This window comes from Gambusia affinis, linkage group LG02, assembly GCF_019740435.1.
Source record: "Gambusia affinis linkage group LG02, SWU_Gaff_1.0, whole genome shotgun sequence".
Lineage (NCBI taxonomy): Eukaryota > Metazoa > Chordata > Actinopteri > Cyprinodontiformes > Poeciliidae > Gambusia > Gambusia affinis.
The window spans coordinates 3984809-4128987 of record NC_057869.1 but is presented as its reverse complement, the minus strand read 5'-3'; the positions used below and the strand labels follow the sequence as shown (position 1 = coordinate 4128987).

The 144179-nt window shown below is 36.7% G+C and overlaps 3 protein-coding genes across 9 annotated transcripts; all 3 read right to left on the bottom strand.

The window, feature by feature from the left end:
- Positions 1-42999: 42999 nt before the first annotated feature.
- slc6a5 (solute carrier family 6 member 5) lies at positions 43000-71265 on the bottom strand. 3 transcript variants are annotated; one of them, XM_044142135.1, is made up of 16 exons: positions 71095-71265; positions 69791-70225; positions 68402-68567; positions 67964-68095; positions 67656-67829; positions 66052-66202; positions 64524-64656; positions 62929-63063; positions 62722-62825; positions 62121-62245; positions 61670-61782; positions 57082-57213; positions 56200-56299; positions 53598-53698; positions 50819-50986; positions 43000-47104 (listed from the first exon to the last, which is right to left on the bottom strand). In XM_044142135.1, the coding sequence occupies exons 1-16, from the start codon at positions 71095-71097 to the stop codon at positions 46949-46951; spliced, it is 2328 nt and encodes a 775-aa protein (XP_043998070.1). In that variant the 5' UTR covers positions 71098-71265; the 3' UTR covers positions 43000-46948. The 3 variants fall into 3 exon arrangements, with proteins under 3 accessions (XP_043998070.1, XP_043998080.1, XP_043998061.1); XM_044142145.1 differs by lacking the exon at positions 71095-71265 and adding an exon at positions 70336-70409; XM_044142126.1 differs by lacking the exon at positions 71095-71265 and having other exon boundaries at positions 69791-70294.
- A 5977-nt stretch (positions 71266-77242) lies between these two features.
- Positions 77243-132981, bottom strand: prmt3 (protein arginine methyltransferase 3). 4 transcript variants are annotated; one of them, XM_044144579.1, is made up of 17 exons: positions 132964-132981; positions 130931-131013; positions 130575-130692; positions 129511-129593; positions 129378-129427; positions 129164-129269; positions 128791-128944; positions 127325-127466; positions 125139-125204; positions 123186-123307; positions 119644-119740; positions 107805-107883; positions 100874-101061; positions 98649-98735; positions 88290-88340; positions 86770-86857; positions 77243-77451 (listed from the first exon to the last, which is right to left on the bottom strand). In XM_044144579.1, the coding sequence occupies exons 2-17, from the start codon at positions 130950-130952 to the stop codon at positions 77342-77344; spliced, it is 1563 nt and encodes a 520-aa protein (XP_044000514.1). In that variant the 5' UTR covers positions 130953-131013; positions 132964-132981; the 3' UTR covers positions 77243-77341. The 4 variants fall into 4 exon arrangements, with proteins under 4 accessions (XP_044000514.1, XP_044000494.1, XP_044000505.1 ...); XM_044144559.1 differs by having other exon boundaries at positions 132858-132971; XM_044144570.1 differs by lacking the exon at positions 132964-132981 and adding an exon at positions 132686-132956.
- Positions 132982-133334: 353 nt separating this feature from the next.
- On the bottom strand, positions 133335-139006 carry htatip2 (HIV-1 Tat interactive protein 2). Of its 2 annotated transcripts, none has more exons than XM_044095846.1 (7): positions 138633-139006; positions 137028-137217; positions 136822-136929; positions 135943-136080; positions 135021-135082; positions 134129-134358; positions 133335-133685 (listed from the first exon to the last, which is right to left on the bottom strand). In XM_044095846.1, exons 1-6 carry the CDS (start codon positions 138746-138748, stop codon positions 134142-134144), a joined length of 831 nt encoding a protein of 276 aa, XP_043951781.1. In that variant the 5' UTR covers positions 138749-139006; the 3' UTR covers positions 133335-133685; positions 134129-134141. The 2 variants fall into 2 exon arrangements, with proteins under 2 accessions (XP_043951781.1, XP_043951789.1); XM_044095854.1 differs by having other exon boundaries at positions 137028-137259; positions 138633-138767.
- Between the last annotated feature and the right edge of the window lie 5173 nt (positions 139007-144179).

Genomic DNA, 144179 nt, shown 5'->3' with positions numbered 1-144179 from the left:
CTGTGGCCATTTGAATAAATACATTTCTCTGAAATTAACTTTACAAAAACCTTTCAAGCACATATGTGGCTTGATTCTTAAGAAAATATTTATAAATATAGTTTCTTCATTTTCTTTTACTCAAGATGATGAAACAACACAAAATACATCCCTGGGAATCTGCCCCTAGGAAATGTGAGAGGAAAGAAGCCAAAGGCTTTACAAAGAAACTGGGTGACAGAGGGAGATAAAGGTTGTAATGGCAGGTGTCCAGCTCGGCTTACCTCCTGGGTCCTGGTCTGAATGTCAGATTGGTCTGGTGTCAGTTCTGTACTCCCACAAGGACTGGAAAGAGCACTGAAAACCTACATGTTACCACTTTCCTTTTAGATGTAAAATTTGAATGAATTCTCTTCTTTTGCCCACACTTTCATTTTTTAAGCTGCACAATCTATTGTTTTACACTAAAGTACACAAATTTGCTACAGCTAATGTATGTAGTTCCAGTTTAAAACAAAGATAGCCTCAAGGCAGATCACAATAAAAAAAGCTAATTCAGTATAAGCATAACAGAATACAGACCGATTCAATAAATTAGATTACTGAAGACCTCACTTATTTTAGGAAGTTTATCAGTAAGTGAAATACATTATATAGAACGATTATGCACAGACAGATTTTTACAAAAGCATTTATTTGTCTATGCTGCAGCTAGCATAGTCTATCATGAATGCTAACACTAGTTTAGCATTCACAAATTTATCTACCGCCACCAATGAGGGCAGATACACACATTTCCTGTAACGGTAAGTTGTTCTCCACCATCAGGACATTGAGCACCAAGTACGTGATATTGATTGACAGCGCTAAAACCCTCCCACTGGTTCTGATTGGTTTTGGTTGGGAGCAGTGCATTTCTTCAGACGGCTCTGGAAGGAGATAGAGGAAATTTATCTTTTCACAAATGATCTGTTATGACATGGTGACAGTTGCAACAAATAGGTAAAAAATATGCTTTTTTATAAAAGTTACATAATGCAGCTTTAAAGCTAATGAAAACAATCTGGCTGTTGCAGTAATCCGTAGAAAAACCTAAATCTAAGTCTTTTGTCAGACTTTTCTACTAACAAAGGGCTCCTACAACATGAAGGCTCAGCAATCACATTTTCAAGCACCTATTCTCTACTATCTCACATTCTCCTTTAGAAACTCTATAAAATGTTGGTAAATGGCCTTGGCATCACCCAGCATATAAATACTCTGCTCAAGAAGAGTTGTCTTACTTAGAACAGACACAAATACTCTTTAATGGCTGTGAACAACTCAAAAAGACACTGCTGTGGCAGGTGTTTAAGTACTCCAGCTTACACAATGCTCCTGAGTTTTAACTGGTTCACAGCAGACAGTCGTCAGGTGGATAGACACCGGCATCTTTGCAAACAGCAAAAAGTTGACAGATCATAGCACCATTTTAGCATTATGCAATAAGTCGAAAGCATGCACTGACACAAAAACAAAGCAGCAGACATAGCAGCTGTCTTTACCATATGATCAGTTATGTAAGCTACAGTCTGCTCCAAAACAACCAGGTTACACAGATTTAAATGTTTTCTTCTCCAGTGAGGAACACCAGCAAGTGTAATTGTTTTCTAAAGCATAAAGTTACAAAAAAATTGTAATCAGCAAAACACACACACACACAAAAAAAAGTGCTTAAAAGGCTCGAAATGACCTTATGGATTTAGCATTTGTATCGACACAACTGAAGAGATGGACTTCATTTTATCAGATTTGCTCCTACTGAAGACAATGCACGGAGAAGATAAAAAGTAATGAATGAAACAGATAAAATCACTGCTTTTATTGATGGTGCAGTCCTCTCTTAGACCGTCAGCATTTTGTTGCAGGTAATCTTATGGGCTTCAGGCCGATTGCAGGTAAAGGGCACATAATATAAATGTTTCCACGCCACAAATGATTACCTTGAAAATTGGAAGTTATGCCTTTACAAGTATTTTTATTGGATTCAATAGATGGCACCAACCCAAAGTGGTCTGATAATCTTAGACCACTTTTAAAAACACTGGTTAAATAAAACAAAGCATATCTGGTAATTCTGACAATAAAAAGTTCTAATAAAATATTTCCAGGTTTTAATTTAATCTCATTAATGTCAAATGCAAGATCTCTGTTGCTATTTGGCACCTGCAAAATCTACAGTTTTATTTTTAAACAAGAAGCCACAGAATCTAAAGGAGCATGGATAAGAATAGCATAATATTATCAACTCATTAGTTTTCCTATAATGTCTCTACTGAAATTCTACAGTCAGCATAGCTTTCCTTTTTTAATCCACTTTGCCAAGCCTGCAGAACAGCATTCTTTTGGCAAAGCATTAATTTCACAAAATGTAAATATTGGTTTTAGAAGGAAGTGTTTGAAATAATCTAAAAACTCATTTTATATCACAATGTATTTTTATTAATGCAATGCAATCTAACAAAAATATGTTTGAACAGCATATCAGTAGTCTGAATCAAGCAATTGTTGGTGCATATTTATTATTGCAAGGCAGTCTAATCTAGTTATAGTATGACTATCATATTACATTGCAAAATAGTAAATACTTTATGACTGGAAAATATATATTACAAAATATGAATGCACAGTCTGGTGTAGAATATATGTGGTGAATAAAAGAACATGGAGAAAAAATTAGAAGAATGAGACTATTTTTATGCCTCCGCTGTTCAAGCTAAGTGGATGACCCTGCACCTCCATCACAACAGGCTGGAATTTTATATTGTGAGCCTAAATGTTTGCTCAGTATTAACTTTCAGCTAGTACCATGGCTACGAACCAACAAACAGTTGATAATTATCCATATGTAGAAGGGTTGGTTTTCAAGCCCATCACCCCCCATGGTGCCACATGAAAACATGCAGGCCGTCTGCAGTAATGATGGGCATAAACAAAGCAAAACAAAAACCTGTAACATTGTGCAACAACTCTAATAAGTGCATGCTGGGAATTGTGATGTTGTGCATACTGATAATTGTGAGGAAAGGTGCAGAAAACTAAGAGGACAACCAGGCATAGGCTGGTTATGTTCATGCATTTCACAGATGCTTTTATCCAAAGCAATTTAAAAGTTATAATGTAGTTATAACAATGTAGTTAATAGAAAAGCTAAAAATAACATACTAACAAGGAAGACCAAAAGTGATGCTCTGTAAGATGTGGTCAGACTGACAGTGTAGAAATATAGTGCATGCAAAATCTTAAGTATTTTTAGTCTAATTTCTAGTGCCAATATCTTAGTACAAAACTTACCTTTAGGTATCTTTTCAGCAAGATATAGGAGCTTATTTTGACAAAAAGAAATTCTTAATATTCATTAAAAATATTTACATGTTCTATTGCTAGATTATTTCACTTATAGCGTGGGGGGCGGGGGGGGAGTCTGGTAATAACTGAAATTATCTACCAGTGGAAAAAGAACTTTTTCATCAAGATTAAGCAATTACTGACTTAAAACAAGTTCCTAAACCTTGAGGAAAATTTACTTTTAAGTTGGTTTTGTCTTACTTCAAGTGCATTAAAGCATTTGCATAAGAAACAAGACCAAAAACAAGATTTTTGATAAGATTTTCTGTTTTTGCAAAAATTCACAAAACATTTGATGGTTCTGTAAAACCATCAAATGTCTGGATTGCTTTGAGTATCTTGTAGCCACTGCGACTGACAATTCTTTGTCAACAGGAGACATCAAGCCATTATTAGTATCAAAATATGCCACCATTTTGAAAGCCTACCATTTTAAAGCCACTAAATTTTACAGCGATATCGTTTCTAATATCTAAAATCCTTTCAATGCCAGAGACAGTTTCAAAAGGAGAGTAAAGTTTTCTTGTGCTATATGAGAAATCTCAAATGATTGGTCAAGTCCCAACCAGACCCAGGTCATTTTACCCCTCCTTAAGAAAGGCTACATGATGATGTTATAACCTCTGCAAGTTTCTCATCAGTTATTTTGCTACACTGGAGTTAAACTGAAGCACATTTCTGGATCTGGAAAGTTCTACCTCTCAGTCTACTTGATACTTCATTACAATTTCCAGATGCCTGGAAGAGCCATGTCCATATGTTTAAACAATTATGTGTGAGTAGCTGCACCAAAACTTGTGAAGAAAGAACATGGAGGAAGCTGATAAAAGTGTTATTATCCATGGATCCTGTAACATCACATTTAGAGGAAGATGTCAATAGTCCAAAACACAATTTAAAAGCCATAAAACACTTTCTAATATAGAAACAAATGTTAACTTTTAGAGATATTTCAGATGCTTAACCATGATGGCTGTTTACAGTTGGACCAAAAAGGGAGAATGTGGGTCGTCTTATCCTGCCACACTAATTGTAAAATATATAATTGTGTCCGTGTCATGGTAACTTCTCAAAAGTCAAGAAGGTAAAGTTTGGTTGCAAATGGCTATGTTTTGCTGACAGTGAATTTAAGTATACCTCAAAATCAGTTACAATGTGGCTATGAGACAATTTTCTGGTCCTAAATTCAGTAACAAAGCTCCGATTTCAATTCCATTTATTAAGTTGGTCACCAACATTGAAACATAGTGACCTTACAATATGACCAATTCTACCCTGCATTCATATTTATTTTTACCATAATGTCTATTAGGCAGACCATATCTGCAGACCCAACACATCATGGACACACACTGTTTAGACTTTTATTGTCAGGTTGGCAGTACAGTGCTATTTGGGGGGAAAAAAACAGGCACAACAGAGAAAGTTTCTTCCCCCAGATTTCTTTTATGAACACAATGAACCGTCTGAATAGTCAGCCACTCTGCTGTGAAATAAAGTAAACATATTTTCACTGCCAAAACCTGGTTTTCTTATTTTTCCAATACATAAAAACATTGGCTGTACAGAAACATACAGGTAAATATCATTTCTTTATCCTTTTTTTCCTATGCATTTTTACTTTACGTCTGTTTGCAGGGAAACTGAGTCGTATTCAGTTGTTTATGCACATAATCTTGGCCAATAAAAAATAAATACTGTTTCTATAGGCAGGTAGGCAGCTTCTTAATGACAGCTCAGAGAACAGCATAGAATATGGACAGTATTTTTGGTTCACTGTACTGCTAAAAAAACTATTGGAGGATTTGAAAGAGGATACTGAAAACATTATAGCAAATGAGTCTTCAGATACCAAAACTGTATTTTCTGGGCCTGCATACAAGGTTCATAGTCGAAACAATCAAAGACCATCAATCTGATGACAAGTGAAGACAATGCAGTTTATTTTTATAGGCCCAATGGACTATAGTAATAAAATCTTATCTGTAAAGCTATTTAAATTTTATGTGAACATTTAAAGAAGAAAATAGTCTTTACTAAAAGGTTTCAACAGTTCCAGACAACCAAAGAGATTCTATGCATATTGTTTAATTGTACAGTAAAAAGATTTTTTAGATAAAATAAGTTTCTATTTTCTAAAATTCCTATTACTAGTGTATTAGAAAGAGAGAATTGGTTAAAATGAAATTTTGATTTTGTGTTAGACCCTGCTTTGATGATGCATACTGCAGCTATGTTGAGGAGCTAATATGACAGCAGGACAAATTGCATGCCTGTCAGGGGTTTCAGGGAGATTACCTCCCTTTCAAAATGGAACTGAGAGACATTTTACATACTGACATCTGCTTCTCCCAATCACTAAAAAGTCCGTACAAGAGCAGATGAAAGAGTGCAGCTCTTTGTCAGAAAATGCAAAAGAGAAATTGGTACGGATAATTTTTTTCCACAAAATCCCACCCCTGGACAACCACAGAAGCTTGCATTTCACTAAGTAATTTATTCAGTGACCTTAAAAATAGAGAAAGATAGGAGGAAAAATGTGATGGGAATTCTGCGTTAACGCCACACAAGAGCAGGGAGGTAGGAAGAAAGCTAGTTATAGTCTGAAGAACCAATCACTAGCTCCAAAAAGAGCCAAGAGGAAACCTTTATTTTGAAAACATTCTGTTGAAGTTAACATTAGTCCCCATTTCCTCATTTATTTATTTTTTAGCATCAACAGTACTCTTAAACATAAGCTGCAGTGATATGATTTGACTAGATTAGCTGTCGAGGCATAATTCAGTAAGATCCAACTTGTGAACATCTTAGCACATCTTGGCAACAGGATATAACATTGCGCAGCCCTGTTGTTGACCAAAGCACTCAGGCTTATCTGTCATTCCAGGCTTGTTCGGTCTGCAGCTTTCAGTGTGAAGGCTGCTGGTGCTTCCCATACAATAGGAGCTCCCCAATAGCCTGAACCAGCAAAGTGAAGAACAGCATCCTGTTCCACTCCTAATGGCAGCACACACACACACACACACACACACACACGCATACAAAGAAATGCATTTCTCTTCAATCAAAAACAACTTGTAGCAGAGTGGATATTAGGAAAAGAAAAAGTCAGGAGAAAATGTTTGCTCTAAGAGATCAGTTAAAGTAGCAGTGATTCCATTACAGATGTTCGCAAAACTCTTCCAAAAAAAAATAAAAAATTGTAATTGCGTTGTCGCTATTAAATAAGAAATGCAATTAAGGTCATACATGAATAAGCTTGTTCACGTAATAAGTAATTAAAAGGCATGCTGCACCATCATCCTTCTGACACTTACTGTCGTTCTCTTTGTCTTTTCCACAAGTAGCAAAATCCAGTTGTTGATCACAACTTGTGTGATGCAAAGAAAAAAAAAAAAACATTTCCATTGCAGTTTTGCTAAATGTATTATTTTTAAATGCAATCGAAGAACATCTCGAGGCAAAAACATTATAAAAACTCAAGTTTAAAAAAAAAAATTGGTGTGTTTACATCAAACCATTTTCAAAATGTGCAATTTTATGGTCAGTAGAAACACAGCTTATATGACCCATTACCTTGTAATACAGACTGGTATGCAAATATAAGACACTTGAAAGTTTCACTAGTAATGATTTGAACTTACCTGTGTCATGAAGTGGTGGAGTTGGGTGGTGAGGCAGACGCGGTGGACCCAGGTTGAGGTGAAAATTATGGTTTTAATGATGAATATAGAAAACAAAGTCCACAAAACCTGGCAGCACGACTGAGCGGAAACCTGGGCTTAACGTCGGTAGCGACAGGATAACCGAAGGGACCGACTGACACTACAAACGACAAGGACCCGACGGGGACGCAGAGACACAGGTGACATTAAAGACACAGAGGGTAATCACGGAAACGAGATACACCTGGGAAACAATCAAGGGGAGACAGGACAACACAGAGACTCAGAAGCCTAGAAAAACTCAAAATAAACACACAGAACTCAAAAACACAGAGAAAAACGCAGATCACAACTACCTGAGCATACGCTGAATATTGTATAAAAAATACATGCAAGTTCTAAAAATATAAAAAGAATGATGCAACTCACACAGGCAATATGAGATTGAAAGATAAATATATGTTTCAACCCTGTAGTGGGTTGAAAATAAATGTATGCTTTATGTTCCTAAGCTCTTAGAAACAGACTGTGATGAGAAAAATCTGAGTAAAAAGGTTTCTACATACCAATCAAACTAGATTATCAGTTGGCACTCAGTGAAAATTCATAACTACCAAACTATGTGTCTAGGGTTATTCTATCCTTTTTGCAGTTTTTGGTACAGGAGCCCAGTAATAGTGGTGGATGTAGCTTGGCACTTTTTAGTGCCTCCTTTTTAACTTGGGTTGAGATCCTAAGATCATTTGTAAAGTGAGTCAAGCACACTAAAACATGCAGTAAAACTAACAAACGCTTATTTGAAATATGTTTTAGTGCTTTCTTAAAATAACCTAAATATACAAATTGGTCGTTCAAATTGTGTGTAGTAATAATTACTTCAGCATTGATATTAATAAAAATGTTTACCATCATGCCGCTAGACTCCATTGGAAAACGTCCATTAAGAAAAGCAGAGTATTTTTTTTACATGGGTCCACTGGAGAGCAATTTCATAGTGCATGTTAAAGGCCATTTTTCAGCTTGAGTACTTGAAATGTCAACAGACCATGTGTAATGACGGTACAAATAAGTTTCAGTGCAACCTTGATGGATAGAGGTGTAAAACAAGCCACTGCGCAGGTCAGTCTAAAAAAGCAACAACCGCATTCAGTTTGGCAGCTGGGGCTTCTGATTAAAAGCAAAAACCTCTGATGAACTGATAGAAATTTACAATATCAAACAGAGTGAAATTCTGGCCCTCTAAGTTTTTAAAGCGCAACATAAGAGCTGCAGAAGAACCAAGCTATAAAGCTGAACAAGCACTTCAAATCAAAGAGTGTGCAAAGAATAAAATCATAAGTGTGGGTCAAACATTTGCTAGTTATCCCAAATTTACTTTGATTAGGTTTATGAAAGCACCAACTGCACACTACTAATTAATCATTTGTGTCATTAAATCAAAATATCCAGGCGGGGAAAATACACATTCACACAATCTCAAGAAACATAAAAGCACACTGTTATTGTTCATAGGCCCCCCTCTGTGCACGGCTGCATAGTGCTGAAATTATAGGAAGAATGATTACAAATTACAGTAATCAGCGTTCTTAATTAATAGTCAGATGCTGCATATTGAGATGCCAGATGAACACAACCAAAACTCAAGGGCTCCTAGACTGTGCTTGAATGTGGATGATAGCTCCTAACCAACATGTATGACTCATGGCAGGTAATTCCACGGGGCCATTGTTCGTTTGACAGCAGCATGCTCCCACCAACTGCTTCTCTGATAACAGTGTTTATGTACTTTGGCTCCACAAGGCAAAGCGAAATGGCCACGCTAACAAGAAAGCAGTGTAGGGAGGCAGCCGGCAGAAGGGGCCACAATTTATCTCATGGGGATTGGAGAAATCAACAGAATTCACCATAAAGGTTAATCAGACAGACTCTAATTACACGGCCAATAATGGACAGTCAGACTCCATCAGTTTGGGAGTCGAATCTGCAGATACGCTTCAGTTTCAACAGTAAAGGGTGTCTTCTTGTTTGCTGCATTTTATTTGCCGCATTTAATTTGTGCGCGTGTCTTTTTTTTGTTTGCATGTTTTCTCTTTTGCTGCGCATTTGCACCTGTCGGCCATCGTACTAAACCATTCAATGATTTATAAACTAACAACAGTATTTTAAAGTCTATTCTTTGAGCGACAGGGAGCCAGTGGAGAGACTTTAAAACTGGTGTTATGTGTTCTATCTTCCTGGTTTTAGTGAGAACGCGAGCAGCAGCATTCTGGATCAGCTGCAGCTCTTTGATTGATTTGTTGGACAGGCCTGTGTAAACGCCGATACAATAATAAATACGACTGAAGATAAACACATGGATGAGTTTCTCTAGATCTGGCTGAGACATTAGTCCTTTAATCCTGGAAATGTTCTTCAGCTGAAATAAGGCCGACTTTGTGATTGTCTTTATTTGGCTCTGAAGGTTCAGGTCAAAGTCCATCACTACTCCCAGGTTTCGGGCTGATCGCTGATTTTTAGTTGTAATAACTGAAGCTGTGCACTGACTCTAGATCGTTCCTCTTTAGGTCCAAAAATAATAACTTCAGTTTTGTTTTTGTTCAGCTGGAGAAAGTTTTGGCACATCCACACACTTATCTGTTCTAAGCATCTGTTCAGTGATTGGATGGGTTCTGAGTCTCCTGGTGACATCGTAATGTAGAGCTGTGTGTCATCTGCATAGTTATGGTAGCTGATGTTATTTCCTGTTATAACCTGAGCTAGTGGGAGCATATAGATATTGAATAAGAGGGGTCCTAGGATTGAACCTTGGGGTACCCCACATGTGACCTTTGACCTCTTTGATGAGAATTTTCCAATTGAAACAAAGAAATCCCTGTGCTTTATGTAAGATTCAAACCAGTTAAGCACTGGACCGTAGAGTCCGACCCAACTCTCCAGTCGATTCAGTAATATTTCATGGTCAACAGTGTCAAAAGCTGCACTGAGGTCCAACAGAACCAGCACTGTGGTTCTCCCACAGTCCGTATTTATATGGATGTCATTGAACACTTCTACGAGGGAAGTTTCTGTGCTGTGGTGAGACCGGAAACCAGATTGGAAGGAGTCAAAGCAGTTGGTTATCGTTAGGAAGCTATTTAACTGTTTGCACAAAACTTTTTCAATAACTTTATTGATGAATGGGAGGTTGGAGATCGGCCTGTAATTCTGCAGTAGTGATTTGTCTAGATTGTTCTTTTTTATCAGTGGTTTGATTACTGCCGTTTTCAAAGCCTGGGGGAAAACACCTGATGAGAGTGATGAAGTAGCAACAACAGGCAGGACTTTCTTAAAGAAATGTGTGGGTAGGACATCCAGACAGCAGGAACTGGAGCTTAATTGACTTATAATTTCCTCTAGGGTTTTATAATTAAGTAGTTGAAATTGGGTCATTTTTCCTGTATTTGTTTTGTTTGGGCACAGCGTTTGTACTGACTTTATAGTGGATGTGCAGATTAATCCTCTGATGTTTTGAATTTTCTCTGAAAAGAAACTGGAAAACTGGTTGCAGGCGGCAACAGACTGAAATTCAGGTGGTAATGTGATAGGAGGATTTGTGAGCCTGTCAACTGTTGCAAATAAAGCTTGAGCATTGTTAATGTTTTTGCTTATGACATCTGAAAAGAAAGCCTGTCTTGCATGTTTGAGTGTTAAATTATAGTAACGTAGTTTTTCTTTATAGATGTCATAATGAACGTGAAGTTGAGTTTTACGCCATTTTCGTTCTGCCCTACGGCAGAGTTGTCTTGCAGATCTAACAATTGGCACTGAGCCACGCAAGTAATAAATATTTCCATTCCGACAGAGAGTAGTAAGAAAAAAGAACGTCTAGCAGACAATACCAGGAGTCCTACTTGAAGTATGGATTTGTCCTGGTAGGTGATTTTCGCACAAGTCCGCTCTGTGTAATATGCGATGACCAGCTCACGAAGCCGTCAAAATTGCTTCGCCATTTAGAGTCAAAACACCCCGGAATAAAAGATTAGCCCCTGGCGTATTTTGAAAGAAAAAAAACAGGAGCATGACAAGTAGAAGAAATTACCCAGGGCCACTTTTCAGTGCAAATGCACTGAAAAGCATCGTACCTGGTGGCCAACCTCCACCAGGTAAAGACATCTGCCATAAACTTCTATGAAAAGCTGTTGTTAAAAAGATCACAGAGGTGCCACTGTCGGCTAGCACTGAGACTCAGCACATTGAAGAAATAGCCTAAGACATTGAGACAATTTCTGGAGAGGATTAATACATCACTGTAGTACACCCTCCGGGTTGACGAATCTACGGATGTTGACAACAAGGCAATACTACTTGTGTATGTGCGATTATTGTTGTCAACTAACACCACTGCCGCAGAACTTTTCACGTCACTGGATGGTTATATATCTGAAAAACTGAAATGGTCCTCTTGTGTCTTCATATGCACAGACGGAGCTGCTGCTATGACCGGACGGCTGTCTGGTTTAACTGCTTGGATTAAGAAAGTTGCACCTCTTGTGAATCTACACATTGTATCAGTCACAAGGAAATGCTGGCAAGCCAAAAAATGCCACCAGAATTGAACAGCGTATTGAATGATATAACAGTACTGGTAGGGAATGGATCCGTGACCCATTTGTCAACAAACCGGCAAGAAGATCAGTTGCTGGAGATCCCAAATGATGGCAGCCTGGAAGGTATGTTTGAGACAGTAACTCTGCCGGTGTTCTGGATTAAAATCATGGCAGAAAACCCTGAGATCATAACCAGAGCACTGAAAACCCTGTTGCCATTTATGATATTCTACTTATGCAAAGCACGGTTTTCTGCAGTGACAGCAACCGAAACAAAACAACGGAGTAGACTGGACATAATCAACCCTTTGGGTGTCATTGTCTCAGTTTGAAGTCCACATTAGAAACTACACAACAGTTTTTAAATTATGTTAGTGGGCAAAGTAAAACCAAAGTTATGCTAAATAAATTTAACACATTTTTTTCAATCAGCGAAATTGTAATACCTGCTCCATTTCACTCTTCGACAGTGAAACGGAGCACTCTCGCGACAATATTTTGTCTGTGCCCCTTCTGCACAAAGTGTCCAGAGACAAGTTCAGATCAATATTTTGGAACAATCACCTTAGTGATCCAGAGGAAGATGAACAGAATGATAAAAAAAAGGGAACTCCGTAACATGACAAGCTGTTTTGAATCAGGCCTCTGTACAACGACATCCTCTGTGCCTGCCAGGGTTATTTCCACCCAAGAAGAGAGCTGGCTGTGGATGAGAGGTTGATGAGAACTAAAGCAAAAACTGGCATCACTCAGTACATGAAGGACAAACCGACAAAGTGGGAAGTGAAATTTTTTGTTTTGGCAGAATCAACCAGTGGTTACACCATTACATTTAGGTTTTACACTGGCAAAACTCAAACTCAAAGTGAGCATGGCCTGTCTTACGATGTCATGAATCTTGTTCAGACATCCTTCCTTGGCACAGGATACCATATTTACATGGACAATTTTTAATCCAGTCCAAAACTTTTCATGGACTTATCAAGAATGAAGTTTGGAGTGTGGAATATACAGGGAGAACAGAAAGGGATGTCCCAGAGAGAGAGGAAATGCTCTGACCAAGAAAAGCAAAAGAGGGTCTGTAAGGTGAATCAGAGAAGGATCTCTCGTTTTTGTGAAATGGATGGACAAACATGAGGTCTCTGTGTGCTCCACCATCCATCCTGCTTTTTCTGGAGAGACAGTGAGCGGAAGGGTAAGGGCCACAGAATGGAGCTGGGCTGTGAGAAAGATTCCCTGCCCAACACCAATTGTGGCCTATAATAAAAATATGGGTGGAGTTGATCTTTCAGACCAGTTGATCCAGTATTACTCCAGCAAGAGAAAAACAAGCCACTGGTACAGGACTTTGCTGCTCCATTTTCTGGACATTGCAACAACAAATGCCTTCATCATACATCGTGAGATAAGCAGCACAAAGCAAGAACAGGCCATGACGCACAAAGACTTTATGGTGGAGCTCATGTGTCAGCCATGCTCAGGCATGAGCAAGAGCAAGGAAGGCAATTCTCAGAGCAGGAGAGCAGACCATGTTCCTGTGACAATTTCCACAGCCACAGATTCTGCCCAAAAAGCCAGCAAAGGCAGACTGAAATGCAAGCACTGCTTGCAGTACAAAAAATGGCACGACACTCCATGGAGGTGTCAGGCATGCGATGTGCCCCTCTGTGTCGTGGTGGACAGAAACCTTTCTGGAGTGGCACAAATAATTTTTATTATCTTGTGTAACCTTTGTAAATAATTGTACAAATATAGATAAGTAATTACCAGAACTTCAATTTATTTGGAATCTTGTTTTGATGTTGTGTAAGTATTTGTACATAAACAAATGAATAACCTACATTTTATTGATAATAGTCTTCTAAACATGAGTTGTTTGCTATATTTGTACACATTTGAAATTTTTAGTATACTTTAGCATTCTAAACCATAAAAAAAATATTTCTTATACATATTTGTGGGTTTGACACTGAAAAAATAAAGTTTTTTTTCTACTTGAATTTTATCTTTTTGTGTGATTTTAGGCCCAAAATGCAATACAAGTATATCCAAATATCAAAAATAAGTGTAAATTGACGATTGTCCTGAAAAAAATGATACCACATAAGGCAATATTAATGGTTTCTATTAAGAAATATAAAGGTAAAATCAAAATTTAGTCAAAAATGACCAGCTATATTATGGACTCCAGAGGGTTAAGTGATAAAAGATGCAAAAAAAAGAAAAGGCACTAATCAATGTTTTGCTAGTCACAATCTACCTGCAATGCATGTGGCTAGTTACAGCATCAAGCCCTGACTGAATGAATAACCTTATCATTAGAACCTAATTATGTTACGTTAATGATGAATAGCTTAAAAGTTACCAGGTTTATCGTTTGCTGTAGCAATTTCGATCCAACTCCTCTCCTTGTCATTTCTGTGGATATTCATTGTATGAAATGTTGAATAAACATTCAAGTTGTTTCCACATATTGTCATGTTCCGTGTTTTTTGGACTTTTCTTGTCACAATTAAACCATCATTTAACCGTATCTGGGTCTCTAGCGTCTACCTCACCACCTCATACACCGCAAATCATGACAGAAGGACCCGACCACAAACGAGGTGAGGTCGCTGCCTTTTTGGCCCAGTTGGACCGGGAGGTTTTTCGGGGGACTAGACAGGTGTTGGCACCCCCCGGATTCGGTCCCCGCCGTTACCTCCGCCAGGGAAGTAGGCGACCTGAGCCGCCGGTGGACCTGGCCCCTGGTCGCTTCCCAAAGACACCACCTCCACAGTCTGCCCGGAAGAAGCGGCGTGAGCCGCCGGTGGACCCGGCCCCTCGTCGCCTTCTGGGAACACCACCTCCGCTGTTAGCCCGGCAACAGCGACGGGAGCCGCCGGTGGACCCGGCCCCTCGTCGCCTTCCGGGAACACCACATCCTCTGCCTGCCCGGAAAGAGCGACGTGAGCCGCCGGTGGATCCGGCCCCTCGTCGCCTTCCGGGAACACGCCCTCCGCTGCCGGCCCCGAGGCGCTTCGCCGGCACTCCTCCGCTGCCGGCCCCGAGGCGCTTCGCCGGCACTCCTCCGCTGCCGGCCCCGAGGCGCTTCGCCGGCACTCCTCCGCTGCCCGCTCCGAGGCGCCCCGCAGGACTTCCTCCGCTGCCCGCTCCGAGGCGCCCCGCTGTACTTCCTCCGCTGCCCGCTCCGAGGCGCCCCGCTGGACTTCCTCCGCTGCCGCCCTCAGTAAGTCCAGAGCCCCCTAGTGTCAGTCCAGAGCCCCCTAGTGTTAGTCCAGAGCCCCCTAATGTCAGTCCAGAGCCCCCTAGTGTCAGTCCAGAGTTTCCCAGTGCCAGTCCCGAGTTTCCCAGTGCCAGTCCCGAGCCCCCTAGTGCCAGTCCCGAGCCCCCTAGTGCCAGTCCCGAGCCTCCCAGTGCCAGTCCCGAGCCTCCCAGTGCCAGTCCCGAGCCTCCCAGTGCCAGTCCCGAGCCTCCCAGTGCCAGTCCCGAGCCTCCCAGTGCCAGTCCTGAGCCTCCCAGTGCTCCTCGTCGCCGCCTCCGGACGGCACCAGAGACTCCTCGTCGCCGCCTCCGGGCGGCACCAGAGACTCGTCGTCGCCGCGGACGACCGCCGGACCGCCTCAGTGGTTCCCGCCGCGGACGCCCCCCGGACCTCCTCCGTGGCTCTCGCTTCCTGCGCCGAGGTCGGCCCCCGGACCTCCTCCGTGGCTCTCGCTTCCTGCGCCGAGGTCGGCCCCCGGACCTCCTCCGTGGCTCTCGCTTCCTGCGCCGAGGTCGGCCCCCGGACCTCCTCCGTGGCTCCCGCTTCCTGCGTCGAGGTCGGCCCCCGGACCTGCTCCGCCCCTGAGCCTCCGCCCACCCTGGTTGGGCTGATTTCTGTTGTTTTTTTGTTTTTTTTGGACTCCCGGCCTTTCCTGTGCCTCAGCCCACTTGGTTGGGTTTGTTTTTGTTGTTTGTACTCTGGCCCTCCGTCCAGCGCCCCTGCGCCCACCCTTGTTGTTTTTTTTTCGTTGCACACTTGTTTTGGGCGTCTGGTACCCGCCCTTTAAGGGGGGGGTACTGTCATGTTCCGTGTTTTTCTGTGTGTTTATTCTGATTTTCCTGTGTGTCCGAGTCTCCATGTTGTCCTGTCTCCCCTTGATTGCTTCCCAGGTGTGTCTCGTTCCCTGATTACCTCCTGTGTATTTAGTGTCACCTGTGTGTCTGTGTCTTCGTCGGGTCCTACGTCTAGGTAACGTCTCTTCACGTCTGTTGTCAGTCCACTCATATAACCTGTTGCTACCGGCATTTGAGCCTGGAGCCAGCTCAGCCGTGTTGCCTGTGTTCGTGGACATTTTGGACTTTTCTTGTCACAATTAAACCATCATTTAACCGTATCTGGGTCTCTAGCGTCTACCTCACCACCTCATACACCGCAAATCATGACACATATCTTCATTGTCATAAGGTGAAACTTGGGGCCGAAAAATTGTGCTTTGTGAACTAGGCTTTAGGAGAACACCAACATGCAGTTATCTGATGGTTCATTTCCCCAAGCTGCAGTAAAATTGTCAAGGGTTGACCAAAGTGTACTGATAAAAAGATTGGGGACCACTGCTTCATAATGCAAAGAGAAAGAAATATTTACACAATCTGAACAGACATATTGTTACTTCGGTTTTAATTAAAGTTAATACTTTAAGGTTTTATCATCCTTTGTTTCTGTAATGGAAATCTTTTAAACATTTCTATGATGTTCTTCTTGGGTTGATTGAAAAGAAAACAAGTAGGGAAACAAGAAATCAGCCTTCTATTGTGTGGCTGTTTGCTCCCTTTTCTCAAAGCGATTTGCATTGATGAGCCAAAGGAAGAAAACTGATAGTTTCAAATAATGCTGGCTTCACCAGTGCAGGTACTTATTTCATTTTCTTTGCTTTCATTTATAGATTTGAGAAATCACCAAACACACCAGCACCTGAAACTCCCAAAGTAAGCTCCTGATGCTGTCTAGACTCAGAAGCAGCGAACACAAATGTCAGATGGATTATCGGGTTTATTGTTGTGGCATTTTTCCTACTCACCACAGTTCGGAGCCTAATCTTAGGGGCATTGATTTTGCTCAAAATTCAGACTTATAATTATCAATGTTAATACCAGAAAGCACACACATATGTTAAGTTAACCAGAAATCCCTCTATTGCTTACAACTGCCGTAGGTGCACAAATTGAGTTTGTCAGTAATTATAAATATCTAAGTTTTATTCTAGATAAAGAGCTTTCTTTCAAAAATCACATGGCAAATTTGCTACAAACATTGAAAATGAAGATTGGGTTTTAATATCAAAATGGATCTTGTTTCTCTATCAAAGCTCGAAGTAAATTTGTAGCAGCAACATTCCTGCCACTTCTGGATTATGGAGATGTTTTATATATGAATGCTTCGACCAAATGCCTTCAATCATTGAATACTGTGTATTATTGTGCATTAAGGTTTGTAACCGGTAGCAGACGTTTTATACATCATTGTGAGTTGTACGCAAAAGCTGAATGGCCTTTAAGCGTACGGAGAAATAATCACCTGATGATCCTGATTTATAAATCTCTACTCAGCTTGGCTCCAGCATACTTGAGCTTTCTCTTGCATAGATCTGTTATTTCCCATTCTTTACGCTCAGATAACATTTTTATTTTGCAAATTCCACGTGTTCGAACTGAAAAGGGGAAACAAGCATTCAGTGTTTTGGCTCCTTCAGCCTGGAATCAGCTCCAGTCTGAACTCGAGATGTCAGAACTGATTTCATTGGATTTATTTTGAGCGGTTCTTAAAAAGAGGCAACGAGATTCTATTAAACTGCGTCACTGCTTTTAAATTGTTTTCTATTGTTTTACACTTGTGCATATGTATTAATTAGTTTTATTTTGTAGCCAGGTTGCTATGTATTGCAGACTTCTGCCCAGGTCCTTCTTGAAAATGAGATCTCAATGGGGTTTACCTGGTTAAATAAAGGAAAAAAATTAAATAATTATCTGGAATACAGAAAGGAACTTGGAATGAGATCAAGATAACTGAAAATCTCATTGCGCTCAACAGATGTTGAGGTAATTTTGTCAAGACAAAGTAGGTTTTCATAATCCTTAGATGTTTTTATATTTTGTCACATAAAAACCACAATCAATCGGTTTTATGTGGCTCTGGTGTGACAGACCCACACAAAGTTGCATATTATAAAATAGAACCAAATATATTGTTTTCAGAATATTTTCTTAAGCCATGTAGGGAATATGGCAAACATGGAAAATGCAGTTGTGGTAAAACTGAGTGAAGGTGCATCCTCTGATTGGATGACTCTAAATATTCTATCAAAACTACATCTGAAAAATGTTAAATGTTAAAAACCAAGTATTTACTTTATATTTCAGAATTATGTGCTACTTTGAGGTGGTTTATTATGTGAAATCCTAATTATTTTTGTGTCACTGGGGTTTTAAAAAATTCCAATGCCTTTAATGGTTTTGCAAGAAACTATAAATCAAAATCTAAAATTGTCTTTGGAGAAAAGAATGCAGGCATGCATTTCCTTTTCAAGTACATCCTATTGAATAATTCTTCATAAATATTTATAGCATTATTTCAATTTGTGTTTTGCCTGTCAGACATGTCTTTTGAAAATATATATAAAAAAACATCTACATCTATTTTGTTAGATATGTGTGGGAGTGAAGTCAAAGGCTGCCAACATTGATCAATTATCTTGGAAAAAATTCACTTGCAAAAAATGCTAATTTTAGATTTTTCTAGTCCAGTCATTTCAACAGAGAAAAGATAAAATTATGGGTTCACCAATCACTAAGGGTGAACTTTAATTATTGCATGAGACATTATTTTGTTGATGTAAACCTTCATTTTATTTATTTTGTTGAACTTAGTAAATTACAGCTAAACAGAGATTGAAAGAACTTAATTATATTTTTAGCTATCATTACTATGTTGTCTATATTTGAGATTAAATACACAATTCCTACTTTGAATGAGAATATTCAAATATTGGGAGTAGAATGTATTTCTGTCCTATTTTTAGAATCAATTAAGGAATTTAAAACAGAACCCAATCTTTAACCACAAAGGGTGTAATTCCTTTTTTTCCAGTAACACACAAACGATAGATTATGGCCTGAGCCTTGTTCCTCTGCTCTATGTGGGTGTGCTCTACCGCGATCCAACTTGTCGGTTCCAGGAAGAGATACAGTACATCTCGTCACAGTTGTAGGACACATGAGCAGACAGTGCAGTACAGTTTATAAATCAGACCTATAACATCCTCTACATTCTTTTCATTAGTGAACTGATGTAATTTGTGGAATGTATGAATGAAGAGATACTGGCATATATTGTGTCATGTAGGTGCAGGAAAATGTGCCTAGAATACTAAAAGATATTTAAATATTGGAACTGGATTTTCTTGGATAGAGGTTTTATTTTTATGTCAGACAGTGTGGCTAACAATTCATGAGTGGTGCTGGATGTCATATTTTTCACCCTGGTATTAAATTGTGCAGTGCATATCGCAGTTCGGATAATGAATGGTTTGAACTTGCAAAGCCAACCATCACAGTAAGCAACCGTTAAAATAGAACAGAATTTTGACAGAAAACTATTTTAAGAATATCTAGCGATACTTACAGGGGAACTTTGAACCTCACCATCTCAGGATTTGTGTGTCACTTCACATAAAACCTCTTTGGTTCGTTGCAAAACTGCAATAACAATCGAACAAACTGACTGATGGGCTTTACAGTTTGCTGAGTCTCAACAGCCGTCATGGTCTGACAAAATGCATTGTTGCAAGAGTACAAAGCGGCCTCACACTTCAACAAAACTGCCCAGACACACATTGAGGGGGAATTATGTACAAAGCTTTAATTGAGGAACAGATGCCATTTATGTGGCAGAGCAAGTTTCCTACTAATCCTCAATTTTCTGGTTCAATGATATCTAAATGTCTCCAGGTTTTCAGAAAGTCTGTCAAAAATAACCCTCTAGAGATTTGTTTGTTATTATTATTAATACACGATACAGTCATGTTCTGAACTCCCCAGGTAGAATCTAAGCTCAAAGAAGCACTTAAAGTCACCCCATTAACCTTTTTCAAGGCTACAAATCACAGAAAACCAAGCAAGGAAGTGATTTTGAAATGGAGCCTAGGCAAAAATTCAAGCTGGGAGTCAACACATGGGTGATCCACATCATCCACTCACCACGCCCCCACCACAGCCAATCAGTTTTCATCCCTGGCACTTGGTACAGTCGATGCTTTAGGTTTTAAGGTAACACCACTAGCCTGGTTTAAGTCTTATTTGGCTTTTTTGACTCCAGATTGTTCACACAAATGATAAAACTTTTCACAACAAATTAAACTTTAAAAGAAAGCAAAATGAATTCTCATCAATGCTACCTTAAGAGGGTAGAAATTACTTTACCCTCAGTGAGAGGCTTTATAGAAAATTGTTTTGAAAATCCAATGTTTCCCCAAAACGCCCGAGTTCCACCAATACAACCCTTAACTCAAGCCAATTTTAATTTTAAAAATTAGCAAAGTCTGCTCTTTGACTGTCTGATTAATATGAACCCATTTTCCATCATTTTCATTTTAGATCAGGTAATTTTACCATATTTTCTTTTGTTCTTTCTATTCCTACGTTACCCACCATTTATAATGGCTGAATGATTCTCAGTGTACTCCAGATGATCATGAAGTGATTGCAGACAGCTGCAAAAAAATTAGAGGATTTGGGAAATTTGGTACTCGGCCTCAGCCACCACTTGTGCGTTATTACTCTCGCCAACTGACCTGCAGAATTACAAGACAATCACAAGATTCAACATGACAGATTCACTCCTTTGCCCATTTCCTTTTTCATCTGATTAAGGTTAATTACAAGCTTTGTGTGATCATCGCAGATATAGAATCACAACCCTTCTTTTTAGGTAATTTCTGTGCTTCACAAGCAGCAGACTGGTTTTAACCATCACCACCTTAGTGACAGACATTTCTAGTTTAATGATATACCATCCATATCGACTCCAAAGTGATGTTGGAAACAAAAGTGGCAACTTTTACAAAACCGACCTTGGATTTTGCATAAAAATAGAGATGCATTTTTTCTTGCTGTGGTGTTCAGCCACAGAGCAAACAGTGATCAGGGATAACCAAATTCAAATTTGGTGCTAAAAGAAGAAAGTGGCGAGTTTTCCCCTCTCCAGTCTTGGATGCATCTGTCAAACTGAAGGTGAAGAGGAGAAAAGCAGTAGTTTAAAGGTTTTGGTTTCCTTCTACCTTCAGGGCAGGATAGGTGTTATGGGAATTCAAGCTGTGTTTAAAGCTGTGTTTTAAAACAAGTTTACCTCCTCTTTGGTGGTTTAGCTAAACTTATGAAAGTTAGAAGTAAAGAATTGCTGGGGGTCTTGAAAAAAACATCCATTGGTTTTATTTTTTGTAGTTATAGATTACAAAGCAACAATGCATACAAGCTGAAAGCAATAGTCTAGGTAAACTATTAAATAAATTATATTTTTCTTTTCCTTCTTTAAAAAAAAACATATTGAGGTAATTTAACTAATATGCAAACAATGGATTATAACCATCATACACCTACAGTGAAAGAAAAGCTGTAATGTTATACTTCCTTTGCAAGATTATTTTGTGAGGGCTCTTCCCACATGTCCTTAGAAAATTATTATGCATTTACCATTATATTACTTGAAAATGGTCTCAAAACAACATTATTGTTTATCGAGTTAACCATTTGGGACAATTTATCGTCCAGCACAATTTGTTATTGTGACAGGCAAATTCCACATTCTAAAAATAGAAACAACAGAATGAAAAGGGTCCACACACCAAAAATTTGATTGTATCTTCAAAATTCTTCTCTCATACCTTCCATACTTTCTGTCTAAAAAGCAACCTGAGCTTCAGTAAAGCGTTCTTGGCTCCTGAGAAGATTCCTCCATGTTTTGTCTATGTCCTCCAGCTAAACCTGAAACATAAAAACAAAACAACACAGATTTATAACTAAAGTTCTCCATGGTGCTTCTAAGTTGCATCTTTAGTGAAACATCTATGAAACCAGATCCAGATTGTATAACATAGCTGTATAATATCAGACATTTTAAATTGCCAAGATGTGGATTTCAAAAATCTAAAGCATTGCACTCAACTGGTAAGCTACAAAAATAACTTCTAGCACAAATTTGATTTTCCTAAACAAAAAAAAAATGCTTTAAAATAAATAAAATTTAAAAAATAATAATAAAAAAAAATAAATATTATTTTGGACTAGTGTTTTGGTATTTATTAAGCTTTTGTGGCTTTCTAGTATAGAGTAGCTACTGCTAGCTTTATTTCCTACTAGCCTAACAGGTCTTGCCAATTAACGTTAGCCCTACAGCCTAACTGCCACCCTAAAGTTACCTTAAAAAGAAGAGGGACATGCTGTTGCTGTTTATCGCTTGTCAGCTTATTGTGTTTTTAATGAACGGAATAACAAATGACACGGAACTTACCCCGAAAACGTCAGAAACGAGAGTAGAGAATAACCGTTTCAACACGCGGGGTTGTGTACGCCTGAGTGCAGAAAGTTGAGCATGCGCAGGATCAGATTCCAGAAGTTGTGTTCACTGACCTGTAGTTGTAGTGGGAAAAATTTAAGTTCACATTTAGAAGACAGAGGCCCGTTTACGGAAACAAATGTTGGAAGTTAGAATTGGACATGTCCAAGTAGCAATGTGTGAATCATGAGGACCTGATTCAATACATCTGTGCGTGATTTTAGACATTTTAGTTATTCCTCGTCAAAAATGGTCTTCTATGATAAAATTTTTTCAAATGTTTTAAAAGTATCTCTTGTTTTATTTATTTGATTACCTAACATTAATTTGTCAGCATTATTAAAATTGGTACTAAATGTTCAAACGTTCAAATAAGCTTTAAAACACACGGGCTTTCATAGAATGTCCCATTGTTTTGGCACAGCTTTAATTCTGGTATTCGCATTGACAGAAATATCCAGACAGCTTTCTGAATTTCCTTTTAGCACCACTGACATTGGCAAAAATGAATCATGTTGTTGTGGCTTACGTGTTTGCTTCAGTTAGTTGCTGTGTTGAACAACATTTACAGGAATCTGAATTCACAATCAGAGGATATTACTCATATAATACGGAAATTATAATTTCCCTCTTATAATTTCCCTAAATGTTGATCAAATTGTGCATCAAAGTATGAGCTTTGACTTGACTAAACATACCTAAAGCCTAACCACAAACATTTTCTAAATGGGCAGCAGTGATTTGGGGGAAAATTGGAAATTACTTCCATTTATCATAATATATTTTAAGTTATTTTGTAGAACAACTTTCTACATTACTTTAATCAACGATTCCCTTAAGGTTTGGAACTTTACAAGCTTGTTCAGTCACTAGAGGCTCAGCCATTTTTGATTAGAAAGAATAAAAAAAAAAAAAGGACTTTTATTAGCCTGTTTGCAGGCTACAGCATTACTCACTTCCCCCACACAGCCTACCGCCATGTGCAACAGCATAGTCCCAGATTATAACTTGTTCTTTTTGATATATTAGCTCTGACACCTGGGTCATATTTTCATTAATTAAACATGGTTTTGTAATAATTTCATACTGACAGAGACCCATTGCACTACAGACTTTGGGCACATAAGATATGCTTTTGCCACATAACTTAATTAGAAAATGATAAATGTCTTAGTAGTGTGACCATACATTTCCTAAAGGTCAGGGACACCTACGACTTTGTTCATTTTAATTCATAATACTGGCTGAAGAGCTTGCTGTGATGTATGCAACTCTTCCCTTTGTGTCGCATTCAGGTCCACAACAAAATGATGGTTAAAGTTTGAGTTTGTGATTATTTTTTCTGAAGTATCACTGCTCACACTAATAATAATAAAAATTAACCTTAGGTAACTAGTTTTTATTAGTTCTGTGTGACTGTGACTGATACCAGACCTTTTGTTTGATACACTGACTTGCCCATAGATAGTTGATGATTTGCACAAATTAGTTTTGTAGACATTTAAAGATTTTTGTTTTTTTCCCCCACATATTTATTAGTGGTGCACTGCTGATACCATACATGCCTTCTAATATCTTGATGTTAAAAACACATCTCTGGAAAATTTCAATATGCTATATTTACAGACTCAGCTGCATTCATTTTGTGCTCAAAGATAAAGACAGAAAATATGTACACATTGGCCTTGAAGCTGCATGAAACTGAATCTATTCCAAGAGTATGAAGTGCGGCAAAGTACAGCTGGTGAAACTCTAAACTTTTTCTGTGTGCAGTGATCTAAAACTAGCTTAGGGGCTGCCAACCAAAACTGATTCAGGGTGCAAACGAGTTGGTGTCTGTTGTGGTAATTGAAAAAAATATTTTTTTTGCCAGAATTTGTTTATTTAGCAAAAGCGTCAGTAAAGACTTTTAGCAACCAAAGCCATACGTTCAGAGATAAAGTCCACACCATACTTATTTGACTCTGCATATACTGTACAGTACAAATCTAGGTAGTGCATGTAAAAGAGAACAGTAACATTCAGGTTTTTTCCTATAATGTTAATTAATGAATCAAAATAAATTAATCACCATCCAATATTTGCACTTTCTTCCTACATCCTGTATGTTCATCTTTCAAAGATAAAACTCCTCAGTTTTGATAACACTACCTTTGTGATGATATTTGAATTATTTTTTATGGTATTAGTGTGCAGAAGGGCTGGATGAAATGTCCAATCTTTAAGTCAATACGTGTTTTGCAACAGAAAAATTATCCAAAGCAAACCAGTAAGTCCAGCTTTGACTGGCAGCAACAAACAAAATTAATTTAACGTTTTCCAATGTGTTCATAACAAACGCCAAGTATGAGGGGAAAAAGTGACAATTTTGATTAAATCTGTACAGCTCCAAATGCTGATCATTGAACTTAGCCTGTAAACTGAACCAATAATCATTGAGAATGTTTTGCAACACATATAATTTGACAAGGCAATAGATATAACAGGAGCATGTACCTAAACTTTGAGAACAGATTTGTGTATTTTTGTCAGTTTTACTGTTTGAATCAAAGCCAACAAAAGGTCCCAATACAGGCAAAATGTGTGATATTGACTTAATTCAAAGAGCAGGTGATCCTGGCAGACACGACAAAGACACGGTTAGACTACAAATGTGTCACCAAGGTCATCATTAGAGCAGCAATCCTGATGCTCATCAGTGACTGCAGTTATGGCTAAGATTAAACACAAAAGGAGCAATGATGATAATGAAAGCTCTGCTCTGCTCTGCTGGATGCTCTCTGTCTGGCTTCATTGTTTATTTCCACTTCACTATAACTGACTTCACTTGCCAAAATGTCACATACCGATTTTGTCTAAACTGAATCAGGTAAGCTTCAATTAATATAATTATTTTGTATGATAATAAATAAATAAATACATTTCTTTGAATAACTCCCTGGTGAAAATCTCCAAAACAAGCTAAAAACTGCATTAGCCCTTTAACTATACATCTTTTGGTTTACTGTAAGAGATTTTGTTGGATTTCATGTGACTAACCAACCAACTTGATGTGAACAAGTGTGAAGTACATTGCCGTCAGAATCTGAAAAGTGTGGCATACATTTGTTTAGTCCCCATTTATATGTTGTAAACCAACATTGGTTGTAAATTTAGTTGCAAGTAATTTGGATATATCTTTATTATCTTAAAAAAGTATTTGTTGGTTTTTTAAACATTTCAAATTCATTATTATGAGCTAATTTGAGATAATTGATTGCATAAAATTTCCCCTAACTTTTGTGGTGCGTAAATGTGAAATTATGGGGAATGCATAAATGCATTTTTCAAAGTACTGTATATTAGACTGCCTTCTTTTTTGTAACATAAAAATGCAAATACAAATTATAGCATTGTATACATTAGACTTTATGCGTAATAATAATATTGGTAGAAATAGTCGTTCATTGAACTGAAGAGCCAGCGGCAGAATTTAAAGTTTCCCCTGAGTCTTTCATTACTTCACCATTAAAAGAGCCAGAGGACATTTATTAATACAACCCAAAAAATTATTTGCCAGTGACACACACTGGATTGTTTCAATGTACGTTTTGCAATCGTCAAAATGTAGGTTGAAACATGTTGTCTATTGCTATGTTACTGCTTCTGGTAATAAAAACATTAAAAACTCTTAAACGTAGATAATGACAGTAATTTTTCTGTTTTCAAGCACTTAGCTTCCAGACTTCTAGCATAATTCAGTCCTTTTTATTTCCATCCCTTATAAGCATTTTTCTTTAAAAAACAAACAAAGAAAAAAAGAACCTAAAAATTTCATCTGCACAACTCTGAAAAGGTTTTTGTAACAGTGCATTCTACAACTGATGCAATTATAAAATTCACACTTTTAGGCACAAGTTTTATTTATACTCTGTTAAATTTATTCATTGTTCAGTCAAGCTCTTGATAATTTGATGGGTAATAATTTGATAGATCAAAGCTCCCTGCAGGCTTTTTTTTGTATTATTTTAAACTCCAAAAGAAAACCCATAAATTTACATTTTTGATATCACTGTAAAACATTGCATGTTTAATTGTTGTAACACAAATGGAACGCCAATCAAACTGAAAGTGTTCCCTGACAACTAGCTCTGAGGTAATTTATTTTTACCGTATAGATGCACCTTCTCCTTCAGTCATCTTTTAAACCATGAAATGACATCTGCTCATGAAGCCAGTTGTGACATTTAAACGTGGTATGAAATGTCTGGTAGTTCAAGGTGTATTCTATACTTTTTGTTCAGAACAGAGCAGACACCCCAGCCCATCCATCACTGCAAGGGGTTGTTGTGCACATTGACATTTTGTATGCTGTGAAGAGACCAAAGTGGGCTGCTGTTACTTGTGATTCATTTGTTGTTGTTTTTCATTGGGATCCTGCAGAGGAGTTGAGAAGCTGGTGCTTTGTTTGAATGTCAGCAGCTGAGATAGAAAAGGACTGCTGGGCCCACTGAGCTGTGTACAGTATGTGGCCATGATTATGATGGATTGTCCACCATGAGAGCACATTTATGAATGCTTAGAAGACCTTTTATTCAAAGTGGATGTTTTGAAAGTCAGGCTGTCAAACAGAATGTTGGACTATTAAAGCATTTCAGGCTCATTCATGTGGAGACAAACACTGAATTTACCTTCTTTTTTTTAAAAATTGCGTCTATGGGTGCAGGTGGTCATATTTCCTATTTGTGTACATGTTATCACTTGGTTTAAGAATTTGAACTTTCTTTACAGCTCAACATATTTAACTTTGAGAAATGGTGTCAGTGATAGTATTCCAGTGTGAAGAGACATTTTCAATATCTCCCTGCAAATGTGTGAGCACACAGCCTTAAGTAATTACACTGATAAAAAATTTTAATTGTAATTTGAGTAATAATTCTAAATTAGATCCTTGTGGGATTTCCCTCACATTTTTTATTTTGTCTTATTTTATACATGGTGTTCAGGAACTTTAAATCAGTAATTCACAACTCGCTCTTTCAATCATAAAGGATAATGTTCAGTTTATTCTCAAACCCAAGTTATGCAGGAGTGCTGGATCAAAATCCAACTGAGATTACATGGCATGAAATTCAAATGACTGTGATTACAAAACCCTCCGATGTGGCTAAATTTTTAAAATAAATGCAATGAAGCGTTGATTAAAATCCTTCCACAACAATTTCACTTTTTTGCCCAGTTTTACCCACAATTCCCAGGAGAGTAAAATGTGCATCAGTTTGCATTAGTTAGGATCAGTGGGGAAGGCCAGTTGTGGAAAGTGGTAAAGATGGGAGTCTTCCACCTTTATCCTAATCATTTAAGTCTGTTTTATTTTTTGCTAAATCTTGATGGAGTATGAACTGACTACTGACTCAACCAACTTTTATCATATTTTTACTTGTATTTTTATTTTTTTTTTCCTTTTTTTTTACAATGAGCTCCAGGTTTTTTGAGGTTGAATGGCCTCATTGCCATTATCTATATATATTTAGCTCTCCTCAGAAATTCCCAATTAGTTTCAAGTTAAGGCCAAAACTAAACATTGCTATTACTTCCAGACAAAATAATCATGTTTACAATATTAAAAAGTAACATTAAATAAACATGTTCACCAATGCTTTAAATACTTATGGACAAACTGTAGCAACAAGAAAACCTAAACTTTTTAAAATCTACATTGAGGTAAATAACTTTTAAAACAGGATTGTGACACGAGGCTATCTTGCCATCATGCACAGTAAGTAAGAATAATAATTAAAAAATCTCAGAAGCTCATATTTAGTGAACTGCAGCATAAGTGACATCTTAAAAGGGCACCAAGTCTCCATAATGACGAATTATCTTCAAGGTTTCATGCACATCATTACCACAAGTTTCAGTAACTGAGGAGGGAGTACAACTAAATGCACATCAGTAAAAAATGCCGACTGTATGTCAGTTCGTATTTCCTTACAGACAGCGCCTCAGCTTCCCACAGCAGCTCATCGGTGCAGCACTGTTCCACACAAAGGTGTTTTCACAGTACACTGTGAACTTCCCTGTGGCAGCCACTGGCACAACAGCGAAGGCTTATCTTGTAGTTAACAAGGCTAAGCTCAAAACAGAGCGACCCTTCATTTACAAGGACTGCAAAAGGGAGACTTGTAGTGGAGCACCAGCAGATTTTTTTATTTTTTTTATTTTATCTTAAAATACCTTAAGAGAACTTTCTGTTGAGCTCAATGCTGACAAACTGAGGATAGACTTTCTCAGAAACAGGCTGCATTAATGTTCTGCACAGAATTTACAAATAACATACCTACTTATCTTGCATATATTTGTTGTCTTGATTGCTATTTTTTTGTACATCAGAATGCTAAATATTAGATTCATATTTGGTTTATACAAAACTGTAAACACTTTTCTTCAATGCCAAAATAAGTTTATTAATTTTTTATTTTTTTACAAGACTAATGTAATTACTGACTGAATTTATACAATGATCCTTTAGTAAGTAATGTTCCTTTAAAACAGTCCAACCTTTTTAGTACAGCGGACTGGTCAACCCTTCGAAGGGGTGTGGGGGGTTGCGTTTGTTATAAGGATCGACAGCAGGATGTTTCTTACTCATTCTGCTGCATGTTGGCGTGCAAAACGTAACCGACAGCATCCGGTTTAGGATTTTCAAAATAATAGCTCCTCCAGACTCAATACATAGAACTGACATATTTAATTATTTCTTGCGCGGCCCGGTACCAATTGGTCCGCGGACCGGTGGTTGGGGACCACTGCTTTAAGAGAACGCAGTTGGTGCGGACTACTTTGAATGTGACACAAGCAAGTGTCCACTGGTTACCGCCTGTTTTCAACATTTAATCGCCGCATTCATGTTGGTTTTAGCTTTATAAAGAACTTATTTCAGAGTATTACGGTGAAGCTTTGGGTTAAGTCCAGTTTCTGACTCACTCGCTGAAAGTATGAAGCTTCGCTACTAATTTAATCGCATTTCTTCCATTTGGTTACGTTTGTCAATGTGGTGCGTTCAAGGTACCTCTGTTCATTTGCGATTCCACATAATCGAAATAAAAAGTCTTTTTATGAACTTATATTGGTCAAAATGTTATTTGTAGATCGTGTTACTTGACGTATAGATGATTTTATGTGTGTAAGAAAGTATGCATGTATAGATATAAATTTTATTTTATTAATTCTCACTGTAGCATCGCTGAGAGATCCTGTTTGTGAGCTTTGAATAAATCATCTGTACGTAAAGAACTTGCGGTTGTGATAATTGATAGGATTAACACTTATGCTTCACAATAAGCCACCAATGCCCTGCCTAAATATGATACAAAAATATAGCCCACAATACAATAAATCAATAATATATATATTATGATTGGTACGTGATTAGTATCAATAGGTAATACATTCACTTTAGCTGCTCAAACCTCACAGCAACTCATTCACTTGCTCTTTGGTAACCTAGCAACAAGCTGTTGAGTAACTTCTGGTCACCTAGCAATAACCTGCTGAGTAACGTTTGCAGTAGCAGTTTCCCCACAGTGCCTCATAACTGCAACAACATTATGGAGTGATAACTTGGTAAAAGAGGGTCATGGCTCCAGTTTGGGAGTATTTTACATATGAAAACAAAATTTAAAAAAATAAATAAATAAAAAGAAAATCGCTTATTGATATTGACTGATATAAAATGTTTACATTGTGATATGTTTTTCAGATTCAGGCCTAATGATCTATCGAGCCTGAATCATGAATAAAATGACATCCATGTTTGTACCTGAAAGATCATCAGTATCAAAGTATAAAGTCTGACTCTGCACAACTTCAAACACACCAGATGTTGACTATATTAATAATTAATTATTTCATCTGATGGAATAATCTAAAAACCATAAGGGAGAGACTGAGTGAATTAATATTACATGGCATCGCGCTGTTTCCTCCTAAAGTGCCAGAAGGCCCCCAGTACTTTGTTAAATTTAATTTTGTGCACAATATTTCACAGATGAAAATTGATTTCCAATCTCACAACAGTGTAGCAAGGGTTTTGGCATAACATACAAGCTTTTCAGATGATGTATTTTGCCTGAAAATGAGCATCAGTCCTTGTTGGTATTTTTGGAACACCTCCATCCTAAGGAGCTCAACTGTGCCTCATTCTGCTCCCATCAAGCTAGTTTCTGAAGTGCCCCCAGTGGGCTGAACACGGCTAAACACGGGAGGCTACAGTAACAACAACCCACTCTATAGCAACTGGCACAAGAAGAAAACACAGAGGAGCCCGCTCAATTGAGGGCCAAGAAGCAACAAGCCCACATTTGTTTTTAGCCAAGTTACTAAAAATGCTGGAGAGGAAAGCAACAGCCTTGAAACACATGAAACAAACAAGAAATGAAGAATAGCAACTGTAGCTATTTTTACACCATGCGATAAGATAATCAGAAATAAATTGCACTTCTAGATATTGTTTCCTGCAAACAGTCATTTTATTGGTAGGTTAATTGTAGGTTTTAGTTAGAGGTGCACCGATATAAATGTCTGTATATGAAAAAAAAAAAAGATTATAAATCCATTTTTATGCTCAGAGCGACATCATGTTTTATTATTTATTTATGTTATAGTTAGAATTCCTAATTGCACTTTCTGAGCCATTTGAAAGAAAAATTTGTTGCAGTTTATTTTTACATGTTTGACCAAAGCAGTCACCCCATTGCGTATATCAAGTTCTGTATTATTTATTCTATATTGGCTGTTCTGCTGCTAACTGCATTGACTGAACAAATTAAAGTTGTGTTTTTGTTTTTACATATTTGACCAAGCTTATGAATCTATCGGTGTGTTTAAATGCACCCTAGAGGTGGAGAAATATTAAATAAATTTGTAATTCAATATTTTAAGTCAATTCAGCACTGCTTTTCTGTATCGGCTGATACTAAACCACAGTACACTAGCCAGATGTTCAGAAAATAGAAAAGTACTTATTTCTATTTAAGCTAAAGTGTTGAAATTGCAGGTGAATGTGATGTTTTGAGTGTCAAATCTTTATAGTTTATCCAACTAACATCCAGGGTAGCTTAAGGCAAACTGCTCGTGTGAAGTTTATTGAACCAACTTAAAATGTTTAGTTTTTACCCGAATGCCCTTTATAGTGACGATATCATGCTTCAATTTAATTTGATTGCTGTGTGCCTGAAGGGAACTTGTGGAAATCTACATTATGACTTCAGAGGAATCTGTGAAGTGTGCTAATTACATTGCAATTTGTAACCTTGTCTGGAAAAATGAAGCCGTTGCAGAAGAATTATGTGGATGGAATCAAATGTTTGTCTGTATGGGCGCAGAGAGTCATATGGTTACAACAGAGGACAACATCTGTCTGCTGTATATGGGGCTCTTTGATTTGTGCTTGGTGCAGATGGGCCGTCATGCTTCACAGTTTCACACAGCAAACGCTACGATAACAAACGACCCGGGCTGTGATCCAATGACAGCGACTCTCTGTAGGACAAACGAAAGGCCAGACGAGGAGGCATCTTTGACTGCAGTGACACTGTAGCCTTAAATTTTACCCCCAGTGGAAAAACTGTTGTCTAGAAAACTTTATGTCAAAACATAAAAGATGAACTCAAAGTAACTGTCTTTTTACAAGAAGTGTTTGGGCGAAATGGGAACCTCCAGCAGAATGAAGGTCAGTGCAACACCTAAGCAAAGTGGCGAAGGAAAAGAAAAACACACCGAGTGAAACACAAATAATCTGTCTGAACCCAAAACTAAAGGATAATATTAAATTAAGAATCTACACTACATGTGTCAAACTTAAGGCCCGCGGGCCAAATCCAGCCCGCCATAAAGTTTTATGTGGCTCAGAGGGGCACGCAAATAGAGCCTTGAAAATAACTGTTGTATTTATTGTTTTATGTATTTACTTTGAACAGACAAAAAAAGGAAAAACCAGGAAAAAAATAAAACAAATCATCTCCAACTAACATTTTATCAGAATTTTGAGAAAATATCAGAATTCTAAAAAACTGTCAAAATTCTCAAAATTCTCTCAGAATTCTGACTTTTGATCTCAGAAAATTAAAGCTGGTGGGCGTAATTTTCTTATGTATATCTAATTACATCAACGTGAAGTGATGTTCAGCATTATTTAACTTTAAGATGAGGCTTCCAGTGCAGAAGTGGCTAATTATTAATGTTTTAGAGGATTGTTAATGGGTTTTAGCGACACATTTTACCACAACTGGCCCTTTGAGGACATTCATAATCTCAACCGTTTTGGTGGCCTTAGGATTGCATCTCTGCTTTTTGCGGATGATGTGGTCCTGTTGGCTTCATCAGGACGTGATCTGCAGCTTTTGCTGGAGCGGTTCGCAGCCGAGTGTGAAGCAGCCAGGATGGCGATCAGTGCCTCCAAATCCGAGGCCATGGTCTGGGGCCGGGAAAGGGTAGAGTGCCTTCTCCGGGTCAGGGGTGGGGGGTGTCCTGCCCCAAGTGAAGGAGTTCAAGTATGTCGGGATCTTGTTCACGAATGGGGGAAGAAGGGAGCGGGAGATCGACAGGCGGATTGGCGCAGCGTCTGCCGTCAAGCACTGTACGGGTCCATCATGGTGAAGAGAGAGCTGAGCCAAAAAGCGAAGCTCTCGATTTACCTGTCGATCTACGTTCCCACCCTCATCTATGGTCATGACAGAAAGAACGAGATCGTGGATACAAGCGATCAAACTGGTTTTTCTCTGTAGGGTGTCTGGGTTCTCCCTTAGAGATAGGGTGAGAAGCTCAATCATCCGGGAGGGACTCAGAGTAGAGCCGCTGCTCCTTCACATCGAGAGGAGTCAGTTGAGGGGCATCTGGTCAGGATGCCTCCTGGACGCCTCCCTGGTGAGGGGTTGTCCCACCGGGAGGAGGCCCCGGGGAAGACCCAGGACCCGATGGAGGGACTATGTCTCTCAGATGGCCTGGGAACGCCTTGGGATTCCCGCAAAGGAGCTGGAACAAGTGGCTGGTGGGAGGGAAGTCTGGGCCTCCCTTCTGAAGCTGCTACCCCCGCGACCCGACCCCAGATAAAGCGAAATAAGATGGATGGATGGATGGATGAATGGATGGATGGATGGATGGATGGGTTTAAAATGCTAACTTAATGCAAGAGCTAGTCAATTTGCATAAAAATGCTAGATAAAATCCTCATCCAAACTTCCTTCATACTCGTAACAAATGTCATCAAACCCATAATCCAGTTTCAGCACCATACTGTTCAGAGTCCTGTTGTCTATCAATCAGTTTTGTGGATTGATTGAGTTTAATGCATAGATGTTTATAAAGCTGGACTTTGTCAACAGATGGTTACAGAGGAAAATGTAAATGAAATACAAATCAAAAGCAATTTCACTATTATTTACAGTGCAGCAGCTTTAGTTTCTGTCTGCTGCCTCAGTAGGAGGGAGCATCAAAGTTCAGCATTTCCCCAAAAGACTCGATTTGAGTATGGCACTTTGACTTTACAGGGTTGTGTGGGTAGAGGTTAAAATAGCATAAGTAATTCAGAGGAGAAGGAAGAAAAAAAAGCAAATGGTAAAAACCAAAGTATTTTTTTTAAATATATAGTATAGCAGCCGAACTGATGTTCAATGCAATACAGAAAAGGTAGAAGAAATGAATACGAAAAATAAAATTATGTACTGTAATTTTTATAAAACAAAATATAATTTATTCCTATTCTTCAACTATAATTGAAGTGAAACAAGCTTAAAGGCTCAATTTAATATCCAGATTTTGGAGAGAAATAGTTTCTTCTCTGTAGGAAAACACGCACAGTTTGTGATTTTTAAAATAAAAGCACCTCCTAACACCAAGACTCTTTCACAGATACATCACTGCAATCTAGAATATTGACAGTATAACAATCACAGTGGGTCGAAAATGTTAAAAATCCAGAAGATTTGGAGACAAACGTGTAATGCCACTGACTCTGATCTGACGAATGCCCTTCCACTCACACTTCTTTCCCACATGAAAGGTCATTCATTTCTGCTACACCCTTGTCCTTTCTCAACACCAGGCTTTAACACACAGGTGCTACTTTTTTACAAAACACACTGCTCCATAAGACTCCATGCCTGAGGGAATTGGATATTGGATGCTATGGCTTTTGGTCCGAGGCTCTACTGTGACAGATGAAGGCTTTCTCTCAGTTAAAGCGACGCTGTCAACTGGCATTTATTGTGGCTAAAATCAGAAGTGTCTCTTTTTGACTTCAAATGGGAAACACTCCTAAATGTGGATCCGCAAATAATAAACAACCAAAGAATAAAGCCTACAAATCTTTAGTGTCATCCCTCATGAGATTAGTGTGTGGATTCATCCACATTTCCACAACTTTGAAAATAAAAAGGTCTAGTAACCTAAAATAAAATAAGAGTAGCAGGCACTTTCTCAACAAAACAGCAGTTTCCTGTTTGAAACAACGGCAACACTGTTTTTATCGCAATATTCAATAAGACATCATCTGCGTTTCCATTACAAATGTGCGTAAAACTATGTAAATATGTTGAAAAAACACAATTTAGCAGTTTCCATTAAATAAGACACAATTAAAATCACACATGAATACGTTTGAATGAAGGCCTCAAACTACTTCCTGCCTTCTTCTGTATCTTTTTTGACAAAACTAATATTCGGCTTGTGTGATGTGAAAAAAGTGTTGACACTGCAGTTTTGTGAAATAAACTAATTCTAGTAGAGCTAAAAAAAAAAAAAGAAAAGTTTTGTAATTTGGCATGTTTCCATTATGCATTGCAGTTTGTGTTTCTCTCAAACTGAAACCAACTAAATTGCAAAGAACAGACAAATTCTTGTCAGCTGACGTTTTACTTGAACTAAGAAACATTTTTAATATTGTTGGTTCAGATCATTCAGCAGTCAAACAAAAACCTGTTAGGTTTTTTACTCAACATCCTTCACGGTGAAATCATTGACTTTTTTTTAATTTTTTACTTCAATTATCACCAGCACATTGCCAAGGTTATGTCAGTTATCTTAGAAATTACTGTCTGAAAAGAGAGAACAGCTTTTATTTTCACTAAACAGTATATTGGCCTATTTTAAAAAATATATTTTATACCATGTAGCACGTTTTGGCTTTACATGTGAATCACTATTCCTCTTGAAAAAAAACACATTATTCCAGGAAGGAACCTGTAATTTCTGAAATACATTTAACTTTGGCCAAGTTACAATACAATGTGGAAAATTACATCTTCTTTCTGGCTGCAGAATTTGAACAGACCTCTTGGCAATACAACATTTCTGCTGTAAAAAAAAGTTTGATACTCCCACACTGTTTTTCTTAAACTAGTTTATTATAAAAAGAAAAACAAAATGGTGTGTTGGTTTTTGTCTTTATTTGGCTATAGTACTCACTCATTTACAGACTTCTAAATAAAAAATAATAAACCAATTAGGGGCTCTTGATAGGATTATCAAGGGGGTGCAGCCATCATGTGCCAGAACCACAGAGGTGGCAACAGGAAAATAGCAAGAATAACATGAAAATAACGAGCTTGCATGAGAAAATAACACATATTGCCAGACCTTATAATCATGTAGAATAATTTTGAATTTTATGGTCACAATGTGAAACGTGTGAAAGTAATAAATAACATCACAGTTTTATTTTAAACCCAACACTTAATTTGAGCACATTTGTTAAAAGCAGGGTGGGGGAGTGAAATATTAATCACATTTTTGCTAAATTACTGGAGCCACACTTTTTGGAAGTGAACATTTAATATAAATTAAATGTAACTGAAGCACTTTGAACTACCACAAAACCCACAACTAAACAAAGACTAACAACTCCAGATGGATATGTTTCTCTAACAGGTATAATTTATCAAACATATAACAGACTGATTGGGAGAAAAAGTCTATCCTGCCCTCAAATTACAATCGTAAACTTAATTTCCCTAAACTTTTCTAAAACTTTGAGGGTGAAGTTATGGGCATTATAATTAGAAAAGAAAAGGATTAAACTTGGCCAAGTAAAAAAAAAATAAATCTGAAAATTTGAGGTCATAGAAATCTTTGAGAACAAGGAACAAGAAAATTTCATCCTTTTTTTCTTTTTCTGTAAGCGGTACAAATACTCCATAGTATAGTAATAATGTCAGGTGAGATAAAGAAAGAAAATGTGGCAGAGCATCTAATGCACACTGCTCCTATGTGATGCTGAGGGCCTGCATGTTTCTCTTCAAGTACAATGTAAAAGCAACTTGTAGTTTGAAGAAATATATTAAAACCAGAAGTCACCATCAGGATAGTGAGAAATTGTTCGCCAAACAAAACCAAGCCTGTCCCATGCTTGAATAGTCATCTCAGTTCCTGTAAAAAACATATTTCCAGTTTTATGGAGAGAAAAAGGAATGGCTTGTGAAAAAATATGTAAAGTATATCCTTCTCAGTAATCAGTGGAAGATTCTTCGTTGACCTTAATTGCTGGTGAGCTTTCTGCATGTTTCTGCTGGTATTTTGCTGGTTTATCTTTGATGAGTTCCTAGTCTTTGAGGTTGTAAGGTCTCCTTGTTGTCACCATAGCCATTAATTTTCAAAGTAGGTTTGATGTAGGACCAAAATGCAAATTGGAATCGGGAAAAATCATGATGTTTTATTTAATAAACAAATAAAAAAACTTACTTTTTGTTGCAGTGAATAGCAGGGAAAGCATGTGGTATCATAGGAGGAGCCAGTGACAAACGATGAAGCAAGAGAGCCGGAAATACATTTGGGAATGAAGAGGAAATTATGCATTAATCAAAACCAGCTGAGGAATCAGATGAGTAACAGCTGTGAAGGAAAACAAAGAGATAAACAAAAGCAAACAGAGCTGAGAAACTGAGAAGTTACAAATAAAAGGAGAAAAAATAGCACCAATCTAAGTATACAATGCAAAGCACAAAGAGCAATATAAGTGAATAAATAAAATAACACAAAGGAACAAACTACAATTACAAGATCTAAGTAAATACACAGAAAAGGACTCATTCAGAACAGAAGCAGAACTGAAACCCAAAGCAGAGATCAACTCTGGACTTCACTCAGCAGCTGCGTTTGATGAAAAAACTCAATTTTGTAATTGTGGTGTTTCCATTAAATAAGGAACACAATTAAAATCCAACATGAATACGTTTTTTTACACCATAAGCTGTTTAAAAATAAACATGCAGCGCCATCATCTTCCAACTACTTCCTGTTGTCGTCTCCAGTAGCAACAACCAGTTGATCCTGTGACTCGTGTGAAAAAGGTGTTTTCGTTGCAGTTTTGTGAAATAAACCAAAACTTAAACTTTTTTCTACCAAAAGAAAAACGTTTTTTCAAAATTGACATGTCTGTATTTAGCAAATAAATTTTTAAAATTTCACAATTTTATAAGGATTGGAAACACGACTATTGTTAAAACATTATGATTGCTCCAGTGAAAGTAAATAAAAAAAAGTGGAGACTTCTACAACGGTTTGAACAGTGAATGCCAGGATGAGCACATCTGCGCCGTCTGCTCTTGTTCCTAAAGAAGATTTAATGTCCTGCTGTCAGCAGAGCAGGTGCAGAGTGTTCAAAAGCTGTACAACAAACAGATATTGTGTCTTCAATAGTTGGATCTATTGCAAACATATTTTTAGACATCCGGATTGCTCTGTGTTCTTTATGTCACATTAAGTAGCTCACAGGTGTGATAAAAGCAGAGATTTTAAAAGTATGTTTTTGAATTGTTGAAGTCAGCTTTCCAGGTCACATTATTTTCAACAAAACATGGTAGCTACTATCCAGTATTATGCGTTTGGGTCTTTGCAGCACTCCGTCTGTGCGATTCTTAATATCCAAAGTTGTCATCCGGAAGGTGTGAGTAATTTCAAATTCATCTCAGTAATTTCATCAGAAGGTCCCCACTTTGGTTGAACTGGGGATGTTATTGCTTAGTCCTATTGTCGAGGCAACCACAGAAGCAACGGGGAGAGCCGACAGGTTGTCATCACGGAGACGAGACGGTGGCAGGCACAAACACCCCGCATATGAGATCAACATTTTAGCAGTATAGCAGAAAATGGGAAAATCTGTGGCTTTTCATGTAGCAGGCAATTTCCTCCCCCACTTTGTGCCACTGCTGTCAGGGTGAGAAAGAAAATCTCATGCCAGTCTCAGCCGCACAAATAGAGCGGATAATTTGCCCTGGGAAAACACAGAAGCAAATTCATATTAGTAATAGTGGGAAATTACAGCTGTGTGTATTTATTCTGTGTCATGTATTCTTCCACAGACGGACACGTATTCTAAACTTTCCAACCCTTTTAATATTTGAACAATTCTGTTTTCTCTGCAAAAATGGACATTAAATATTGTTTTAATAGGAAGAGTGAAGGGTGAGTTTACCAATCACACAACAGAATAGAAAAATGAAAAAAAGATTTCTCCACTTTAGGGGCATTAAACTCATTTTCATTCTGGGCCAAATCAAACACCTGAATGTTCCTAAAGGGCCAGTTGTGCCAGAATCTATTAATAAAACCCATTAAACTGTGAAAATATCAGTAAATAGCTGTTTGTTTCAGCATTCAATAAGTGTTTATTAAAGTGAAATAATACTGACCATCTTTTCAGTTCGTCTAGGATTTTGTGATTGTTTTTGTGTTTTTTTGCAATCAAAATCATTGATTTTGTGGTGCTAATGTAGAAATATTTGCAAGGAATTTTTACGATATCTGCGCTAATGTATGACGCTAAATGTGATTTACTTAATCGCTGTACCGATCACGGACTACAACTTGAAATCAAGTAAGGTAGAGGAAGCGGTCACTTAAACCCGATGCTTTTGGCCAATTTTGAGAAAAATTTGCAGTAAAATCATTAAAAAATAATTTATTTTGCAAAAATTTAGCAGATTTGTGAAAAAATGAAGGGATTTATTCATGTAATTTCGAATCTCAATGGCCTCATACAAAATTATGGCGACCCAGATTTGGCCCTCGGGCCTTGAGTTTAACACATGTGCTCTCTAGGAAAGAAAATATTCACAAATGTTTAAAGTGAGGAAGTTGGTAACATAGATTAGAAATGCAGACGCGGTTGAATAAACAAGCAGTCCGAAAATCAATGATTTGCTGGCAAAAGTAGCAATGTGTCGTTGTTACATTTCACCTGTACAAATGTGATTTATTTGTTGTTTTGTTTTGTTTTTCTATCACGGTTAAACAATTTTTGATATCAAAGAAAAATAGCTTAAATATATCCAAACTGTCAAATTAAGACAAAAAAATACATTATTTGAAAATTAATAAAGGAAGTCAACATTTTTTTACATAAAGATTTTTCTCTTATGATTTTGTAAACAATTTTTTATTTCTTTGAGTTGGGTTTTAGGCTCATTGTTTGGTTTACAGATAGTGGTTAATTTCAGAGATCTCAAACACAAAGAAGCAGAAAACTGAGCCTTCTGTCAGGAAGCTGAGGGCCACAAAACCTTCAACAGATACGATGAAAAAAAAAATGGAAAGACCCTTAGGTGGTGAGCAGGGATCGCTGGATTGATCAGAATGACAAATGTGTGCGAGTCAGTACCTGCAAAAAAAGAAACAAAGTGTCCTGGAACATCAGTAACCCTTTTTTACTAACTTCAGACAGCTTTGATGTATAACACATCAACCATTTGAAGAGAGCAGGACTGTGCTGATCATATGAATGGATCCCTTTGCTCACCGAGGCTTGAAAATGAGCAACGACGGCTGAGGTTGACCATCAGATATTTCAGATCACCTGATGACAAGTCAACAGGAAACCAAGTGATGATCATTATGACGCCGTATCGCGACCATTGTAAATAGAAATAAAGGAGCAAATTTCAGCGAAAAATGCAAAAATTTACATTCTAGAAAAACAACTTGGAAATTTCTCAAAAATTTGAGAGAAAAAAACTGAAATTTTGAGATTAAGAAATTTTCTAGAATTTGAGTTTCAAAGCTTTACTTTTCAAACAGAAAGAAGTTTTTTAACAGAAGTTTTTTTCTAAAAATGTCTGAGATTAATCACCAAGTTTTTTCTAGCAAATTTTCATCTTTAAAATTAATTTGCAATATTTTTTGGTGTTTTTTGGCAGAAATGTACAACTTTTCTAACTCAGAAATTTACAAGTTTTATTTTGTTTTAGAAATTTACTGAAATTAATCTCAGAATTTTACACCTGCTTTTACTTATTTTTCTACCATTGCCCTAATATGCTGTTATAGATCGGTGACCTCCAGAAAAACTAAAAATCCCATCAGTTGGACATGATATAAACACAAAAGTTTTACTGCAGCCCTTTTCAGTATGGCTGGAGAACATGGGCGTTAATTTAAGAATCTGTAGTTGCGATTCACTGATTGAGAGTGTGGACCTTGTTGAATAGCAACAAGGGTCATAAAAAAGGCCCAGCAGAGACAAACATCTCTCTCTACCATCACAACATTCTGCACAGTCTGTGGTGAGAGTGTTGATGTCCCACATCTCAGCGTGGGACTCCATCTGCAACAAGACGGGTTTGGAGAGAAAACCCAGGGATGCTGAGAGGTTTATTGGTGTGTGTCTCTATTTCAGTGCCTCTGCAGGACCAGGGTCCAAAACAAAAAACACAGTCAAAGACTTCTCACACCCTCTTCGGTGCCATAAGTTCAAAAGCAGAACCACCACACTCTTTTTTCCACACTCTTTTTTCCTCCCTTAAAGATTACTCCTGATGTTATACGTGTGTAACCCTCCTTTGTTCGTCTCAGATCCAGTAGGTTGACTTCATGACAGACACACTTGGGTTCACTGTAATTATTCTAGCAAGAGAGGAAATCAGTTTGGTGTTAGCACCAGTCCAGCAACTTCTGCCTAAATACCTCAAATTAAATATAATAAAAGCAACATAGCAGAACTTAATACACCAATAAATGTATGAGAAACAACTTCTTGACTAAACAAAATAAATTCAAAGAATAAATAAACTAATTTTGACAAACTCCAAATCTATAAAATTGTTAAAAATAAAACCCTGTTACATATGTATTTAAAATCTATTTCAAGTTATCTGTTTAGTGATTATTTCTCCCAGACTAATTGTTGTTGATAATTAGATAAACAAATAAATGACAAACTGATTTACTAAATGAGCCAGAAATGTTGATTAAAACGCTAAAAATATTCAGCGGTTCTGAAACCTGCAATATTTCAACTGAAAAACAAACACATTTATATACATATTCAAGATTTCATATTTCATGTCGTCATCATAAAAATCTCTTAATGATGAAGTTGTGTTCATTCACAACCTTACAAGTGTTATGGTCATTTTTGAAACTGTAAAACCAATGGGCTCTTTAACAGATTGAGAGACAGGAAGTGACCGTGACCTGCATTAAATGGCCGTAAGTCGTAACTCATCGTGTCGCCATAAAGCTTTGAGCTTCTTATGGGAGGAGGAATCGTTTTTATTTTATCCAAGAATTGATTTATCTTGCATTTTAAAGTCTCTTCCTTGGTGCTCAGTCTTTCTGCCAATATTAGTGGCAGCCAGATTTAAATACACTTTCAATTAGTGGAACTTTTAAACATTGTTTTAAACTTTGGTTTGGCTTGAAGCTGCGGTATGAAACTTTTCTAAGACAAATATTTGTTGAAAAAAATAAAGAAAACTCCTGTGGTTTCTGGGGAGAGTACCCAAAAATTGTGATCAAGTAAACAAAACATTAATTCAACATATTTTTACTCATAAATTACATCATTAGACGGATAAAAATAAAAAATATAAAATTAAGTGGAACTTTTGGTATTTCAAGGACAAAAATGACAACAATTCACATAAGTACCAAAAAATAACAAAATCAGGCAAAATATATATTTTTTCTAAATCAGCTTCTTTCAATAAAAAAACTTGTGAAACTAACAAAAACTGCAGGTTTGTGTCTGACTGGTGAATTTTAGGCTGTTTGTTTTTTATTCAGTGGGTAGAGATTCCAGAGATTTTACTCAAGTAATAATAGAGATACTTTGTGATAAAATTACTTTACTCAAGTAAATGTAACTAGTTACTACCCAACTCTGATTGTTTCTCCTCCAATAGTATATTTAGCAGTTGATTGACATCGCTAAGACCCTCCCACTGGTTCTGATTGGTTGTTTTTGGTCGGGAGCGGTGCATTGTTTAGGTGGAGGAGATCCATCTTTTCAGATTACTTGTCTCTATATTTTAACAAAAACATTTTTTTCTTTAAAAGTTACATACTGCAGCTTCAAATTAATGAAGTTTCTTGTGCAGCAATTTTCAGTGTAAGTCTTTGCAGCTTTTTCCAAGGGACTCTTCCACACACGCCTAACACGGAGCGGCAATCAGTGAACCGCTCCAAAGTGAAATTCAGTTGCAAATGAGAGCTTGTTTGAAATCTGCCAGCCTGTCTGCTGCAGTGAGCAGAGCAGCGCATCACATGTTCCAACAAACAATGCGCCTGCAGGAGTGCTCAAATCCTCTCTTTCTTCCTACTCTCATCTTCTTTGATCATAATGTTCCAGTAAACAACCAACAGTGTGCGTCGCTTTCACGCAGCACACTGAGGAGACGCCTTCAGTTACGTAGCAGCTGAATGTGGAAGTTGAGTGACAGGCTGAATCACAAAGGGGACTTTATCGCTGTAACCTAATTTTCACGTCAGTGTTGTTTTAGGCTTCACAAATGCAAAAGAAGTCAGTGACAACAACAACAAAGCAAAACAATAACATTTATTTATTGATTCATACGTTATACATTTCATGATTTATTAGCGGTATATTATTATTGGCAAAGATACTATAATCCAATTGCATTTCTATACATAAATACAAAATATGAGGTAGGGCCTCAATAATTGATGATGAAAATAAATAGATGCATTTTTCACATTTATGATATATATCTTCTACTTTTTTTTTTCTTTTACACATAACACACATTTTAAAACATACTTTTATAATATATATATTCTCAATTTTTAAATTAAATGAATGTCATGGTATGTTGGAGGCACATATCTATATCCATAGGCAGCAGTGCCTCATATAGGACACACAGAAATATATGACATTACTCAAGTAATTAGAAATTTAACCTATGCACTCATAGGTCACACAATAAAGTGCCAAAAAGACACAACAGACATAACAATAGGAATACTGGTACCATATGAGACAGACAGCTACGCTGCGGTGTTAATTTTGAAATACATATAATAATAATAACTCTACTTTTTCGAGAACATCTATAAGGCCAATGGTTACCTGAAGATGTGTTGTAACATATTGGCAAACATCAAAGAACAACTACATGTTAAATGGATGGCAGTATCTCGACTTCCTATACGCACATGGCACATTCCTTTTTAAACTTTTTATGTTTCAACAACAATCCCACATAAAGTACTCATTCTTTGGTTACTTACACTGCCCAGTGGTGGCTTGTAGCCCAAGAGATTTCTTCATATTTATACATACGTATATATTTTTTTCTTATCTCTAAACTGATGCCATCCCTAGATTTTGTATCTTTATGTTCAACTAAAGGTTCCCTAAAGTAAACATGCAGAGACTTATACTTCGAGAAGAAAACAGATAATTACACATGGACACTGAGTTATAGCAACACAAACTGCATCATGCAAGCTCTTCATTTGATATATTTTACAAATATATGTGGTTCAAACAAAACCCTAAGCTGATTTTTTTTTTCTTCTCAAACCAAAGGCAAAGAATCCCTACACAAATGGTAACACAGGGACATAAAATATATACGTATAGGTCTCACCTCTGAGTAAAGTCATAAAGGGTTTTATCTTTAAAGTCTTGCACGAATAAACTAAATGCCCTCATCATACAACATTTGCTTTTTAATCTCTGATTAGAAGAGAAGCCATCGGAGTATCTTTTTTTTTTGGGAGCAAATCTGTATTTAAAGTTAGCATTACAAAGCTAGCTTAGCGTCATACTAGGAACTGCTTGTAAATCCTCCTCTCTTATTTCTACAGTCGGCTCAGACCAGTCATGCAAACATTTGATTGACAGCTACGTGGAGATTGATTAAACATACAGAGACAAACACACACGCACACCCACAAGCCAGAAACAGACATACATTTTTTTTAAATCACAGCTAAAGCTAAATGCACGACATACTAAAAGGAACACAGTGTAGCGAGCAAGCTATTTAACATCTGTATATTTGTGCTCATTAATTGATTATGTTTTGCTTTCAGATAACCTCTTAGTATATGTGCTATTTTCATATCAAGGTCATGAAAAGACATGGCTTAGAGAAGTAGGAATAGAGAGCCTTAAACTTTTAGCAATTGCTTTTTCAACTGGCTAAAAAAAAAACACTCCACCATTGAAAGCCTGCAGTGATAAAAGCATCTATTACGCCAATCAGGAACTCTGCTTAAGCTAAAAAAAAACATGAATCCAGTAGGTCCAAAGCAAAAATGACTAATTGCTTATAAGTAGGTGCATGGTGTTTCTTTTAAGTTAATAGGATGGCAGCCCTCATTAGTGGCCTGCCGTGACATTTCAAGTCCGATTACCTGCAGAGCTGCACTCTTTCAATTTTTTTAAACCCACAGAAATCCACTTATAACAGCTCAGTTATGCGTATGATGTCAGAGCACAATAATTCAAAGGAAACAAGTGCTAAACTTCACTAACACGTCTGACTCTGACGCACCACGGTGGGACTGTGATGGGTCCAGAAATGCTGCCAAAAGCCGTTTACAAATAATATCTGCACCGCAGCAAACTATTGCACAGACCCATTTTCTCTGCGGTTCATTACAATCATTCAAAAAGTTACTTTTAAATATGTTTTACAGATTTCCATGAAGCGCACACCGACAAAATGACACCCTGCAACACAGCTGTTCGAAACGGAGTGACTCACTTTGCATTTAAGCAAAGGTGAGCAAAAAAAATCCGGCTCCATGGAGGTTCTCCAGGAAAACAAGCTTTCCCAGCTGGGTGTTCATTGTGATTAAACACAAAGGCTGTAATTTTCCTTATGGTATTATTCCTGCAGCTACCGCAGCAGTCTGACGAGTTTACCTGAGACCCTGTTTCAACGAGGACACACGGAGAGAGAGGCAACATGTTCCGAAATGACAGCGAGGTCTCCAACAATCTACCACTAACAACAAGAGACGAAGTGTACTTCCTCAGGGGACCGGGGCCATTTGTTCTACTCTAAATCTTAATTTGTTTGCACATAGCAGTAGCTCCTATAGTGAGGAAGTGACAAAACACACTTATTACTTGAGGATAGTCGGGATCATTTTTTCCAGAAGGACTGCACTTTGTACAAAACATTACATGTTAGCAAGAATAACATTAGGAGACATTTACACACACAAACACTCTCACTCTCTGCCTTCCTCCTCTGGAGGTTTTATAGATATATATATATATATAACTCTAATAATGTGTATGCTTATATATTTGATATAGTTACTCTACTTATGTAACATACATTGCAAAGAAGATTTATATATTTATATATATGGCTTGACAAAGTCACAACACATACATACAGCATTTAATAGACATTTATGCACATAGAGGTCATCTTCGTCAACCTGAAAGGGTTAATTAATTGGCCAAGTAATCGCCAACGAAAATGATGGCTAAACTATTCGGATAGCTTTCTACTTTGCACCGTTTTAAATTCACAGACAAAGCAACTTAAAAAAAAAAAAAAACATAACTTAAAAAGAGATAAGGTATCACATTCTGCCTCCCGGGTTCAGAAACAAAGAGAGTCCAAGCTTCTGCTCCAATGCTGAGTTGTTAAAGGCCAAAGTGAAACACGCAGAACTAGTGATCAGGATGCATTCGCCACTCTACTGGGACATAGGAGGCACAAATTACAGATATCATAATCTATTTCTGACAAAGCAAGAGCGACTGAGCTGTAGTTGATGTGACTATTTATACATAGTGCTGGAAACGTGATAACAAAGCATACTATGTCTATTTTTGTCAGATACTATCTATAATTCAGGTGAAATTTTGTACACAGATGGACCCAAAACCAAGATCCCCAACCAAGCTTACTGAACTTCGTTTTTTCTTTTTCTTTTTTCCTGGAGTTTAATTTTCTTTTCGTTTTTTTCTGTCTGCTTGCTTGCTTGCCCCGACATGATTTGTTATCTCTACACAGAAATGAAACGCCACTCACACAAACACACGCATAGAAACAAACAAACACAACTCCATGGGGAACAGCTATTGTGAGTCTAATATTGCAAGTGCAGTCTGAGTTGTGTCATTTTATGACACAATTTTTCTCTTGGAATGAGTTCCCTGGGAGGGGGGCTGTGGAGTAATCAGTGGTCATGTGTGGGAGGCAATGATAGCCCATTAACCGAGTACCAAGTAGCAGCAGGAAGAGCAGACTCCACTTGGACAGCCGCCCCTCCCTAAGACAAGACGGGAAGAGGTGAAGAAGTAATAGAAGAGGAAAAGCCTGTTTCCACTTCCGTGATAAAGAGGGGAAGCAGACAGAGTGAAGTACAAAGTGGGAGAAAAATCAGAGGAGGAGGAAGAAGAGGTGGAGGACAGAACAGCCTGGAAGCAGGCGTTACCCCCCACTCCAAGCGCCCCCTCCAAAACTTGGAAGGTGTTGCTTCCAGAGCATCTGCTACTGATAGGAACCAAGCTGGAAGTCCTTTGGGGGCAGTTTGAGACCCAGGGAGCTGGTTCCTAATGGGTCGATCATGTTCTTGTAGCGATTTCCACGGTGCTTCATCAGGAAAGGCCCCCAGTCAGGCTGAGGGGAGCAGACCAACTTCAGACGCTGCAAGAGAAAACACAGCCCAGTTAAAGCTTTAAGCCAATAAATCAGGGCTATATTAGCATTCTGCTGTCAAATGTTTTATTAACTGTGTCCGATCTCATGGCACTGCTTTAGATATTACAAATTAGGGCTTATATGATATTAGAAAACCATATACAGTCAGGTTTTGGTAAATCATAATAATATCAGTTGCAATAAATTCACATACTCCTGTATTTCTCATGCGTGTGCTTCAAAAACACTCTTTGTGACCTATTAAGTGTCTTAAAAACTGAAGTTTCTGCTGCAGTGAGACTTTATCCAGCAGGCCAAATATCTTATTAATGTGTAAAGTGTGAATTTGTGATACTTGAAATATGTTCATCACCAAAATTTGCTTTCCAAGCAATCCTTCCAGATATCAACTTTATACACACTTACATAAAGTTCCATTGCGCAAAATTTTGACAATATTTTGCTAATGACAAAAAAACACAATTTCATAATCACTGTGTTTTCATGAAATAAGAAACACAATTAAAATCACACGTGAATAAGTAATTAAAAAACATGCTAAACCACAGGTATCAAACTCCAGTCCTCCAGCCGGTGTCCTGCAGTTTTTAAATGTACCACAGGTACAAAACGCTGGAATAAAATGGCTTCATCACCTCCTCCTTGTGTAGATCAGTTCTCCAGAGCCACAATGACCTAATTATTCTATTCAGATGTGGTGCAGCAGAGGCACATCTAAAAGTTGCGGGACACCGGCCCTTGAAGACTGGAGTTTTGCTATACCGTCATCCTCCCACCACTTCCTGTCGTCTTCTTTGTCGTTTCAGACAGTAGTAACATCTAGTTGACCACATGACTCGTGCGAAGCGAAAAAATATGTTCCCATTGCAGCTCTGCGATATCAACTAATAAACGGGAGATTTTGCTCAATTTTTGTTTTAGCAAATTTATTTTCATAATTCCAATTTAGTAATTCTATGGCAAATGGAAACACATTTAGTGATGATATACTGTATTGTGCAATCCTATTACATATGGTGCCTTTCACAATTATTAATACCACTTGAACATGTCTCATCTATTTTACGGGATTTTATGTGACAGACTAAAACAAAGTAGGACATAACTGTCAAGAGGAAGAAAAATGAGAAATTTTCTGATTTTCTAAGTATTCTTTGTACTTGTCTCAGACCTCTGACTCAATAGAAGCACCACTTTCTAAAATTACTTTTGCAAATCTTGTTGAGAAGGTCTCTACAAGCTTTGCACATCTAAAAGTGGAAATTTTGCTATTTTTCTTCACAAAATAGCTCAGGCTCACTCAGTGGGAACAGTCTTTTAAAATAAACTTCAAGGACACAGACTCTCACATGGACACAGGTCTGATTTGACCAGACTCTACAGAAACAGGAATATGCTTTTGTCCAAGCCACTCCATTGTAGGTCTGACTTTATGTCTGCAACAGAGAAATTTGTTCTCTCTCTCACAGAGGACTAAAGAAATTTCATAACTCTTGTTCTTGCAGCCCTGGTTTGGGATTTCCTGTAGCTTATTCTTGACACATTATCTAGGTTTAACCTTTATCCTTTTCTCCTGGTACATTTGCAGCTGGTGGGACTTATGTGGACATCAACAGAGTTCTGCTTTTAAGTTCTTGTGAAGAATGAAATGTTTGGTTAGAAGGAAATTTGTGATGGCCACCTCAAGTAAAATAAAAAAACTTATCTGTTCTTTGAGAGTATATATTTGCCGTTAGCCTCTTGGAGCCAATGGAAGCTGTATTTCTACCCTAGAATTAACACTTATCCAGCCTCTTACAGATTTTACTTCATTATTTCCACGTTTTGCACAATCCATCCCCATATCAACTGTTATCATCTTTTAAGACTTTGCAAAAGGAAGTATCCCCTTAACATAAAGATTTATGGTCAGGCTGGTGTCTTTAGTTCAAAACCTTTGGTCTGATCTGAACAGATTAACATCATTCAAATGGCTACAAACTCAGAGAGCTTCTTATAACAAAGGCAGCTTTCTTTTTGCCATAAAGTACAGATTTCTGGGGTTCTCAACTTTAGTTGAGGATTCCTCCAGAATTGTTCATTTCTCTGGTTAGTCAAGTCTTGATAGGTTTGGGATGCCTTTTTCTTTATTTTGGGATGATAGATTGTATGAGGTGGGCAGAGTGTCCAAACATTTTACTCAAGAAAGAGTAGCAGTAAAAAAGTTACAAAAAAAAAAAAAGTTGGAAAAAGAGTACAAATGTATTTGGTAAAAAGTCTACTCAAGTACTGAGTAGCTGATGAAATTATCAATCATTTAACATTTAAATATTACATCATCAGAGGACCAAAATATAAAGTTAAGTGGAAATTTTGGTATTTTAAATTGAAAATTCATGGAAGTAAAAAAAAATAACAAAATCAGGTAGAAGAAAAAAATTTTCTTTCAATAAAAACAAAAAAACAAAACACGAAACCTTAACAAAAACTGCAGGTGTGACTCTGCAGGTGTCTGGTGAATTTTTGGTTAAAACATGTTTACTTTTCATTCAGTGAAGTTAGAAATTTAGAAAAAGTTAGAAAGGTAGAAAAGTTACAAAATTTTCCTCAAGCAAGAGTATTAAACACTGCGTAGTAGAAATACCACTCAAGTAAATGTAACTGAGTAAATGTGGCTAATTACTACCCAACTCTGCAGATTGTTATATTTTATGTAAATTATCCATGCTTTGAACTTCTCCATAACTGCCCCCCTGATATGTCTGCTGAGTTTGTCTTCATATTATTTGTTATACATTATTGTCATCCAACAAACTTCCAGTCTTTACAGAACGTCTGAAAATAAATCACACACAGGTGGACTGCAGGTCTACCACATAAAGATGCAAAAAAGTTCAAAAGGATCAATGAATTGCATATGCAGCAATAAAAAGTGAAATTCTCAGTGGCATGTAACCATAACAAATTGGTTCACAACTCAGCTGAATTTTTGTGCAGATTCTGAAGATTCTAGCTATAGTTTGTTTCTTTGGGTGTTTTTTCCAATGTTCAAGTCATTTATTACACCTTTTCAAACAGAATTAGATGTGTCACACTGATGAGTCTAAGATGGCAAAAATAGGTAGAATGTAGAAAGGTGGAAAACAAGACAATCTAATATTTGGTTTTGGATTAAGCAGAAGGTTGTTGGAGACACAAAAGTGCAGGAATAATTTGAGACTGATGGCTAATAGTAGAATGCCAGCTTTGTTGTAAAACAGCGACTGAAGTCTAAAATCGGTTGGTTGGAGGAATGTATAGCGCGTAATACGACAATCAAGAGAGAAAATGTAAGAAGGACTTAATTAATTATCTTTAGATCAGATGAGCGCTTGCATTCATGGTTATTTTCCCAGATAACAAAAGTAATCTTGACGAAAAATCTGTAATTGATGCTTCTGTCAGCGATACTGAGAAAACAAAGCTGTTTGGACAAAAAGCCGCAATCATCATCATCATCCATTAATCAAAGTGTTTAAAAGAGACTCGGAAGACTCCCAGAAATATGAACGAATTAATCCTCAGCCTGCAGCTCGCCTCTCCATGCTAATGAGGGAAGGATGAGACTATTGATTTCCCAGTGTGTATATGTGTGTGTGTGTGTGTGTGTGTGTGTGTGTGTGTGTGCATGTGTCAAAAACAATAGACAATATCCTGCCTCAGTTTCATCTTAATTATTACCTCCACTATGGTGCCAGGGGCCAGGTACATCTTAATGCCAAACATGATGGGGATCCAGATAACCGAGCAAATAACCATGAGCCAGCCCAGAACCATGGACCAGGTGGGGTAGGTGTAGTCCTCGTACGTCATCACTTTCCACTGGTACAGACTCAGCCCCAGGATGCCCTGCGCAAATAATGAACCTCTGGTTAAATTCAACAACTTGTTGGTTGTGTAAAAATGTATGAACCGCCTGCATGTTATTGTTTATATCCGGAAATTTTGCGCATGCGCTCAACGCTGGAGGGCAAAAAAAACGATTTTTTTTTTTTTTTTTACAATGCCATTCATTGCCGCGCTGCCGCGGTAGAACCATTAACTAAATGAAACCTGGAGATGTATGTATGATTAATTTAATGCAGCGCGCCACAGCAAATGGCAAAAAAACGCAGAGAAACCGTTAAAGAACAACTCAAACACACTTTTTCTACGTCGGTGCTACACGTAGACTCGTTGCCATAGCAACTGACAACAAAGCCACCAAATGTATCAAGATTCAACACCAAAAACAGCCAAACATTTTCCACACAAAGAACAGCTCATTCAGCCCGTTACAATTGGATGTTTTCAGGCTTGATGCTTATTTTGCGATTATTAATAAGTAATCGTTGTGGTAAATATCGCTGTTGTTAGCTAATCCAACACAGCTGTGGTTGATTAAACACCTGATCTACTGGTGTTTCTGTCAGCGTTCTCACGTCTACACCGTAAGGTTGTCAAAGTCAAGCTAGCATAACTGAACTACTTCTCTCCCTATTTTTTTTCTTAATTAAACTTTTTACTGACCTCGTTATCTAATTGTCAAAGTGTAGCAAAGCAGTGTGTCCCTTTTTCCTTTATATATCAGGCGTGCATTTAAGATTTAGTTATATTGACAACTTAACAGTTAAAACCAATGCTAGCCATCGTTAGCCAGCAGCCGCCAGCCAGCCTCCAGATGGGGGCGGGGTCTTGCTTGTGTGACGTCACGCTGCAAGGGCGCAATAAATATTCAAATATTCAATCATGCTAAACAGATCTTATTTGCTAAGGTTTTATTCAAATAATTGCAGGATTTTTTGAGTCTTTTATTTTGGAGTTGAACATTTTCTGGATGATATTTAACTTTCCTTCGAATAGAAATCCCTTCATGTTCATAAAAAAGTCAGATCATGTTGAGAAATGTCAAAGAAAAAAAATTCCAAGCATGGCAGCAAATCTACAAAGAAATAGCTGCGAAAAAAAAATCAAGCTGTTGCAACAGCCCAGTGAAAGAACAGACCTCAACTTGATTGAAATGTAGTGTTGAAGCCTTGAAAGAACTAAATTAATATCTTCAAACCTCAGTGAACTGAGCCAACAGAGTTAAAAAAAAAAAAAAGAAAGAAAGAAAGAGTTGATCAAAATTCTTACTTAGCGACCTGAAAGGTCAAAGCAAAGCTCGGTTCAAGTTGCAGCAGCTGAAGTTGGTTTTACAGGGTATTGAATTTTGCAGTGGACTTATTTTGGCCTTTTTAGTTTTTAAAAAATGATCATGATTTAAGGAGTTGTTTTTTGCCCACATATTTTTTTTAACTACCAAATTTATGGTTGGTGTCAAGGCTGTTATGGCAAATAAAAGACTATTTCTTGCAAAATGAGCCAGGATTTTAGCACAAGAAATGATTTTCAATTGTGTAACCTTACCTTTGGAATCTATAATATGATCTAAGCAACTAGGTTATTGAAAAATGGATCTGAATCTTTAACTCCTTAATAGAGAAGTTGGCATGCAGGAATGTGTTCACTTCCATGCTTTAGTGTTGCTGACATTTCTTAAAATCCATGCAGTTTTTTCACATGGCTTAAACTTTTTACTACACATGAATCCAATTCAAAACATGCAACTAAAAGCACAACAAATTAAGCTCATTCACATTTTCGATGCATATGTTTTAAATTAATTTTTTTATGTTAACATTGGATGAAAAATTAATTAATAAATCACAAAATGTTCAACACCAATGAGTAATTTCTTGCAAGTTTCTTCTCCTGGGGGTAAAAACTGTTTCCTCTGCTCCATTTGTTTTGAACAAAAAGATTGAAGACAACAAAAAAATATTTATATTTCATGTAATCAGTGTGTGAAAGGAAAATACACACCAGTCTAGCTTAAAATATAAAAAAAATAATAGAGATGAAAGACAGAAATGGATCAGTTACAGAAAATGAATCAGCCCTCCAATGAGAGCAGCAGGAAACATGCAGCTCCATTAGTCAGCATCACCTTTGCAGTGTTTTTTATTATGTTTATGTAAATTAAACATATTTATGCAGGCCAAGGTCCTGCTCAGACATATTAGTAAAATCTGTGCAAGGAAATTTACATCTTCAGCTGGACAGCTCAGAGAAACGGAGGCAGATTTCAGAGAAAGTATGCATATTTTATACAGTTCAAGCAATTTTCCACCTAGTTCACGATGTTTAAGTAGAACTAAATTGTAAACTGAGGTATGGTATGGTTAGGTAGTTACAGAAATGAACATTTGAAGTGTTGGCTCGGCAGGAAAAGTAAGGAGGAAACCATTTTGAGCTTCAGTGTTTGAGGAGTAATTTTTTATCTGTTACAGAATGGAAATGATTAAATTTTTAAGGTGACAGATACAATGGGTTGAACTGAAAATACAAATGTCCACTAGTGGCTTTGTGTGTGTGTGTGTGTGTGGGCGTGTGTGTGTGTGTGTGTGTGGGAAAATGAGATGATCAAAAACAAACATACTGTCAGGATGGTTGGAGTCACAAAGGCCCAGCACACTCTCCAAAATCGGTTTGGCTGGAAACCAATCATCATTTCGATGTCCTCGCAAAACCTCTGCAGACCTGTGGAGGAGAGAAAAAAACGGAAAGAGAGATAAAATCAAAGATGAGAAATGATGGGAAGATGGAAAGTGGAAACACAGACAGTGACCTGGGTTTGATAAGGTCCCTACAAAAGGAGATCAGCAAATTTTGTGTGTGTGTGTGTGTGGGGGGGTGCGCGTGTAAAAGGAGTGTCAGATTCCTGGAGAAACTGTGAGGGAGCAGATGGCTTCATCCCATCGTCTTTATTGACGGATAACTGTGAGTGACATGAAGAGGCAGAGTCACACAATCATTTCAATATGTCACCTGTGCTGATGCTCCGACAAACCGAGCCAAGCCTCTCGCTTGGTAACAGCCACCTGACACACACCTGAGTCCAGGGCACGTCGGCGGTTCAGACTTGGACATTACAACAGAGACCCCTGGTGGCCGCCAGAGGAATATCAGGAGACCAGCATGAAGGACAATGGGGCAAATCCCAATTTCCTCTGGAAGGCCAGCAGTAATCACAAAAGTCTCCCAGATGTAATTGGTGTCCCTGCTGAGGTGTTGGACTGTGCGTGTGTTCATGATGCCTCAGGCTGGACTAAAAGCAAATAATAGGCCCAAACACTGTAACACCACATGTGAGTGTGAGGCGTTCGCGTCTACTGGCACCACTGGTAAAGATGTGTAAAAACACCAAAAACAGAGTCATGTTGTTTTCTTGAACACTGAAGACTTTTTGTTTTTTATTCAACCTTGAGAACATTTATTCTGCGGTAAAATAACCGATGTCACAAATATTTGTGTCGCCAATAATCCCCTTAAAAGTACAGAGAAAGTAACTTTTATTTTTTAAAAATTATTATTTTTTTACATAATTTCTTGGTGTTATGAGACAGATCGTTTGTGAAAATATTTAACTCTTTTACCTCTTCCCTGAGCTATTATTCAAGAAATGCACAGCTTGACAGAAAGCAACCAATCAGAGCCAGGAGGCGGGTCTTAGTAACGTCAATCACTAAGTCAATCTTAGTGACGATTGGTTGTTTCTAGTTTGCTCTGGAGAAGACAGAGGAGCTACATTTTTTCAGATTATTTGTCTGATGACAGTCACACCATGGTGAGAGTTTCAACAAAAATGTAAAGAAACTTTTTTATATAAAAGCTACATTCTGCTGCTTTAAATTAAACTTGACTATAAGTTTCCAGAAGGACTGCACTTCATCCAAGATGATGGAATTGAGTTCATAACAATCATCACGAATTAATTATGTCCTAATCAGCTGATTGGAGGTGTTGATAAAAATAAAAAATAAAATAACTTTTCTGTTTTACCATAACTAACAAAAACATTAACACCTTTCAGCCCAAAACTCCCCAGGTTACTTTTGGGTGAAACAAAGTATGATAAATATATAGAAAATAAATTCATGCTGACTGTTCTGCATGTGATTCCAAAGTCCATGGAGGCCATGGTATTACGAAATCTTTAAATACCTAAAGCCAAATCAATATAAAAATGACTCAGCAACACAAAAAGCTGTAGGATAACCTAAAAAAAGAGCATAAGAGAGAAGCCAAAACTTCAGCTTCAACTTTTGAATGTTACAGGAAAACTCTAAATGTCAACCAGTAATAACAATAACCGGAGCCTTATATGTCTCGTAAAATGAAATGCAAATGTACTAATGTACTTTACCATAGCAACAAAAGTCCATTGTATTATTGCAGAAAAATGAATACAGCTAAAAATGCAACTCTACTACATTGAGGTTTCTCAGCTTGTCTGTTTTGGATAGCAATTTTTAAACATAATAATTAACTGTGAACATCATAAATCAACCACAAGAAACAGTAGCGGTTGGTGCTGAGTATTCATTACAAATGTACGCAAAATTTTGTCGATATTTTGAAAATATAATTTAGCAATCGCTGTGTTTCCACGCTTGTTCACACAATAACTCATTAAAAACCATGCAGCACAATCATTCTCCTACCACTTCCTGTCGTCTTCTTTGTCTTTTCTGCCAGTGGTAACATCCGGTTGTTGATCACACATGACTCATGACGTGAAAAAAGTGTTTCTTTTGCAGTTTTGTAAAATATTGAAAAAAAAATTTATTAAAAAAATTGTGACATTTTTTGGAAGTGGTGTGTTTCCAATAAGCAAATTTATTTCTGCGATTCCAATTCTTGCAATTACATGGTGAAAGGAAATGCAGCTAGAGATTAAATTTTTTTTTTTTTTTTTTTTTTTTTTTTTTTGAACAAACAAAATGTTTTTTTCTAATTTTACAGCTGCTAATGAAAATACTTAAACACACACAGAGGATGTATAACTAAGAAAAAGACCTGTACTGCGGTTTTGTTTTACACTAAAGCAAAAACAAGATGCATTCAAATTCACAATCTTTCATTCTACCAACACCAGTAACTCTGGAGCCTCCTGCTGAACTCTGACCTTTCAGAGTGGTTCCTTGGAGTGCAAAACCAAGAGCAGTAAGTAAAGGTCATGTTGCAGGTCATTTACTCACCATAGAGGTAGGAAATCCCAACCAGCTCAAAGATGGCAAGGATAACCAAAGAATAGGAGGCTGCAAATGTGTCCACCAGCTGCAGCATGTACATCCCGTTCTTTAAAAATGCACGGACAATAAAACAAAATCTATATTAGTAAGACAGTTGAGCCATTAATAAACATTTAAAACAAATCTCTTTTAAATCTTGCTTTTTATTGTCCTTTCAGGTCGGTAAACACACTGCAAAAACACAAAACTAATTTATGTCAAATTCCTCGTGGAATTGTTTTAGTGCTCTTGAAATAATACAAACCTAACTTACAAGTTCTTTTATTTTCACTTTATTTCATATAACATTACATAGAGGATCTTTAATGACAAATACCACAATACTTAAATTTAAAATAAAGGATAACCACAGATATTGACAATATTGGTTTTGAGTTCTACAAAGTAGAATAAATAAAAAACAAAAGTTAAATAAATATATACATAAATGCGTAAAATTCCCTAATATGGATTAAAAAGTAATTCACTTTAAGGTGGGAATTAATTTATTGCTTCAAATGAAATAATAATAATTTACTAAAACCAAGTTTCTGTGGAAGTTACTGTTATATTATTTCATTTGAATTAAGATACTTACTCTAAAAAGTAAGTAAAAACTTATTGGTAAGTTTTTGTGTTTTTACAGTGGGTGTCAAAAGTAGGAACCTTTGTGAAATAATTGTTTACTTAAAACAATTTCCTATAATTTGCTGAAAAGCTACTTGTATGTTAGTTTTGTCTAACTTCAGGTGAACTAAGAAACTTACACTGAAACCTAGACCAAAATTACGTGGTAAGTTTTTGTGTTTTTGCAGTGTAACCTTTCATAAGTAGAAACTATTGTCATACCTCTGTTATCATGGGAAAGCCCAGGATGAAGAAGCAGAGGCAGCAGACCAGGGTGAAGACCGGTTTATGTTTCCTCAAGTATTTGGGGTACTCGTCTGACACGGATGTCACGATGGTTTCGATGGTGGCAAACTGGAAACAGTTGGAGGAAGAGGAGAGTAATGGAATGAGGAAGAAGAGCAGCTCATCAGAAATCTTCCCTGATCGTCTCTTTCTTCTGCAGAATCACCGGCCTGCAGCCAGCAAGTTTAACTAATTTAAATTGCGAACAGCTGCAGCTGTTAAGATTTCAGCATCTAGTGTTGTGAAGCATTTGTCTTCATTTAGCCAATAAACTCTTTTTAAAGTAATTCAATTTACTTCCAAAACAGTTAAAAAGAACATTTATATAACTCTGAGAAGGAGAAGAAAACAAAAGCAAAAAACCCAAAGACTTTCGATTATAGGGAAGAGACCCGACATGTAGGAGTCAGCCTGGAGAAAAGCAAATATGACATAATGGTGAAAGCGCCTCTGAGCCCAGAGGAGTGCAGCGGATGAATACATAAACAGGGAAATTTAAAGAGGCTGGTGTGGTGAGGACATATGCATGAGAAGACAGCGAAAACGCACCGACGCAGAGCTGGATCTGCCACTTCCCCGTTCCTCTCCATCCTCCTGAGCTCCCAAAACTAATTTCCTGTCAACATCCCAAGCCTATTACTGCTGAGCTGCTTCCTACAACAAAGCCTGTAGCCTTCTCCTCTGAGCTGCCACTGCCAAGGCAAAATAACATCATCATTTTCTGTTTCCTTTGACTTGTGTCCTAATGTGCCACTGTGCCCTCTGCTCCTCTGTTCGGCTCAGGAGCATCACAGTGCACTTAAAGGGGCTGGTGCTTTACGGGGACGTGTTTGCTCAGGATCATACTCAGAAATGCTCTGAACATTAAAAATAAAAATGAAAAACAACGTGACAGAGACTGAAGTTTTTATTTAACGAAGCAGATCCAGAAAATCAGCAAAGTAACTCGCATTTTAGTCAAACAAACAGAATAAAAAGCAGCTTATATCCAAGAGCTGTTGTTGAATTATTCTAACACCTTATCATTCATTCATTCATTCATTCATTCATTCATTTACCTATTTATTTAGTAAGTATTTTAACTTACTAACTTGTTTATTTATGATTTATTTATTTACTTATTTATTTTTCTTAACATCCCAGTTGTTTCTGTGTTTTTTACCATATTTTTTTTAGATTTGAGATATATTTTATTCATTTATCGAGAGTTGCTATTTTTTAAGTTTTGTTGTGGTTTCTTTGGTGCACAACCACTTTCTGATTCTGATTCTGATTCTGACACAAACGCACGTCTGAAACCAGATACACATTCTGTATGAAAAGATACAAAGCCTTTCTGTTCTTACTGTCTGATATTATTCTGTTTTAGTTTTGTTAGTATTACCAAAATGTTTTTTATTCATATTTGTAAACTTAAATGTAACCAGTGGATACATTGTAAGGCTGCATCTTCCATAAACACTGTTGATTAAAACCTCTATTGGGACACATCAAGGTTCAATCCTTGGGTTCCTCTTATTTAATATCTACATGCTCCTGCTAGTTTACCAGTTGCCATGGATACATAGATGATACACAGCTCTGCAATATCACCAGCTGACTGAACCTATTCAAGCACTGAACAAATCAGTGTGTTGATGTGCCATAACTTTCGTTACCCGAACAGAAACAAAAAAAAAGTAAATATTTTTGGACCCAAAGAGTCAGCACACAGTTTCTGTTATCACAGCTAGAAACTAGAGATCAGGTCTGAAATCTGGGAGAAGTGACAGACTCAGACATGAACATTCAGAAACACAAAAAGACAGTAACAAACTTGGTCTTCCATAACTGGATGATTGTTTCCAGGACTAAATGTCCTAGCAAGATCTAGAAAAAGCCACCAATGCGTTTATCGTAGTTGCAATATGTGTAATTTAAATTACTGTTTTAAAACCTCTCAGGTCTTCTGGTTCTGGTCGGCATCCCCAGTACCAGAACCAAACATTCAGCTTCTATGCACCACAAATCTGGAACAAACTTCCAGAAAACTGCAAAACTGCTGAAACATTTAAATCAAGACTAAAAACCATTTGTTTAGAGCTGCCTTAACTTTTTTATTAATTCTCATTCTTCTACCACAGTAATATGATGATCATTGTCTCACTGTTTCCCCTTTTGTTATGTTTTTGTCTCGTAAAATACCTTAAACTGCCTGAAATGTACCAACAAGCTAAACTTGACTTGATTTTTGTGGCATCATCAAAAAATCTAAAACAATCAGCCAAAGTGCAAGTCTGGTTCATCCTGGGTGAAATCAATTAAAGCTGAACGCCTCACGTTTATCTTTTCAAATAATTACAATAAAGACGATGATTTCTGCATTTGAGATGAACGACTTTTGTTTTTATTTTCTTCTTTTGTTTTCATGAATGATCAAAAAAATAAAGAGCATAAAGTTGATGTTTACTAATGAACATAAATGATTTTTTAATGGCGAGATGTACTTTAATGTTTCTTTTAAAAACTTTTAGATCTGATTAGTTTGACTCTTTCTAATCACAGACAGACAGCCTTTGTTCAGCTTCCTGGAGAGTCTGAACTCTTGAGCAGACAGCCGCAGCGGGAAGCGTACATGGGTAATTATGTTAATTGGGTCAATGCCTGCAGTGTTTACACATCACTGGATGTTACCTGCAAAGTTGAAGGTTTATTCTGGAGCAAACAGACTCATGTGACTGACAGAAATGTTGATTACTTAGAGATTAGTTCAAACTCAAACAATAAAAAAGACAATTCATTTACTTTTTCTCTAACTTCTGTTACATTTAATGCATTTTTTCAGATTGATCAATTTTCTGGAAATCAAAAGTTGAAGGAATCATCATAATATTAGTTTTGAATTTTTTTTAAATACAGTGTTTTATTATATGAACATTAAAAAAAACATTGAAAAGAAAAGATGCAAAAGCTTAAAGAAGAAATTGAATTTCAATAGACTTGAGGAGTTTTAAAAATTCTTTCTGTTACGGTGGGGTTTTTTATATATAGGTTACAATTTTCAATGTATAAACTTCTAAATTTAAACTTGAATAAAAAATTCTATCTTTTGCTGTTGTTGTTTTTTTAGAAAAAATAATAATCTGTTTTGATCCATCATCCAACGTTTCACATATTAAAAACTCACTAGCACTATAAAGGGAGGTATAATAATCAGAAGGTTATATTTAGTGCTAAGTAGAAGTGAAAAAATCTTAAATGTATTTTATACCCCACGGCTAAAATAGTCATGGATTTTTACTTAACTATGTTTACTTTTGATCCTAAATTTAAAGTCCAATCTTTATCACTAAACTAAAATATCATCTTACAAATTATTTCTACATCTTATTTTTAATATGTTTCTATTACGTAAAAAATGACTTCTTTAAGAAGCTTCTAGAGGGAGAAAAACATACGGATACCATCAAAAATTAAACATTTTATGGTTTTTACTGCCTTTATTACTGTCTTTGGGACTAACTTCATAAAGTGTCGTTTTTCACAGTAAGACTGCATGAAAAAAAATATCAATTTTACTGAAATATATAAATTTAGTGACTGTTGGTGCAAAACCAATTTTAACAAGCAGGTTTAAAAAAGATTTTAGAGATCATCTGTAATTTATAAACCCTGTTGGAAGCATTTATTTTAAAACATTGACATTGATTCTTTTGTATTATTATTTTTTAAATGGAGTTGTAAAGAGCAGTTCCTGAAATTCCTACATTTTTGCATCTTTTTTCGCACAACTTTAGATGACATTGTTGATATTAGTCTTAGCTTTAAAGTTTGTTTGTTGTAGAGCGGCGGAGTCCAAAGTGTGGCGCAGGGGCCATTTGTGGCCTTTGGAGTGACTTTGTGTGGCCACCAACTGCAGTTCAAGAATAATACAAACTTTAATTGGGGTTAGATTATTACCGACATAATTTTCTTACAATAGAACATGTCAAGTACAACACAAAGTATTTATCTTTTTATAACCAAACTTTTGTAATTAGCAGAACTACGTTCATGTCAACTTTTACTGACAAGTCAACTTTTCTGTGCCTGGATCAGTTTTTGTTTAATTTATTAAACTTGGCTAAATATAACAAGTGCTTGGAAAGAAAGTGATGCAAATCTTTCTCTTATAAACAGAATTAATAAGATTTAGAAAAATAAATAAATTTCTTCTAATACAGAAAATCTGCAAAATTATTTTATCTCCAATGAATAATGTGCCTTTCCTACAAAAAAAAACACAATTAAACAACTTTAAATAGTTGATTTTATCTTAGTATGTTATTTTTTACTTATTTTGTCCTCATTTGGCCCATGTGACAAAACTTTTGGACACCCTTGCTGAAAAGTTTTCACTATAAATTACATGATGTAATCAAAAACACGACTTTTTCACACAAATTTACATTTTTCACTTTTTTTCATTTTATTCTGATTACATATAAACTGTAAGAGTGCACTATATAAAATATTACATAGTAAGGTGGAAAAAAGCAGCAGTTACCATGGTATCCAGCCCAAGAGTCAGGAGCATGAGGAAGAAGATAATTGCCCAGAAAGGAGACAGAGGGAGTCTGGTCAGAGCTTCAGGATACACCACAAAGGCTATGCCTGGACCTGAAATTAAAGCATAAAAAAAACATAAATATGCATGTTTTTCACACAAAATGGACACAGATGATGAAACAGTAGAGAAAAGTAAGAACACATTCTCAAAGTTCACCAAACCTTAAGTTCTAACGAACATTTAACACTGGAACTGGAAGACATTTTAAATATCCAAAACAAATAAACAAAACAACAGAATCGATAAATAAAATCAAGCACCAGACTGAAGATTTTTTATCATCCAGTTTTTTGTAGAAAGAGAAACTATAAATGATACAAATGGAAATTATTTACAATGCGATTAATTGATCTATTATTGCTAATTGGAACAGGCTTCGCTGTCTTACCTTCATCTGCCACTTTCTCTATTGGCACCTTTAGTTCTTGAGCCATGAAACCAATAACAGAGAAGATGACAAATCCAGCAAAAATGCTGGTTGCACTGTTGGTGCACGTCACTATGATGGTGTCCCTGCAAAAACAAAAACAAGAACAAAGGAGGGAGGCCAGATGCAGCATAAGCTAAAAAAACAACAACAACAAAAAAAAAACATATGTTGTACTAGTACAAATATATTTATGTTCCAAATACACGCTGGTGCATGATATAGGTACAACAGTGCCCTCTGGTGACACAAAGAAAAACTGCGTGTGTATCTAAAATATGGTAGTACAAAAGATGAACACTAGATGGCGCACAATTTTAGAAAAAAGAAACATTTTTGTTGCTTTTTCTTCTTCTGAAGGCCATCTAGTTCTGTTTATCATTTATAATCAGTAACATGTAATAAATAGGAATAGTATAAATGAAAGAAGCAGTGCGCTGCGGTGGCTAAAAGTGATGTTTATTGGGACATTTCTACCACACAGACAGATACAGCATCATGCATCTGAGGTGTCAGGGTTAATAGGTCTGACAGACGCATAGTTTACCTTTTAAGTGTTTACCTGTAGCAGTTATTGTGGAACTTATTGTAGGAGGAGAGCGTAATGAGGCCTCCCCAGGCAGCCGACAAAGAGAAGAAGATCTGAGTAGCTGCGTCTTTCCACACCTGAGGAGCAGGAGAGGAGTTAAACGAAGGCGAATTACTGGTGAAAACCGATTTAATTTTGTTTATGTTTGGAAATTGCAATAAAGAAAGAAGCTTTATGTACCTTTGCATCGTTGAGTTTTTCCCATTTTGGCGTGATAAAGTACAGGATGCCGTCGGCGGCACCGGGGAGCGTCACTCCTCTGATCAGCAGGATGACCAGCACCACGTAAGGAAATGTGGCTGTGAAATAAACCACCTGGCCACAGGGAAGAGAAGGAAACATGTGGGGAAAGTAATAAAATGAAAGAAATACAGGGAATAGAAAAACTGTTCAAAATCAAATCAAATTTTATTTGTACAGCAGATTTCAGTAACAAGGCAGTTCAAACTGCTTTACATCATAAAATCAAGAAGAGAAACATTTCCAAAGTGCTCTCATTACACATTAAAATGTTGATTAATGTTTCATTTATTATTAATCAAAAGCAAATATGAACAGGTGAGGTTTTAGTCTAAATGTAGGAATTCAGTGTTTCAGAGGTTTTATCATTTTACAGACGTTTGTTGTAGATTTGTGGATTTTGGTTGATATTTAACAACATTTTGATGTTTTTAAATATTCTGTCTCATATTTCTGCACAAAAAGGACATTTAACATTGACTAAATAAAAATTAGAAAAGAAATTTAGGGTTTTTTTGTTTGTTTGTTTTTTTTGGACCAGTTTGAACTTAGTTTACATTTGCAGTGGCATTGTTTCAAAAAACTTCAAACAATAAATGCACTTATTTCTATTGGAGGTTTGCATAAGATTTTACAATTAAATTTTGAATTTTGATGGTTGGACAAAAATGAAGGTTCAAGTTGCTCAATATTTTTTTTCTGATTACAACGTTTAAACCGGATTAATTAAAGTAGTTAATTATCTTTTTTATATAGAACATAATATCAGCAGGAACAAGGAATGGAAAAGACACATATTTTTGTACCTCAATAATCTTAACAACATCCAAAAGGAATAAAAAGGATACTTCCACACAAAAAATAAAATCTCTTATTTCTATATTTTGAGTTTCGCTGTTTGATTTCTGTTTGATTTCACCAAATATCAAAGTAGTGCCCATCTGGATTGTTATATCTCCACTGTCTAGTCAAATTTCACCAGAATCATTATGTGACTCCTATAAAATCAGATTTCCTCATGGATACTGTCACCAACATCCTGTCAGCCGGGAGATTCGATTCACCGCAGCAGATTTAACATGTGAGGTTGTTGCTTTTCTCCTTTATAAATCTAATTAAGGATGCTTTTTGTTATGAGTTTTGTGTCATTATTAGGACGTCATTTTAATTTTTAAATTGCCTGATTTACAGTGTAGATTTCGCCCGGATCTAGTGTCAATTTTGTTTGTGTTGTACTGAAGCGTTTCAACCACTAGAGGGCAACATAACACAATCATTCTATCGTCACATCCTGACGAGACTACGGTGTTTGTGCTTGTATAAAAAGTCAATGTAGACTAATTTATAGAGAGTTATACATTTTGAACAGCTAAGATAAGACATTTACAGCATTTTTGTAAATAAATGCCCTTAAATCACCAAAACGGGAGAGAGATCATGTTGAATAGTTTCCTAGTTTAGCTGTCCTCAGCTGTTACAGAGTAAACTGTAAAATCTAAACCAAAAATGAAAGTGTTTGTTGTGTGTGCTTTTACTTTGCCTGATGACTTGATCCCTTTGGCTAACGAGGCGTAGACGATGAGCCAGGCCAGGAAGAGGCAGCCTGCCAGAGGCCAGCGGATGTCTCCTGGATATTCAATCCCTTTGGAAATATGCAACACATTGTACCTGCAGGAGTAAGGCCATGCGTTAAACTCAACTTCAACACTACTAAACAATGTAGATACATTACATTAAAACGTCTATTATATGTTATATAATAATTAAAGGAAGCCACAGACTGACTTCCATCAAGCTTCTCATAAATCGGTTCAATCCAATAATCTGAAAACAATCAAATGTTGATTTTCTTAACTAAAATGTGATTGATATGCTTATTGTGTTTAAAAGGACTGCTGAAGTCCGTACACCTTAAACCGTTTTGGAAGTTAAAACCAAATGTTTCAGTGTATTTTTGGTAGCATGTCGCTAACTGAACGAAAAAGACACTTTTCTTTTTATTGGTTGTTTGCTTTTACATTTACAATTCTGAAAAATTTTACTTTTTATTCTGCTGCAGAATAAAAAGTTCAGGGCTTTTTATTGTGATACAGTGCAACAAATTGTCTTCAATAATGACCAAATTTCCAGTGTGTGTAGTCAGATGTTTGTTAGAGAACATTCCACAACAAATAGATCAGATGAGAAATGAGTCAGTCCAAATCTTTTCCTGACAGACATTCTCCAATAGACTTAAATACACCAAAACGTCTGCAAAGCATTGAAATATGTGACACATTCTGTATTTTTTGTCAGCCTAAATTATTTGAAACCACGTAAAATTTTACTTCCACTTTCATCATCTGTAACTTGAAATCTGAATAAAATGTCTTGATGTGTCTGGTTGTTGTAACAGGCAAAATGTGAAACTTTTCAACGAGTATAAACGATTTTAGAACTCTGTAAATTTACACTGATTGGCAGCGTATCTAAATATTGTACTCAAGTAAGAGTAGCAATATTTTAACATATTTTTACTCAAGAAAAAGTCCAAGAAATGACTCAACTAAAAGTAAAAAAGCATTTGGTGAAAAGTCTGCTCAAGTACTGAGGAACTGAACAAATTATCAGTCATTTAAAATTAAAAAATTGCATGATCTGTTTCTGGGGAATTTTTGGTTAAAACGTGTTTATGTTTTTCCTTTAGCGGGTAGAAAATCCAGAAACTTTACTCAGGTACAAGTAGAGATACTTCATAACAAAATTACTAGAGTAAAAATACTCCTAAAAGAATTTAAAATGTAACTGGGTAAATAGTTACTACTGTGCGTCTTAGACTGAAATAAAGATTAGTTTGTGGCACAGAAAACAGATTCAAATGACATTTTCTGCTTATTTAGTTTTAAATTTGACAGGATTTCTGTGTCAAAATGATTAAAAACAACAATATAAGAGTGAAAATCTTATAATTTAACCCTGTATTTAGTGCTCTTCCTTTCTGAAAAGGTTAGGAATGAACAGACAACAGAACTCAGACAAACTTTGCAGAGAAAGTGGAACCGTTTTATTAGAAAACAGACTCACTTGAAGTATTCCTCACTGGGGCTGACGTAGGTCTTGTTGCCGTCCACCGTCATGTTAAGCAGCTTTGTCAGGTTTCCCACGGTGTTGGCGGACAGACAGAAAGTGGAGTTCTTGATGGAAACTAAGTTTTTGTCCCGCAGGATGCAGGAGTCTGTTCCAATCAGAAATCAACACATTTGAACTGGCAGAGATGTGCACACAGGGCTGGAGTTTGCTTCGTTTTCACGCAGTGTAAAATGTTAATGAACAGATAGATGGGTGTGATTTGCAGGGAAAGAAGTTTTTCTGCAACATGGAGTCAATGTTGTGAAGCACTGAAAGTTGGAAAAAAAGTTTTGATTTATATGTTGATCCACTTTGAGAACCTTAATGCTTCCACTTCCCAACTTTTATGCTAAAACTTTGGGTTTTTGCTATATGAGATCACCATTTATGACAGCTTTTATATACAAATGGTGATGTGTATTCAAGACAAAGTTTCATTTTAGCCTTTAAAATAAATAAAAAAATATCCCAACCAAAAGAGTGATATGTAACAAGATTTTAAAGCACCGTGAAAATGTGTAAGAATAATTTTTTTTATATGAATTTTGAAGTTATGTGATGAACAAGTTATACAGCAAAAAAAATAACAGTAATAATTTGGTTTATTTAGCCTTCCATAAAGAAAGGAAAATTGTCATATTTTGAATGCCAAAGTTCCAAACTAAATATTTAATTCACCAGCTAAATACTAAAAACTTAATTCAGTTTACAAATTAAATATACAGCTTGTTAATTAAATATTTAGTCTGGAGCTCTGATATTAATAAACATTTGAATTAAATGTTGAAAATATGACGTTTTTTCACTACATTCCAAATAATCCAAATTACTGCTGTTAATCTTTTACTGTGTAAATTTAAAAAGTTGTGTGCACCGAGAAAACATTGGACAAACTGTATTTAATTCATAAATAAATCGATTTTTTTGACAAAGAACCTGTTAAACAGATGTTGTATATTTATTTCGCCAGCAGAGGTCAGTGTCGGGCTCACTGCAGCACTGCAGCAGCCCAGTCCGTACAGTAAATTTGTCAAGCAAGCAATTTTAGTGCTGAATTCACAGAATCGCTGAGGGAAAATATTACAGAAAATATAACCAATTTTCACGATTATTCGACGCAAAACGTTGCTAAACGACTCAATGTTTAATTCTTGGACTTTTCTGTAAAGCAAAACGCAGTTTTATGAATAGTTTCTATAAGAATCGCGATGCTGCAGACTGCTACAGCTGTGCACTGCATTTTTAAACCATTGAAACTTATAATTACTGTAGGATTTAAACCAGATTTCGTTGAATTTTTCAACTCCGAATAATTTGGTGTGTTACACGGAGGCCTCCTGTACATGTCCTCATCAGCCGACATCATTAGAGACGCACCAGACATGAGCGAGCAGCTCTTAATTTGTCACTCACTGCAGAGATCGCAGGTCAGGATTCATTATACTGCAGGACACCTCGGCTGAGGGAGTCATGACGCATTGCGCATTGTGGGGAGAGAACGAGAGGCAGAGGGGGGCTTTTGGTGAATGTGTGTGAGTGTGTGAAGGTGTGTGTCTTACCTAACAGCAGCATGTCTTTGTCCTTACATTCCAGCGTGTTCCACTCATTCCTACAGTTAGCCCATGGCAGTGAGCCCTTCAACGAAGCGAACAGGTAGTACAGTGTCCAGCACATTATAATGTTATAGTATATGGCTATCAAGACAGATATTATCAACATGGCAATCCCGCAACCTAAAATAAATAAATGAGACGAAATATATGCATTACTCTTTAGAAAATTTGAGAAATAGTTATTATTGTTTTATTTTTCTGATTTATTATTATTATTTTTCATTATTTGCTTTTTATTAGTGGCGCCAGTTTACCTTGGAGAGCGGGAATGCATTTCCAAACTGACACGGGGCCCTGGCTGGCAAACTGGCCCAGAGACACTTCCAGCAAAAAGATTGGGATCCCGGCGATGCCCAGCATGGTCAGATAGGGAATCAAAAAAGCACCTGGGGAGAAAATTACACAAATTAGAGGATAAAACCTTCAGCAGGGAGAAAAATCTGCCTCTAAAATTAAAATCAAGCAAATATTTTTGACTGTATTTAATGTGAATAGAAGTTGGTATTTATTTTTTTCAATTTTACAGTAATTTTCCAACGTTGTGTTTTAAGGCCTTGAAGCACATTTATTCAATTTTATTTTTACAAAGAAATATAAATCTTATCATTTTTTTCGGTTTTTATTTAATGCATGACATAAACCTCAACATAAGCTTTTAAAATCATGATTTCTTTCTGTTTTTGAGCTCTTACCGCCACCATTTTGGAAGGCAAGATAAGGGAACCTCCACACATTTCCCAGTCCCACCGCGTAGCCAACCATGGACAGAATAAAATCCAGTTTATTGGACCAGTTTCCTCTGGCCTTATTCTCATCTCCCCCCTCATCATCATCATCATCATCATCAACACAATCCGCCTGAGAGGAGAAATAAATATTAGATCATTCTCTAAATGAAAGGGAAAATAAACTAGATTAAACCAAAATCAAAATAACCAGTCGAGTCAAATTATTCATAAAATATATTTACAAACAACAAGAACTGACCAAAGTGTGCAACTTGGAGAAACTGGTAGAAAATACATCGATTTAGACAATATATGAACCAGACAAAAGTTATTTTGTTTAAAATGTATTTTAGCTTCTTAAATATTTTTGATAAAATACATGTTCTCGTTTTAAATGGGCACAAAAATATGTTGTGTATGTCCTGTAAAAAGTGTTTATGTGTTATTACGAATATTTGATGATGGGAAATTTCAAATTCATTTTCTATTTTCAGCTGTATTTATTTACAAACATCTTTCTGCCACTAAAGCACAAATTTTCGGTGCAGAGATTATAAAAAATGTCCGACACCACGCAAAATCAAAAATAATGAAACAAAATCTAAATAACCTCAATGTAAATAAAATCTAGTGTGAGCGCGAGAGAGGGATGTCCCCTCGCGACAGGTTGTGATCCGCAGTCTCGTGCTCAGCGCAGCCTGTCTGGCGGGAAACACCTGGGCTGTACCAAGTGAGTCTGCTGGGATCCGGGATCACCGGCAAATACCGCGAGAGTTGGAAGTTAAATCCTGCAGTCCAACCCGCGTCTGGGGCTTTAACCGCGAGCAAAATCGATTATAACGCCTTCACCGAAACAAATATGAATTAATAAAGAGGAGACGGTTCTTGAAAATGTCGCCGAAGAACAGAAGAGACATCAACCTCTGCTTGACATGTTTCTTTTTTGCTGACATAAGCGAGATTTAAAGTTTCGCATGCGTTAATTAGAGGCACAAGGAGAGAATAATTAAAAAGAAAAATCGGCGCATGCAAGATTACAGAATTTACACATAAATTACATTTACATCTAAATGGTAAATTCAAGAGTTTGGTTTGGTAACTCGAAGTAAATTAAATTTGACTGAAACACAGAAATAAAAACCCCTTTAACTGACTAATCCTTACAAAAACAGCGAATTATAAAATATGAATCTCATAATCAAGACAATCAAGAAGCAGCACGAAGCTCCGCAAACTCTGAATGTTTGTTCTTGCCAGGGGCTTTTGCGCCCTTCAAGTCCATTCATCTTTGCGCTTCGTTTTAATCAGAAACATCCGCAGCGCACCAGGAAACGCCTCATTTAGCAGACTTACCCCCGCTAAAGTCCCCGGCTGAACAGACGTGTTCCCATCTGTTCCCAGTATGATGGTGGTTTGGCTCATAGTCGTCCAGTTGCCCGGGGTGTTGTTTTGCTCCGCCGTGGCCCGGAGCGGGTCTCCGGCTGAATCCTTCCTGAAGGCCGAGTTGATGGCCACTGATCCGGGGACAGGAGGCGCCGGCGCGCTTTTAAACGTCCCATACTCCTTATTGGAGTCCGGATCTCCCGGTTTATTCTCCGGGGGACAAAAAGTTTTGCTCTCGTTGCACGGAGGCGGCGGCTGAGGCGCCGGGTGGTGGTGAGGGGCGTGTGGTTGGCATGGCACCGTGTTGTCCGGTTTGTTTGCTGTAAATCCCGCCGCTCCTTCCTGCTGCTGCATTGGGATGTAGCCGGCCGGCTGCTTGGCCATGTCTCTCTGCTCAGACAGATCCTGGAACATAAAAGTGACAAATCAGCGACAGGAACGGCGATGCTACGGTAGAAAGCATGAAGCCTTGAATCTGCTGCTGCTGCAGCAGCTCATCTCTGCAGCTACAAAACCTCTTTTTTTTCCACAGCAGTCGTTTAATTTCAGTATATTTCACTTTCAGGAGGTGCGTTTCTGCAGCCTATGAATGCACAGTATTTGTGTGTGCGCGTTGAAGGGGGAGGGGGGCGCTTTGCCTTGCTTCTCCACTTCTCGCCTTCTGCAAGATTCTTTAATTTTACGCCCCATTTCCCCCTCATGTCATTCAGCCACACATCCACTGATTTTTATGGCCAATAGACAAGCTGCTGCGGGTCTCTGGGAGGCTCCGCTCTCCCCGCAGGCATAGGAGATCCCTGGCGTTACAGGGCTTGAGCTGGACCCGGGGCGGCGGAATTAAAAAATGGCTCCCTGGAATTTCAGGGGGCGGGAAGCTACCGGAAAATCCTCCAAATGGAAAAAAAAAATGTTGATTGACTAATGCTTTGTTGCGTTCATGATTAGTGAAGACGGTAACTAACTTCTTTTAGCAAAGTTTCCCTCAGTATAAAAAGGGGAAAAAAAGCATAAATCATTTTTTCTTAAATCACCCGATTTCTTTTCTTGTAACCCTTTAAAGCATCTGGAAGACAGAAAACAGCCTTACTGGAGCGATGACTGAAAAATAATGAGAAAAAGTTTTCTGCGTTTCAGCACCACGGACAGCGCAACTGCTTCGGCGTCGGAAAACTCCTGTAGAAACCCGCAAAATTTACACAAAATATTCATAAAAAACCTCAATCTTGATTCAACTTTACGTGCAAAAGCAAACGGAGGAGTTTCTATCCACTTACCATTTTGTGCAGAGCTCTGGGTTCAGGATGAAAACAGCTGTAAAAAAGAGAGAGAGAGAGAGGAAGAGAGGACTGGAAGCCGAAGTGGTTATTGCCGCGCAAAGCAGGAAGTGCAAAGCTTTTCTACGGCTCCGTGGGAAAGCTTGGAGCAGTTTGCGTCAGTGCAGAGCAAGGTGCCCTTCGCGTGACATTTTCTTGATAATAGGAGTTTGATAAATCATTAGGCTTGGATTCGGGTTTTTTAAAGGGGACTAGCAGAGCCAAAGCGACGGGGGGCGCGTTTGTGCGTGCGTGAATTGTATGTGTTCTGCTTACGCAAGTTGCATGCGTGAGCGCTGCACGGACATCGCTGAGGCTGATTAATACACTCGTGACTACGGATGTGCAGCTTCCACGCGTGCATTGACACATCCCACATGATCACAGGGAACCCGACTGGGATGAAAAATATCGGTTCATGCTGGAGTTTTAAATCTATGATGAGGTATAATCCCGATTAAGGCCTTTTGCAGTAACAAAGTTAGTTTTTTTAATGCCTTCCGCACCAAATGGGAATGGATATAATCAAAAAGAGAAAAGAATTAAGGAAGAAAAAGTTTAAACTTTTGGTTTTAAGTATCTAATTCGGGGGGAAATCAAGGGTTAAGATGAGCTAAAAATGACCTGAACTATAAATAGTTTTTCTGTTTTTTCCCCCAGCTAATCGGTTTTACGCACAGCGCGCCTGAGGCGAGATGCGTCATCAATAGAAGCACTGATCAAGTTTAACAAAGAAAAAAAGAAAAAAAAGCGGGGCAAAGTCTATACAGAGCTACTCATTTGTTAAAGTCTTGCGCAGGAAGAAGCTTGTTTTATGAACTCACACGCGTCAGGAGGACCCGGAGCCAACCACTGGAGCCTCCACTGGAAGCAGTGACAGCTGATTCCAAAACACTGCATTGCGCATACCATTGTCCTGCTCTTTCTGTTACTGGAGGATGCAGAGGGAAAAAAAGTCAGGAGCAGGAGGCTGGTTGTAATGTCTTTATGTCTCCTTTGTCTTATCACTTACAAAGAAATCATGAGGCCTAATCTTCCCTTCCAGTCATGAGAACAGCAGGTCGCCATAAAGTGAAACTGCAGACACTAAAGGAAAATGAACTCCGTAAAACTAACTCGTTATATTGAGACACAAAGCTAAATTATTTATTTTCAGCTCCGATCAGTCATCTCGGGTCAAACTGCTCAGACGTTTCTGTTTAATTTGTTCTAATTGTCTTTGGGTCAGATCACATTTCATCCTTCCCTACAGACAATCATATTTCCTACATTTTCGTACAATACTCCATGAACAGATCATGGAAACCTGCTTTATATTCTCAGTTGTCAGAGTAGATGTGACACGTCAATGTTTCGAGCTCCAATTTGACGCAGTTGCCATGACGCAGAGAGCTGTCTACACCCAGATGGCTCCATTTCGTACACGAAACAGTTTGGTACGAAATAACTACACTGGGGAAAAAGATAATGCAGCTCCAACTTTAAAAAGAAATGTGATAATTGATCACAATTATCACATTTTATTCACGGCTTCAATATTGTTCAAGTTAATTTATTAAGTTGTAAAGATAAACAAATAAAAATAATTTAATTGCTTGAGACTGATAAAAACATCTCTTTGTTTTTAGTGTGCAAATAAAAAGGTACAATAAGACGAGTCCAAATGGTTAAACCAATCAGATGAGGCAGTTGCCCAGGGCGGCAATAAAAACGGGGAGGGGAGTTTCTAGAAAATATAGATAATCTTATTTTTATTCTTAAGTTTACAAGTACTCCACTGAAAAAAGAAAAGAGCTCCAATTTTTATTTTATTTTATTTTTAAAGGCAATTTGCTCATTTCAATTTGTTTAACATGACAACTTAATACATTTTAAATATTTGTATTTTCTTGGATAAATTAATTTGATAACATAACTTTTTAAAAAGTTGGATCACCTTGTTTTCGTTTTTCAGTGATGTATGAATCTGAAGTAAGTTTCTCTGGTGAATCCTGGGAAAAGATCTGATAATTGCTCTCATGTTAATTGTTTGGGGTGTCAAAGGAGGGGCTTTCCACAACACCATCCTGCAAGAATCACCCATCAAACCAACAATTCCTGGTCAATTTGCCTCAGTCTTGCTCCAGAATTTTACCTTCTTGTCTTTATCCCATTTCTGTCAACAAACCTCGTGCAGCATTTGTTTAAATTATGATGTATTTGTTTGTTTTTCCAATGCAATTTCAAATATTTTAATATTTCACAAATAATTTCATATTATTTTCTGAAAATGTTTATCAGTTTTGATTGAAATATGAGGGAATGTGGCCCTTGATCCAACTATAATACATCTAAGCGACTTGGAAACAGTGAGCTGTTAAATGACCAAACTGCAAAAGTATGAAATGAGGAAAGAAAATAGAGCATCAATTAGAAGTCTTTAATATAATAAAATCATAATAAGCAATAATTACAACCATTATGTTCCAATTAGACTCTATATTACTGTCAGATATTTCAGCAGTAAGTTGGCCATTTGGAGTCACTGATTTTATATACAGAAGTATATAAATTTGTGAAGTGGTGCTGAGGAACTTTACTCAAGAAAAAGTAAAAAGTTACTGTCCAAGAAATGACTCAAGAAAGGGCTAAAAATTATTAAGTGGCTAAAGGATTCAGAAATTTTACTCCAGTAAGAGTAGAGTACTTCATAAAAAAAAATCACTCAAATAAAAGTAAAAAGTAAAAATACTCCGAAAAATTTATTTTCCCAAAAAATGTTACTCAATCAAATGTAATTGAGTAAATGTAACGAGTTGCTACCAGAGGTGGGAAGAGTAGCTAAAAATTACAGTTGTGTAAGAGCAGTACTTCTACATAATTTTACTCAAGTAAGAGTAGTAGTCTAAGAAATTACTCAGGTAAGAGTAAAGTATTTGGTAAAAAGTCTACTCAAGTACTGAGTAACTGATCAAATTATCAACCATTTAATATTTAAAAATTACATCATCAGACGGATCAAAATGTAATGTTAAGAGGAAATTTTGGTATTTTATGGACAAAAATGACAATAATTTATTTAAGAAACAATAAAAAAACAAAAATCAGGTAAAATAAAATGTTTCCAAATCATTTTCTTTCCATAACACAATCAGTAGGTGTTCATCTGTATCTGGTGAATTTTTTAGTAAAACTTTTCTCCCGTTTTTTCATTGAGTGGATAGAAAATCCAGAAATGCTACTGTAGTAAGAGTACCGATACTTCAAATTACTCAAGTAAAAGTAAAAAGAACAGAGAAGTAAAAATACTCCTAAAAAGTTACTCAAATAATGTAACTGAGTAAATGTAACTAGTTACTACCAGCCTCTGCCTGTTTTCCCCATGCGGGGCAGCTGCGGGTTGCGGGGCTGATTCCCTCCCCTCCATTCAGCGCAGAGACTCTGGCTCTTCTTCATTTGCACGCTGCGCTCCTTCCGCTTGTAAATCTCCCTCCGCTCCAGATAAGAAGCAGAACCGGCTGTATTAGCCGCCGCCAGGACTTTAATTACATTGTCAACAGAGAATAATTGTAATTGATTTCTGCTCTTCGAGCTCAAGGACTGACGCACACGCAATCAGCGCTTATATGATCCCCAGAAACAGTTCAGATGTTTCATTCATCACTCCTGCAGAGAGTGGTTTGCACATTTCGGCTCCTAAAAATGCGCATAAATGTAATTTAAATGCATTAAGTTGCTGGTTTGTTCAGCTTTTGTGGACTAATGGGTGTATTGAAGCTATCGTTTGTGAATCTTACATTGACAGAGTATAGAAGTTGATTGAGTAGGCATCATGGAGGAGGAACTGTGTGTGTGTGTGGTGGGGGTTCCCGTGTCCCCTTGCGCCTGTTTATTAGTGAGATGGCGCAGTTTAATTGATCAGGTTCGCTGTCGCCTGGGAGATAAGAGGCTGCAATCATTGCCAGCGCATGGGAGACGGTGATTCAGCGGAGGGAGTCAACCAGAGCATCATCATCATCATCATCATCATCATCATCATCATCATCATCATCATCATCATCATCATCAGAACATTCCCAGTTTCCGGTTTATATTCCAACTTGTTCGATTTTGCAGTCGTGAAACTTGAAATCATATGTTTTGCCTGATTTCAAAACAGGCAAAACCATTTTCTGATGGACGGTTTCCAATATGAATCACGTCAAAACCAAAGATCTATTTTCACTTTTAAAAAAATAATATTCTTATTTATTCATTTAAGAAATTATCAACTTAAATCAAGCTCCCACATCTTGGTGAAAAGTTGTCTTCTTTCAAGTGACCCAAGATATTTGCACTAAAAACTAGACTAAAATATTTGGTAAGATTTTGTTTTTGCTTTTAAGCTGCATGGCAGAAAACAGACTTTTGAGAAGCTGGTGTCACTCATTCTAGCGCCATCATGTGGTGAAAATCATCAGACTGAAGAATCAACACTTTCAGGAAACAACCTCCATCAAGCGGAGAGTTATTGTCAGAGATGGGTAGTAACTAGTTACTTTTACTTGAGTAACTTTTTAAAAAAAATTTACTTTTACTACCTGGACTTTTACTCTATTATTACTCTATACTGAAACATTCATTTGAGATACGTTCTAGCTTTCAAGAGAGAAATATTAAAACATCACAATATAAAACCCAATTTTTTACAGACAAGCATCATTCAAATACTAAAAGTAACAAAACTGGTCAAATCAAATCATTAAAAGCATATTAAAATGACACCAGGTGATGCAAATGCGCCAAAAAAAGGAACAAATTTTGATTTAATTCTCAAAATCCTTTAAAGAATGTTTTAAAAATATTCTAATATAACCAGTTTCAGAAAATAATCCAGAACTAGCTGCAGAAATGCATCAGAAAACATGACCACTACAGACAATTACATGTTTAAGAGTTCAGGATTCATCATCACAGGCAGAAAAAGCCAGAAGAAATATTTAATTGTAAGCAGAGCTGCTCAGTGGAGTATGTAGAGGTTTAAGTCAGCCTTTTTAAGCTAAAGTACCTTTTAGTATTGTCCCTGGAAACCCGTGGAAGATGGATGATGCTGCCGGCGAAGTCTTGTGCAGCTCAGAGTAAAACAATAAGAGGAAGAAATTCTTGGCAAAAGCATATAATCTCTTCACAAAAGAACAGTCAGCTCTGAGGGCCTTTTAAGTTTTCTACTCATCACTGAATAAAAACAACACATGGCATCTTCTTAGTTTGTAGAGTTTCTGTCTTATGAGTTTAATTTGAAACAAATAGCAAAGCAAACATGTTTTAATAGCTTTTTTCTGCAATTTCCTAGGACATTAATCTCAATTTCAGGCATCTGGATTTTCCGCCTTTTGTTTTCTGTTTTTTTCAAACCAAAAATCCTTCACACAGGAAGTGGCAGCACTTCCAGGAGCGCCGGTGCCAAAATGCCGAAAGTTTTAAATCACTGGGGTTACGTTGGCTCCAAGCAAGGGAGGAGAAATTATCAGCACGTCCCATCAATCAGCATGAACTCAATGAGGACAGAGGTCACTTTATACACCACACACATCTTTACAACAAAGGGAATCATTTTATCGCTTTTCTGCCAAAAAAAGAAAATGAAACAAAGTGGGAGTGCAGTAAGGCAAACCGTATAGAGCTCAGGTGAAGGAAAAACAAAGCAAAGATTTGAGGAAAAAAGTCTGAAACTGGGTCATCTTAATTAACCAACTTAATTAAGATGGTTATTTATTGAAATAATTCAACAAACAAAGTTACATGTAAAAATAAATGTAATGTCTGAATTCTGAGATTGAGATTCAAATTCTGGAAAAAAAAAGTCAAAATTCTTAGATTAAAGTCAGAGAGCTGAGAAAAAAAAAAGTCAGTTATTTTATTTCAGTGACCCTTTTCCTCTTTCATACAATTTTACAAAACTTATAAAAACCCAATCAATAAGTGTTGCATCTTTTTTATGCACTTTTATCAGTAAGAGAAAAAACTAAGTTTTCCAACTTTGGGAACAAAACATTTATCCAATAAAATGTTTAATATAATAAATGCTTACAATGACACAAAGAATAAAGAAAATGTAAATAAAAAAAAAAAAGTAGACAGAACACAGATGACCAAATTATTATGTCCTTTATTTTGCTCAGTACATGAATTATCAAAAGTAAAATAAAATCAGAGCTATGATTGGTTACAGATACTATGATGGGTGACATCATTGGAGGTTGTAAGTCTGCTTCCTGCCTGGAAGGTCAAAGGTGACAAAGAGCGAGCGCGGATCCTTCTTGTTTTTACGCACGGTGATGTTTCCCTTCAGCTCTTCTCCTGAAGCAAACAGGAAGACAAACAACACCCTGGTTTAGATTAACATACAAAATATGGAAGGCCCTGAGGTTCAACAATATGACATCCATAGCTGAAAATGTGCTGACGCTATGGAAGAAGAAAAGAGACAAAATAACTGACTTTATTTTTACTCAGAATTCTACCTCTGTGTCCATCTATGGAAAAATCCAAATATTCTTAGAAGCATGTCAATTTTGTTAGCATATGAAAAATAATGACATAACTGTGATATGGGATTTGTAAACCTGCTATTTATCCGCACTGGAAACTTGAACAAAATTTGGTAGATTTGAGTTTTAAGAATAGATTTGCCAGATGAAGCAAAAACAACTTATACAATTCTGATTTTGAGATTAAACAGAGTCCAACTTCTGAGGAAGAAAGTCTGAATTTTGAAAAAGTAAGAATCCTGAAAATAGAATCAGAATTTTTAGGGGGAAAAAAAAGTCAAAATTTTGAGTAAAGAGACAAAACTCTGATACTAAAGTCAAGATACTGAGATAAAAGTGAATTATGAAAAAACAATTCAAACTTCTGAGAAAAAAAATCAGTTTTGAGAATAGTTCTAATTCTGATGAAAACAAAACCCGAATTTTGAGGAAAAATAGACTAAATTCTGAGAAAAAGTCAGATTTTTGAGAAAAAAAATTAAAACTTTGAGAAAACATAATTCTGAAAAAAAAGTCAGAATTTTGACTCAAACATTTGAGGAAAAATTTCCAAATTTGAGAAAAGATTCCAAATTCTGAGATTAAAGTCAGAATTATGAGAATAAATCCTTTTTTTTCCCAGAGGTCTTGATCCACTCCTGTTATTTTCTTTATATGGAAAAATCTGCAAATCTTTCACAACAAATGCACAAAAAAAAGACAAGCACCAAAAGAATTTATTTAAAATGTACATGAATAGTTAATTTAATTTCTGTTGAGTCCAAAGTTTACGCCGCTGTAGCTGGTATTTACTTTTGGGACATTCTCTACGTCATTAAACACAACAGCCTACCAACGCATCCATACATCAGGCTTGAAGCGAAATGACAACGCACCAAAAGACAGAAAACACCGAGTCAGACATCGATCAGGGCGTTCATAACAAAATGAAAGTCTTCCTGATGCCCTGCAGCAGAACGCTGCTGCTGACTGCGCGAGCTCGGGCCTCTGCAGCATGAGCGCTCTGCTGCTTGCAGAAATGATGATGTGCGCGAGACCAATATGCTTTAATGTGTCTTAATAAGCAGGACTGTGCATGGCAATGCAGATGCTCTCATATCTCCAGATGGCAGACACAAGAAAATACACCTACAGCAGCGACGCAACGTTATGACGCATAATCGCTCCGATTAACTTCCCGTTTGACTGCTGGAGGTAAATGAATGTTTAGTGAAACGGCAAACCGGCGTCCGGTCGCGCCGCGCTGCGCTCGCAGGTTGGAGGACGAGAGAAGGAAAATGCTGACTGCGCTCGTTTCTCCCGCAACACGTTGTCGCCGCTGCTGCCACGTCTCACTCGTTACCGTGGCAACGTCACGGACCCGAGGCGCCACGCTCCAGGTCCGACGCCGCTGCTGCAGGGAGAGCAAACCTCGACAGTGGTGAACAATGCAAAACACGTTTTATTCCTCAAAATATTTTGAAAAAGTGTCATAATTTCATATATTTTTGCAATTACAATCTACTAAAAAATTCATTTTAAATCAACTCTGATTTAGAGATTTTTTTTTTGTTGCACCTTCTGCTTTGGAAAATTATTCAAGCTCGGTCAATTTTCATATTGGATTTACATTTGGACTTTGAATAGGCCATTTTAACACATGCACATGTTGGCTGTATGTTGGAAAGTTAACCTGAACTTTAGCAAAATTTTCTTTCTGCAAAAACACAGAATCTTACCAAGTATTTTTAGTAGTTTCTAGTGCAAACATCTTAGTTCACTTAAAAAAAGACTAAAGTAACTTAACAAGTAACTGCAGGTCCGTGTAAAAGACAAAAAACAAATAGAAAACATTCTGATCATCTGATCAAAGCTTCTTCTTCCACACAATCTGGCAATATTTTGGTTTTCTGCGGCGCCTCCTCCTGGTGCTTCTCTTACAAATTAAAACAAATTTTGACTGAGAATTCACTGATTTACTTTTTTCACTTCTGATACCGATGCAGATATCTGAGGTTTAGTATTGGCCAATACCGGTCCGATACAGAAAATTAGTGCTGAGTTGACTTAAAACATTTCTATTTTTTAAAAACAGACTTAAGTGTACAGAATTATAAACTTATTTGATAACCAGTACGGGTCACTTAAATACACAAATGGCTTCGCAAGATTGGTCAAATGTGTAAAAACAACTTTAATTTGTTCAATTAGTGCATTTAGGAGTGTAACAGAAAACGTGAAATACAGAAACTGAAATAAACAATCGGTTGACCACCTGGATCAAACATGTATAAAATAACAGCAACAAACCTTTTAAAAGGTTCAGAAATGCAATTTCTTATTTATTAAATATGTTGTAAAATAAATAATAAAGCTTGACATCACTCAGAGCACAAAGCATGGAATTAGAATAGATCTACTATTATGGATCGGTTTCATTGTCACCGATATCCGACGTAGAATTGTTTTCAATCTTTACCAAAAAAAAAAGAAAAGAAAAAAGACATTTAATGCCACAGAGGCCTGAGGTTTGACAACATTCTGTGTTATAAGACAGAAAAAAAACTGACTTTCCCCCTAAAACAACTTTGCAATTAACTGTCCGAGTAATCCTCTGCGTTTCAGATTGAACTGGTGAAGCATACAAACAATCATTGACAGAATGTGTGTTAAGTCAGGGTGCGACTACAGCGGCCCTGCTGCAATCAGTCAAACTAAACTCCCCATGGAAGAGGGGCCTGGGAGCTCCGGGTAAACTGGCCGCTCAGATCCCAACGAGTTAACCATGTGTGGAAATGAGTCGAGGAACGGAGCCGGGCTTTCGCTGCGGCGTCGTACATCACCATGCCACTGTCATTAAGCACAGGCAGGCCTCTGGAAACAGCTGGCCTCAGCCAAACACTGCTTTCCTCCATGAAATTACAATCAGAATATACAGCTCTGCAGATTGGAGCCATTCATGTTACAACCACTCTGCACACATTTCTACTGCATCTGCATCTGCACACACTGCATGCACTGGATTTTATTTAGGGGGATTAGAAGAAATGCACACATCCCCTTAGTAGAGAACAAAAATCTATTTCAAGAGTAGCACTTCAACATACTTATACTCAGGTTAAAGTAAAAAGCAACAAATTACTCAAGAGTAAAAAAGTATTTGATAAAAATGCTACTCAAGTACTGAGTAACTGATCAAAATCAATTAATTATCAAATAATTATTAATTAAGAAAAATATCAGACAAACCAACATATAAAGTAAAGTGGAGATTTTATTTCCACATCTCCACTAAAGGTTACGAGAATAAAGTCAAAATAATACAATAAAACCATAAAAATATGAGAAAAAAAGTCACATTTTGAGAATAAAGTGATATTTTAAGAGTAAAATCAGAATATTTTACCTTATTCTTTATTTTTTCTATTTTTTTAGCGTGGCCCTTTGTGCCATCTAAAAATCTTATTTTTCCACTTCTTAGATCTCCATCTTTAGTGTAGAGTTAGTAAAAAATAAAAAAGAAGTTCTAATACTGTACATCACAAACACCAGCTTCCACACAAATCCAGCCCAGGTGTTGAATAACAGCCACAATAAACTCTAAGCTCGACTTCGGCAGTTCAAGGACCTTCAGGGTTTAAACAATGGAGGAAGAGGAGGAAGAGGAGGAAGAGGAGGAAGAGGAGGAAGAGGAGGAGGAAGGCCCAAAGCGCATGGACAAAGCCAGGGTGTGTGTGCGTTGGGGGGCGGGTAGATATGGAAGAGGTCCACCTTCACACAGGACAGAAAAGGTGAGTCATAAAAGCAGCGAAGACCACATGACTGACCAATAAAAGGCCGGACAGGAACTCACACCCGTGTTTTAGAGGATCTGAGGTCCTGTAAGCCGGAGCACGCCTCACCTTGAGCTTAATGGGACTTTAATTCACAAAAAACAGTATTAAGCAGGTACATATGTAAAAAAAAAAAAAAAAAAAAAAAAAGAAGAAGAAGCCCATCCTCTTCAATAGCAGAGCTACACAAACACACCGGAGCATGACAAATGATTTGCTGTTTAATTTATTACGCTGCCAGCCGGGAGGATTTGCTGGGATGTTTTGTTCCAGGCTGCTGGCTGGCTGTTCGCCCCTCTCCCAGCACAAACCTCCCTCAGCAGCACAGTGCAAGAGTTAATTACTGCTCCGCTCGTACCAACGCATCAAATAAGATCCGGCCTCCGTCTCAATAAATCATCACAGCCAGAGCGAACATCAAGCAACACGATGTTTTGGCCTGGAAGTCCTGGAGATGTCAACAATCAAAAGGAGAGGAAAGAGTTTAAGCTTCTTCAAGGACGCTCTCCTGCTGGAGAGTTTATGGAAGTTTTGTGACGCAGTTTGTGTGCTGTAAAGAACGCCATGAGAGCCGAGCAGGCAGTCGATGGATGCCGTTAAAAACTCCATTTCGGGTTTACGACTAACGAGAGGAGCGGAGGAGCACATCAACACCCAACACTCACTTTCTCCTTCCATTAAACTGCACCGGGAGGAGGCGCTGCAGAAAACTGCTCCTCTGGTGTACAGGTGCATCGAAAAAATGTAAACTTCATTTCAGAAATTAAATTCAAAGAGCAAAACCTATTTATAGTTTCATTACATGAGGACTGACGTATTTCAAACATTTCCTCAAATTCTCACTGCAAAAACAAAATCTCACTACGTATTTTTGGTCTAGTTTCTAATGCAAATACATTTGTACACCTGAAATAAGATCAAACTAACTTACAAGAAACTTTTCAGCTTGTTTTAAGTCAATAAGTCCTTAATATTGATGAAAAAGTATTTGTTCAACTGGCAAATTATTTCACTAATAACAAGGGAGAAATGTCCTGTTATAAGTGAAATAATCTGCCAGTGGAACTAAAATACTAAAAAGTTACTCGAAAGTTTGTTTTGTCTTATTTCTAGTATAAGATATTTACACTAGAAACTAGAAAAAACTACTTGGTAATATTTTGTATTTTTGCTTTGCTGTTTCTTAGAAATCTGTTTTAATGTAGAAATGTTGGCCAGCTAAACTTTATGCCTACACTCACTGAGAAGCAGCATTCAGTTTCTAATCGCCACAAATCTGGAACAAACTTCCAGACAACTGCAAAGATGCTGAAACACTGAGTTCCATGAAATGTTTAGAGTTGCCTTTGATTAGTACTAAGTGCAGCATTGTTCAACATATTTGATCCTTTTGATGATGGCATTTGACTAGTTAATTGCTTGCTTCAGTTGTTCACTGTACATCCCTGAAAAGCAGAAGTAGAGCCTCCTGCACACCCAGCAAGAATGCCTCACAAAGTGGTTTAAGGATGGCAAGTCAACAACAAAACACTAGCAGCCATTGATCAGCACATGCAGTGGTAAAACCAGCTGACCAAATGTGCTGGGGTTGCTAGGTAACAGTGCTGGTCTTGGCTGGCATTGATGCAACTTATGGCCAAAAAAAACAGCTGGATGTTTTTTTTTTAAGAGTTTTTGTTGCTTTTAGAAGCAGCTGAGACTGAAACACAAGTACAAAAAAAGGCAAAATGTGGATTTTCTATAATAGATCCCCTTTAAATTTTCATGGAAGACACTTCCTTTTGTTTCCAGATGGAAATAGCTCAGGACTGCAAAGAAACAGCTTTGTCAGACGACCTCAGAGGATATCCTGCTGCGTTTGGCATTAGGACGTTGGAAATGGATCCACTGGGTTCTGGAGGTTGCAGGGAAAAACCGCTGAGGTTCAGGCTTACTGAAGCAGAGCCCACTGAGGCTCGATTAGATTGGGATCTGTGGGGTTTCAAGGTCGGGCCAATGCCAAACACTCTGTGGTGCATTGTAGCTTTTTTAAACTATCACCTCAAACTCACTAAACCAAGTAATTATACTTTCCAACACAACTTTTTTTACACAAATTTTATGCTTTGAGACTAGATGAAAAGCTTCACTATGAATTTATTGTTGATATTTTTTATAGTGGTCATACAATTAATAAATAAATGGATCAATAACATATTGGATAGAAAAAGAAGTGTGGAAATGTTATTACATTTTTTTCAAACTACCCTCCTTTTCCCAGTTAATCCACACCTGGAAAATACAATGTCTTATTATTTCACTTATAACAAAACATTTTTCCCAAAAGTAAAAAAAAATCTGCTACAGATTAAACATACTACATTTTGGTCTATATTCAAGGATTATTGACCTAAAACAAAATCCTATCTTGCTCAAAAGTTGCATTTAAGTTAGTTTTGTCTTACTCCAAGTAAACTAAGATGCTTGCACTGTAAAATTTTGTGTTTTTGAAGTTAGGAATGCAGAAAGAAAAATATAAAAGCATTAATTTACATGTTTCTTTTCTTAGAAGTTTGACATCATCTTTCGAAATATATGTTTTCCCCCTTTAATACAATAAAAGTGAATAAAAAAGTCTGAGTTTTGACTTTAGAATCCCACCAATGTTCTGACATGAAGTTTTATTATGCTCTCCAAGTCTTTGAGAAAACTCAGGAAGTATAAACACATCTGTACCAAACTGGCATTTGTGACCAAAGTTGTGCACGGAGATGATATCAATCTTAAAAACAAACCTATTTCATGCTTCACCTTGTAATTCATTGTCCTCTTTTATATCCCCTGAATTGTTTATCTGAGGCAGCAAAGCTAAAAGCGTCCCACAGCATGTTTTTGACGTTCTTATCAGGTTGGCAGCAGGCGGCGGCGGCTGAGCGCGGCCACAGGCTATCGGATCACCTCTGTCTCAGCGGGGTTCATTTATTAGCGTAGATTTCATCTGATTTCTGCTCAGGAAGTCGACAGCCAGTCGTGAGCTTCATTCATCGGCACATCAGGGGTAGAGCAGGCAGCAGGTTGTGGGTTTGATTCGCCCTGAGTGGACTACCAGTTTGTGTATTGGTGTAAACATTCGCAGAGTGACAGAATCAAATTTGTCATCTTTTTCATTTATTAATATTATTAATTTCTTAAGCTCAGGGCACGGTGCTTTGTCTTTTGAGATACTTAATTCAAGTGTTGTGAAGTGATTTATTGATTCAATAAGTCAGAAGCTCTAAGTGTCACTAGAGAAGGAACAATTTTTATATAGGAAACAGATTTTATTCCCCCCTAATTGCAGTTGCAGTATATAAATAAAATATTTGTTGAAATTGTCACTGTGTTCTAATAGTATGAGAGATAATCTGTAGGAAAAATTTTTTAAAAAAATTAATCAACCAATAAGAGCCAGGACTTGGTTCTTACCGTTGTCAATCATGCCTGTGTGCGTGCCACTTCTCACCCTCTTGTTCTCTGCTAGAAAAAGAGGGTTTGTTCTCTTGGGCTTGAGAGAACAAACCCAATGATAAGTTGTTTCTCTGCCATTAGCAGATTTAGCAGTGCGTTCCAGAGGATGATTGACAGCGATAAGACCCTATTTCTGACTGATTGGTTGTTTTTGACCCGAGAGGTTCATTTGTTCAGACAGCTTTAGTACCAATCTTTTCTAAGATTATCTGTCTCATATTACACTATTACAAATTGGTGACAGTTTCAACTAATATGTAAAAAACATAGATTTTTAAAATAAAAGTTATATGCTGCAGCTTTAATGAAACAAATCATTTGTATTTTCTCTGACTATCTTTGATACTGAAATGTATTGGATGATCACTGATTTACACATTCAAAGTGCGACAAAAAAGCAAAAATACGGCATAAGCAGTTTAAAACTGAATCCTACAATTTCAAAACGTGGTTTAAAAATAGTTATTTGATAGTTTCGTTGATTCTATAGCTGATAGTTAACATTAAATTCTGCTCAAACTACCAGTACGTTTCTTTTCAAACAGTAACAGAAGATCCTCACACAATATTGCATCATTTCCCTCCATTTCAAAATGCTTATAAAGCAATTTTATAAACATTAATACTGCTATTCTTTTGTGTCATGATTCTGCAGCCTCCAAGCCGATATCTGATGAAGTTTTACATGTTTTCTCTGATGTGTGATTTGTTCTGATCCCTCCCTATCACCGTGGGTGACAAATTCAGAGCGTCAACAAGCCTGTCTGAGTCGCTGTCACAGACAGATTACCTGCTGCAACTTGCAAAGATGCAACCTCAATGCCTGAGAGAGCCAAGTAAATAAATCCCAGTTGAAGGATATACAGCAGGTGAGAGAAGTGCTGAAAAGACTGGCAGCTCCATTATTTCTAAAAGTGTAATTGACATGAAATTCTCACCAGACATCTGAGAGAACCATAAATTATGTGTGATAAAATGAAAAAAAAAAATACAGGAAAAGAATGTGTAAAAAGGTGGTGACACCAGCAATCAAGAAAATAAATCAAGTCATTTAGTGCAAATTAATGTCGGCTGCTTCAGTATCAATTGATTGCCTTTAAATGGATGTTTTATTACCATGGTGTCATACCAGAAATATTTAAAGATGGTAAAAAAAAAAAAAACGTATTAGCTTGCCTTATTATTGCAAAACAGACTGATGACTTTGGTTCTCTGAGAATTTCTAAATTATTCAAGACTCCAGTAAGCGCTCGGGCCAAAACCAGAAGGGAAAAGAACATAATTATGTCAAAAACTGGCCAAGATCAGGTGCTGCCAGCAAGATCTCACACAGAGGAGAGAAAATAATCATCAGATGAGTTGCCCAGAAACAAAATGAGAGATTCAAAAAGACCATAAGTCAACAGCAACAATTGTTTAAAAGAAACCAATAATGCGGCCACACTCTGGACATTTAAAGTTTCAAAGGTTAAACGTTGAAACGCGTTTAAAAGTTTGCTGAACATCAATAATTATTGTGCAAACAACAAAAGTGAGAATAAGAACTATTTATTATGTCTTATTTAGCTAATTGTATGCTGCGACATGGGATCACAACCAATCATTGAATCACAAAGAATAAAAATTGTAATTTATATCCTCAAATTGCATACTATAATTACGTTTTCACATATTTTTAAAGTTCATTGGTGTACACCGTCATTGAATAAACAGTGGAAAAAAATAGTAAAATTAACAATTCGGACAGTTTTGAATGGGTGTTTTAAATAATAAATTGGAATTTATTGTGGCAGTGATGAATAAAATTATACTAATGAGTGGTTACTGACCTGCTTTAACAGAAATGGGCGTTTCTAGAAGGAAGACCGTCTGTTTCCAGTGGGTTTTTGTAACTTGAGGGCCAGTGGAGAATGTCACCTAGCGAAAAAACAACAATAAAAAATTATTTCAAAACATGAGCAGAATCAACCTGCTGTACCAAACCAGCAATGTATAGTTTTATTGAAACATCTAATGGTAGAATCAAATATTTCAAACCTGAAGAAGAGACATTGTTCTCAAAAACAGTGTGTTAAAAATAAGCAATAAAATTCAACTTGGTAGATTTAATATTATGGAAACCTACATAAAATTTGTTTTTAATACTAAAATATAGCATTAAAGCTGCAGTATGAAACTTTTCTAAAAACAAATTCCCCATTTGTTGAAAAGTCAGATGAGTTGTATGAGACGGATGATCTGTGTGAAATAAAATCCGCTCTTCTGGTTTTCACCAGTTCAAACTAGAAACAACCAATCAGGGCCAGGAGGCAGGCCTTAGCGCTGTCAATCATCCTCTGTAAGCCGCTTTCTCTCTGCTACGTTACAGCTTCTACCTGTCAGCAGAGTGTGTAGCAAATGCTAAAGCTAGTTAGCATGGCCACCAGTAACGGCAAATAAACGGTTTAGTTCGTTTATGAGGATTATTGACAGCGGTAAGACCGTCCTCCTGGCTCTGAATGGTTGTTTTTTGCTTCAGCAATAGTAACTGCGGGAGTAGTGGAGGAGATTAAACACTTAACAGATTGTCTGTCTCACATTACACAGTCACGACATAGTTATAGTTTTAGCAAACATGTATAAAAGCTACATAAATCATCAATTTCATTCTGTAAAAGTCAATCTGTTTCCACTAGTTGTGCACTGATTGCAGTTTTTTGGCTGATCTCCGATTACCGATCTTTTAAAAGCCAAACTTGCCAACTCTGTTTTTGAGTGATAGCATTTTTTTTTTTTTGTCTGAAATATAGCAAGAAAGTTGCTGAACTGGAAACGGTGTGGTAACTGTCCATGACCTGGTTTGTCAGTCAAACCTAGACATTTACCAAAGTAGATAAGATTGGTTGATAAGATCGGCTTCACATGTGATCAAGATCTCCCAAAATTAAGAAAATCGAAAGTGATAAATCTGTGCACCCCTTGTTTCTACAACTCATTTTAAAATCACTTTGTTCTACTGTTGGGTCTCTGATACCACTACACTCTTGAAGCAAAAAGATATTACTGTTTTTCACATTGTTCCAGCGTCAGCCCCCAGTGGAAACTGTAATTTACTGGTTCAGCCACTGCATGCGTCTTGGTTCCCAGGTACAATAGGAGGTGCAATCAAAAGGCACGTCTGTGTTGCTCACAGAACTTGGCATCAGCTGTTCCAACTGGCCAGGCTCTGCTGGGTAAGTGCTTGTATCAGCAGTTGGCTAAGACGCTCGTCGATTGCCAGTGAACGCCTCAGGGAGGAGAAACACGCCAAGGCGTGAACATAATTGAGTTTCTGTTAAATGGCTTGGATGTTGCTGCTGCTGCTGCTCACCTTGTTGCTGCAGCCTTTGTTGAAGAAAATGTCAAAGTAGCCGACAATTGCCTGCAATGAAATATGAAGGTTGTGTTAAATTGTGGCAGTAAAATAAACCCCCGAATTTGTTTGACTACACGGCGGGGCTCTGACATGCAGAGCAGAAAAGCCAGGTGTCAATGAGCACAAAAGAACTTAATAGGATGTTTATGTCCAGAAAAAAAGACATGAAAAACTGTTTAAAATATTTTTGCTGTGGTTTTCTCCTGGCAGATGCCAAACTTTTGCAACGCAACTACAAACTACAGCTTCACACTGCAAAAAAAATATTTTTTGTCTAGTTTCTAGTGTAAATATCTTAACACATTTGAAATAAGACAAAACTAACAAGAAGCTTTTCAGCTTGTTTTAACTAAACAATTCCTTATTATTGATGGAAAACGAATAGTTTAACTGGTAGATTATTTTACAACATAAGAAAAACGTCCTATAAATGAAATAATCTGCCAGTGGAACAAGTAGTAGAAATTTATTTAAAGTATATCAAGATATTTACATCAGAAAATATATGAAAATACATAGTAAGATTCTAGCTAATTTTAGAAAAATCCCATTAAACATATTTAATGACGTATGTGAATCAAAGAAGACTGAATACTGTAACTGAATAAAAATGTGTTGCAAACAAATGCGCCCAGATTATTGCACCTTTCCTGTTTCATAGACAGTATTTTTCACCTTCTCACCTTTCAGATCCACCAAGTGTATATGATGTGAGGAACTAAAACATTCCAATTGTTAACTATATTGCAAGTATGTCTCTTTAAACTTCAATTCTAAAATAAAACCGGTTCAGTAAGGTGTTTGAGTATTCACGCTGAGTCTGCAACACCCCCCATGTGCTTTCCTTCACCTCATCAGAGACTTGTCACTGGACAGCAGAAATAAATTATGAGGCAGCCACCAACAACGCCGAGGACATTTCTGCTGATGACCAAAAAAACCCCAAAACAACAATACAGCTTGCTACAGTTCATAAAATTAGCAAAGGTGGCTATTTTGATGGGAGTGTTGCAATAATCTAAAAATCCTCAGGAGAGAAGGGGAAATTGGTTATGAAAAATAACACTTAAATGTGTTTCAGTGGAGAATAAATGGCTGGATAAGGAAATTACACAAGTGACAGATTTTTAGTGTCAGACGTGGTTTATATTTATATATATATATATATATATATATATATATATATATATATATATATATATAAATAAAAATCAAGGAAGTTGATGCGAGAATGGTTTTGGTTAGAACAGTTTCTATAAACTACACATAATTTTACATAAAGGGGACATATTATGCAAAATTTACATTTTGCATCTTTTTGTACTTCCATTTGTGTTTCTACTGCTTCTAAAAACAACCTAAACTCTTAAACAAAAACATCCAGCTGGGTTTTGGCAGTAAGTTAATGATCTGGTGTCAGAAAATGAGCCGTTTCAAAAACCTTCGTAATGTATCGTCACAAATCAGCAGGCGCTGACCCTCACCTAGTAACCCCTGTGAAGTCCTTAACTAAACCTATAACTACACAATTAAAATTTCAGATGAATATAGAGGCTAATTTTATTAGATTTTAATTCTCACAGAGCTTTAAAAGAATCTGAGCAGTAGCCATTTCTGTTATGGGCGAACTGGGCAAACACCCAGGGCAGCTTCTCCTGTAGAGCGGCATCATTTTTTACTCTAGTAAACAGTTTTGCAGTTAAATCTGCAGCCTATTTCTTCCATGAAATATGCAGCATCCAAGCTTTTTAAAAGAGTTGTGTAAATTAATTTGGATTTCTTGAACTGAAGTAGTGTAAACTGTCTTATGATTTTTTTTTTTATGTTAATTGAAATTTGTGCATCTATTATAACTGAATCTATTTTATTTTTTGTATTTTAAACTGCATGGTGTACTGTGTGATTGTGATTGTTTCTCCCACATTTTTTCCAAATATAGAAATAAATTTTATGTGCATCTATGATGGTGCATGGTAATCTGAATGATGTAATGGTCCAGGGCACCAAAGAGCCTAGGACCTCTCCTGCATCGTAGAGTTAATAATTTCATACATCTAAAAAAAATTGAGGATAAGTCCAAGGCCAGAATAGCTTTAGGCGGCAATAGCCAGATTTGTAGGGGAAAAAAACACCCACAGGCTTGTTTTCTTCCTGTATGTGCCCCTCCTGAAAGAGGAAAGCCACTCTATCAATCTCAAGAGCTCACTTGTAGTGGCAATGATGCAGAACTAATAGCTTTTAATCCTGACGCAGCTGACAACTTGGAGGCCAGCTCTCCTAGACAAAGAAGAACCGGATCAATGGAAGGAAGGAAGGGAATATGAGAGACAGAGGAGCAAAGGAGGACAACATGAACGGAGAGACAGATTACTAAAAAAGTGGAGGATTAAATTAACCTGTAACATCATGTAAATCCAGAGGAAGCATTTCTTTAAAAGGTGCTTACAGTACATGAAGAAAGAAACTCGTGAAATCCACAAACAGATTCAACAAAACAGAGTTTTTTAGGGAGGATAATGGATATGTAAAGTTGTGCAACCTCAATGACCAAAGTGTTCAATACCTTCCCCACACCAAAGCTTCAATCAACCTTTATTGACTCAGACAAGCAGAGGCAGCACCACTAGCTCACAGCTAAACTGCCAGAAAAGAAGCCAAAGTGGATAAAAGAGCATGTCAACCCAATGCAATTATGCCGTTTAATGAATACTACAGAGAAGCTCGTAGCTGAGGTAATTAGGAAATTAGCTTTAATTACTCATCAGGCAGAGCAGACTCACCTCTCTCAGTCAGAAAGGCAGAGATCACCCTCAACGCGCCGCGCTGATGACAAGGCCTCGTAAGCGAGATTGATTGTCACTTCTTCGTTGTGCAACTTTCACCAGACAGCCGGGATGGCCAATTATAATCTGCGCTGCCGCGTGAAACTTGGAAATATAAAACCGACTAAGCAGTTTGGCAACTCGACACTTCATTAAAATCGCATTTGAGGAAAGGAGGAAGAAATGTAACGGCCTCAGACATTAAACACAGAAGATGTGAAAGTGTTCAGATAAGCCATTAAAGACATTGATGACGCACACGCTGTACTAAATCTGACAAATCAGGGCCTTTCAGACTTCTTGACCAAAGAGACGGAAATGAGCAACTAAAAACTTTTGTGTAAGTTAATTCAAAGTGTGAAAAGACTCTAAAATTTGTATTTTTGTTATGGTTTCTAGTGCAAATATCCTAACAAATTTGAAATACGACAAATGACCTCATAAGTAACTTTTTAGCAAGATATAGCAGCTTATTTAAAGTCAATAAATCCTTAATATTTAGGAAAAATATGGGAATGTTGTCTCTTTATAAATGAAATAAGATCTACTCAGTCTAATTCTGTGCTTTGTGCTCTGCCTTACTTTTTATTTTATATTGTACTTGGAATTTCTAATTGCACTTTCTGAATCATTTTAAAGAAAGTTTGCTGCAGTTTAGTTTTTACATGTTTGACCATGTAGGGAACCTTTTGTTCTGTTCTACTCCTAATTACATTCACTGAACAAATTAAAGTTGTTTTTACATGTTTGACCAAGCTTCTGAAGCTATTGGTGTATTTAATTGTGGTTTATTTTTCAAAGTTATAAAATATATTTAAGTACATCTATGTCTGTTTAAAAAGACAAAAGCTTTAAATCAATTCAGCACTGCTTTCTTGTATCGGATCGGAATCGGCCGATACTAAATCTCATATCTGTATCGGAGGTGAAAAAAAGTGGATTGTGTTTATCTTGGATATTTAAAATGTCTTCCAATTCACGTGTTAAACATTCATAAGAATTTAATGTTTGAGAATGTGTTCTTGTTTTACGACGCTATTAGCATTATTAGGTGAAAATGGTCTCAAAATAACAATATCATCATTTATCGCAAAAACATCTGGGACAATTTAGCATCAGCAAACAGGCCTAACAAAGTGCTAGGAAAAGACTGAGGGGAAAAAAAAGTGAAACCTTAAAGTGTAGCGAGACAGACGCCCCAAAAAAGGACAAATAAGAATGAATGCATTTCATTTTCATCAGTGTTTAGCCTTGGGCCTGTGCTCTGTCTGCGATAAAGGATGACAGCGGGCTTCCTGACGGCCCACAGAGGAGGATCAGAGATGCTGCGGCTCTCCGGCCCCCATTCTACGGGAAGAGCGAGGGGAAAATTAATAATTATCATCATGGATAACACCAACAGGGAGCAATTCATCATTGCTCTCCTTTTGCCCGGCCACATGTCAGTGAGATGCGTGGCCCGGCCAGATACTATTATACGGCAGCAGAGGGGGAGGCTGTAGAAAAGGAGGCGGGGGGGTTAAGTAGAGGGAGGAGGAGGGGCATTGAGGTGGAGGGGAGGGAAAGAGGGCTAATGTGCTTTTGATGGGGTTTATCCAGGCATGGAGGCGTCAAGCATGACCACCTCTAGAGCAAGACGGCGTGAATTCCCCCCACAGACGTCAAACTCTCCTCTTGGCCTTTCAGCACTGCTGCTGAGATCAAACACGAACACATCTCGTTTTCAACATGCCTACAGGTTGTTTTCCTCAGACATGCGTTAAACCAACAAATCTACGGCAGGTTTTAAGTTGTACAACTTGGCTTTATGTGGTTATTTTACAAATATTGTGGAAAGAAAGCGAAAATCTACAGTTGCTTAATGTAAAATTTACTTTTTTGAGCTTCACATCAAGTGATAAAGTTATTACCTCATTGAAAACATACCTGGAATGTTGCTTTGATTAGTTCATGAATGTTTGAGAAATCTTTTAATCTCCATGGCAACCATTCAGTTAAGTAAAATGCGTCACAGAGCAGCACTCCCCCACGACTCCTCCACTGAGCTCCTTCAGACTAGCCGGAAACAATTAGCAGACACCTGGTTGAACTGCGTATCTGCTGAGCTCACTATACAAGCTACTTCTCAACGCTGGTAGAAAGTTGTTAAAGGCTTAATAGAGGAGCCATGATGTAATAACTTTCTGAAAATACAGTTTTAGAAAGAGAATGACTATTCAAAGAGACAGAGGCCCAATTGGAAAGTGGTAAATTGCAAAGTTAAATTTCGTATTTGAAATATTTAGCATTTTTAGAACAACTAAAGGTAACATAGTTAATTGATTGTGCTATAAAATAGCACTTATATGTCTGGAAAATAATAGTAATACTGCCCCTTTAAAGTTGCGCAAATTAAAGCTCTGAAAATATTTATTTTACTGGAAGTGGTTTATTATTTTACCATAACAGCTTGTAACTTAAATCTAACCATGTAATTAATTGGCTTTTAATTGCCAACGCTCAATCTGTTTTCATAATGTCCAAAAAACAAACTGTGAAAATAACGTTAAAAAAAAATGTCTAAATAAAATGTGAATTAGAAGGAAATTTAGTTTTGGGCAAAGTTTGCTGAATTTTTGAATATATTTAGGCCCCCAGAGTTTTAATCTTGGGCAAAAAAATAAATAAAAACTAATAAACTAAACCAAAAATACTGGGTAGGTTTTAGTAATTTTGCAATGCAGCAATTGTAGAGCGCATACAGCGGTAAAAGTAGCTGGCCAAGTGCTCTGGAGTTCTGTTTGGGTTGCTAGGTAACGGCATAGCTTTGCTGGAGTTGCTAGGTAACAGACTGGCGACAGGACAGGAGACACAAAAGCTACTTGTGAAGTCTGTGTGTCCAGAGTAACTGTCCAAATGTTACAATGTCCAAAAAAAATAATAAGTTAGTCTTCATTTAAAACCCCAACCAGATATTTTGAGCCAAACTTAATTCTCCTGATCCATATGGAAGTCATGAAGGGAGTTATCTACAAGAGGTAAGATATAATCACGACAACATTTCAGAAGGTTTTGAAACAGCTCATTTTCAAGAAACCAAGAAACCTTAACTGAGCGGATGGGTGTTTCTTATACTTGGGCTGTTTTCAGACACTTAAATGGAAGTAGAAAATCGAAATAAACAAAATAAAATTAATTAGTTTTCTTATCAGCCTAAATCAAATGAACAAGAGAAAATGGTCTGCAATGTATTTTTAATAACTGCAGACTTTTAAGACGTAGGTTGTACTAGAATGTTATATATTGTGTAAAAAGAACTTCAAAAAGTAATGAAACAACTTTTCAGTTGATCTTGACTTTAATGCAATGTTCTGACTTGGTGAGGTACATTAGAGAGTGGATTTTTCCATTAACAATTCCTTTATTAATGTACTAAAGTTTGTCCTTGAAGTTGACGAGAGCCTAACCCGACACTCCAGAAGGCCACGGCTCCAGACACACAATTTAAATTTGATGGAAAGCATGTTAGAGATGGATTGCACAGATTTCTTTCGCCCTTCTCTGCACGGCTACAGTAACAACGTCAGCAGCGAGACAGCGCTCTTCAAATTAATTATACACAGAAACTTATTGGGGCCTGCCCATAGCAATGCATAAGGAGAGCAGTGACTGACTTGCGAAGCAAGTCAGTCACTGCCTCCATGCATTGCATGGCAGGCACCTATTGTTCTACACCCAATAGAATGTCTCTTTATTATTCTTAACTTCTTCATCCGCGGACATTAATGCGGCTCGTACCGCTGCGAGCCCACCCACAAAAGTGGTATCAAAACGTGCGGCTCGATCCCGGGAGGTGTGCTATTACTTTTGGTGGGATTTGGAGTTACCATGGCGACGTAAAAAGCAAAAAACGACCCCAAAATCACTAACGAGCTCACCAGGTGCATCTCTCGTCGTCAAGGGGATGAGGCAACCAGTAAATCCTGAAAATACCCTATTTTTGAGGATTTTCTGTGTCGTCATAACTTTATGTAGAAACGCCATTCAAACTTCATTTTGTAGATACGTCCGTGTTCTCTTTTAAAGTGAAGACAGCACGTCAATATGTATTATGGTTTGTCCACAACTTCTTTCTAAGCGACCCAAAGTTTTTGATTTTTGGAAAAATCAGAGTGTGAAGGCCGCTCCGCTAGAGTGAGAGTCAGAGCGACATTTTGACCCCAAATCATTTTTTAACTCGCCCTCACGCTCACAAATATTGCATGATTGGTATCAAACTTGGTCATGACATTGATACGCGTGCCTGCTCCGGTCAAATGTTTTCAAAAATTATCTAGCGCTTACAGTTTTCTCTCCAGGTGCTTCAGAGCAAAGTCATGCGCCAGGGTAGCAGACAGATCTCACTGATTCACTTCCATGTATTTCTGAAAAATTTCAGACCTTGGCACACACTTTTTTTTATCTCATCGCTGTTAATACTGTGAGTGAGGTAGAGATATGAATGGCGGACTATGTGAGACGACAAATAGCCCTCTCATATGCTTCAAACGGTTTTCGAATATGTATTACGGTTCCCGAACGGAAACAGTTTTTTGCAATGCTTTTTTAGTCAAACTGGCTGGCTCAAACAGAGAATTGTCTCCCCTGGATGTCTCACTCACAGCTGGCAGAGAGGATTATTTACCATGGCAACGGAACCCAGAGCAGGGAGAGCTGTTTAGGGACTACAAATACGCATCACTGTAGTTCTAACTAGTAGTTCAGTTAAAACAGAGGAGGACTGAGCTGGCCTTTAGAAAACTTGCTGCTATGGGCTGTATATAACTAATTTAACCCTGTCACTGTTACACATGGGATGAGTTTGGCCCTTTGAAATGAAGCTTACTGAAAATTTCAAAATAAAAGCCCTTGAAAATTTTTACATCAGGTCATTGCTTTTTGAGCGTTATATGACTGATTTAATCCAATGACTGTTACACATGGGATGACTTTGACCCTTTCAAATGAAGCTTAACAAAATTTCAAAATAAAAGCCTTGGGAATTTTTACATCATGTAATTGCTCTTTTGGCTTTATGTGACTGGTTTATCCAAAGCACTCTTACACATTGGATTAGTGTGGGCATTTAATATGAAGCTTACTGCAAATTTCAAAATAAAAGCCTCAAAATGCCCTTCTGATAGTGCATCACCGGAGGCGAGTGCAGTGATATCATTCTGCATTATCTGTTTATCCGAGGTTAGGGAACTGCCTTGCGCAGCAAGGCAGTTGATTAGCATTAGCCTTTTAGCTTAAATAAGCTATTTTCTATTTTTCAGACTTATTAGCCATGTTTAGTATACTTAATGGAGTAAGTAAATGACAGTAAACATTCTAATGATACCCCACATGCTACTGAAAGTATTTATGCTTACATTAGCATATTTGCTCATTTTAGCTAATACACTTACTTTATCATACTGAATGTTGCATGTCCAGCTTACTTAACATTCTTGTGATTCTCCACATGCTATTGATTACATTGCAGCTTTCTTTAGCATTGATGCAAATTCTTAGCATCAGAACGCTGGGTCCAAACCGACGGGCACACTTTGGCAGGCCCCAGTTAAATTTCTTCAGGAATTTTCTAGTTCTCTCCTGCCACACCATCAGCATACATTATTAGGCAAATTTTGCTACCTTTTCTGCAGTTCAGGTAAGGGATCCTGATGAAGAGCCAAAAATGAGACTGAAAATTAAACTCCCAGCATATATATCTGCTCTAATCCAAGTTCTGTGAAAGCAGGCGGTGTAAACATGGCACAAGGGAGGGATATTTAAAAATAAATAAATAAAAAATCATAAAGCAAGAGCAGAAGGATTTGTCTTATGCTGGAACAGCGCAGACGCAGGGGTAGTGCTGTTCATTTAATGCAAGGTTAGGCAGGCTGAGCTGATGAATGGACTGTCGGCGGGAGAACAAAAGCAGCCGTTCAATCACAGGACAGGAGAGGCAGCAGCTACCCTCTTACCAATCCCCGAGCACTGGTCCAGGACCAGTTTACCCTTCACACGTTATAGCCCTAACTACCGGTAAGACGCTACGACTGTTCCGACAACAAATCAGTATTGTAAAGATGGAAATGTGAGGAAAAGGAGGAAATTAAAGTGAAAAAGCTACAGAAGATTTGTTTCTGTGTGATTAATTAGAACAGACAGAAAGCAGCTTAAAAAAAACCAAAACAAGGAAGTGATGGTAAACTCAACACGCCTCGCCATGTGATCAAATCATTTGTTTTGTTGCTCTGGACTCCAAACGCGTCTAGACTTTAAAGTCTAGAAATAGAACTGGGATGTTTTCAATTACAGAGCAGAGAAGACAGGAAAAATGAGAGGATGTTTACGAATCCCATTATATCCAGCAGCTTCACCCAGAGAGCACAGGCCAGATAATAACTACGTATTGATTGTCCATTAAACCAATACACCCGACAGTGCAGTACAGAAAAAAACACTACAACACAGAGCAACTTGGACACAATGAGGTCTGTTGCAGACTGATCACTTCGCACAGCGTCAGGATCCACAAAACTGGAGCTACTCTGTAGTTACTGCTGGCATTGTGGAGAGAAATGTGGCTGAGACACAGTGGCACGACGCTGCCAACAACCCACAAAATACACATAGAAACTCGTTTTCACAATCTGCTTTTACTGGACGATACATCCCAACACTAACGTTCACTCAAACCTCTTCTAAGACATATTCTTATTTTAGTTTCATTACAATATTGATAAAAATATGGAGAAACATGAGGAGAAAAACAAAAGTATTCATAACCCTTTTGCCATTGCTCAATATACTGTAATGGGGATTTTGTGCAACACACTGCAAAATCTTACCAAGTATTTTTATCCAGTTTCTGATGCCACTACACAAAACTAACTTAAAAGTAACTTTTCAGCAAGATATGTGAGCTTGTTTTAAGTCATTTTTTCCTTAATATTGGTTTATATTTCCCCTCTCCACAGAAAATTAAAGTAGATTTGAAAAAAATACCATGAATTTGCAGTGACAATTGCTCAAACTTCAGTTTAAAATAATATACTTACGCTTCCAGTTAATACACATTTATAAGCTTTGCCCTATGAACACTGGACATTATTTGTAAGACCTTTTTAAAGTCACATTTCCTAATATCTCTGATTCCAGCTGACAGAATCTTGAAACCAAACATTCAATCATCAGAGTCTGAATGATGTCTCTCTGCCTGGCGTCTTTTTTACACATTTCTGGTGAATGACAGGTGAACAAACGTGTTTCCTGCAACATTTTCTTTCTTTAATGTTTGTGACACAAACACAAACACAAAAAAAAAACCTTACACCAACATATTTGTTCAGATAACATTTCTGCAGCATTAAATTATATAAAAAGTTCTATAAAAAGCTCATTAAATAGCTGCTTTTTCCCCCCCCCGAGATGCATCAGTGATCAAAAGCGGTGATAATGTGAATATGTTTGTAATTCTTACCGTGCAGTCTGTGGTTTTTGTTATCTTTAGCAGAAAATCTGTAGTAAACTCCAGCTCTGACAGGCACACTGTGTTACAGTCCAACGTCTGTTGAAACAAAACAGATATAACGACAACAAATTAAACAAAACGGTAAACAACAGCAGGATAAACAATACAAGACAAAGCAAAAAAATTAAATGAATTTATAAAAACTCTATATTATAAAAACACAAAAGAAACTCAATGGAAAAGCAGGGTAGTCAGAGGAAACCTATGTCTTTTATAAAAACTGCTGCTTCCCACAGCAATAGGTGCCAAAGTGGCCATAAATAAGTTGATTCTCATTTATATGTTGGGTTTTCTTACCATAAAACGATTAATACTACAGTTGTGTGCAAACAAGGTTAAAAGTGTCACAAGTAATGTACACCGATCCAACGTTTCTCTGTAATATCCTGAAATCATTATTAATAAAAGAAGGTTCCAGTTTGCAGCTTTGAAAACATTTTGGTCCCGATTTTACTGAACGCGTTTTGTGGAGGCCAAATTTTTACAAATCAGAGTTCCAGATGGGAGGAAGACGCAGTAATTATGTGTGTATATTACAATTTAAAAATAAATGAGACTAAAGAGTTGTATGCTGGATGAGAACCTATTTTTCCTATTTTGAGCATTTTCAGAAAAGTTCACAGAGGACGGAAATGATAATACAAATGCACCGATCTGAGAACATCTGAATCGGTATCCATATTGAAACCAATTCAAGGTTAGGTATTGGTGACAATACGTCCAGCGCTATACAGTCTAATTCTATGCTTTCTGCACTGAGCTTTATTATGCATTTTACATTGTATGTAAAATTCCTTATTGCACTTTTTGATTGGTGTGTGGCAGATGACTTTCACGTTTGACCAATTGTTTTAGTCAGTTTCAGTTTCTTGGTCATTTATTTTTACGTTGGGTATTACACTTCTAATTGAACTGACTGAACAAATTAAAGTTGTTTTTACATGATTGACTAAACTTGTGAAGCCATTTGTGTAAGTTCTCAAATATATTTGTGATTAAATACATTTATTTGCTTAAAAGAAAAGAAAAACAGTCAATTAAACCATTTTTTCTCTATTGGATCGGTATCAACCAATACCAAACCTCAGACTTCAGTATCAGAAGCTACATTTAAATGACAGCAAGTTAACATTTCAGAAGTTAAACAGTTCAATCTATTTTCACTGAGGTATAAAAAAACCCTCATCAGTTCAGTGGGAATTTATAATTCCACAAAACAGCTTGCTCTCAATTTTCCGGAATTGCAGCCAGCTCTAATGGAATGCTACTGGATCGTATCAACGGGAGGCAATAGATGAGAGTCCCTGTAATTTGGGCAGAGGGGGTGACTATTTGTCACTTGAGGGGAGAAGCTATCGATTAGAGGATTCAAATTCCATTACATCAATGTTCTCCCCTCATTCATCACCCGCCCTGATGGCTGGAGGACGCAACACTTATCAGAGCCGCTAACTGGCAGAGGAACACAGCTCCGACGCAGTAAGAAGGGCTTTTCTGGGAATTCTTTGTTCTTAAATGAGACACGGTTTCACTGGGTTTGTTTGTAGGACTTACCTCAAAGAAAAGCCTGCAATTTTCAAATAAAAGCCTCAGCGGGCTTGTATTTGAAGCCTGCTGATAGTAATGAAGGAACTTAAACAAGGATTAGGCAGATCCATCCCCACAAACACTTCCTGAAACTCCACGAGCCTCTCTTTTGGTCCAAGAGCTAAATCTGATTCTCATTTTACAAATCCAACAGCTTCAATGTTTCTGTCTCAGCAAAGCACACCAGGGACTTGTGTAACTGCTTCCCACTGCATTTGTGTGACTTCCTTTTAAATAGTTAGGATTTAAGTCAACTGAGGGTGCTGTGTAGACCGCTTTAACCCAACTCTTGTTCATTTGGGTAGAAAGTCTGGTTTGTTTGTGTGTTGTGAATGTGCCGTCAAACTCTGATGCGGACCAAAAAAGTGAACCCTGGTCCGCTCCGCCTACAAATCTAGTACAGTTCGAATATATATGTGAATGCCAAGACAACCAGAGCAGAAGTGGACTACAGCGCACGGCACTCTGGGTAAATACAACCAAAACAAATGTGACAGTCCAAGGCCAGACGGAGAAATGGCTCGTGGTCTTTTCTTATTTCTTATTATTGTGCAGAGGTTCTGATTTTGGATTGTCAGGATGTGTACCTGTACAACAGCAGGTTCAGAGATGAGTGTCTCCGCCTGCACCACTTCCACCATCGCCTCAGGCACCACCGCTGTCTTCATGCATGCCATATTGAAGCCATATACGTCCTCCCAGAATGCAATCCTGTCTTGGTGCTTCTGTGCGTCTCCCACAGCTGCCAGGCTGATGTTACAAAGATCTGGATACACTGGAATAAGAAATAAAAACCACACACTTTTAAAGACAGATCAAAACTTTATTTCTTTATTTCACAAAAAAACTCAAAAAACTATTAGTTGAGAGAAATGCAATTAAATCTCAAGTTTAAAAGCATATTCTTCAACCCATGGATGCAAAACTCAACAACTGTAAAACTAAAAGTAGTCGTTGGGCACAAAAGAGGATCTGTTCTGAAAAATGCAAAAACAATTGTAAAAACAAACTAAATACACAATGTTTTAATGATATGTACCAGTCTGATTTCTATACAGAAACAATCTGGTTTTTGTTTGTTTGCTTATTTAAGAATCCTTATTGGTCTCTACCATACCAGAGACTATTCTTCTTTAAATACATCTAAAATCTGAATCATTTTAGATGTATTCTAATCTGCCCACGTTTTTACTTAAATTTGAAAGAAAAAAAACCCTCTTATGTAGCCTAGTTTATTAAATGGTGTACCACAAAGTTACTAGACGTTTCTGGTGCTATGTAGTGTTAAATTCAAATAAAAGAAAAAAATGTGTTTATTAAAAGGTGAACAGTTTGTGTTGTTTCTAAAGTTTTCAAATTTAAGATTATTTTTTAATTTGTTCACATCAATTATTTATTTAATTTTTGATGAGTGAAAATTTCTCTTTGATTTTGTTTTAAGAATATAAACATCAACTGGTGAACTGTATCTGTGCTATAGTTGAATTGTGGCTACACAGAATCATTTCAAGGGCCGCTAAAGGTCCCTGAGCCACAATTTGGACACCCCTGTTATAATCCATGTCACAAAAAAAAGCCACACATTTAAATGAAATAATTTAAAGATTTAATTTGTCATTGTTGTCTGGACTTTCTTTCCAGACAACAATGAGTTAATCCATTAAGATATTTATTTTACTCTAAAAAACAGATCATTAATCATAACTAGAGGAATGGGAGGAAAGTTTAAGTCTGAAAAAGTCAATTCAGTGATGAGTTGGGGTTTTTTTTAATAACAAATATAATAACTAACAAACCATTTTACAAATTCAATCATAGAACGGTCGGGCATGCAGTGGGTGTGGACATTTACATCAATTTTATGAATGCGCCGTAATGACTGTATCCATCACATGTGAACAAAATATGGCCAGATGACCACTTTGTCCTACTTTAATTTTTCATACTTTGTGTTGCATAGCTCATCCCAGAAACAATGGCGCACGGCTTTGCCTCAGACTGCAACATACGACGAACTAAAGCTCTTATAGTCGCATAGAAACAGGGTTTTTATTTAAATTAAAGAAAAATATGTTTTTTTTTTTTATTTATTTACATTATTCACCTGGCTGATAGACAACATCTAAAAGTTACAAACTATCCAAGATTAATACACTCTTAATTTGACTGGATAAATTTGCAACTTAAGAAGGAATATGTTGACAAGCACTGCAAAAAAAACAAACTACAATCACTCAATTTTTATAATTTGTTAATTCAAAAACCTTTCTTGAGCAACACTTCTGGAGAAAATAGATTGCGTATACATTTATGAAACCATATAAAGTTGTTTTCTCTATATATAGATATACTTTTGATCCAAATGTTTAAGATTTACATCATATTTCAGGCTATAAAGCAACAAATAAAAAGGTCATTTTAATTCGTTCAAAGCAAAAAGTTTAGTTGAATTAATTTGTATCGTTTTATGTTTGTGGTGAAAAATATCTGCATAAAGGAAAACTTTGGAAGTGTTAAATTATTAAAATCTTTTTAGCCTTTATTCTATGCTTGGCATAATATATTAATAATAAAATTTATTTTAAATCAGACAGAAAAAAGCAACTCACTTTCTTTTCTTTATTGTCCTCTTAAGGCTTCAGGGTAAGTGTGAAAATAAACCCTTACAAAATCAATAATAGCATTACTCTGCTCTAAGATTTAATTCAGCAGCGAAACTACATTATTCCTAAAGAGAAAAAAGATATAAACAAAAGGTATAATTAATGGCTGCACCACTACCCAAAACATCAGCGGAGTTATTCCGAAATAAAACAGAAATGTAAGCAAAAAATAGATAAATAAACAAGTGGCAGATTATGTAATAATTTTATTATTTCAGATTAAAGAGTTTTCTGAGATTTGAAACTTTTTTCTGATCACGTCGGTTTTAGATTTTTATATATTTGACACAAAAATAAAGTTGGGTAAGTTGAGTTGGACAATGTCAATATTAAATTCTAAGTGTTTTTTTGTTATTGTTTTGTCTTTGTAATCTCATTGTGTAAATTACCAAATGAATAATTTATGATCCAAAATGAACATTAAGTGCAAACTTTAATGTTTGTCATTGGAGTTTCACATCAGATCAGTTGTGAAAAGGCTTGAGTGGCTAATATACTTGGCGATTAGATACAAAATGCTTGAAGCCAAATTTATTCCTGCTGTGAAGCAACATTAGCCAACTCCGAGGCCTACACCAACAGCCTGACTACTTTCATGACCGTAAGTCAAAACAGAATCGATTTAAATGTAGGAAGAATGCAAAACAAAGTCAAATGATTTCAACCAGAATTGGAAACGAATACAACATCGTTATTGTTACGTATTATGATAGAATATAGTGAAACATGCAGGAAAACCGAAAACATAAGGAGCTTTTGGACCACAGAAATATTTTCCTTGGATTCTCAAAAAAATAATAATAATAAATGTAGTATTGACTTTTTTATGGCTGCACCAAATGAAACCCGTATGATGAAAACAGATAAACTTGGTTTAGGACATTTTCTAGCAAACGCACGGATATCTTTGAAATTTCAGAGTTCCAAAACAAAAATAATTCTGACTTTTGAAACTCAAAAAAAATAATTTCTAAGCATTTTTTTTAGATTAATTTCAAATTTAACCTAAAATGGATTTTTCCAGCAAATTTTTAAACTCTGAAATTTTTACCCTTTTTCTCATAAAGCCATGAATGTAGGATATTTTATTTTTCATTCCAGGTTATGCGTGAAGAGCCTAGCGTGATGTGTGGAAGGACGGTGACAGACAACTTATAGCCTCCCTTATTAGCTGACCCAGAGTATCACCATGTTTACTCATAATGTACTCAATTATTAACACACGCAAACAGAAGCTTTGTCAGTTCATGTTTTTCTGACTACAGATCCGAGTGAGTAATGATGCGACCGACTGGTGAAGGTGTAGGTGCTGAGTAGGCAGAATGAGGACAGGCCAGTCTGTAAGAAAGCAAGAGCGACAAACGCGGCTGTAATGTGCAGAAATACGGAAAAACGAGGAAGGGTAGCATCAATAGATTCATGGCTTTGACATCTGCGTCCTTCTCGATTGGCTGCTCACAGGCCGTTTGTCAAGCGCCCCACTCCCCTTCACCCCCACCCTGTACTTTAGCTGTCTTTGCCCCTCTCCACCCCCCATCCCATTGGTGGCCTGTAAAAGAGGAAAAGGAAAGTGCAGGAGGGGGGTATAGTACAAAACAGATCTCTTTTCCCTGGACACTGTACTGTGCCAGGCATGTGGGGACACATTTCAGGATGAAGGGTAAGTTAATGTTGTGGGGAAAATGGGGGAGCTGCTGTAACTCTGCTCTAATGTAGCTTAAACACACATATAGCAGCAACGCTGCAGGGCTGGACTAATAACTCAGCACAGGCACAAACACTTCAAATCTAAAAATACGCGTTGGACTAAAACTGCAGAAATCCAACACAACACAGTGACTTAATGGATTTGCAATTTTTTTCAGCAATGCACTCAACTTTATGTGGCTTGTAGATAAACTAATACAACATGGAGGATCTCCACTCATAGAAACAGTGTTTCCTGCAAACAAACATAGCAGCATTTTATTATTTTGCACATAATGTGGTAAATATGGGCGATTTGACAAAGTTTCCATCATTTATTGGATTTATTTTGAATCTGAAATGTCTCTAGTTTGTGTTTTCATTAATAAACTCTCTTTGATTTTATTTGGTTACACTGCAAAATATTGACAAATATGAGGGCCAATCACTGCCAATCACCGATCATTGCCGATCACCTGGATTGGCTGTTAATTTTTCGTTTTCATTATAAATGTTACTATGTGATCTGGCAAAATGGAAACATGATCTGGCAATAAATTCACCTAATTTAGAAATAAAACATGCAAAATAATTGCAGACAAAATACAGTAGATACTCAGTCAAAAGGAGAACTGATAGACCTGCAATCAGTAAAATAATATTTTACAGTAAAGTTCTCTGTAACTTAATTATACATGAGTAAATCTGCCTACATCAAATGGTGTCAAATAAAACAGGAAATATTCATTCAAAGTCAAATGCAGGTTGCATCAGAATAAACAACCCTGAGTTGCTAAAATCAAAACTTCCTGAGAGGTCAGCTGGTTGATTAATGCTGGTTCTGTTTGGTTTTTTTCTGACTGAGCAGAAAAAAAACAAACCTTCTGTGTTCTTTATTCTGCAGAACACAGGAGGAGGGCGAGGAAATCGATTATTTTTAGATCATCTGTCTTAAGTTAGGACATAGTGAAAGTTTTAATACATATGCAAAATATTTTTTTGTTCATTTAAGTTACATGCTGCAGCTTTGAGCAGACGTTCACTGAGAGTTCACTGTCGGGTGGAGCAGAAACGGCGCTACATCTGTGAAATATTCCTACCAGTAGCGAGTAGCAGCAGTCCAATGGCGAGAGCAGAACCAGCGTCTTTCACCGCCAGCTCGAAGACTTGAATTATTTATCGGGTCATTTGTTTCGCTTTTTGATCGTCATGCTAATCCAGGTGAGCGTTGGTAGTTGTGCACTGTATTACCTGGTATCTGATCGCTACGGATGTCTTTTTTTCTGCAGTGAGCCTCGATGTAGCCAAACTCCGTCAAGTGCTTGTTTTTAAAACGTCACATTAGATTCCTTGTGTTGAAACATTTTGACGTGCATCACCCAAGAGGTAATTTTCCAAAAGCCAATGTTGCTTTCTTCAATTTTGCTGACTTCATTCTTTACGACATCTGTGGTTTCTGAGAGAACTTTCTCTACTGCAGCTGGGGAAGTTTGTTCTTTTGGAAGATTAGAGAAATAGTTCCCTAGGAGACTGGTCTGGATGGCGCTGTCTTCATGGCTACTGTCTTCAAATGCCGTCTTCTTCAAAGCAGAAGTTGAGTTTTCAAACTCAACTGTATCCTTTGCACAGCAAACTTCCCCAGCCGGGGAGGTTTGCTTCCCAGTCTTGGAAGGTTCGAAAAGAAAAGCGTCAAAAAGGTGTGATAATAATAATATTACTAATATTAATAATATCTACCTTACCTTTAACCATTTGAAGCTTTGAGCATTAGATCCAGGAAGTGACAGTGAGCTCAGACCATCAACATTTAAGTCATCAAGAACCATACGCTGACCTCTGACCTGTACGCTTTTGTCCCACTCAGGTCATGTCTCACCTGTCCAATCTTCCTTTCATGCACATTTGTCTCTATAGGTGCTTGTCATTCTGGGTGCCCCTGTGTGTGTGTGGGTTGGTGTGTGTGTGTGTGGGTTGGTGTGTAAGTGTGTGTGTGTGTGTGTGTGTGTGTGTGTGTGTTGGTGTGTGTGCGTGTGCATTGTTGTGTAAGTGTGAACCTTCTCATGTCCCAGGAGCCAGTAAAGGCAGTGAGGTGGAACCGTTTCCCAGGATAGTCACATTTGGCACAAACCATTACATTTGTGCCAGTGATAAAAAAATGAATTTCAAAGTGTGTCAAGCTAATATCTTTAAGTTTCTTTAAGTCACCTCATATTCACCATTAAGAATACCCACAATTTTTATTCACTAGACAATCGTAATTAAGACTAGCTGCTACTGAGGCAAAATCTAGAGCAATCTAGCTAAACGACTGAATATAAATTATATTTTAATTTCTTTCACTTTCTATAGTCTTAGCCATCAAAATATATTACTGGCTTGGACATTGCCCATTAACCACTACAGCTAGTGTTGCTCACCGTCAGGCGCCATTACTATGTCACAAAAATGGTTCTGGTGTCCTTATTTCTCATCAGATTTGTATAAAATATGATTTAAATTAAAACTGAGAAAACTGGAAATATTTTGGTAAAAATTTGTTTTCTCTCTGGATGTAACTCTTTAAACAGTTTGGTTTCTGTCAGTTCTGTCAAGGTGCAAGAGCAGACTAAGCAAATTTATCTTGTATATTGGGTTAATAATTGCTGATCTAGGCATTGTAGTTTATTGTTATGAATGATGCCACGTTCCAAGAACAAACGAGGAAATTAGCCCAGCATTTGTCATCTCTTAAACAGAAAAAAGTGTACAAACCAATAAACCTGGGGTGGATAATGTATTATTATTTAATTTCCCTTTGCGATCAATAAAGTATTTATGAATTTGGTTTGAAATTGTTGTAGTTTACCACTATTATTGTATGATTTATGAAAGTAGTGCAACATGCTTTGGAGTCCTCTGACTTGATAACGCGTTAAACAAATGCATGATATTTACCATTTTCACCATTAACACATCTAGAAATGTTCCTACCTCAACATTTAAAAACATAAAACCAAGTTGTTTTATCATTAGTGCCGCTTTTTCTGCTTAAAGATATTAACTCAAAATATTTGTCATTTTTCTACAGCAAATGAGAATTGAAAAATGTAAAATTAGTCGCAGCCACAAACAAATGAAATATATATTTATATTTTTCAAAACACAAACATTAAATATTCATACCACTTACCTGAACCACCGTCAGCCAAGTAACAGTCTCTGGCGTACAGGACAGAGTCCAACATGGATTCAAAGAGCAAGAAGTAACCCTGGCGTTAAAACAAAGAAAATCCATAATTACTACATCAAACTTAATTTTAGAGCTTCAAAAGTGAACAAAACAAAAATCCAACTCAAACTTCACGATCGGATTAATCAACCTGAACAATAAGTCATTGTTTTGAGACCATTTTCAAGTAATAAATATGCGATACCATAATAAAGCAAGAATATTTTCTCAAAGATCAATAAGCTTTAAATTTTAATGAACATTTAACACTGGAAGTAGAAGACATTTTAAATATCCAAAATAAATAAAACAGAAACAACAAAGTGAATTATGAAATCACTGTAAAAAAAAAGACCAAAACATCGGACTGAAGACTTTTGTTATCCAGTCTGTTATAGAAAGACAGAAGAGAAACTTTAAATTATGCAAATGTAAATTGTTCAGCTTGTTTTAATTTATCAAGCAATTAATTGATTTATTGTGACAGGCCTAGTAATAAGTAAGAATTTAAAAGTTTAGGATCCAAAACTTTAGACTTGGGAACTTTTACAGTTTTCATTAGAACAGTCTGATGTACAAATCATTCATTAATGGAACATTTCTATCGGTTCAAAATTAATTAAATAATCTAAGCACAATCCCAGATACTCCAATTTATCTGAGGTTATCCATTGTACTTTAGTCTAGGAATGACAGTAATGCGAGTTTGTTTTGATCCAAAATGCTCCGAAAGTCTCCATAATATTATTGGCTGTAAAGCCAGACTGGCATTTATTCATGAGCTTAAACATGATTATGATTAACAAGCTTCTCTTTACCTTTATTTAAAACATGACTTGGGTTTGGTACATCAAGGTTGCTCTATTGCCATTCTTCCAGGCAAATGATAAATTAATAACTTAATATTTAGTTTTAAATTCAGCAGTACCACAGACATTTAAATTAGCAGTAGCTGTGAATTGGGTGCTGCATCCACGTGACTAGATCTCTAAAAATTTGACCCTGAGCTGACCTTGTGTTCTGCTCCAGTAGACAGCACATTAACCGTGGTATTATTCCATTAATGCTGAAATTGAGTTCTGTCCACCTCTTGTAGGCTCCTGCCTGAGTGGCGGATAGTGCTGACAAATGGCTTTTTCTGCCTGGTGCCCCCCAGCAAACGTATAAACCAATCAGATCAGCCTTTCCTGCAGAGGTTCAGCCCAAAATATGTTCTTTTTCAGTCCAAAATAAATGTTTTTTACAACTTATGGGAGGACATATCTCCATCTGGGATGAGAAGATGGAGTAACAATAAATTGTCCCAGAATTTATCTTGATAGACGACAATGTGAAGTCTCAATAAAACAAAACTGGCATTAAAAACAATAAGACATTAGGATCAGGCAGGGAAAAAACTCAAAACTGCCAGTTAGGACTTTTGTTAAATAAAAAAAAATATATAGTACAAACTAACGGCTTTGTACTATGTGTTAAATGCTTGCAGCATTTTTCAAAATGACGGCTTTAAGCAAATTACACCAACAGAAATAAAACTGAAGTTATCTTCAAGAGGAATGATCTAGGGTCAGTACTCAACTTTTGCTGTTACTGCTAGAAATTAGAGATCAAGCCTGAAATCTGACAGACTCTGATCCGAAACTTCAGAGTCACATAAAGATGGTTACAAAGTCAGTCTTCTATCGCCTGAAAACTATAATATACACCACAAAACTTGAACAAACTTCCAGAAAACTGGATAACAACCTTTAAATCAAGGCTAAAACCCAAATCTTTAGTTAGCTTTGATTAGTAGTAAGTGCAACATTGGTCAACATATTTGTTTGATGATTTTGTTGACAAAACCTAATGTCTGTTGATGATGATTATGTGATGTTTTTATGATTAAAAAGCTCTTTGGACTGCCTTGTTGCTCAAATTTGCAACACAAATGAACTTGACTTGACTTTGAAATGAACAACAATATGTTAACAATTCAGGGATTCATACTAGTAAACAAGCAGAAAGCTTGATCAAGTGATACTTGCCACCACAAAGTTCCTGTTTTATTACAAGAATGAAATGAATGGTTATTGAAAGACATTAAAGTCTGTTGAAATTTAGAGATCTGATTAAATCTTGCTGGTTATGGAGCTGAGGAAATAGTCCACAACCTCAACACGAGAGAGCAGATCAATCTAAGCTGGCTGTTTACAGCTTTATAGTGAGACAGCTGATTAAATTTAGCCTCAACTCAACAATCTGATGAAAAGAAAAGGATGGCTTGAGCTGCTTTTGGGAATCCAATACCTCTACTTTCTCTAGAGTGGAGGGAAAGAGGGACAAGGAGAGGTGAGGGCCAGGGTAGGAGATAAAAACTAAATGAGGAGTGAGAGTGTGTGTGTGAAAGGATATATGATTAAAGACAAAGTGGAGAGTGTGAAGAGCCAAACAGGGTGATAGTGAGAGAATGTGGTGGGCAGCAGAACAGTAACTCAGTGAGATAAGAGCCTTATTATTCAAATAAAGACAACATTTTACTGGAAGGAGGAACGCATACCAAGTCAAACAGCTCTGATTTATAACCTCAACACCAAAATCTTCACCATCTCTGTCATGGGCTGGAGCTGATAGTGATGACAGTGATGAAGCTGATATAACAATCTCATCCTCTGTGAGGTGATAAAGAGAAACATTCTGTCTTTTTATCAACGCTGGACCAGACCCAAGCCAAAGTCAGGCCCACGGACTGTCTACTGCTGACTGCTGTGGTCCAGTCAACGTCCTTACCAGCTGAGTGGATCGTTTTTAAAACCTTCACACGGTCTCGTAATTTAGAGCCCAATTTCACGGGACACTGGTTCATGAAGGAAAGAGGATATAAGAGGTGTGCCTGAAAGCAGAGTCACACCTTATTTTTATCATCAACAATCTTCCTTGAACAACCTGAAAGTGACGCGTCCTACACAGAACCCTAATTTATCCATCTGCATTGTAAACTAAATAAAGAATACTAAATATCCTACACTAAATATCAAGAATAATTAGCCAGTAATGAAGATGTGATGCTATTGAAGAGGATTGGGGTCACTGAAGAGAAACAATTTAAACCTTTTTTTCTTAGAGGGTTAGGGTTGATTTTTTTTCTGAGAATTTTGACTTTCATCTCAGGATTCTGAATTGTTTGACGGTCATAACTCCGAGATTAAAGTCATAATTCCGAGAAAAAAGTCAGAATTTTGAGATTAAAGTCATAATTCCAGGATTAACGTCAAAATTTAATTATGAGTAAATAAAAGTGTGAATTCTGAGAAAAAAAGGCTAAATTCAGAATTTCTTTTCCCAGAAGATGTCCTATTCCTCTTGTGTTTGAGACTTATTGGAAAAAAAGAAGGTACTGTTTCCAAGAACCATACAATCAAAAGCAGGTGCTACTTTAGTTAGTGTTTGGTTACTAAAAAAACAGTCCATTCATTTTCAGGAACATTTCTCATTTTACCTACAGTGTACTTCTGATTGGTCAACCAATCAGAAACTGTCAAAATGAGTCCTGAGATTCGGTCACATAAACGTGTTCTTCCTGTCAGATTTAGCTCTGATACATGTTGCTGCTTGCATCACACCACTTCCTGTTTTTGTTTAATTTTTACATGGAAATACTTTCTTTGCAGACAATCAACAACCGGATGTTGGTACGAAGAAGACTACGACAGGAAATTGTTGGAGGATGATGGCGTGGCAAGTTTTTTAAAAATTTTATTTAGTCGCGTTTCTTATTTAACGGAAACAGCAATTGCAAAATTGTGTTTTTTTTCAACATTTATAATGAAAACATAACTAACTCCTTGGGAGAAAAGACTCACCCCACTATTATAGTCAATGTAAATGTAATGTTACTTACGGAAAAGACTCCGCAACTGATTGCTTTTGTAAAAATACTTCCTGAAATCAATAAACTAGCTGAATGGCTAAGCAACACAGACAAGCAGAGGCGTTACTGTGGGCCAATGACTCCCTTGGCAGAAGGCAGTGTAGCCACTGTGCATTTCCATAAAAGCGATTAATGAAAACCTAATGACAATGAGCCAAAACAGCTTATACACATTAACATTAGCATATAAAACACATTCCCACAGGGGAGCTAGCATTTACATACACGTCTTAAGTATACAAAAATAAACACAAAACTGCAAACACACTTTTATTTTTGTGCTTTTCTGTTGAAATTATATGTTATTTTAGGTCTTATTCAAGTACGGGTATCCGCAATGAGAAGAACCTTAAAACTCTTGTAGTTATTCAAAGAAAAATGAACAAAAATGCCATCAATCTTTAGGAGAAAGTGTCTGGAAAAAAAGTCAGCGTCAGCACTTTTCATTTTCACTGCCTCCCTGCTCTCCTTCTACGTTCAGCTCTCATCTTCCTCAATTACAGCAGATCATCATCACGTCCAGCCCCAAGAGGGGCCGATCAAAACAAAAGCAGCTGAATAAAACGCACGAGTGTGTTCGTGTGTGAGTGGATGTGTCTGTGTGGGAGCAGCACATGACTGGATGGGGAGACGGGATTGTTTCATGCTTCACTGAATACTGATGGAAGCAGCTCCGTCTCTCTGCTCCTCTTCCATTCCAACATATTTGATCAGATTCTTAATTAGCACTATCGCATTACACAAATCCTAAGATACAAAGTAGCTTGGTAATATCATCAACTAAACAAAATTTAGATAAAAATCAAAGCATAAGTAGGAAAACGATGGTATTAGGTTTAATCTTGAATTATAAGTTAGTAGACAAAAATGTTCAAAAAACACTGAAAGAGACCGTTATTACATGCTAATTTAGGAAAAAGCAAACTTGCTTTGCTCTCGTTTTGCCAACATTCCTAAAATTAAATCAGATTACGAGTTCACAAAGTTGTTGTGAGTGTGTGGTAGGGATTTTGGACCAGTGGAGAAGATTGCCTTGAATGATCAGTCCCATTTGTGTTCTGCCACCAACTGGAAGCGGATAATCTCTAAAAATAATCCTTGCTGCCTCTAATCTCAGTTGTGTGTTGGTACCATCATATCACTGATAAAAGTCCAACTTGATTAATCAATGGGTCAACTATCAAACATCGCTTCTGAAGTGTGACTTGACTGACAGAAGAACTATAAGACACCCGAGTGTAGCAGTGTGATGTTATTACACTAGATTGTAAAAAGAGAAGCTATTCCGGTAGGAAATTATTTGAGCACTTGCAGCTTTTATTTTGAAAAGTCAGCAAATCCATTGCAGAACAGCAGGTAACTTCCTGTTTCAGAATTATTATTTTTATTAAAATTTAATGTTTTGTGAATGAAAATGCAAATTATCATCTTTACTGCTGAATATACTGAGTTCATAGATTATTGTTTTGAGTGTCAGTTTGGCATTTTAAAAGACAAGTTAACGGGTCATACCATTATGATCTGTTAAGGGTTTTCCCACGCTCTCGGTGGCGCTCTTTCTGTTTGGATTCCGTGGGAGAAGGTATGAAGTTTTGTTTTCTGTGTTCGATCAATGTTTTTAAGGATTATAATTGACAATTTGATTATTGTTTTTGTAAAATGATGTGCTTTGGAGCACTCGCATCCTGTTAAACGCTGACAGAATTGCGTTAGCAGCTATTTTGATGCGCTTATGCTAATGAAACATTGCTAATGAAAATGCTACATCCATGTGCTGAAATTAAACAGGCGCTGTGGAGCACTGTGGAGAAAAAGCCTGTTCTGAAATACTATTTTCTATTTGAATGCAGGTATGTGATGTTTCATTATTTTTGGTTATTTTATTTTATTTTTATTTTTTTATTCATGTACTGTTTTGGATTATTATGCTCATGTTTGGGCTTAGTTATTAATTATTGTTACAATTATTTTTATTTTGTAAGGTAAATGTGTTATTTTACACAAGTCGCACACGCGCGCTTTTTCTGTTTGGATTCCGTGGGAGAAGGCGCTGTGGAGCACTGTGACAACAAAGCCTGTTCTGAAATACTATTTTTTATTTGAAAGCAGGAGCATTAAAAGTACCATCAGATCAGCTGTTGTCCGGCTATTATTTCTCAAAAAGACACAACGCAGATTCAACTATGCTACACGAGCAAAAACTAATTAATTAAAGTTTTGAAATGCAAAAAAATATCAATAATAGTTTAGGTTTGAAGTATGCCAATAAATCCTAATTAGGCAGACTTGTGACTCAGTCACCGTGTGTGTGTGTGTGTGAGTGTGTGTGTGTGTGAGTGTGAACGTCTGAATGACAGTCCAGCAGACTGAAGGACAAAATGACTGATGAATGCCACACTTTTCTTAGTCAGTTTAAGGCTCTTGTTACATAATGTGACAAAGGTGAAGAGTTTCCATTAATTGGACTTCACAAACAAATATTCAGATCAGGAATACTTTATTTTTAATTATAACTAACCTAACCTGAAGGAAAATCTAAACTAGTAACAGAGAAGGTTTCTTGCTCCTGATTGTTTTCATAGTTTAAAGAAATTAGAAAAAAAAAAACATTACTAAAGCTAAAGACTATTTTAGCTCATGGCGAGTAAATAAAGACCAAAATAACCTTACATTGAACAATATGTTCCCAATCTTATCGTTTGTGAGCATTGTCAACTTTTGTATTTTTAAGATGTAAAGGACTTTGAACTGCCTTATTACTGATACAAATACACTGGATTGTTTGATTGAATTACCAGAGCTATAAAAAAAAAGAAAATAGTAAAAACCTGGGCCTAATTTTATGTTGTTAACCTACTACAATTTTTTATAAGTGGGTAAATACTCAACAAAAAGTAAAATATGTCCAATATGCAGCTATTTGCTGCATATTGGACTCTCACCTATTTGCAGCTCAGTGTATATATATATATATATATAACCACCATTATATATTTTTTAATTAAACTGAAAAATTACAACAAGTCTATGAAAATAAAATTCAATTAAACTGCAATAATGTTGCGTCCAGCAACAACAAACAAGATTGCAACATCTCATGTACTCTATATGACTGACTGAATGTGAGAAAAAAATGAAAAAACATAAATTAAAAACATTACTACAATATATTAGAGAAAACCAAACATATTTGATTCATGGTTTTCACTTTAATTCCCTTTCATCAGAAATACTTTAGTGACTAGGCCTGTCACAATAAATTGTCCCAGAAGTTATTGCGATAAACGATAATGTTGTTTTCTGACCATTTTCAAGTAATATAATATTAATGGCATAATAACGCATTGAGCTCAATCAACTTTAAATTTCAATGAACTTACATTTAAAATATTCAAAGTCAATAAACAAAACAGAAACACCAAGTAAAGAGAATTATGAAGTTTCTAAATAAAACTGAGGCTAGTTAAGACCAAAGCACCAGTCTGAAGACACATTGTGCCATTTAAAGCATCCAAGTAGAAATTCTGTTCAAGTCTGTTTCAATTTATTATGCAATTAATTGATTTATTGCTTATTGTGACAAGCCTATTAGTGACTCCAATGTTGCACAAGAAAAGTTTGGGAAATAGTTTCCTACTTCATAAATCTATGCCATTTATCAGCCATCATCTGTGATTGATCTTGGAGCGACAGTCTTAATTTGGCCTTTGGGTAACTCCGCTTCCCTCCTTCCCGACAGCGCTATACCGCGCTCTCTTATCTTCTCTGAACTGTTTACTTTTTTGGCGTGGAGAGAAAGAGAGCAGATCAATGTTGTGAGTTATGAAATGACAGAGACGCTGCTGAAGGCACTCTCTCCACGAGACAGACCCTCATTTTCCCCCCTTTCTCCTCCACCACCTCCACAAACGCATCACATCCGTCAAATATCTGGTTTAATAGCCCTGTAACAATCATCTGTCTGCTTAGACACACAGTGGGATTCAACGCTCTTGTTTTCTCTGCATCTTTAATTATTAATTGCAAGTAAATGTAAAGTGAATATTTTGACATTTGACAGTAGCACCGACCCACTTTTTTTACTTCCGATAACGACATCTGAGGTTTAGTATCAACCAGTATAGAAAAATCTGTGCTAAATTGACCTAAAACATTTCTTTTAAAACAATAAAGACATAAATATACTGAATTGCATTTTTATTTGGTAATACACCAAGTTAAGTCAAAGACGTAAAAACAACTTTAATTTGCTCAGACAGCGCAATTTAAAAATAAATAATAATGAGTCCTAAATTGACAAAAACAAAAACTGACTACTTTGGTCAACATGTAAAAATAAACTGCATAGTTCAGAAGTGCAATTAGGAATTTTAAATAAAATGTACAATAAACAATAAAGAACGATGTCACTCATAGCACAAAGCATAGACTTGGAGCGAATAAAGCTGCTCTTATGAACCTCACATATTATCACTGATACACACACCAAAAAAAAAAAAAAAGTTCAATATCGGGGCCTATGTAGACATTAGTATCGGATCGCTGCATCTCTAGTGTAAAGTGTTAAAACACTTATAAAATAAAGTTTTTACTCAATTAGTAGCTTTTCTTTGGTTATGATGAGATTCTTTATTCGACTAAATAACTGATTGCTAATCAGAAAAGGTATAAATATTGTTTTTTTTTAACAGTTATTTATACCTTACCAAAACTGCAATGTGGCTAAAAAGCAGCATTTTTAGAAAAACCTGATCATTTTAAAGTCTCATTAAGCGAAATGGTGCAACATTTTAAGAAATGTGGTAATTTCTTACATTACAGAGTTAAATGAGAAGATCAGTCACTTCTCAGAAAACACTGGATAGTTTTATATTATCCAGTCTGTAGCAGAGATTTATGTTGAACACACAAACATGAGAACCATTTTGTTTTTTCTTATTGTGTACCAAATATAAAACAGATTATACAGCCATTTATCCCACTGAGTATTAAATTTATTGACAAAGTGAAAGAAATCTGATGCTATTTATAGTCAGCAAAACATGTTTAAAAATGAAAGCGCCAGAAGAATTTGCATGGATGGATTATAGCATTAGGATTAAATTAAATACACCTTTAGAAGTTTTTCCCCATTAGAATCACTAATCATTAATTTACAAGTTCTCCAAAAAGCCCATCTTTCAAAGCTCTGCTGATTTTATTATTATACGTCGTCCATTTTCAAGCCGAAGAACATGAAAGATTGACTTAGTTGTTGTTCTGCTCATATTTTCAAATAAATGATGGCGTCTGTTGTGAGAATAAATCAATGACTCCCCAGATAGAGCAAGCAGGAATGTGCAGATCTATTAATTGAATAAAGTTCTAATTTATTACAGTTTGGTGACTCAATAAATCAAACGTTCTTCTCTAAAACTTTCTTATACATTTGTCTACGCTAACAAATTTCGATTATAGACAATGCATGACCATATAATGTCTAAAACATAAGGAAATCATATTTTTGGGCCGTTCCACAAAGCAAATATGATTTCTTAAAGCATAATTCGGAACATAAAGAGCATTTCAAGAGCAGCCCGTAATACAGGAAGCACTTCCATATATGGACAATGGTAATGAATCCTTAAAAGCCCCATTTTAAAGGCTACTGAGTGTCTGTGGCTGTGAACAGACATTTTTTGTTGGATTATAGTAAATTCTTGCAAGGCTTTATACTTCCTTTTGGGTTTCTACTGCTTCTGTAAACAGCCCAAAAGCTTAAAAGACACTCAGCCTGTTTTTGTCAATAAGTTCATGCTGTTTGGTGTCTGGAAAATGATCAGTTTCAAAAACCTCCAGAACGTAACCTCACAAATCAGCAGGAACTGCCCCTCACCTAGCAACGCCAGCCCGTTACCTAGCAACACAAGCTGAGCTCTACTAAAATCATTAAGAATGATTTTGTCAAAAAATGGAATGAACATATTTTGTACAGCCCATAGACTTATCCTAACGTGTTCAAGGAAGCATAACTGGCCACATTCAAAGATACTCAGTCAGTAGAAGTCAAAGAAACTCAAAATATACATTTTTTTATTATCTAAACTACACTTGCTATTCCTACATTTTACAAAATGAGGTTTTGGAAAGTGCAACTTTGATAAAAGTCTACAAACACGGTTCCTTTGATTGATCTAATGCAAACAACAATTACAAACAATTACAAGAAAAGGTAACAGTAGAGAAATCCCATCCACAGTGACTCTCCGCTAATAAGACATGACCGGAAGTCATCAAAGTTATATATAATCTAAAGAACGACTTCTCCTAAGGCTACCTTCATTTTTCCTGTTCATGCCGACAGATCAGAGAGAAGCTTTTTAAGTCTGAGCCATTCTGAGAAATGTCTGCTATTGCCGCCTTGATGAGAAGTGACTGGGGAATTCTTAGATTTATTAGCACTCAGTGAGCCAGTGTCATCAGAGATTACGCCCCCTATCCTTCACTGTTCCACTGGCATGTCAGCCTCCGAATTTCAATTTCCTCCACAAGAGGATGGGAAGGCTCTGGCTGGCAACCTGTGCTTGTGACCCTGGGGTATCACAATGAATAGGCGGGGAGGTGAAGGAGGGACAGATACAGGACGCTCATGAATTAGGGATGAATTCAGTAGTGCATTCAACTTTGGCTTTATCGCCACGGAGCATCTCGCAAATAAATGGCGATCAAAGGGATGGAAGGCTGGCCTTTCTGGTTATTTATTCAGAGGAGGAGCTAATGGACAAACTTAAATCCTGTTGTTATGACGCCACGTTCAAGGAGTGTCACTTTCGCAGGCTTTTGGGGTGACATGCCTTGGCCTATCAGAGTTAGTGCTTAGCACTGACTTTTAAAGAAAACCAATGTGTAAACATAGCTAAATATAAACTTTGATCTCAAGGTTTTACCGGTTTACGTCTTTATACTTTAGTTTGGACAATAAATCAATAATATATATCATGATAGACACATGATAAATATCGACAGATAATACATCTGACACAACATTCACTGAACTCATTCTGGGGGATGTAAGCGGAGGAAAGGCTTTAGCTGCTCAACCTCTCACCAGCTAAGCGAGGTTGGTGGCGTTGACTAACTCACTCACACTTTGGTTACCTAGCAACAACCTGCTGTGTAACTTCTGGTTACCTAGCAACAACTTGCTAAGCAACTTGAAAAGTAGCAGTTTAATTTTTTTCCTCACTGTGCCTCATCATGTATAAAAATAAAAAACAAGTGTGGGATGAAAACTGTATAAAACAGAAAAAGAGTAGCTATAAGAGTCATTTTCCAGAATATTGAAGGTAATACAGACATTAGAGATAAGAATCTTTCAGTTTCTATTGATTCAATTCAGATTTTTAAGATAGAAATTTGATTCCAAAACAATTTTTGATTCAATCAATTTCCTATTCAGAAACGATTTCCAATTCCAAACCCAATTTTTCAATTCTAAAAATTCTGTTTAGATTCTAAGACAGAAAAGAGGAAAAGACCGTGTAAACAAATAGAAAATGCAATTGAAACAATTGTATATGGTTTTGGCATAACATTCTGTAACTTAAATTACCAGTATTAGGTCAGCTTAGGTTTCTTCTTTCATAAAAGAAAAAAACAATAGATTATTCAAAATGCACATGGTGGGGGAGTGTACGCATAATGCAAAGGCAGTAGACCCACAAATAAAAGCTGCAAAGATGTACAAATTCGACAAATTTTACTACTGATTTTTGAGCATTTTGGATTGATTCGGAATTCAAATTCTGAGGACTACAAATTACAATTATCCACAGAATCAATTTCAAATTTAGCAGACTTAAACAGAGTGTAAAACTGGAAGTTATGTTGTGCTAATAAAACTGTACTGACCATCCATTCTGAGATGATGATGTCAACCTTCTCCACAGGAAGCTTGATGTCCTCTATGCGACCTTTAATCAGAGTGATGTTGTCCAGCTGATTGGACCTGCAAGGAGACATGTTGAAAAGTAAGAAACTGCAGAAACACTAAAAATGTTTAGTTATGATATTGAACTGTTATCTGAACTTTTATTCCACGTTACGTTTATCTCGACGTGTTAAACAACTAAAAACATTACAGGAAGTAAAACTGTCCTAAACTAACGTAACTTGATAAAATCAGAGTTTTCCCTTTTTTTTTTTTTGTTTTTACTACAGCCTCTTTCATTTGTTTAGTTTTGGTAAATTCCTCTCTCAAACACCTTAACAGATAAAACTTATCCCATGACTAGGAGAATCACTTTTTTCACACCACACAAGTCATGTGATCAACAACCGGATGTTACTACTGGCAGAAATGACAAAGAGGACAACAGGAAGTGGTAGAAGGATGTTGTTGTTTTTTTACATGACTAATCACTTTAACAAACGTATTCAAATCTGAATTAAATTGCATTTCTTATTTATTGGAAACACAGCAGTGGTGAAATTGTGTTTTTGTTGTTATTTCTAAATTAGCAGAATCTCAAAGTTTTGTGCACATTTGTAATAAAAATGCAGCTGGAGTGACAACAACTTAAATACAATGGTAGCAGTCTAAACAGTGAGTAAATATGAAGAAAGTTTTCCATTTTATTTTTCTTTTATTAAATTTTCAAAACTTTTCATTGATCCGCACTCAGCATCTTTACTCCTCTGCGCCCAAGTCTCCTCAGACTGAAACAGAGACGTGAAAAGGACAAAACTGTAAGTATGAGCCAGCAATATGTCTGGTTCAGGTACAAACTGTAAGATCACCGCTGCTGTTGAAATGATCCCTCCTTTCTGAGCGGCCCGTTTGGGTATCAATCTCTGTGAATATTCCATTATCGTGACAGCTAATGTTACAGAGGACAGAACAATTACTCACAGAGGCCCAGGGAGCATTTCTGCAGCAACGATCCTTATCTTAAACTGTCTCTCCCATCTTGGCTGCTCCTCTAGTGCCGCTATCACCTCCTCCCAGAATCCAACACTCGCCCCTGCACCCCTTGCGTCCTGTCCCGCCTCCTCCTCCATTCACAAGAAGGAATCACTGTAATCTCATTATTGGGGTAATTTAAAGGACAATGTCAGGACTCTGGGGACAGAGTTGGTATCTCGGTGTATTTGTGGGGGTGTGACAGCAATGTTCACAAATAATTGCTTTCTAGTGTAAAATGTTCACCATGTCATACAATTTGTTTTCATTACGGCTTACATGACGAAGCAAAGGGATGAATACTTCAATGCAAAGTTTTAACTTAATCTTTCATCAGATTGTGTTACTGCCTGATGAAATACAGAACAGGATCCTCAGATTAAAGCTGCTAATTTACAGAAATGCATTTTAATGTAGACTGCCTTCAAGCCACATTAACCAAAACAAATATAATTTAATGCATCAAAAAACTATATCCTGTTGTATTTATCACCTCTGTTGAAACACTGTTCCTTTCAAAATTCTTGGAGATAATTTCATTTTTTTTATCCTTTATAGGTGATTTATTCTGACTCTCTGAATAGGGTGAGATAGATCTGTGGGCGATAAAAAAACCCTTCATGAGACCATCATAAAAAAAACTGTCTTTATTCAGAGGCTTCTTCAAATTTGTTGTAGCACAGACCTCTACAGGAGATCTTTCCTGCTCATAGCCATCCATCTACAAAAACTCTGAAGAATTTTTAATTAATGAGTTACAACATTTCATTTCCATTTGAGATCAATAAAGTAAATTTTAATTTTATTGAAATAAAAACCTACTTAGACAGTTTATCTGCAAAAAAAAAGTTGATTTCTGAGTTTAGTAACACTTTACAGCAGCTTCAGACACTTAGTGCAGCATCTTTTGGTTGTTCTTCAAGCCAGAATAAAGATTAATTTTCAGACATTTCCATTAGAAATTAGTTTTAAAATCAGGAATTCCCTTTTTCAAGGGAGACCTGAACTGTTTGAGTTCTATTTTAAACTTTTGCTAATATAAAGATGCTTTTTATAAATAAGTTGGACTGAAATTTTAATTCCCGTCTTTTTATTATTTTTTTTTACAGGATTTAAGTAACCATTAGAAGAGTGACTGAGAAAAAGAGAACACATCAAGCTTTTCATTTAAACTTTGCTGACAGAGCAGAGACAGGAGATGGATGCTCCTGCCCAGCCAATAGGCACAACTTTAATTAGAATCCTCATATTAACATTGAGAAGAAGTACACGCACAAAATACCAGCTTTAAAGTCATGCACCAAGTCATCACTTGATATTAAATGGTGTCTCTTTGTCACTATGTCTACACGTGAACAAAAGTGTGAAAAAGGATCCAAGCGAGCGAGAATTAAGGGCATCTTTCTTCACTGCTGAGGAACCTGCTACATAACCCGAACACTGACACACACTTCAACAGCAAGTCACTGGTCTGTAAAATTAAAACATCCTTTCCCTTCAGCAAACCCTGTTGTTTTGGTTATACGCCGCTCTCTTACATAACGGTAATAACAGCAGTCATAATGGCCTCTAATTCAAAAATGCATTTCAGTAGCAGGGGAGTGATGGCGACTGCAGGTAGTCATAGTAAAAGCAGAAGCTCCAGTGGAGGTAAATGGACTCCAATGGTGAGAACCAGCAGCTGGAAAACTGAAAACACACTGAACCAAAAATCAGACAGAGCTAATTCACAAACGGTAATAAAACGCGGCTTTTGTGTGTTCTGTACGTTTGTGTGGATGTGGCTGCTGCGTTCGGGCTGCAGCAGAAAAGCCGAGGGACAAACAAGACGAACTGCAGGTGTAAATTATGTACATTATGGCTATGCCATTGACAGCAGCTCTATTGAAGTCAGCCGGCTGCAACAAATAAAAGGTAGATGGAGGTCACACTAAGCTCTACTTAGTCCTGCTGTTGTTGGCTGTATGCTGAAGAAGAAAACATCCATCTTTAATTCAATAATATAGGCATGAAACAAGTAGTTTCATTGACATTAAAGATGCAGCAACTTTTACAAAAATATGATTTTTACATATTTATTCAAACTGTCACCATGTGACCAAAAAATATCTAATGCTACTATTGTAGTCTGCAAACATGCACCGCTCCCGGTAAAAAACATCCAATCAGAGCCAAGGGGAGGGTCCCAGCACTGTCAATCAACCTCCTGTATGCTGCTAAATGCAGCAATGGTGAAAAAGAGGCTAAATGTTACAGGAAAACTGCTGGCTATGCTAACTAGCTCTAGTTTAGCACAAGAGTGATTGGCAGCACTAAAACCCTCCTCCTGTCTCTGATTGGTTGATTCTAACTGAGTGGTGTATTTCTACAGTTATCTGTTTTATATTATACTGTCATGACATAATGATAATTGTAAAAGGTACATATTGGAACTTTAAACTAAAATTTTCATTCACTTTTAGTCTAGTTACATTCCAGCTGTTTGTCTCACCTGACAATGTCCATTGCCTGATAGATGATCTCTGATTGGTCCACTGCAATCACCTTTTTGGCTCCAGCTCTGGCGGCAAACATGGACAGTATGCCGGTCCCACAACCCACATCAAGCACCACCTGCAGAACAACAACAGCAGCAGGGGGGGATTACAGGTGGAGGCTTCATGCCGAGCCCCAATATTTATTTCTGTCACTATCTGAAGGAAATGATGAAATCTAGTAATCCTGTGAATGTTGTAATAACCTTCATGCTCAATGACATCTATAATCCAAGAAATACATCTGGGCTTTTTGAAGATCCGATCACTAAACTAACTAAAAACAATATAGCTAAAAAAGTTAACTTCAGTTAAAATGTAAGATTCCTTCATTATAAAACATCCCAGTGAAATGCATCTTTCTTTCTTTGCTAAACTAAAACAAATGATTTACTGATCATTGATCAAGTTAGTCATAGGAAAATTTGCCAAAACAAACATCTGGCTAACTAATCGGTTCATCTCCACTTATGTTCTCTAGAGTACAAAACAATTCAGACACAATATTAACTATATTGTAACTATATCCTTTAAAAAATTTATTAATTTTTATTAAACAAAAATTAAAAAAAATAATAACTGAAACAGAGAATACAATTTCATTAACTGAAAAAAATAAAAATAGGAAAATATTATAGCTAACTAGAACTACATAGTGCATTTATAAAATTAAAACATACTGAAATTATAGCAATACATGAAAAAACTAAAACTATTAAAAATACAAAACTAAATATTTAACTAATAGTAAATAATAAATCAATAACAATACATATTGCAATAAATACATGATGAGTATCAATAGATAAAAAAAATTAATTAAACCGAACAGCATTCTGAGCGATGTAGGCAGAGGAAAAACTTTAACCACTCAAGTTCTCAGAGCTCCCTCACTCACTCTTTGGTTACCTAGAAACTCACTCAGTCTTTGGTTACCTAGCAACAACTTGTTGAGTAACTTGCACAGCAGCAGTTTAAAGTTTCATAACTGCTTAAAAATAAAAAAAACAACAGTTCGAGTGTAAACTGTGGACAAAACATGAAAGGTCACATCACCAGTTTGGCAGTATTTCAGATATTTAAAACAAAAAACTAATCAATTATCAATAGAACGATATGAAACGTTTACATTTGTATAAGCCTTGATACTACCTAATAAAAACTAGGACACACACTCCAAAAACTGATTAAAACTAACTGAATTAGACAAACAAAAGGTCACAAAGACATAAAGCTAAACTATAATGACAAGCCCAATCTAGCTTGGTTGGCACAACAATTAATTGTTTAAAGTGCAATTCTAACTGGAGCTGGGGAAGCAGCTACAGTGTATCCATCTGTGTTTGGTTGCATCTCTATTCAGGGTAACTCAGTGAGCATCCTGCTGGCTTTGTGAGTTCACAGAGTGTCGCAGGAACAATGCTGACACGACACAACTCCTTTCTTTCTCCAATCCTGATGATACCATTGTGTTCTCCTCGCCGTCTGCTACTGTTAAAAAAGACACTTCCTTCTCTGCTGACTGAGTCAAGCTGACAGGGATAATGCAAGTTTCCATCAACACAAGCAACCTCTGTCCTCTGCAGCCTCCTCTGAACCAGCAACTTCCCATATAATGAAACGCTACGTCTTCCTGGAGCAAAAAGCTGCGAAAAAGAGCTGCATGGAGGGGGTTTGGCGTTATGGGTTTGGTAGTGGATTACATGTCTGTTATCAGGACCATGCAGTCGACATTTGAGGCGTTAATAGAGAGCTGCACTGCCTCTTAAATCAGACATTGTCTCGTTATTAATGTCCTGTCTGGAAAACGCAAACGTCCATTGCCTTCAATGGGATTTGCTGTACATTATAGCAGTTAGAGCACGAATGTAAACAAATTAAATCACCCATGCTGCATTGCATTGGCTCACCTTGTCTCTGAACACTTCTGGGTTTTTGTACATGAAGTCGCGGTAGCTCTCTGTCCGCACTTTATCCTGGAAAATAGAAAAATAAAAGCAGCAATATCAGTTAATATGGCGAGTTAAAGTTGGTCTACAAATGTGAAGAAATGCGAGAATCAATTTGAAGATTACATGCAATAGATGGATGACTGTTGCAAAAACAAAATCTTACCAAATATTTGTCAAAACTAACTTACATTTAACTTTTCAGCAAGATAAAGTACCTTATTTAAAGTAAATAATTCATTGAAATTGATAAAAAAAAATGGTTCCACTGGCAGATTATTTCACTTATAACATTGGAAAAATATCTGTCAGTGGAATTAGTACTTTTTCATCAATATCAAGGAATTATTGACTTAAAACAAGCTCCTATGTTTTTCTGAAAAGTTACTTCCAAGCTAGTTTTTCATGCCTAGTGTCCAAATATTTTTGCACAATAAATTAGACAAAAATACTTGGCAAAATGTTGTGTTTTTAGAGTGGAGAAAGATTTTTTATACAAGATGTACAAAAAAAACAAAACATTTTCTATAGTCTGTTTTCTTCTCCTATACTTATCCAGTAAAACATTTAAATCAAAACCCATACTTTTTCTGACTGCATCAACTCAATGTCAACTTGTATAAAGAAATATTAAAGTTTTCATAAAACTGAGGTACAGTGACAAAGATTATTATATTGAATATGTTTCATTATTAGCCTCCTGCTTAATTCTCTGAAATCCTTGGTAATTAATTTGCATCTTTTTTCTCAACTTTCTTGCGTCCCTGTTGACTATTTGCAACAAGACGCTTGATGGTTCTGTGATCAGGCCTCAATAATTTCTCATCAAAATATAGAAGCTTAGATTTTCCAAGATCGCTGCATCCTTTGGAGAAACCTTTGGTCATTTCTGACTTGTCAGAATCGGTTAAATCTCTTTTTTTTTTTTTTTGGCTCATTTTGCATAAATAAAAGAAGCTAAGTAATAATACACAAAAAGATTTAGGATGTTGACCTCTGTGGGTCACACCCTTCCTCTTTACACAGATACACATCACCTGCTCTCCTTAAAGGGGCAGTATTATTTATTTTCCATCCACATAGTGTCTTATTATAGCACAATTAGTAAACTATGTTACCTTCAGTTGTTTTAAAAATGCTGTATAAAGTAAATATGATTTAAAGAAAAATTTACTTCAAAATTTAATCCCTTGAAATTGGGTTTGTGTCTCTAAAAATATCCTGCTCTTTCTGAAGCTCCACCTTCAGGAAGTCATCACAACATGGTTCCTCTATTAACCCTTTAACAACATTTTTACCACAGTTTCACTGAGAAGTAGCTCCTATAATGAGTTCAGCAGATGCTCAGTTCCACCAGGTGTTTGCTAATTTCTGCTGGCTAGTCTGAAGGAGCTGACTATGGGAAGTGCTGCTCTGTGATCTGGGCCGAAGCTAGGTCCCCGCAGGCGTTTTGGAGCCGAATGATTGCCATGGAGATTAAACAATGTCTCAAACATGCATGAACAAATCAAGGAAACTCTCCAGGTATGTTTTTGATGAGGGAATAACATTATAACATAATGTACAGCTCAAAATACTACCCCTTTAAATCGAATAAGCATTAAAGTTTATCCAAATATGTCTAATAACGATAATATGGTCAAAACAGTCAGTGGCCTAATTATTGAAATCAAACGACTGTTCCAGGAAAAAGTTACTTTTAATCTGAAGAGAACCTCTCTGACACATAAACTGCATGGTGACGCTGTTTGACCAGGATGACCTGGTGAAACCAGCGTCATCATGTTCCTGGCCCCTCCTTGGGCTCTGATGAAGTGTTCAGACTGACGCACACGCAACGCAAAAACTTTACAGCAGTTAGCACCAATCAGGAGGAATATGTCCGAGAACTGCAGTAGACAGGAAAACACACACACACACACACACACACCCCTGAGCGTGTGATGACACTTTCAGGTTTCAGCGCTTTAAGGCGTGTGAAAATTAATTTCCTTGTTCTGTACGGACTGCAGCGTCTCACATGAGCGCCCCCCACTTATTGCTGATTTGTCACTTTTCAGAAGATGTCGTGTCCTCATTATGAATTTCTGATGGTTTTCATTTACATGTTACATTGAGATCTTTCAACCAAGTTACGAGATTTAGACCTTCAGCATTTCCTCGTGGATGCCATAATGGCCATAAGAGCTGAAGTAGGCCTCGTCCTCATCCTCCCGCAGCTCGGCGACGGCGCCCAGGTTGCCAGCCTGGTCGGGTTCTGAGTTCAGCACCAAATCCTGAACCAGGAGCCTAAAACAAAGGCAGACAAACCTGCAATTAACTTCTAGTACTGGGACAAAAGCAGTGACCAGAAAGGAGGACGTGCAGACAGGACAAAGCATTAAATGAAGGAGATGGGAGGCATTCATCTTTCTAACTCTCTTCCACTCCCTCTGTAATTTTCCCTTTCCTCTTCCTCCCTTCAGCTTCCCTGCTGCAATGGAATTTTCCCCTTCTTTTTTTTTATCTTTCCTCTTCCCTTCAAACTTCTTCCAGAGGGAACTCAGATTAAAGTTTGTGCAGAGACCACTGTGTCCCCCTGGTGGCCTAAAAAGGGAAATGCAGGAAGAATGCATTCTGAAACGTTTAAAGGTGATCTATTACAATTCCTTAGGTCTGTATCTCTATGCAAAACATTTTTTGCACAAAATCATCCCTATATGACGAAATTTTAGTTTGTTTTGAGTTCCTTTCAGAATGAGTTGCACTGCAAAAACACAATCTTAAAGTATTTTTAGTCCAGTTTCTAGTGCAAATATCTTAGTACAAACTAACTTATAATTAACTTTTCAGCAACACATAGGAGTTTGTTTTAAGTCAATAATTTCTCAATATTGATGAAAACGTACTACTTCCACTCTCGGATTATTTCACTTGTAACAAGAATAACAAGAATTCCCCATAAATGAAATAATCTACCAGTGAGACATTTTTCATCAATATTAAGGAATTATTGACTTAAAACATGCTTCTATATCTTACTAAAAGTTATTTCTAAGTTAGTTTTGTCTTATTTCACGTAAACTAATATATTGGCTACTTTGTAAGCTTTTGTTTTTGCATTGTGTCACTTTAAATCCGGCTGGCCACTCAATGTTTACACTCACATGTTAAAATGGCTGCAAACAGATTGGCATTCATGCAACTGTACATCTTTGAAAAGCAGAAGTGGAGCCTCCTGCAAAACCACCAAGAATGCAGCAAGTAGTTTCTGGATGGTAAGTCAGCAACAATACACTTGTCTTTCCCAGCAGCCATTGTACAGCAGTAAGACCAGCTGACCAAACATGACAGAGCTCAGTTTGGGTTGTTAGGTGACAAGCTGGGTTGCTAGGTAACGGGCTGCGCCTGCTGATCTGTAACATTTTGTAACGGCTCATTTTCTGGACACTAAAAACATTAATTTACTTCCAAAAACCAGATGTGCGTTTTAAGTGTTTGTACTGTTTTTAGAAGCAGTAGAAACCCAAATGGGCACAAAATATGTTCCCTTTAAAATAAAATAAAAATAACAAAAAGATGGTTTCCCATTGAATAAAGGATCAGAAAAGGGAAAGAGAACTAAATCACTAACTTTAGTTTGTGCATATCCTCCATGAGTCTGGTCACTGCCTCTTCTGAACGCTGAACTCGTTCTTCGGCTCTCGTCTTTCTGTGGAGCAGCTCATCATTCGAATCGCCTCTGGATGACGAGCACGTGTCCTCGGTGCCACGCAGCTCCTCCGGGTCTGACAAAAACACATAGGTATGAACGCAACACGTAAACACAGTTTAATCACATCAGCTCCACTTCCAAATCTAAAGCACATAAATGTGCTTTCAAACAGAGGTAATCTGCACCATATTACTAGGAAAGCACAGTGCAATGCAAAGCGGACTCATGGCTTCCAGACCAACAAATAGAAAATTTGTGGCAGTGATTTAGAAGGTGGGTTTAGATACAGTACCTGTCTGCAGCAGTGGGTCATCCTGAAGGGCTGGTTTTAGGAAATCTTCACTGTCCCAGGGTAGGAGGCCCTCTGACAGCTCCATCAGGAAGGATGCAGAACATTTCTAAGCATGCAGATAAATTAATACTTCTGTGTTTATTATGAATATACAACTCAAAACCTGTTATTAAAATAAATATGTAAATGCTGCCACAGAAATGACAGAACTTACTGTTAAGCGAATGAAATTGATCATTTTTATGTAACCGTAGTCATCTAAACCTAAAGAGAAACAGAGCATGAATGACCGCAGCAGAATAAAGCAACCATCTGGTCCTGGGCACGGTTTAATTTTGTTTACTTACTGTGCTTTCTTATGATTTCTACAAGGTTGAGCTGGTGTTCAGCTGTGCAGTGCTGAAGGGTTGCAGAAACAGAGTCCAAAAACCTGAACACAAGTGAAACACACAAAAGTTTGTTTTATTTAGGAAGACTCAAACAAGCTGTAAAATCCATCCATCCATCCATTTTCTTCCCCTGCCTGATGCCCGAGCCCCTCAACTGGATGCTCTCGATGTGAAGGAGCAGCGGCTCTACTCTGAGTCTCTCCCGGATGACCGAGCTTCTCACCCTCTCTCTAAGGGAGAGCCCAGACACCCTACAGAGTAAACCCATTTCGGCCACTTGTATCCGTGATCTCGTTCTTTCGGTCATGACCCAAAGCTCATGACCATAAATGAGGGTGGGAACGTAGATCGACTGGTAAATCGAGAGCTTCGCTTTTTGACTCGGCTCTCTCTTCACCACGACGGGCCGGTAAAGCGCCCGCTTCACAGCAGACACTGAACCAATCCGCCTGTCGATCTCCCGCTCCCTTCCAGCCCTGGCTGCCCTTAATTTCTATAGTTAAAAATTAATTTAAAGGGAAATTTTTAACTATAAAAAGTTAAAATTAAAAACAACTTCGCTTATGTAAAATATACCACATCTTAATCTATAAAGTGTGCTAGTTTTCCACCTTTGCATACGGTTATATTGTCATTATCACTGTTTTACACTTGCAGGTAACCCAGAACGATTGAGGATTTTTAGGAGTAAAGAATTTTGAAAAGTACAGAAATTGCAATAGAATAGATTATTCATTTGGTTCAAAAATAGTAACAAAATACACCAATTTGAATATATTTTTTTGCATATGCACAAGATAAAACTCAGACATTTTCAGGTAAATCTCAGAAATTTTTTGTTCCCATCTACAATGGTCCTAGCTGGTCGTCGTAGTTTTGTCTATCTCTTGATTTTCTTTAAAGTGAACGGAAATATTCTCTACAATAAACTGCAGCAAAAATAATTTCAGTAAGGTTGAAAATTGCAGAAGTCGAGGAAAAACATAAAACAAAAATTTGTAAATAAAAAAAAAACACCTCACTTTTCACAGAACAAACAGGTAACGATCTGTCTCTCCTCCTCCATCCACTGCCATTGCTCTTCATCACCATCCACATCATCATCATCTCCGTCAGAAAGTTCAGGCATCTCGTCTTCATCTATCAGAGTGAAACTTCATCACAACTTCAAAGAAACAACAGAGTCCCACAGCTAATAGCAGCAACGGTCATACAAATCTGCAGCAACACCGCTAGCTGTTAGCACGGTTCAACTCCACTTAGCGCACGTCTCGTTGCTCAAATACTCAGCAGCAGGCGTGTATAAACCAGTAATAAACGTTTACATTTAAAAATAACATCGTTTGAGATGCTTTGTTTTGCTTTAGAGTAAACTCACGTGGGATTGAGTTGGCTGCCATGATGTCGCCTTTGGAATCTGATGACTTCCTGATGACGTATCGTGATGTGTCGACCGGTGGGCTGTAATTCAACATCCCAACCACCAGATGTCACCAAAAAGATGGATTTTTCATTTTAGTGTAATTTATTTTCTAATACTGTCATTGTTATTAAATATATTTTAATCCGCCAGTATGTCATTTTATTAACATTATGAGGCCTATTACTATTACTAGTTCTTCTTTACCTTGCTTCTTTCTAACGCAGTCAAACATAATGGATGGTTTTACCGAACCCTGCAACATGAATAGACCTGAAGGGGTTATTGTAATTTCAAGTTGTAGAAACACGTTTCACGTTACAAATTACACGCAAAAATGTACTGGTTTTATAAACCATCCAAAACTATTTATTTGCTTTTTTTTTCTTGACAAGGTTGTAGCATAACATATGGAGGATAACTTTCTTTATGTCCTTTAATATTTGCCCAGTATTGAACTACTCCTGGGAATGACTATTTTTGCTGCATTAATAATGCTTTTACTAATTTCTAAATTCAATTCATTTATCGGTTTATTTGTATTTATATTTATCATACTGATCTCATTTATTATTTTAAATTTATCCCAGTTTGCATCCCCAAATCTCCATTTCCGCTCAATTTCTACCTGTTCTTCTTCTATATATTTCTACCTTAACCAAAATTGGATAATGATTACTTCCTATAGTACTTTTTTTGCATACCCTCCAGCTGCAACTATCCGCAAAAGATTGCCACACCGAGGTCAGATCAATAACTGATTATCTCCCTCTTATCAAATCCACCTGAGTGCCCACACCATTATTTAATACTACCAATTCTTTTTCTTCAGTCACTTCTTCTAAAACTTCTAAAACTATAATCATCTTGCTCTCCCCACAAAGTACTATGAGCATTAAAATCCCCACATCAAATTATCTTCCCTCTCCAGTGTTTTAGGATTGTTTCAAGTTTTAATTTTTAAAATTTTTTACAAGGATTATAATAATTTATTATTTTGATATTTCGATCATTTGTCCAAATTTCTACACCAATAAGTTCTAGATCTGTTATTATTTAAAGCTGAATAAATGTTATGTTTTCTTTTATAAATATGGCACATCCTCCTCCATTCCCATTTATTCCATCTTTATGTAAAACTGAGTAAACATGAATATTAAATTGCAATGATGACTTAAGCCAAGTTTCTTGAATACATGTTATGTCTGGTTTTGTATTTAATTTGTTAATGAATCCTTTATATTCCTGACCATTAGCTATTAAACTTTGAGTGTTCCATTGTAGAATTAGAAATACGCAACAATTTGAGAAGCTTCTTTTTCAGATAATCTTTTTCCATGTCCAAGTTCATCATGAATTTTTTCCCATGACAGATCTTTGACATTAAGAAACTTGGTAGCTGCCTTTACAATAATTTTTACTTTTTCGGTTTTAGTTCTTGCTTGTTCTGAGTAATTAACAATATATGCAAGAAAATGAATCAGTTTTTCTAACACTGATTAATGTTAGCCTCCTTTTTTGTACTTTTAATGCCGTATTCTTTTGCTCAGCATTCTTACAAATAATAAGCAGGCTCCCATCCCTCAAAACTTTATCTAGTTCTACATCTCCAATAACTTTCTTTAATCCATTTGATAAACTGATAGGACTTACCCCAATCATATTTTGTCCAAACTTAAACTTTAATATAACTTTAAAGTTTTACATCATTACTTTCTTTATTTCACCCCTTTCTTCCTCATCTTCAAGAGATCTTTTACCAGCATTTAGTCCCCTTTTAACTTCATCTCTTCCCCCGCTTCTATTTTCTACCGTAGACCATCCTGTGTCCATATTTTCATCTTCTGAACACCCCCATTACTACTAGCCATCCAGATCCACTCACAGTCCAGATTATGCCAAAAAACACCTTAGAAATCAACTTATTGCTCGCCAAAATAACGCTTAAGCGCTTCCACTCTCAAAAATCCGCGTTCTCCAATCCCGCACACCTGGCTCCAATCAGCCTGTTCCCGTGAATCAGCAAATGAATTAGAGCAACAAAATGTGTAGCCATTTTAAGTCACAAGAGGGCGATGTTGCATCATCGACAAATATGCAAACTATGTAGTACTTAAAAAATACATCAATCAAAGAAGTAGACTAATTAGATCGTCCAGTATAAAGACAGGAACATCTTTTTAATATTTTAATAAAAACTAGTTCGCCTTATGAGTACTTATCATTTGATGCAGAGTATGTGAAACTAAGTTGTCAGTCATCACCTGAAAATTGATTTCAAGATCTTTTTCTTGCATGAGAAAAATAAAATATTGCAATAATCACAAATGTCTAATATGGGACAGGCGAAAAATGCTTATAGATGTGAAAATATTTTATTGATTTTTAAACACACACTTAAATATGTAGCATCATTTACTGAATATGTTTGCAACACATGTATGGACATTCTGTGTATAAAATGTCAACACAATCAGCTTAAGGCGGTGATTTAGTGTGTTAGAGCACAAATGAAAAGCCCAAACAGTTTGGCATATTCCCCTGATTTAAACACCACCATACAACACAAAATGATAAACTTTACTTTATGCACAAGTCATTCTTTGATTGGAATTAGGAATAAATATAAGAATATCTGTTTTCAAGTACTTCAAAAATATCTTGATGAGGCTCTTGCAGAATGTGGTCATATATGTACAGCAGCCACAATGACCTGAAAATACAAAAAATTGTTTTAGTGAGTTAGTTTTAAATTAGGTGCCTGGTGTAATGTACTGGTATCACAATTAACATTTATCAATATTCACTGATCAATTAAGATCATCCAAAATAAAAGCTGTGAAGAAAAGCTTTGCAAGAAAATTTAACAAGTAGATCCAGTTTGATCCAAAAATTATAAATTTTTCCTGACAGAATTAGATTCAAAGTAATTTTGGAGTCAGAGTTCGGGCTTAAATCAGAATCATTAAATAATCAATCAGTCGAAAAATGCAAAACGCTGCTCAGTAATTCTAAGACAGATTTGATTACTGTAATGTTAATAAAGCAATAATTTAATATAAAATTGATCAATCTAAATCAGCTGATAAAATTTCTTCCAGAAATATTGCTAATTCAGTTTAAACAAATAAAATAACAGTTTTCAACATTTTGTACCTTCCATGCTCATCTATTTCCCATTCACTTTTCCAAGACTGGTAATGTCCTTGTTCTCCAGGATCTCCGCCTTCTGCTCCGGCTGCAGCAGAGTGTTGGACACCATCGCTTTCGCCACCGCTTGGATTGAGATGGACATGGAGTTGGAGCAAACGGCAGAGAAGGCGCTGAAGAACTTCCTGGCGAGCCACTCTCCGGGTCGACTCTCCTGTCTGTCCACTAACAGAACCCTATAGGAATAAAATGGTACAGTCCACAGACGCTTTTGGTTTAAAGTCAGTTTAATTCTCAGCGGAGTCATAACTGCAGGACAAAAGTTAAATCAGTGGTCATTTTATTGTAATTTTCACATAATACAGCCTTTAATTTAAATACAGTTTTCTTCCTTTAAATCAGGGATGTCCAAAGGGTGGCCTGGGGACCATTTGTGGCCTTGGAGTAGTTTTGTGTGGCCTCTTGATACAACTTAAAAATAGTTCAAGTAGTTCTCCAGCAAATAAAGTTGGTGCAGATGGATACTTTTTTGTCTTTTTTGATTTTCAATAATTTAATATCAGTAAGTAAGGCCACAAATTGCATCCAATAATTAAAATGAGCTAAATAGTGTTAGCGATTTTCAAAGACAGTTCTCGAACTAAAACTGGAACGTTGACCAACAATTTCGGAAACTGTACAAGGTTGAGACCCTTTTTCAGACTTTTCACATTAAAATGCATGGTAATTTGTTGCAAGATGAAAAGAACTTCCCATAAAATAATTTTTTATTTTTCAACTGAAAAAAAAAATAAATAAATAAATAAAAAATACAAATAAATAACCTTTGATACAAGTTTGGACACCACTGCTTTACATACTATTTGCGTCTATTCTCTTAAAAAATGGGATCACTTACCCTGGTCTGTAAATGGCTAATCTGTCAAAACCCAATGCCTCAATTTCAGCTTCAACTTGGCCCTAGAAAAAAAAAAACATCCATACCATCAGAACTCTTAATGACTGTTTTACCTGAAAGAAACATGCTCAGAAAAAGGGATTTCAATATGTCACCAATGAGAAAAAATACATTTTTGATCTAGTTTCTACAAGAGTTTAAGTCAATAATTCTTTAATATTGATGAAAAACTACTACTTCCTTCATCAGATAGTTTCACTTAAAACAAGACATTTATAAGTGAATGTCTTATATAACATTAGTTTATAATACTAGTGGAAATATCTTTTCCACAGAAACTAGACCAAAAATACTTGGTAACATTTTGTGTTTTTGCAGTGTAGATTATTTCACTTTTAACACAGGCACACTTTAAATAAGACAAAACTAACTTACAAGTAACTTTTCAGCAAAATATATCAGCTTATTTTAAGTAATTCTTTAATTTGATGAAAATGTTCTTGTACCACAGGAAGATTATTTTGCTTATGATAAGACAATTTCCCCATGTTACAAGTGAAATAATCTGTCAATAGAACAAATTTATTTTAATCAATATAAAGGAATTATTTACTTCTATTATGTTTTTCAGAAAAGTTACCTAGTTTTGTCGTATTTAAAGTGTACTAAAATATTTGCACTATAAACTAGACAAAATTAATTGATAAGATTTTGTGTTTTTGCAGTGTAACTGCTAATTTTTCATCAACATTACAAAATTATTGACTTAAAACAAACTCCTATATCTTGCTGAAAAGTTACTTATGTTACTTTTGCCTTTTTTTCAGGTGAACTAAGATATTGGCACTAGAAACTAGACCAAAATACTCTTTAGATTTTTGTGTTTTTGCAGTGAAGTAGTACAAAAAAGCTAATAACTGACCTTGACTTTGAGGTAGAGGAAGCTACTTTTTTTATCGGCTCCTCTGGAGGACTCCAGGTGAAACTGTGAGCAGCCTCCAGCCTTGGCGAGCTCTGCAGATTTCAGAACGTAGTCATGATCAACTCTGACGAATCCGTCCTAAAAACCAGAAATAATAACAGGAGATAAGGATTCAATTTGCCTTTTATACTTTAATCATTTGGAAATTAATGACACCATTTGCCTGGTGTCACAAATTAGCATCATACCTAAATTTATGCTAATTGTAGGTACAATGTCCAAACTAATCATCTTTAACATCTGACTAACAAAAATAAAATAATAATTTTTCATACAATAGGGTTGAACTTTATGATCTCTAGCTCAATATTTTCACAGGCTAATTCCTATGGTACGCTTGAGAGGCAATGTCAACCAACCCTAAAATAAATGTTGATGCTTAGTCATTGCCAGTGTTGGGTAGTAACTAACTATATTTACTCAATAACATTCATATTATTATATTTACATTTATTTACGTTATTATACTTACATTTGTTACCAATATGAATTATTGCCATTTTTGTCCCTAAAATATCAAAATTTACACTTAACTTTATGTTTTGGTCAATCTGATGATGTAATTTTAAAATATTCAATGATTGATAATTTGATCAGCTACTCACTACTTGAGTAGACGTTTTGCCAAATATTTTGTTTACTCTTACTTATGTAATTTCTTGCCACTTTTTATTTATACTTGAGTAAAAGCAAGTTGAAGTGATGCTAATCTTACTTGAGTACAATTTTTGGGAACTCTGGTCATTGCCACCGTTTCAACAATGCTGAAATTTGAATTAAATTCCAGCTTATCGCCCACCTTATATAACATTTACTTACAGCCCCTGCTTTTGCCCTGGTAGTTCCCAGGCAGCAGTAGCCCACATCATGGCCCTTGAAAGCAGCAGCATAGTCATCGAGTTTTTCAAAATCAACCACTTCCTGTATCTGCAGGCATAAATAATAAAAAGGCATAAATAAAAAAAAGTCTCAAGCAGAACATAAAGGGTTATGTTATAATGTAAAAACTGCATCCAGACACCAACCAGGTTTTCACACGCTTTATCTTCAAAGCTCAGCTGTCTTCGTCCAATGAGGGTTATTTTGGAGAAAATGTTTCTCTCTAGCAGCTCTTGAAGCAACACTTTCCCAGTTTCCCCAGAAGCTCCCAGGATAAAACAGCTCTTGTTCTGACCCCTGAACTTCTCTTCCAGGGTCTTCATGTCCTCAGCCATGCTGGGAGTCAGATGGACATGAGGCAGAAGGGTTATCACTTATCTAGAACAGGTGATGAAGTGGCAAACACAAAAAAATGTAACATGTTTCAAACAGAGCTGGACAATTTTGATTTAAAAAAAAAGTGATAATATTGATCATTTTTGTTTTAAATATCTGAAATGATGCCAAATTGGTAGCAGAACGTTTTCTGTTTTATCCGTATTTTAACTCCACAATTGTTTTGTTTTTTTAAACAGTTATGAGGTGGCAAAACCTTAAGCTACTGCTTTACAAGTTACTTAAGTTGTTGCTAGGTAACCAGGGTGTTGCTAAGTAACCAGTGAGTGAGAGATTGAGTGAGTGAGTTGATGCCACCCACTTTGCTTAGCTAGCATTAAGAGGTTGAGCAGCTAAAGCTTATCTCTCCCTACATCTCCCAGAATGCTGTGCGGTTGTCGATAATAGCTGTGAATGTCCTATATGTTGAGTATTCAATCAGATGTATTATCTATTTACATTTATCATGTTTCTACCCTGATTTAAATTATAGATTTATTGTGACCAACATTTCTAAACGGTTTTAAAAGGAAATTCAAAAGAATATGGCTACTTTCTAATAAATTTATTTCTATATTTTGGTTTTATATTTACTGCTGGACCAGGATGACACAGGACACACAGCAGAATATGATTATCATTCCAATTTTTGCTAACCAATTAGCAGTAAATAAATAGTAAATTCTTCTGAAGTACATGGTTTAACTATGGCATTGATACAGGGTGCAATTTAACTGTCTGCTTTTATAAATAGACTAATGATGGTTTAAACTGCCTGATGTGTGTCAGTACAAACACAAGGAGCAGAAATGATTGACAAATGGTGAATTAGTGACAGTAAAAGATCACTGTTAACACAACTGCTATAAAACTAGTTGTGAATAGATATTCTACTCTATATCACCAGAGCTAATACTTTTAATTTCTGTGTTATTCTAAATCACAAATCTGTACAATTTTATATTTATTTCTCATAAATCTTTAAGCAAATTCAAAAGTAGGTTTAAGAAATGTACCAATTTTAATACAGAATCTTGGTATCATTAAACATTGAAATATAAATGTATTTTAATGTTCATTTGTTTTACTACCACGCCAAAAAACTAGGATCTGTCTATTGGTATTAGAAGCTGCTCAGGGCCCCCTGCTGTTCTGGAGGCAGTACTAGTACGCGTATACCTTCGGCCAGCTCTGTCTTTTGCTAAGGAAGCATGATCAAGATAACGAGTACAAAGATCCCGGATTGTTTTATTTACCCAGATTTGTATGCCAGATGTCTTTAACTCATATAAACAGGGGAGCCAAGAGGCAAATATATCGGTTCTTGTGTTCATTAAAGCCAAACGAATATAAAAGAAATGGCGTCTTTTATTTACCTGCTATATTTGCTTGGAGAAGTGTCGTCGAAATAATAAAGTACCGCTGCAACGATGGCAACAGTGACGGTTAAAATCCAAGTCGCTTTCCCCAGGGTGGAGCAGAGGAGTTTCATAACAGAAACGAGAGATGGTTAGACACTTCCTGGTTGCTTCATATCTACAAGCAGCGCCGTCTTCCTGCTCCGGGAAGAGCAATGGGAAAAATAAAATCCCCAAAAGCTCTTACATTGGACTGCGCGGCTAAAAAAAATTTATTTCTGAAACCGTACGTAAAACAGAAAGACGAAAATTACTGGATTTGGGGCTGCTGCAATCACCAACGGAAGATAACGCACTGTCGATGACGCATGCGCACTGGAATCTGGACGGCTTGACGCTCGAAGTGAGACAATGTTTTTGACCAAAGTTTATGATCCCAGTTTAAAACAGAGATTCATCTTAACACATGGAAAAGCATCAGTGAAGTAAGCTATATACTAACAAGTTTATGTCATAATTCACTGAATGCAGTCATTTAATGACCCAAATCACAGAGCTGTTTTACTGGAAAATAAAATTATGTTATTGGAAAGGACTCAAGATATGTCCAGAATGTCTTGCTTTAATTTTTTTTCATCAAAAATGAGTTTTTGATGACAAAAAATTTATATAGGCTACTATATTATAATAAGTGACTAATTAGCTGGTGACTAAAATGTTGCACAAATTAGTTATTTTAAGCTTTCTATGGCAGATTTGTACTTGAAACTGAAAAGAAAACATGGTCTATTCAGGTGGATCTTATGTTTGAGAGCATTAAGAAAGCATCCAGTCTGTAAAATATTCAGTTTTATTCAGCTCTCCAACACAGCATATCATAAATTTAAGGGTACTGAGATACCAATGACATATAAAAACACATGAAGTAACAGCAATAAAAGACCTTTGTGCCGCTTGTAAACATAAGAGTTAAGTGAATTAATTAGTAATGAGAGAAATAATCAAACAAGTAGTGGAGACTCATGATAATGAGCTACTGAAATCTACAACTCAGGTAGGAGAATCTATTGCCCGGAACAATTTTCATTTGCTTCTTAAATTTGGTCTTCATGGAAAATTGGCAAAAAATAAATAAATAAATAGATGCCTTACATCTCCAACTTACAAGTTCCCTCAATGGGACACAGGAAATAAAGTTAGATATGCATGTAACGTGCCTAACACTAGTGTCATTAAAAATAAGCTTACATCATGTTGTTATTATGGCAATTGATTTAACATTACAGAAGTCACAAACAAGCAAATACAATCAAATTTATTTGCATTTTGAACTGCATAGTGGTCTTTAGGTGTGGCATATTATTATTATTTAACTATTTCAAAGTAACATCTGCAGATAAACGCTGAAATTACAGTAAAAATGTTGTTAATATATTTTGTTCTTAAAATTTGGAACAGATGTGTAAAATGTGCAAAATTTTCAATCTATCACTATAAAATAAAATGAAACGTTGCTCTTGGTGTCCCCCTGGTGGGGTTGGTGCACTAAGCGTCAGCTTACTTGTGCACAGAACACAAAAAAATCCCACATGAACAAGTTTGTTCACTAAAAAGAAAACATGGTCTTTTCAGGTGATAAGTCAATAAAAACATCCTCCTACTACTTCCTGTCGTTTTCTTCGTATTTCCGCCAGTAGTAACTTCTGGTTGTTGATCACATGACTGGTGTGATGCAAAATAAGTGCAAAATACAGACATTTTAAAACCACTGAAAAACTGCCTCATATTTTTATAGAAAAAAATTGTTTTATATTTATTCTCAGAAACTCAATTTGTGCAATTTTATGGACAATAAAGACGTAAATCCAACTGAGAATCACTGGCAAGATTTTAACATTGCTGTTGACATTCTCCATCCAATTAAATGTCATTAATTGGAATTTATTGTGACAACAATAAATTGGAAATATCATATTAAGAAATTTCTCACGATAAATGATAAACGATATGATAAATGCCCGCTACTAGCCTATGTGTTGGTCTAGCATATAAAATTCAGAAAAATACATTGGAGTCTGTGTTTAGCAATGCAAAATTAAAGACCAGCGTTAATATTTTCTCCCTGGCAAAACATCTCTAATCTACAAATAGCACAAATGGCTCTTTTTATGATCAAGTTTGTGCAGAAATGAAAATAATAATTTAATATTCTACAAGTTAAAAAGTTAGTTTTGTTATTCTTTGAGGGAAATCTAGAGTGGAGTGAAGGTTGAGTCTCTGAAAATGTTTTTGCCTTTTGTCAGACCTCCAGGGGGTTTCATTTGCCAAAAGCTGCGCACAAAGAAAGCAAGTGCAGTCACATGCAATGAATTCATCAACACCCCATGTTTTTAACACCCCTGCCACTTTGAACACAAGGCATCGACCCAATCTAATAGAAAATGATGCAGCCAGGGATGATCCTTTAAAGATGTCAGCAGTAAAAGACAGGAAGAAAATGGGCCGAGGTTGGAAAGAAGAGGCCTTAAACTGGCACTCTGCTGAAATGAAATGTCGCCTCTTTGTTTCTGAACCGCGGGGGCTAATTGGGTCCAGCGGCAGGGAAGAGAGCTGCTGCTGGGGTCCTGTCTGTCGCACCTGTTGAGTCATTGTCTCTCACATTGATTAGATAGGAAGTTGGAGTAAGAAGGCTTATGCCTCTGGGTGCGTGGCAGAAACGTGGTTCAATTTCTTTTTAGAAGGCCACTGCTGGAGGTGGAAATACCATTGGTGGTAAGTGATCAATTGCGCTTAACCATTGATTAGCAGACACTAAAAGACATATGGATTAAGATTATTTTTTTTTCCTTTTTTTTCCACGCCGTCTTCGTTCTTTTAACCAAAGGCGCAATCCTTTCAATGTGCTCTTTAATATTGCGTAATATGATTGATTCACGTCTTGCCGTCAGGACTGAGTTTCTGGCAGCAGATTCTGCATAAAACTACAAAATAAGCTTACAAAATATACCTTCAGAGTGTAATTTATTGCTTTTCACATAAACAAAATAAGTAACCTATGTTTCTTGAAGTGAAGTCAACTTTAGGCAACATGTCTGATTTTACCATAACCAAAGATTCTAGACAAAAAAAACAATGAAATCATGACACAAAGCTATAGCTGGGCATTTTATCTTTGTAAAATATAGCATAAAAAAAATACAAAATAAAAATTGGTATTGTCAAATTGTAACATCTTCAAATTAAATAAAGGAAACATTATAGACCCCAAAATTCTGCTATTTTTTATAATGCCTATTAAATATCTTGGATGGAATTTATTCATTCATTCATTTATATATTTATTCATCTATTAATTCATTTATTTATACATTGACTTAATTATTATTTTATATATTTATTTATTCATTATTTTATTTATGTATTTATAGGCCTGTCACGATAAACAATAAATCAATTAATGGCACAATATCGGTATTATAGTTTCTTCCAGCCTTTATCTCTTTCTGTTGATGACACTGAATGAACTCCACTGCTCTCCACTGATCCTCCCTTCCTCATTTCCTCAGTGTAATGTCCAGCGCACACTACACGATCTTAGAGCTGTCGGCCGATTGTCGGCCCATTTTCAAAACCTGAGAGATCACACATTAGCCGACAGAAATCCTAGGTAACGGTTGGAGTTCGATTGTGCCATGTGGTGTCCAACAATGGGCACAAAATAAAGTCTACAAGTCCAGTTAACTCATTTTAAAACCAGGCATTAATCAATGCTTTACTACAATCTATCTGCAACGCATGTGGCTCTAGTGTCAGCGTAACGTCCTGACTGAATGAAAATCATTATAACCTATTTATGTCACGTTAACGAAGAACAGCTGAAAAGTTACCGGGTTCATCAACGTAGCAATTTCGCTCCAACTCCTCCCCTTGTCATTTCTATATTCTTTGCACAAAATGTTGAATAAACATTAATTTTGTTTCTACATATCATCTCCGATGTCCGCTGGACTTCGAGTTGCTGTCAGTTGTTTGGGATTCCCCTCTGTAATTTCCCCTCAGAAAGCACAGAGGGGAAGCCGTGCTTTGTGATTGGCTACCTGTCACATTCAACAGGCTGCGTTAACAATCCCAGTCGGAAAAACCCCTGATTTAGTTCGGAGCGGCCATGACATCTACCGTAACACACCACACACTACAGGATGATCGGTTGCAAAGTCACAAGTGACAATCTTAGGACGCCCAAGATGTGTAAAATCTTGGCGTTTCCCCTTACGACAATATCTATTATTCTCTAAGGTGAAATTCGGAGCAAAATATCGTGTAGTGTGAACTATTGCATCAGGTAGTCGGATATGTCCATCCTCTCTATTTGAATTTAATGATTACTTATAGGCGATATAATATACAGACTTCATAATCTGCACTCTTTTGATTAAATGCAGTATTTATTTACACTTTGGCTTTATGTTGTTTAGTTTTTAATCAAGTACATTTTTTGTTATTGGAGACTGAGAATCCATTTTATTTTTGTTTTTGGTTGTTTTGTTCCAGTGTTAAGTGTTCTTTTGAAAATAAAGTGTATCTATCTTTGGCAGGAAATCGGCAAAATTTTTTATTTTGACAGGTCTATGTATTCATTAATACATTGTTTGATTTATTTAATTTATTTGTATTTATATTTCTTCATTAATTTATTAATTTATTTATGCATTAATTCTGGCTGAAATGACTCTCCATGCATCTCATTCATTATTGTTAAGCAACATTTTACCTTTAAACTACAGCTGCACTGCAAAAACACAAATGCAATTTTCTCAGTGCACTAATCTATGAGTCCCTTGAAGTAGGATCTTGTTTTAAGTATATAATATTTCACTTATAACATGGAAAAAATGTCTTGTTATAAGTAAAATATTCTGCCAATGGAACCAGAACTATTTTATCAATATTAAGGAATTATTGACTAAAACAAGATCCTATATGTTGCAGAAAAGTAAGTTAGTTTAGTTTTATTTCAAGTGTACTTTTCAAGATTTTTTATTTTTTTTTTGCAGTGTGGACTACATGTAAACATTCATGTTTAGAATAATGGTATCGGCAATTAAATTGACTAAAAACCTGAATGACTGCATGGCTACAGATCAACATCTGCAAATCAAATAAGCAAATCAAAAAATAGGCATTTTGCATTTATGACTCTGTTATAACCTGATAGGTAAACGAAGAATCCCTTAGAAGTCGTTTTGATTCTCCAAAACCTGAATTTACAGAATTTTATAAAAATCCTTCATGTTTACATTGTTATTTAAGGCATATTTATTAGCAAATCCTGCATGCCTGCATACATATGTGCCACATGCTGTACCCATACACAGCTTAAGGCTTATCAGTCCAGCTCAGACTCTGAAGTGTGATGCTAATGATGCTAATTAATGGGCCCTGACAGCACAATCTGTTGCTCATTGTCTCCCAATAAACAGCTTTACAGTCCGCATGAGCCGCGGAGCGGATGAAGGTTTAATCTGAGGCCTGAGACAGTGAAAGTGGGACACATCCACAGTGGAG

Bases quoted from the DNA above. Each gene is read 5' to 3' on its own strand.
- prmt3 (XM_044144551.1), bottom strand. From the start codon at position 131,027: ATGTTGAATTACAGCCCACCGGTCGACACATCACGATACGTCATCAGG. The intron at 130,693-130,930 runs GTGAGTTTACTC...TCACTCTGATAG, and splicing joins GGCAGCCAACTCAATCCCAC to ATGAAGACGAGATGCCTGAA. The intron at 119,741-123,185 runs GTGAGACAAACA...GTCTCCTTGCAG, and splicing joins CAGGCAATGGACATTGTCAG to GTCCAATCAGCTGGACAACA.
- slc6a5 (XM_044142126.1), bottom strand. From the start codon at position 70,234: ATGTTCCAGGATCTGTCTGAGCAGAGAGACATGGCCAAGCAGCCGGCC. The intron at 66,203-67,655 runs GTAAGACACACA...TGATTGGAACAG, and splicing joins CAAAGACATGCTGCTGTTAG to ACTCCTGCATCCTGCGGGAC. The intron at 62,246-62,721 runs GTAAACACTTAA...TTGTTTTTGCAG, and splicing joins TTCCACAATAACTGCTACAG to GGACACCATCATAGTGACGT.
- htatip2 (XM_044095846.1), bottom strand. From the start codon at position 138,748: ATGAAACTCCTCTGCTCCACCCTGGGGAAAGCGACTTGGATTTTAACC. The intron at 136,930-137,027 runs GTTGGTGTCTGG...TTATGCCTGCAG, and splicing joins ATAAAGCGTGTGAAAACCTG to ATACAGGAAGTGGTTGATTT. The intron at 135,083-135,942 runs GTCAGTTATTAG...TTTTTTTTCTAG, and splicing joins TCCTCTACCTCAAAGTCAAG to GGCCAAGTTGAAGCTGAAAT.